Consider the following 143,855-nt stretch of genomic DNA (forward strand, 5'->3'; position numbering starts at 1 on the left):
GGACTTTGGAGGAGCTGGAGCAGCTTGAGGAGTTGGCCGTGAGGGCTTTGAAGAATCTGGCCGTGAGGGCATTGCTGAGGAACTTGGCCGTGAGGGCATTGAGGGTGAAGCACTTGGCTTATGAGCAGGCTTTTTAGCCATGGCCTTCTTGGGCTTGCTTGCAGAGGCCTCAGCAGTGGTAGCAGCAGCAGCAGCAGAGTCTTCATTAAATTTCCTCACTGCTTCCTTAGCCATCTTGGCTAGTTTGGCCTAGCGCTTGGCCCATTCATCAGGATAATCCTCACCACGCTTGAGGCTGGTAGGATCAGCTACTTGGCCAGGTGCCAATGGAGGTCTTGGGCATGGAGGATTTAGAGCGAATTTCTTCATATACTTGGGAGCAACATATCTGTACTCCCTCCATTCCCGTGCCCATCTCCTTTCTATCCGTTGTATGCGCACCTTGCACTGATTTTTGTCCTCCTTGCTAAACTTGGCCTCATCAGGAGTGCAATAATCCTTGTATATGTCATCAGGGATCTCAAAAGCAGTATTGATCTCAGGCCTTTTTCCTCCTTTCTGTGGCTTCTTACCGTCAGCCATTTTCTTCAGCTGAGGAATATGAACAACTGAATTTTCTGAAGAAGTATGCAACTTTTCTTCGAGGAATGCTGCAAATGAGTTAAGTTGATGAGAACCTAGTGATTCAGCAGCGGACATGTGTACCTGTGAACAGAGTATAGTTGCGAGGAATTTGGAGAGGTCATATGCGTTCTCAGAGGTTTTTCAAAAAGAACAAGTTTGAGGAATTTGACCAGATGAGTCTTGAAGAATTTCACTAAGAGTTCTTTGTCTTAGGTTCCAGAGTTGTACAGATCGAAAATCCACACAATTGAGGAATCTTGAAGAAAAATGTTGCTTAGAGAAACAGATCAAGAACAGATGACAGGTGAGGTGTTTTAGTGCGTGAAGATTTGAAGAATAAAACACCTTTGAAGATTTTGTAGGAAACATTTGAATCAAAGAGGGTAGTAAAATTAACTTTTAATTACCCTGGACGAAGAACACGACGAACTGGGAAGTGTAGATGTGAAGTTCGTTAGTTCAGATCTTCCACGCCCTAACTTGGCAGAGGAAGACAGCTACGGCGGCGGTGGAGTGAAGAAATCCGCAGCCGGCGCGAGTACGACGGCGACGAGGTCGAGGCAGTGAAGCCCTTCCTCACCGGCGACGATGAAGTAGCGGCGGTGCTAGGGTTTGAGAAGCTCGAGCGGGAGTGAGGTCGAGCGGAGTAAAAACGAAGTGAGGAAGGGGAGGGGTATTTATAGCCGAAGTGAAAAACTGTTCGCCCGAAGAAATTGGACGAACGTGCCCCTGACCCTTCTCATTCGCTTGACATGTGTCACCCACGTACTGAGAGGTGGCGATCGTGTGAGATCGTGGGTGAATAGATAAACATTTCACAGAATGCGGAACGGTTTGAGCGGCAAAGCCGAAAATTTAGATAAGATAAGCTTTAAAGTTCCGTTCACAAAATCTTCAGCTGACAAGGACATAGTGAAGATTTTGAACGAGTTTCAAATGGAACGCACATGAAGAATTAGTGAATAGACTGGGTTGAGTTTAGCATAGAGGGGGAAGGGTCCGATCACATTCACTTAGCAGAAAAAGCAACTTGAAGAATTAGCAATAAGTGAATGCTGAAGAGGACATAAACTCATATATATAATTAGCCAATGAAGAAAACCGACGGAAATGGTGAAGACAATGCAAAGTTGAAGAAAATGAACAACTGAGGAATTTCAAAAAAAACTGAGGAAAAACTCAAATTGAAGATTTTTAACTTTTGGTGGTGGCGTGACCCACCGTATAAGAATGATGATTCCAGACACCGCGTACAATTGTCGTAGGGCTCTGAGAATCAAATTCTTCGTTAATTTCTTCACACTTAGAGTGTTAGTCTTCATTGATTGAAGAAAAACGTTTCTTCGCGTGTTGCACATCTAAGTCATCAATTTTGCATAAGTGTTAGGATGAGTGTCCTTTTCAAAGAACATTCGAAGATTGTAGGATATTTAGCTCACACCGCAACTTGCTAAATCTCTTCTCATCCAAGGGCTTTGTGAAGATATCGGCTAGCTGTTCTTCAGTCTTCACATGCTCAATAGAAATGTCGCCCTTCAACACATGATCACAATGAAAATGATGACGAATTTGAATGTGCTTTGTCTTCGAGTGCTGAACTCGGTTGTGAGCAATCTTGATTGCACTCTCATTGTCACAGTAGAGAGGCACATTCTTCATGTTGACGCTGTAGTCCTTGAGAGTTTGCTTCATCCACAGCAATTGAGCACAGCAAGAACCAGCAGTAATGTACTCAGCTTCAGCAGTAGACAGTGATACAAAGTTCGGTTTCTTCGAGGACCAACAGACCAATGATCGCCCGAGGAAATGGCATGTGCCTGATGTTGACTTACGGTCCACACGATCACCAGCATAGTCAGAGTCTGAATATCCAATGAGATCAAAAGCCGAGCCCTTGGGGTACCATAATCCAAGTGTTGGTGTGTGAGCTAGATATCAAAGAATATGCTTCATAGCCTTATGGTGTGATTCCTTTGGTGTAGCTTGAAATCGGGCACACATGCAAACACTAAGCATAATATCTGGCCTAGATGCACATAAATACAAAAAAGAGCCAACCATTGAGCGGTATACCTTTTGATCAAAGTCAATACCATTTTCATCAGTGCATATATGGCCATTTGTGGGCATTGGAATTTTGACCCCTTTGTAATCTTGCATGCCAAATTTCCTCAGCACATCCTTGAGGTATTTCTCCTGAGATATGAATATGCCATTGCGTTCTTGACGAATTTGAAGACCTAAGAAGAATTTCAATTCTCCCATCATAGACATTTGATATTATTCACTCATCATATAGGCAAATTCATCACTGTAACGTTGGTCAGTACAGCCAAAGATAATATCATCAACATAAATTTGGCACACAAACAATTCACCATCATAAGATTTAGTGAAAATAGTGTTGGGGAACGTAGTAATTTCAAAAAAATTCCTACGCACACGCAAGATCATGGTGATGCATAGCAACGAGAGGGGAGAGTGTTGTCCATGTACCCTCGTAGACCGACAGCGGAAGCGTTATCACAACGCGGTTGATGTAGTCGTACGTCTTCACGATCCGACCGATCAAGTACCGAACGCACGGCACCTCCGAGTTCTACACACGTTCAGCTCGATGACGTCCCTCGAACTCCGATCCAGCCGAGTGTTGAGGGAGAGTTTCGTCAGCACGATGGCGTGGTGACGATGATGATGTTCCACTGACGCAGGGCTTCGCCTAAGCTCCGCAACGGTATTATCGAGGTGTAATATGGTGGAGGGGGGCACCGCACACGGCTAAAATATCGTATCTCAATTGTGTGTCTTTGGGGTGCCCCCTGCCCCCGTATATAAAGGAGCAAGGAGGAGAGGGCCGGCCAAGGGGAGGTGGCGCGCCCAAGGGGGGAGTCCTACTCCCACCGGGAGTAGGACTCCTCCTTTCCTTGTGGGAGTAGGAGAAGGGAAGGGGAAAGGAGAAAGAAGGAAGGGGGCGCCCCCCCTCCCTAGTCCAATTCGGACTAGCCCATGGGGAGGGGTGCGGCTACCCTTTGGAGTCTTTTTCTCCTTTCCCGTATGGCCCATTAAGGCCCAATACGAATTCCCGTAACTCTCCGGTACTCCGAAAAATACCCGAATCACTCGGAACCTTTCCGAAGTCAGAATATAGTCGTCCAATATATCGATCTTTATGTCTCGGCCATTTCGAGACTCCTCGTCATGTCCCCGGTCTCATCCGGGACTCCGAACTCCTTCGGTACATCAAAACTCAATAAAACTGTCATCGTAACGTTAAGCGTGCGGACCCTTCGGGTTCGAGAACTATGTAGACATGACCGAGACACCTCTCCGGTCAATAACCAATAGCGGGACCTGGATGCCCATATTGGCTCCCACATATTCTAGGAAGATCTTTATCGGTCAGACCGCATAACAACATACGTTGTTCCCTTTGTCATCGGTATGTTACTTGCCCGAGATTCGATCGTCGGTATCTCGATACCTAGTTCAATCTCGTTACCGGCAAGTCTCTTTACTCGTTCCGTAATACATCATCCCGCAACTAACTCATTAGTCACAATGCTTGCAAGGCTTATATGTGCATTACCAAGTGGGCCCAGAGATACCTCTCCGACAATCGGAGTGACAAATCCTAATCTCGAAATACGCCAACCAACAAGTACCTTTGGAGACACCTATAGAGCACCTTTATAATCACCCATTTACGTTGTGATGTTTGGTAGCACACAAAGTGTTCCTCCGGTAAACGGGAGTTGCATAATCTCATAGTCATAGGAACATGTATAAGTCATGAAGAAAGCAATAGCAACATACTAAACGATCGGGTGCTAAGCTAACGGAATGGGTCAAGTCAATCACGTCATTCTCCTAATGAGGTGATCCCGTTAATCAAATGACAACTCATGTCTATGGCTAGGAAACATAACCATCTTTGATTAACGAGCTAGTCAAGTAGAGGCATACTAGTGACACTCTATTTGTCTATGTATTCACACATGTATTATGTTTCCGGTTAATACAATTCTAGCATGAATAATAAACATTTATCATGATATAAGGAAATATATAATACTTTATTATTGCCTCTAGAGCATATTTCCTTCAGTCTCCCACTTGCACTAGAGTCAATAATCTAGTTCACATCGCCATGTGATTTAACATCAATAATTCACATCACCATGTGATTAACACCCATAGTTCACATCTCTATGTGACCAACACCCAAAGGGTTTAGTAGAGTCAATAATCTAGTTCACATTGCTATGTGATTAACACCCAAAGAGTACTAAGGTGTGATCATGTTTTGCTTGTGAGAGAATTTTAGTCAACGGGTCTGTCACATTCAGATCCGTAAGTATTTTGCAAATTTCTATGTCTACAATGCTCTGCATGGAGCTACTCTAGCTAATTGCTCCCACTTTCAATATGTATCTAGACCGAGACTTAGAGTCATCTAGATTAGTGTCAAAACTTGCATCGACGTAACCTTTTACGACGAGCCTTTTGTCACTTCCATAATCGAGAAACATATCCTTATTCCAGTAAGGATTATTTTGACCACTGTCCAGTGATCTACTCCTAGATCACTATTGTACTCCCTTGCCAAAATCAGTGTAGGGTATACAATAGATCTGGTACACAGCATGGCATACTTTATAGAACCTATGGCCGAGGCATAGGGAATGACTTTCATTCTTTTTCTATCTTCTGCCGTGGTCGGGTTTTGAGTCTTACTCAATTTTACACCTTGTAACACAGCCAAGAAACTCTTTCTTTGACTGTTCCATTTTGAACCACTTCAAAATCTTGTTAAGGTATGTACTCATTAAAAAAACTTATCAAGCGTCTTGATCTATCTCTATAGATCTTGATGCTCAATATGTAAGCAGCTTCACCGAGGTCTTTCTTTGAAAAACTCCTTTATGCTTTGCAGAATAATTCTACATTATTTCCGATCAACAATATGTCACTTACATATACTTATCAGAAATATTGTAGTGCTCCCACTCACTTTCTTGTAAATACAGGCTTCACCGCAAGTCTATATAACACTATATCCTTTGATCAACTTATCAAAGTGTATATTCCAACTCCGAGATGCTTGCACCAGTCCATAGATGGATCGCTGGAGCTTGCATATTTTGTTAGCACCTTTAGGATTGACAAAACCTCCTGGTTGCATCATATACAACTCTTTCTTTAATAAATCCATTAAGGAATGCAATTTTGTTTATCCATTTTCCATATTTCATAAAATGCGGCAATTGCTAACATGATTCAGACAGACTTAAGCATAGATACGAGTGAGAAACTCTCATCGTAGTCAACACTTTGAACTTGTCGAAAACCTTTTGCAACAATTCTAGCTTTGTAGATAGTAACACTACTATCAGCGTCCGTCTTCCTCTTGAAGATCCATTTAATCTCAATGACTCGCCGATCATTGGGCAAGTCAATCAAAGTCCATACTTTGTCCTTATACATGGATCTCATCTCAGATTTCATGGCCTCAAGCCATTTTGCGGAATCTGGGCTCATCATCGCTTCCTCATAGTTCGTAGGTTCGTCATGGTCAAATAACATGACCTCCAGAACAGGATTACCATACCACTCTGGTGTGGATCTCACTCTGGTTTACCTACGAGGTTTGGTAGTTACTTGATCTGAAGTTTACATGATCATCATCATTAACTTCCTCACTAATTGGTGTAGGAGTCACAGGAACACATTTCTATGATGAACTACTTTCCAATAAGGGAGCAGGTACAGTTACCTCATCAAGTTCTACTTTCCTCCCACTCACTTCTTTTGAGAGAAACTCCTTCTCTAGAAAGGATCCATTCTTAGCAATGAATGTCTTGCCTTCGGATCTGTGATAGAAGGTGTACCCAACTGTCTCCTTTGGGTATCCTATGAAGACACATTTCTCCGATTTGGGTTTGAGCTTATCAGGATGAAACTTTTTCACATGAGCATCGCAACCCCAAACTTTAGGAAACGACAACTTTGGTTTCTTGCCAAACCACAGTTCATAAGGCGTCGTCTCAACGGATTTTGATGGTGCCATATTTAACGTGAATGTAGCTGTCTCTAATGCATAACCCCAAAACGATAGTGGTAAATTGGTAAGAGACATCATATATCGCACCATATCTAATAAAGTACGGTTACGATGTTCGGACACACCATTACACTGTGGTGTTCCAGGTGGCGTGAGCAGTGAAACTATTTCACATTGTTTTAACTGAAGGCCAAACTCGTAACTCAAATATTTTACCTCTGCGATCATATCGTAGAAACTTTTATTTTCTTGTTACGATGATTCTCCACTTCACTCTGAAATTCTTTGAACTTTTCAAATGTTTCAGACTTGTGTTTCATCAAGTAGATATACCCATATCTGCTCAAATCATCCATGAAGGTCAGAAAATAATGATATCTGCTACGAGCCTCAATATTCATCGGACCACGCACATCTGTATGTATGATTTCCAACAAATCTGTTGCTCTCTCCATAGTACCGGAGAACGGCGTTTCAGTCATCTTGCCCATGAGGCACGGTTCGCAAGCATCAAGTGATTCATAATCAAGTGATTCCAAAATCCCATCAGTATGGAGTTTCTTCATGCGCTTTACACCAATATGACCTAAACGGCAGTGCCACAAATAAGTTGCACTATCATTATTAACTTTGCATCTTTTGGCTTGAATATTATGAATATGTGTATCACTACGATCGAGATCCAACAAACCATTTTCGTTGGTGTGTATGACCATAGAAGGTTTTTATTCATGTAAACAGAACAACAATTCTTCTCTAACTTAAATGAATAACCTATTGCAATAAACATGATCAAATCATATTCATGCTCAACGCAAACACCAAATAACACTTATTTAGTTTCAAAACTAATCCCGAAAGTACAGGGAGTGTGCGATGATGATCATATCAATCTTGGAACTACTTCCAACACACATCGTCACCTCGCCATTTTACTAGTCTCTGTTTATTCTGCAACTCCCGTTTCGAGTTACTACTATTAGCAACTGAACCAGTATCAAATACCGAGGGGTTGCTATAAACACTAGTAAAGTACACATCAATAACATGTATATCCAATATACCTTTGTTCACTTTGCCATCCTTCTTATCCACCAAATAGTTGGGGTAGTTCCGCTTCCAGTGACCAGTCCCTTTGCAGTAGAAGCACTTAGCCTCAGGCTTAGGACCAGACTTAGGCTTCTTCACTTGAGCAGCAACTTGCTTGCCGTTCTTCTTGAAGTTCCCCTTCTTCCCTTTGCCCTTTTCTTGAAACTAGTGGTCTCGTCAACCATCAACACTTGATGTTTTTCTTGATTTCTACCTTCGTTGATTTCAGCATCACGAAGAGCTCGGGAATTACTTTCGTCATCCCTTGCATACTGTAGTTCATCACGAAGTTCTACTAACTTGGTGATGGTGACTAGAGAATTCTGTCAATCACTATTTTATCTGGAAGATTAACTCCCACTTGATTCAAGCGATTGTAGTACCCAGACAATCTGAGCACATGCTCACTAGTTGAGCGATTCTCCTCCATCTTTTAGCTATAGAACTTGTTGGAGACTTCATATCTCTTAACTCGGGTATTTGCTTGAAATATTAACTTCAACTCCTGGAACATCTCATATGGTCCATGACATTCAAAACGTCTTTGAAGTCCCGATTCTAAGCCGTTAAGCATGGTGCACTAAACTATCAAGTAGTCATCATATTGAGCTAGCCAAACGTTCATAACGTCTGCATCTGCTCCTGCAATATGTCTGTCACCTAGCGGTGCATCAAGGACATATTTTTTCTGTGCAGCAATGAGGATAATCCTCAGATCACGGATCCAATCCGCATCTTTGCTACTAACATCTTTCAACATAATTTTCTCTAGGAATCATATAAAAAATAAACACAGGGAAGCAACAACACGAGCTATTGATCTACAACATAATTTGCAAAAATACTATCAGGACTAAGTTCATGATAAATTTAAGTTCAATTAATCATATTACTTAAGAACTCCCACTTAGATAGACATCCCTCTAATCATCTAAGTGATTACGTGATCCAAAGCAACTAAACCATGTCCGATTAACACGTGAGATGGAGTAGTTTCAATGGTGAACATCACTATGTTGATCATATCTACTATATGATTCACGCTCGACCTTTCGGTCTCTGTGTTCCGAGGCCATATCTGTATATGCTAGGCTCGTCAAGTTTAACCTGAGTATTCCGCGCGTGCAACTGTTTTGCACCCGTTGTATTTGAACGTAGAGCCTATCACACCCGATTAACACGTGGTGTCTCAGCACGAAGAACTTTCGCAACGGTGCATACTCAGGGAGAACACTTTTATCTTGAAATTTTAGTGAGAGATCATCTTATAATGCTACCGTCAATCAAAGCAAGATAAGATGCATAAAGGATTAACATCACATGCAATCAATATAGGTGATATGATATGGCCATCATCATCTTGTGCTTGTGATCTCCATCTCCGAAGCACCGTGCTTGTGATCTTCATCTTCGAAGCACCGTCATGATCACCATCGTTACCGGTGCACCGTGTTCGTGATCTCCATCTCCGAAGCACCGTGTTCGTGATCTCCATCTCCGAAGCACCGTCATGATCACCATCGTTACCGGCGCGACACCTTGATCTCCATCGTAGTATCGTTGTCGTCTCACCAACTAATTGCTTTTACAACTATCGCTACCGCTTAGTGATAAAGTAAAACTATTACATGGTGATTGCATCTCATACAACAAAGCGACAACCATATGGCTCCTGCCAGTTGCCGATAACTCGGTTACAAAACATGATCATCTCATACAACAAATTATATCACATCATGTCTTGACCATATCACATCACAACATGCCCTGCAAAAACAAGTTAGACGTCCTCTACTTTGTTGTTGCAAGTTTTACGTGGCTGCTACGGGCTTAGCAAGAACCGTTCTTACCTACGCATCAAAACCACAACGATAGTTTGTCAAGTTGGTGCTGTTTTAACCTTCGCAAGGACCAGGCGTAGCCACACTCGGTTCAACTAAAGTGAGAGAGACAGACACCCGCCAGTCACCTTTAAGCAACGAGTGCTCCGAACGGTGAAACCAGTCTCGCGTAAGCGTACGCGTAATGTCGGTCCGGGCCGCTTCATCTCACAATACCGCTGAACCAAAGTATGACATGCTGGTAAGCAGTATGACTTATATCGCCCACAACTCACTTGTGTTCTACTCGTGCATAGCATCAATGCATAAAACCAGGCTCGGATGCCACTATTGGGGAACGTAGTAATTTCAAAAAAATTCCTACGCACACGCAAGATCATGGTGATGCATAGCAACGAGAGGGGAGAGTGTTGTCCACGTACCCTCGTAGACCGACAGCGGAAGCGTTATCGCAACGCGGTTGATGTAGTCGTACGTCTTCACGATCCGACCGATCAAGTACCAAACGCACGGCACCTCCGAGTTCTACACACGTTCAGCTCGATGACGTCCCTCGAACTCCGATCCAGCCGAGTGTTGAGGGAGAGTTTCATCAGCACGACGGCGTGGTGACGATGATGATGTTCCACCGACGCAGGGCTTCGCCTAAGCTCCGCAACGGTATTATCGAGGTGTAATATGGTGGAGGGGGGCACCGCACACGGCTAAAATATCGTATCTCAATTGTGTGTCTTTGGGGTGCCCCCCTGCCCCCGTATATAAAGGAGCAAGGAGGAGAGGGCCGGCCAAGGGGAGGTGGCGCGCCCAAGGGGGGAGTCCTACTCCCACCGGGAGTAGGACTCCTCCTTTCCTTGTGGGAGTAGGAGAAGGGAAGGGGAAAGGAGAAAGAAGGAAGGGGGCGCCCCCCCCTCCCTAGTCCAATTCGGACTAGCCCATGGGGAGGGGTGCGGCTACCCTTTGGAGTCTTTTTCTCCTTTCCCGTATGGCCCATTAAGGCCCAATACGAATTCCCGTAACTCTCCGGTACTCCAAAAAATACCTAAATCACTCGGAACCTTTCCGAAGTCAGAATATAGTCGTCCAATATATCGATCTTTACGTCTCGGACATTTCGAGACTCCTCGTCATGTCCCCGATCTCATCCGGGACTCCGAACTCCTTCGGTACATCAAAACTCAATAAAACTGTCATCGTAACGTTAAGCGTGCGGACCCTTCGGGTTCGAGAACTATGTAGACATGACCGAGACACCTCTCCGGTCAATAACCAATAGCGGGACCTGGATGCCCATATTGGCTCCCACATATTCTACGAAGATCTTTATCGGTCAGACCGCATAACAAAATACGTTGTTCCCTTTGTCATCGGTATGTTACTTGCCCGAGATTCGATCGTCGGTATCTCGATACCTAGTTCAATCTCATTACCGGCAAGTCTCTTTACTCGTTCCGTAATACATCATCCCGCAACTAACTCATTAGTCACAATGCTTGCAAGGCTTATATGTGCATTACCGAGTGGGCCCAGAGATACCTCTCCGACAATCGGAGTGACAAATCCTAATCTCGAAATACGCCAACCCAACAAGTACCTTTGGAGACACCTGTAGAGCACCTTTATAATCACCCATTTACGTTGTGATGTTTGGTAGCACACAAAGTGTTCCTACAGTAAACGGGAGTTGCATAATCTCATAGTCATAGGAACATGTATAAGTCATGAAGAAAGCAATAGCAACATACTAAACGATCGGGTGCTAAGCTAACGGAATGGGTCAAGTCAATCACGTCATTCTCCTAATGAGGTGATCCCGTTAATCAAATGACAACTCATGTCTATGGCTAGGAAACATAACCATCTTTGATTAACGAGCTAGTCAAGTAGAGGCATACTAGTGACACTCTATTTGTCTATGTATTCACACATGTATTATGTTTCCGGTTAATACAATTCTAGCATGAATAATAAACATTTATCATGATATAAGGAAATATATAATACTTTATTATTGCCTCTAGGGCATATTTCCTTCAAATAGTAGGGTCAAGTGAACCGGGTTTGAAGCCTTTCTTCATGAGGAATTCCTTCAAGGTATCATACCACACCCGAGGGGCCTGCTTGAGGCCATACAGGGCCTTATTTAGTCTGAAGACTTTGTCAGGATGCTTTGGATCTTCAAAACCTGTGTGTAGCCTTGAGCTACAAGCCGTGCCTTATTCCTCACCACAAGGCCATTTTTATCTTGCTTGTTGCGGTAGATCCACTTTGTGCCAATGATATTGTGCTTGCGAGGATCTGGACGACTGACCAGTTCCCAGACGTTGTTGAGCTCGAACTGATGTAATTCTTCTTGCATAGCTTGAATCCACTCAGGCTCCAGAAATGCTTCATCTACCTCAGTGGGCTCTGTGATAGAGACGAAAGCACAGTGCCCACAAAAGTTAGACAAATGTGAAGCTCTTGAGCGTGTGAGAGGACCTGGAATGTTGATGTCGCTGATGATTTTCTCAATTTGCACTTCATTTGCAATGCGAGGATGAGCGGGTTGTCATTGAGGAATTTGATCAGCATTTTCTTCAGCACCATTTTCTTCAGGTGCATCAGCATGACGTTCTTCACGTTCTGGAATGATTTCTTTAACAGATTCTTTGATAGGAATGAGATCCTCAGTAGCCTTGAACTTGATAGATTCCTCAGATGCAGGTTCATCCCGTTGATGATGTGGCAAGCAGTATCAATTGCCTCAATCAAGAAACGACGAGGCGTCTTGTATTCATCAAGCATAGTGCGAGCCATCTCAACAAGTGTCCTGTTCTTTCGCTCCACGACGCCATTCTGCTGAGGAGTATAAGGAGCAGATAGCTCATGAGTAATACCAAGTTCATCAAGATAGTCATCAAGACCAGAGTTCTTGAACTCAGTTCCATTGTCACTTCTGATGTGCTTGATCTTCACACCAAAGTTGGTTGAAGCCCTCGAGGAAACTCGTTTGAAGACTTCCTGCACTTCATGTTTGTAAGTGACAATATGCAACCATGTGTAACGAGAGTAATCATCAACAATAACAAAGCCATATTGAGATGCATCATTTGAAACTGCAGAATAATGATTAGGACCAAAGAGATCCATGTGAAGCAATTCAAATGGTCGAGTGGTAGTCATGATAGTCTTCGCTAGATGTTTGGCCTTGGTCATTTTCCCAGCTTCGCAGGCTCCACACAAGTGATCCTTGAGGAATTTGACATTCTCAATGCCAATGACATGCTTCTTCTTCGCAAGCGTGTGCAAATTCCTCATGCGTGCATGACCAAGTCGTCGATGCCATAGCCAGCCTTCTTAAGCTTTTGCAAGTAGGCATACAGATGGTTGAGGTCCTGTAGAGAAATCAATAATATACAAGTCTCCTCTCCTAAAGCCTTCGAAGACTTTGGAATTGTCAGCTTCCATGATCACAACACAATGATACTTGCCAAAGACAACAACCATATCGAGATTACAAAGCATTGAGACAGACATGAGGTTGTATCCTAAGGACTCGACAAGCATGACTTTATCCATGTGTCGATCCTTCGAGATTGCAACCTTACCTAGACCCAATACCTGACTTTTGCCTTTGTCAGCGAAGATGATATGTTTCAGATGCGATGGAGATAAGGGAACATCCATCAATAGATTCTTGTCACCAGTCATGTGATTTGTACATCCACTATCGAGGACCCACTCATTGGCTTTGGGTTGATCATCCTACAAATGAATTAGTGCAGCTTACAAACTCATATACTTCATCAGTGAAGAATATGACATCAATTTCATCAGATCAATTTCATCAAGCAATAGAACAGATAAAACAGTATGAGGACGTGAGAAATGAAAGTTCATTTCTTCATGATTAGCCTGCGTCCTTTCAGGCAATTTCAGGTCTCCAGCAAATTCTTCAGATGTTTAAGCACGTCTGGAGACCTGACCCTGCATAAGAGATTAGTTCTTTTTCTTCACCACCCACATCTGAAGGGGTGGCAAAGAGTTCATCACTCTGAGAGCTCCATATGAGAAAGGTGGCATAGAAGCCAGTCCACTTCGTTTCACATAAGAGGAGTTAGGATAAGCATATGAATAAGCAGAGAAATTCTCCGATGACTTATGAACATAATGATTAGAAGAATAATGCTCATATTCATAGCCCTTAGCTCTTCCCTGCGAAACAGAGGTGTTAGCACGATGATGTTCATACGAGGACTTTGATCCTTTTGAGGAATTTGATCCACGTGAGGAATTTGGTCCGTATGAGGACTTGGATCCATATGAAGAATTTGGTCTGGGGTTCCTATTCTTCACAGGTGGTGTCATGATGAAATTCACCTGAAGACTTTCAAGGCACCTTTTGGGAACCCAGATTTTCTTCACGGGGGAACCATTCCTGCAGTTAGTGCCAACATATCTAGCAAATACTTCACCATTCTGATTTTTGAACAGTTTATAGTTGGAGATTCACATGTAAAGCCAGATAAAGTAGATGGATCTACTGGAGGTCCCTTTGCAGCAACCCATGAGGTTCAGCATTGATTTTCCTCTCAAAGGTAATACCCTCTTTCCTAGGGTTCCTGTTGAGGATCTTCTTTTTAAGCACATCACAAAGAGTCTGATGCCCTTTGAGGCTTTTGTACATGCCTGTCATGTACAATTCCTTCAGCCATGCATCATCAGTGATACTAGCAATGTCCTCAGATGAGGAATTAGTGATAGCAGATACATGTGAAGAATTTGTAGCATTAGAAGCATTTGGACATTCAGGTGAAGAATTAGCAGATTCGCATTCAATGCACTTCAAACTTGGAGGAATGAATTCTTCTTGAGAAGCGCTGATTTGTTGAGCAAGTAATGAATCACGCTCCTTCTGAAGATCTTCATAACTCACTCTAAGCTTTTCAAAATCTTGCTTTCTTTGAAGAAATTCATAAGAAAGCTTCTCATGATCAGATAAGAGAGTGTTATGATGACCTTGAAGGTTGTCAAACCTAGATTGAAGTCTCTGAAGACTTTCAGTTAAGGTTTTAGTGTGATCCATTTCTTCACCCAACATATCATCACTTTTATCTAGCATGTTTTGAACCTTTTCAAAATCCTTTTGTTGTTTCACGGCAATCTTAGCAAGTTTAGAATAGTTGGGCTTTAGGTTTTCATCAGATTCATCCTCACTAGATTCAGAGGAGGTATATTTGAGTAACTTGGCACCCTTTGCCATGAAGCAATAGGTGGGAGCGTAGTCATCATTGCCTTCATCAGCCTTGTTGGTGAAGTCATTTTCTTCAGAGTTGAAGATGGACTTGCTGACGACTGTAGTAGCGAGAGCTAGGCTCGCCACACCGGACTCGGACTCCTCAGATGCCTCCTCTTCCTCATGTTCCTCAGATTCAGCCTCAGAGTCCATTTCCTTGCCAATGAATGCCCGAGCCTTCTTGGAGTTGCTCTTCTTGTGAGATGAAGACTTTGAGGATTTTGATGATGAAGACTTTGAAGATTTCTTCTTCTTCTTTGAGTCATCAGAACTGTAATCCTTGTATTTCTTCTTCTTTGATTCCTTTTCCCACTGAGAACAATCTTGAATGTAGTGACCAGGTTTCTTGCATTTGTGGCATAGCCTCTTCTTGTAGTCACTGGATGAGGAATCATTGCTCCTTGAGGATTTTCCAAAGCGACCACGTCTTGAGAACTTCTGGAATTTCTTCACGAGTAGTGCTAGCTCCTGGCTCAGTTCTTCAGGATCACCAAGGCTACTACCAGAATCTTCACCTTCAGATTCAAAGACAGCCTTGGCCTTCAGGGCACGTGATCTGCCATAGCTCGAAGCATAGAGATCTCTCTTCTCAGCAAGCTGGAACTCATGAGTGTTTAGCCTCTTGAGGATATCAGCGAGATCAAGTGACTTGTAATCTCCACGTTCTTGTATCATCAGTGCCAGAGTATCAAATGAGGAATCAAGCGATCTCAGCAATTTCTTCACCACCTCATGGTCGGTGATGTCAGTGGCACCAAGTGCTTGAAGCTCATTTGAGATGTCAGTGAGGCGATCGAAGGTCTGTTGAACATTTTCATTGTCGAGTCTTTCGAAGCGGTTAAAGAGATTGCAAAGAACGTCAACTCGAGAGTCACGCTGTGTTGAGACTCCTTCATTTACTTTGGACAGCCTATCCCAGATAAGCTTAGCAGTTTCCAAAGCGCTCACTCTTCCATACTGCCCTTTGCTCAGATGGCCACATATGATGTTCTTCGCTTGGGAATCGAGTTGCTTGAATCTTTTCACATCAGTAGCATTCAGAGAAGGTGAGACTGAGGGAACACCATTTTCCACAACATACCATAGATCATTATCAATTGCCTCAAGATGCATTCGCATCTTATTCTTCCAGTAGGGGTAGTTCGTCCCATCGAAGGTAGGACACCCAGCAGAGACCTTGATCATACCTGCGGTCGACATAACTAAAACTCCAGGCGGTTAAACCAAAATCACACAGAACAAGGGAGTACCTTGCTCTGATACCAACTGAAAGTGCGTTAAGTCGACTAGAGGGGGGGTGAATAGGCGATTTTTATGAATTCTTCACTGAGGAATTTCAGGGTGAGGAAATTCCTAAGCGAAGAACTACTTGCAGCGGAATAAGTGCTCAGATGTAAACATAACAAAACACAAGCATGGTCATCATGATGAAATGAGGACAAGCACAGAGTACAGAAAGCGTAAACACAGGATAACACAGGATGAAGACAAACAGACTAAAGAAATTGAACTGGGGAAATTGAGAAAGATTTCAGTAAAAGTCTTCAAACAGATATGAACAAGCACACAACAACTGTAATGAGGAAATGAAAGAGTTGAGGAAATAGAACCAGTAGGCTTGGTGAAGATAATGATTTGGTAGACCAATTCCAGCTACTGTGACAGTTGTACGTCTGGTTGGAGCGGCTAGGTATTTAAACCCGAGGACACACAGTCCTCACCATATTCTCCTTGAGCTAAGGTCACACAGACCTCGCCCAATCACTCGTGGTAAGTCTTCAGGTGACTTCCAAACCTTCACAAACTCAGTCACTCAGCTATCCATAATTTCCTCTTGGATGCTCTAGACCATGACGCCAAACCGTCTGGAAGATGCACACTCTTCAAAGGTCACAAGCGTCGGATCCACGCAGGATCAATCTCTTCAGTGATGCTCAATCACTTTGGGTTTGTAGGTGTTTGGGTTTGGGTTTTCCTCACTTGATGATCTTCGCTCAAAGTCCTCGGAGGATGGGATGCTCTCAAATGACAAGTGTCAGTTTCTCTCGGAGCAACCAACCAGCTAGTGGTTGTAGGGGGCGGCTATTTATAGCCTAGGGAGCAGCCCGACATGATAAGACATAAATGCCCTTCAATGATATGACCGTTAGGTGGGTAGATATTTTGGGACAGCTGGCGCGTAGCACAGCAACGGTCGGAAATTTACTATCAAATTCCTCAGGGCTATCATGTTCCTCACTGTGTAGGCAATCCGCACTGGCGAATTCCTAACTCCTTAGTCAGAACAAATTCCTCAGTGACCAGAAGAACTTCATCTCTGTCACTGAAGAATATGACTGAACTGTATGAGGTTTCCAATGGCTTCACTCGAAGGGATTGGTAGGTGTAGGATTTTGAGTTGAGCATCACATGGAAATTTTTCCTTAGTATTTCCTCGACCCCTTTAACAGTACGTTGTTTCTTGTGACTCAAGAAAGAGAAAATGAAACTACGAAAACGAAAGTCTTCACGCTCCATGTTCCTCGAATGAATACCAAGTCTTCAAGGTCACACCAATTTCTTCACTTTCGAAGTCTTCAGAAATCCAAAGTCTTCAGTCGAAGAACTTCATTTTTAGGGGTCGACTTTCTCTGTAAATATCAAACTCCTCATAGACTTATAGACCTGTGTACACTCATAAACACATTAGTCCCTTAACCTATAAGTCTTCAATACACCAAAATCACTAAGGGGCACTTACAAAAAACCTTAAGAAAAACCAAAAAAAATTAGTTGTAGCTTTTAGCTAGATTACTTTCCATGCTGGTAGTGGTAGTAATTAAAAGAAAACCCAAAAAGATTTCTCGTTCTTCTTTTGCTTGTTGGGAGCTTTCCCATGTAAATAGTTTTATTTTATTTCTTTTCTTTGGGGGTTGAGAGGAGAAGACCATGATTAAAATGTTGAAGTAGCTCTTATATGCATTATTGTGGAATTAACCAAGAGCCTGTATTACCTTGTCTTCTCCTTTGTATCAGATGCTTGCAGATTCCAGCTTAGTCCAATGCACGTGCACTATTATTATTATCCACACCGTTCGGTCGTGCAAGTGAAAGGCAATAATGATGATATATGATGGACTGGTAGAGATGAGAGAAGCTGGTATGAACTCAACCTCTCTTGTTTTTGTAAATATGATTAGTTCATCGTTCCTGATTCAGCCTATTATGAATGAAACATGTTTGCAATGACAATTAGAGATTATAGTTGCTTATGCCATGCTTAATTAGCTTGGAGTTTATAATGGTTTACCTTGCGTGCCAATATGCTATTAAAATGGTTGTGATGTGGTATGATAGGGTGGTATCCTCCTTTGAACGATTCGAGTGGCTTGACTTGGCACATGTTCACGCATGTAGTTGAAACAAAATCAACATAGCTTCCACGATATTTATGTTCATGGTGGATTATATCCTACTCATGCTTGCACTCAATGTTTATTAATTTTGATGCATGTTCATGACTGTTGTTGCTCTCTAGTTGGTCGCTTCCCAGTCTTTTTCTAGCCTTCACTTGTACTAAGCAGGAATACTGCTTGTGCATCCACTTCCATAAACCCCAAACTTATTCCATATGAGTCCACCATACCTTCCTATATGTGGTATCTACTTGCCGTTCCAAGTAAATTTGTATGTGCCAAACTCTAAACCTTCAAATGAAATTCTGTTTTGTATGCTCGAATAGCTCATGTATCAACTAGGGTTGTCTGTATCTTCCATGCTAGGCGGGTTATTCTCAAGAGGAGTGGACTCTGCTCCTCACTCACGAGAAAATGGCTAGTCACCGGGATGCCCAGACCCGTGCTCAAACCAAATCAAATTAATTGCAAACAAAACTCCCCCAGGACTGTTGTTAGTTGGAGGCACCCGTTGTTTCAGGCAAGCCATGGATTGATGCTTGTTGGTGGTGGGGGAGTATAAACTTTACCATTCTGCTTGGGAACCGCCTATAATGTGTGTAGCATGGAAGCTATCGAGATCTCTTGGTTGTTATGTTGACAATGAAAGTATGCCGCTCAAAATATTATTTATCTCTATTTCAAAATTGAGCTCTCGCACCTCCACAAATCCCTGCTTCCCTCTGCGAAGGGCCTATCTATTTACTTTTATGTTGAGTCATCATCCTCTTATCAAAAAGCACCAGCTGGAGAGCACCACTGTCATTTGCATTCATTACTACTAATTTATATTGAGTATGACTATGACTGGATCTCTTCTACCATGAATTACAATGTTTAGTCAGTCCTTGATCTTCAGAGGTGCTCTGCATTTATGTTTTGCGGTCTCAGAAAGGGCCAGCGAGATACCAGCTTGTTATATCATATTATGATTATTTTGAGAAAGTGTTGTCATCCGAGATTTATTATTATTGCTCGCTAGTTGATTATGCCATTGATATGAGTAAACATGAGACCTAAGTGTTATTGTGAATATGGTTAGTTCATAATCTTTGCTGAAAACTTGAATGCTGGCTTTACATATTTGCAACAACAAGAGCAAACAGAGATTGTAAAAGTTTTTCTTTATCACTTTCAGTTTGTCAACTGAATTGCTTGAGGACAAGCAAAGGTTTAAGCTTGGGGGAGTTGATACGTCTCCATTGTATCTACTTTTCCAAACACTTTTGCCCTTGTTTTGGACTCTAACTTGCATGATTTGGATGGAACTAACCCGGACTGACGTTGTTTTCAGCAGAATTGCCATGGTGTGATTTTTGTGCAGAAATAAAAGTTCTCGGAATGACCTGAAACTTCACGGAGATTATTTTTGGAATTAATAAAAAATACTGGCGAAAGAATCAAGGCCAGGGGGCCCACACCCTGTCCATGAGGGTGGGGGCGTGGCCCCCTGCCTTGTGGGCCCCCTGGAGCTCCGCCGACCTCAACTCCAACTCTATATATTCACGTTCGGAGAGAAAAAAAATCAGAGAGAAGGATTCATCACGTTTTACGATACGGAGCTGCCGCCAAGCCCTAAACTCTCTCGGGAGGGCTGATCTGGAGTCCGTTCGGGGCTCCGGAGAGGGGAATCCGTCACCGTCGTCATCATCAACCTTCCTCCATCACCAATTTCATGATGCTCACCGCCGTGCGTGAGTAATTCCATCGTAGGCTTGCTGGACGGTGATGGGTTGGATGAGATTTATCATGTAATCGAGTTAGTTTTGTTAGGGTTTGATCCCTAGTATCCACTATGTTTTGAGATTGATGTTGCTATGACTTTGCTATGCTTAATGCTTGTCACTAGGGCCCGAGTGCCATGATTTTAGATCTGAACCTATTACGTTTTCATGAATATATGTGAGTTCTTGATCCTATCTTGCAAGTCTATTGTAACGCCCGGATAATCATGCTACAGTAATCCCACGCTAATCAGGCCACGTCACCTCTGTTACTGTTGCTAACCTCACAATGATTCGAAACCGTTCCAAAATTTAAATTCTAAATAGTGGCAAACACCCAAAGTTTCCAAAAGTCAAAACAAAAATGTTCGGTGGGTGCCAAATAAGGCATAGTTAATTATGGTGAAGTAAAAACATTTTTAGAAAATGTCTAGATACTTAAGTTGAGTCAAAACAGAAAGGAAAATAAATAAATAAAAGAAATAGAAATGCAAAAAGAGGAAGAAAAGGAACCCCCCTGACCTCCCTGGGCCTTAGTCATCTGGGCGGCCCAAACCAGTAGCCCACCTCCCCCGGTCGCCTCCCTCCTCCCTGTTCACCCGACCCAGCGACCGCGCTCGCCGGTCGCCGCCGAACCCTCTCGCCGTCCCCGTCGGGGAAGGGATAAGGGCGACGCCCTGCATCCCCTGGCCCCCTGGCCCCACTCCCCCTCGACGCCCCCTCCCAGATCCACTTCTCCTCCCTCTCCGATCCCCTTCCCCACCTCGCCCGAACGCCACCATCGCCATGATTACGACCTAGCCACGGCCACCGTGCCCCTCCCACAGTCCCACTGTGTCCCCGAGGATCACCGCCCTCCGCTACTTCGACTGGCGCAACACGTGGGAGCCCGGAGCCACCGCAGCGCCCACGTCGTCACCGTCTTCCTCCTCTGCTCCGACGAGCTTCGCCGCCGATTCCGCCGCACCGAGTCCTCCTCGAGCACGCTTGAGCACATCTGCAGGAGCACTGTGAGCCTGCGCTTCCTTCCCCTCTCCTCTGAGCTCGATCTCGAGCTCTAGCTCGCCTCACCGTCGTCGCCGTATCTCGTCACCGTCGTCCATGTCACCGCCGCGCACACAGCTACCGCAGCCCACGCTTGAGCACATCATCGTGCTCAGCATCGCCGTAGGAACCCGGAGCAACCATCTGTTGGTCCTACCGTGGCCAGCATAGTCGTTCCCCATCGCGTCCGACTCCGGCGTCCGCCAACCTCGACGCCGGCGCCGTCTATGGCCACCCCCGGCCCGGCCATCGCCACGTTTCGATGCAGCTCCTCGCTCTCGACCGAACGCCCCCCCCCACGTGTCCTACCTTGCTCCGTAGCGCCGTCCCCGACGAGGCCCGTAGCTCGTCGCCGCCTTAGCTCCTCGCCGGCGCCGTTTCCAGCAGCTCCAGCTCCGGCTGGCCTCACCACGCGATGCGACGGGCTCTCCTCGTTCGAACACGCCCGCCCGCGCCCATTTTGGCCGCCGAACGGCGAATCCCGACGCACGGCCGCACCCTCCGCCGCGTTTTGGCTCGCCGGAGCCAACTCCGGCGCCGGCCGCCGACGTGGCTGGCCTGGGGCCACCCCAGAGCCACTGCCAGTGGGCCCCGTGGGTCCCAGTTGACTGGGTTGACCCAGTCAACTGCTGACTGGGCAGGCCCCAGCCACTGACGTGCGGGCCCCACCGCTTAATCCTATAATTAAAACATTTTAATAATTAAAACTAATTAGTTTAGTTGATTAGACAATGACAGGTGGGGTCCAGTAGTTAACTAATCTAAATTTAGTTAGTTTAAACTTCTGTTAGTCCACTGTCTATGACAGGTAGGACCCACTGGTCAGTTTGACCTGGTCAGCCGCTCTGTTGACTGCTGAGTTCATCATCACGTCATGCTGACGTCATATTCCTTTTCTGTTAAATTAAATAATTCCAGAAAATGATTAAATCTTTAGAAAATCATATAAAATAATCCGTAACTCGGATGAAAATGCTTTCCACATGAAAGTTGCTCAGAACGACGACACGAATCCGAATACGTAGTCCGTTCGTCCGCCACACATCCCTAACATATCGAACTCGCAACTTTCCCCCTCCGGTTCATATGTTCGAAAATGCGAAACATCGGGAATACCTTCCCGGATGTTTCCCCCCTTCGTCGGTATCACCTACTGCCGCGTTAGGACACACCTAGCACCGCTCATTGTCATGTCACGCATCGTCATGCTTATGTTTGCATTGTATTTACTGTTTCTTCCCCCCTCTTCTCTCCGGTAGACTACGAGACCGACGCTGCTGCTGCCCAGTTCGACTACGGAGTTGACGACCCCTCCTACTTGCCAGAGCAACCAGGCAAGCCCCCCCCCCTTGATCACCAGATATCGCCTATTCTTCTCTATACTGCTTGCATTAGAGTAGTGTAGCATGTTACTGCTTTCCGTTAATCCTATCCTGATGCATAGCCTGTCCTTGCTTCTACTGTTGTTACCTTTACCTGCAATCCTACATGCTTAGTATAGGATGCTAGTTTTCCATCAGTGGCCCTACATTCTTGTACGTCTGTTGTGCTATACTATCGGGCCGTGATCACTTGGGTGGTGATCACGGGTATATACTTATATACTCTATACATGACACTTGTGGTGACTAAAGTCGGGTCGGCTCGTAGGAGTACCCGCAAGTGGATCTTTGTGGCGGAGCGACCGGGCAGGTTGAGACCACCTAGGCGAGAGGTGGGCCTGGCCCTGGACGGCGTCCGCGGTTACTTCAACATAACACGCTTAACGAGTTCTTGGTATTTGATCTGAGTCTGGCCATTTGGTCTATACGCACTAACCATCTACACGGGAGTAGTTATGGGTATCCCGGCGTCGTGGTATCAGCCGAAGCCTTCGTGACGTCAGCGACTGAGTGGCGCGCGCCGGATTGGACTGGAACGCCACTAGGCTAGGTCTGCTTCCGGCCGCGTACGCAACATGCAGGTGTGCAATGGGCGATGGGCCCAGACCCCTGCGCGCATAGGATTTAGACCGGCGTGCTGACCTCTCTGTTGTGCTTAGGTGGGGCTACGACGTGTTGATCTTCCGAGGCCGGGCATGACCCAGAAAAGTGTGTCCGGCCAAATGGGATCGAGCGTGTTGGGTTATGTGGTGCACCCCTGCAGGGAAGTTTATCTATTCGAATAGCCGTGTCCCTCGGTAAAAGGACGACCCGGAGTTGTACCTTGACCTTATGACAACTAGAACCGGATACTGAATAAAATACACCCTTCCAAGTGCCAGATACAACCCGGTGATCGCTCTCTAACAGGGCGACAAGGAGGGGATCGCCGGGTAGGATTATGCTATACGATGCTACTTGGAGGACTTCAATCTACTCTCTTCTACATGCTGCAAGATGGAGGCTGCCGGAAGCGTAGTCTTCGACGGGATTAGCTATCCCCCTCTTATTATGGCATTCTGCAGTTCAGTCCCCTGATATGGCCCTTTACACATATACCCATGCATATGTAGTGTAGCTCCTTGCTTGCGAGTACTTTGGATGAGTACTCACGGTTGCTTCCCTCCCTCTTTTTCCCCTTTTCTTCTACCTGGTTGTCGCAACCAGATGCTGGAGCCCAGGAGCCAGACGCCACCGTCGACGACGACTCCTACGACACTGGAGGTGCCTACTACTACGTGCAGGCCGCTGACAACGACCAGGAGTAGTTCGGAGGATCCCAGGCAGGAGGCCTGCGCCTCGTTCGATCTGTATCCCAGTTTGTGCTAGCCTTCTTAAGGCAAACTTGTTTAACTTACGTCTGTACTCAGATATTGTTGCTTCCGCTGACTCGTCTATGATCGAGCACTTGTATTCGAGCCCTCGAGGCCCCTGGCTTGTATTATGATGCTTGTATGACTTATTTATGTTTTAGAGTTGTGTTGTGATATCTTCCCGTGAGTCCCTGATCTTGATCGTACACATTTGCGTGCATGATTAGTGTACGGTCAAACCGGGGGCGTCACAAGTTGGTATCAGAGCTGACTGCCTGTAGGAATCCCCCTTTCCACACTCCTTGGCCGAAGTCGAGTCTAGACATTACAAAACTTTTACTAACATGGCTGTGTGTCTTACGGGCCCACGTCGCCATTGGGTGGTACTAGGATCTTTTACTCCTCGACCTTTACTCTGGGACTCTGAACTCTCTTCTACTCGGGTTAAACGAATTTACTAACTCTAACACTAGGATCCCGTGACCGCATTCACCCCAAAGTTGGATAAGCCATAGTTGTTTCTTAGAATAGTATTTTGAACAATTCACACACTGTCATTTGACTCATTTGAAACGTCTTTGCTTTCAGATGGAACCCACGAGGCAGGTCGTGCGTCACACGACGGCCATTGGTGCCTCGGGATCACCTGCTGTGCTAGCTGAGATGATGACCTATCTGGGTTATCGCTGGCACCCTGAGTACACCGTCTATGAGGAGTACCAGGACTTTAACCAGGAGCAGTACCGTGCCATCGTCCACCTCTACTCGCGGGAGTATGATTCCACTACTGTGCTGCACACCGCTCATGGTGTTGGAGTGACCATCGATATGGCTGTCCATGATGCTGCCTATGCTGCTCTGACACGTCTTCGTGGAGAGTATCGGGAGTTGGACACCTCCCCTTTCAGGCACATTGCTATCGCATCTGATGTTGGTGCGGAGGGATACTATACTGCTGCCTACTCCACTGTCACCCGAGAGCCCTTCTACCATCAGAACCTGGTTTTGCATGCTGATGGGCTGGATCGAGCTAACCGAGCTCTTCGCCACGAGTTGTACACCACCCATCAGCACCTTTACCGTGCTCTTACGCTGTTGCACCCCTTTGTCCGATCTAGGGAGCTGCCCCGTTCTGCGATCTACCCAGCCAGGACTGTGATGCCCCAGGGTGTCGGCTGGCCAGATGTGGGAGGCCACGCTCCCGCACTTGGACCTCTTCTGCCTCCTGAGCGTCAGGTTCTGCACCAGAGTATTCGCGGACCCCAGGTTGCTGATGTGGAGTTCCTGATGCGACACTACCAGCTTTCAGGCTACACCTACCTCCACAGTACCTCTTGGGACTAATGTAGGCTTGCTTATTAGTGTTAGATGCATTCGCCGCGAGCCTGTGTGCCGCCTATGTTGTTTTAGTCTATGTACTGAACTCTATGCATGCCCCTTTTGTAAGTTATGCCGACTACTATGTAGTAGCTATCATGCTCCTTTTCATTATGCATGTTTCATCATGAATGATTCTTGTCTTTGCAAATTTCTCAATGCTGAACTACCCCTGTTATATATGAGCAGGATGGTTAGACCCGGTGGTCGTGGTAGTGGTGGCAATGCCCCACCACCACCTGACTACATGGCTGGTATGATCCAACAGTTCGAACTGAACCGCCAATTCATGGAAAATATGATGGCTCAGTTTCCTCGCCCCAATATGGACCAGCAACCAACCCCAGTAACTCTGCAGGAATTCATGCGCCTCCATCCAACTGTGTACCGCAGCTCAACTCAGCCTCTGGATGCTGATGACTGGCTCCGTGACATCTCCTATGAGATGGAGTCTGCCAATGTAGCCCCTGCCAGCTATGTCAACTTTGCTTCCTTCTTTCTGAAGGGACCCGCAGCTCAATGGTGGGACAGCCACAGGCGTACTCTGCCAGCTGGAACAATCATCACCTGGCCAGACTTCCAAGCTGCTTTCCGTGCCCGCTTCATTCCTCAGGGAGTCATGGACCGGAAGAAGTGTGAGTTCCGCAACCTCACCCAAGGCAACAAAACTGTTGAAGCTTGTCAGCGGGAGTTTCTGGACTTGTCTCTCTATGCTGAAGAGGACATTGCAACTGATGCACGCAGACAGGAGAAGTTCCGTGATGGCCTTCAAGCTGACATCAAGCTCGCACTTCTAGTGCATGACTTTGCTGATTTCGCCACCTTGGTGAACAAGGCCATCAATGTCGAAACTGGTCTGCAGGAATACCAGAGCTCTCACAGGCGCAACCGTGACATGGGCTCATCTTCGGGCCCGCCCTCACAGAAGCGTAAGATATGGATCCCGAACAGCATGTACCGTCCAAATGCATCTGCCCCAAGGCAGACCTATGCTGCACCTCGTCTGCCTCCACCACCATCTAGGCAGTCAAGACTTCCAGCTCCACCGTCCCAAGCTCCTGTTCCCACTCCCAATAATGGCTTGTGCTTCAGGTGTGGTCAACCAGGACACCGTGCTAGAGAATGCAACCAGAACCAGAATCAACTGGCCCTTCCAGCAATTGGCCATGGAAGCAACCAGCCCCGCAGCAACAAGGCCAAGTCTTATGGTCGTGTTCATGCCAACCACGTTGATCTCAATGAAGCTCAAGACCAACCTGCTACTGTAATGGGTACACTCCTCGTAAATTCAGTACCAGCATCCGTTTTATTTGATACAGGTGCATCGCATTCATTCATGTCAGAAGATTTTGCATACAAGCACGACGTTAAATGTGAGGAGATGAACACCTCGGTATTGGTCAAAACCCCCGTGGGACAGTGTCAAACCTCCCTGGTTGGCATCGATGTCCCCGTGGAAATCGAAGGGCTGGAATTCTATGCCTCTCCCATTATCCTGAAGTCGTCTAACATCGACCTCATTTTGGGGATGGATTGGTTGAAAGCGCATACTGCTTCTATAGTTTGCGCCACTAAGACCGTCCATCTACTTCACCCTTCAGATGAAATAGTTGCTTACCAAGCTCATCTGGTGCAAAATGCCGAGGCCAGGCTCTATGCATTGAATGCCTTGAACGCCGCACCACTCGAGGGCATTGAAAACATTCCCGTCGTGCGTGAATTCCTCGACGTCTTCCCTGAAGAACTTCCAGGGATTCCCCCTGCTAGAGCTGTCGAATTCATCATCAACTTGAAACCAGGCACCACTCTTATAGCCAAGCGACCCTACAAAATGCCGCCGCATGAACTCCTTGAGCTTAAGGAGGAAATCGACAAATCTCTTCACAAAGGATTCATTCGCCCAAGTTGCTCTCCTTGGGGAGCACCTTCTCTCTTTGTCAAGAAGAAGGATGGGACAAACCGATTAGTTCAAGACTACCGTCCTATAAACCAAGCTACCATTCAGAATAAGTATCCTCTTCCTCGGATCAATGATTTGTATGATCAACTGGCTGGTTCATCAGTGTTCTCTAAGCTCAACTTGAGGTTGGGTTACCACCAGATCCGTGTTCGTGAAGAGGATATCCCAAAGACCGCCTTCGTGACTCGATATGGTTCATACGAGTACACCGTCATGTCTTTTGGTTTAACCAATGCTCCAGCCACCTTCTCTCGTCTGATGAACTATATATTCATGGATTACCTCGACAAGTTCGTCGTGGTTTATCTGGATGATATCCTGGTATTTTCCAAGAACGAAAAAAAACATGCTGAACATCTTCGACTTGTGCTGGAAAAGCTACGAGAGCATCAACTATATGCCAAGTTCTCCAAATGTGAATTCTGGCTACCGGAAGTAACCTATCTTGGGCATGTCATCTCTAAGGATGGTATTGCCGTCAACCCTGAACGAGTCCAGGCTATCCTTGATTGGACTCCTCCCAAGAACGTTAAGCAAGTCAGAAGTTTTCTCGGTCTCGCCAGCTATTGCCGTCGATTCGTCGAGAACTTCTCCAAGATTGCCAGGCCTCTGACTAACCTGTTGCATAAGGGCGTCAAGTTCCAATGGACAGACAAATGTCAGGAAAGTTTCCAGGCACTCAAAGACAAGTTGACTTCTGCCCCAGTTCTAGCTCCTCCTGATACTAAGAAGGACTTCATCATTTACTGCGACGCTTCCCGTCAAGGATTAGGCTATGTCCTAATGCAAGACCGCAAAGTGATTGCTTATGCCTCTCGGAAATTGCGCCCTCACGAAGAGAACTACCCAGTTCACGACCTCGAACTTGCTGCTGTCATTCATGCGCTGAAGCAGTGGCGACATTACCTTCTTGGTAATCATTGTGAGATCTTCACTGACCACCAAAGTCTGAAGTATCTGTTTACTCAGCCAGACCTGAACCTCCGTCAGCAGAGATGGATGGAGCTTGTTGCAGACTTTGACTTGGGTATTTCCTATACACCAAGCAAGGCTAATGTAATGGCTGATGCCTTGAGCCGCAAGTCTTACTGCAACCACCTCCAGGTTCACAAAGTTCAGCCTTCGCTTGTTGAAGAATTCAGGAAGCTGAACCTCCATATTGTTCCTCCGGGTGCACTCGCTTCCCCTCCTAAGGAGTTTTGCAAGATGAACCTCCGTGTTGTTTCCCAGGGTTCCCTCAATACCCTGGCCGTCGAACCAGATCTCTTGGACTCCATCAAGAGAATACAGGGATATGACTCTGAAGCCCACAAGATTAAGCGCTACCTCGCAGAAGGAAAGCCCTCATCCTTCACTGTTGCTGAAGATGGCACTTTGTACTACAAGGGCCGCCTAGTGGTGCCATGTGCAGAGAAAAACCTGGATATGACACAGGAAGTTATGAAAGAAGCTCATGATACGCCTCTATGTATCCATCCTGGTAGTACAAAGATGTACCAAGACATCCGTCAGAGATTCTGGTGGTCTAATATGAAGCAAGACATTGCTCGTTATGTTGCTGAGTGTGATGTTTGCCGTCGTATCAAAGCAGAACATCAAAGGCCTGCTGGAACTCTGCAACCTATCTCTATTCCTGAATGGAATTGGGACCATGTTGAGATGGACTTCGTCACTGGATTTCCCAAATCACAGAAAGGTAATGATGTTATTCTTGTCGTCATTGACCGGCTTTCCAAAGTTGCACATTTCCTGGCGGTCAAAGAAACGATCACTGCTAGTCAGTTGGCAACGCTCTATATGTCCAGGATTGTTTCACTCCACGGTATTCCATTGGTTATCAGTTCAGACCGTGGCAGCTTGTTCACTTCAAGATTCTGGGCAAGTTTCCAAGAAGCTATGGGAACTCATCTGTCATTCAGTACTGCGTTTCATCCTCAGTCGCAAGGGCAAGTTGAACGCGTCAACCAAGTTCTCGAAGATATGCTTCGAGCTTGTGTTATTTCCTTCGGCAAGAAATGGGAGGAATCTCTCCCGTATGCTGAGTTCTCTTATAATAATAGCTATCAAGCTAGTCTGAAGATGGCCCCCTTCGAAGTGTTATATGGACGAAAGTGCCGAACCCCTCTGAACTGCTCAGAAACGGGGGAATGTCCACTCTTCGGTCCGGATATTATCCAACATGCCGAAGAACAAGTCCTCATTATTCGTGAGAATCTCAAGACTGCTCAATCACGTCAGAAGAGTCAGTATGACCGTCATCATAAAGACATGGTCTATCAACCTGGCGAAAAGGCTTATCTTCGAGTCACACCAATGAAGGGTGCTCACCGCTTTGGAATCAAGGGCAAACTAGCTCCTCGATATATTGGCCCATTCACTATTCTGGAAAGGCGTGGAAAAGTGGCATACCAACTGGAGCTACCGCCGAACCTTTCTCAGGTTCACGATGTGTTCCATGTGTCACAGCTCCGCCGTTGCTTCAAGGACCCAATCCGAGCTGTGGATCATGAAGTGCTCGAATTGCAGCAGGACCTCTCCTATAAGGAGCATCCGGTCCGCATTCTCGACCAAGCTGAAGGCCGCACACGTCAGAAGGCGATCAAGTTTCTCAAAGTCCAGTGGTCGCACCATTCTGAAGATGACGCCACTTGGGAACGCGAGGATCGCCTGCGTGATGAATACCCCGCACTGTTTCCAACTACCTCCTAAATCTCGGGACGAGATTTCTTGTAGTGGAGGAGATTTGTAACGCCCGGATAATCATGCTACAGTAATCCCATGCTAATCAGGCCACGTCACCTCTGTTACTGTTGCTAACCTCACAATGATTCGAAACCGTTCCAAGATTTAAATTCTAAATAGTGGCAAACACCCAAAGTTTTCAAAAGTCAAAACAAAAATGTTCGGTGGGTGCCAAATAAGGCATAGTTAATTATGGTGAAGTAAAAACATTTTTAGAAAATGTCTAGATACTTAAGTTGAGTTAAAACAGAAAGGAAAATAAATAAATAAAAGAAATAGAAATGCAAAAGGAGGAAGAAAAGGAACCCCCCTGACCTCCCTGGGCCTTAGTCATCTGGGCGGCCCAAACCAGTAGCCCACCTCCCCCGGTCGTCTCCCTCCTCCGTGTTCACCCGACCCAGCGACCGCGCTCGCCGGTCGCCACCGAACCCTCTCGCCGTCCCCGTCGGGGAAGGGATAAGGGCGACGCCCTGCATCCCCTGGCCCCCTGGCCCCACTCCCCCTCGACGCCCCCTCCCAGATCCACTTCTCCTCCCTCTCCGATCCCCTTCCCCACCTCGCCCGAACGCCACCATCGCCATGACTGCGACCTAGCCACGGCCACCGTGCCCCTTCCGCAGTCCCACTGTGTCCCCGAGGATCACCGCCCTCCGCTACTTCGACTGGCGCAACGCGTGGGAGCCCGGAGCCACCGCAGCGCCCACGTCGTCACCGTCTTCCTCCTCTGCTCCGACGAGCTTCGCCGCCGATTCTGCCGCACCGAGCCCTCCTCGAGCACGCTTGAGCACATCTGCAGGAGCACTGTGAGCTTGCGCTTCCTTCCCCTCTCCTCCGAACTCGATCTCGAGCTCTAGCTCGCCTCACCGTCGTCGTCGTATCTCGTCACCGCCGTCCATGTCACCGCCGCGCACACAGCTACCGCAGCCCACGCTTGAGCACATCATCGTGCTCAGCATCGCCGTAGGAACCCGGAGCAACCATCTGTTGGTCCTACCGTGGCCAGCATAGTCGTTCCCCATCGCGTCCGACTCCGGCGTCCGCCAACCTCGACGCCGGCGCCGTCTATGGCCACCCCCGGCCCGGCCATCGCCACGGTTCGATGCAGCTCCTCGCTCTCGACCGAAAGCCCCCCCCCCCACGTGTCCTACCTTGCTCCGTAGCGCCGTCCCCGACGAGGCCCGTAGCTCGTCGCCGCCTTAGCTCCTCGCCGGCGCCGTTTCCAGCAGCTCCAGCTCCGGCTGGCCTCACCACGTGACGCGACGGGCTCTCCTCGTTCGAACACGCCCGCCCGCGCCCATTTTGGCCGCCGAACGGCGAATCCCGACGCACGGCCGCACCCTCCGCCGCGTTTTGGCTCGCCGGAGCCAACTCCGGCGCCGGCCGCCGACGTGGCTGGCCTGGGGCCACCCCAGAGCCACTGCCAGTGGGCCCCGTGGGTCCCAGTTGACTGGGTTGACCCAGTCAACTGCTGACTGGGCAGGCCCCAGCCACTGACGTGTGGGCCCCACCGCTTAATCCTATAATTAAAACATTTTAATAATTAAAACTAATTAGTTTAGTTGATTAGACAATGACAGGTGGGGTCCAGTAGTTAACTAATCTAAATTTAGTTAGTTTAAACTTCTGTTAGTCCACTGTCTATGACAGGTAGGACCCACTGGTCAGTTTGACCTGGTCAGCCGCTCTGTTGACTGCTGAGTTCATCATCACGTCATGCTGACGTCATATTCCTTTTCTGTTAAATTAAATAATTCCAGAAAATGATTAAATCTTTAGAAAATCATATAAAATAATCCGTAACTCGGATGAAAATGCTTTCCACATGAAAGTTGCTTAGAACGACGACACGAATCCGAATACGTAGTCCGTTTGTCCGCCACACATCCCTAACATATCGAACTCGCAACTTTCCCCCTCCGTTTCATATGTTCGAAAATGCGAAACATCGGGAATACCTTCCCGGATGTTTCCCCCCTTCGTCGGTATCACCTACTGCCGCGTTAGGACACACCTAGCACCGCTCATTGTCATGTCACGCATCGTCATGCTTATGCTTGCATTGTATTTACTGTTTCTTCCCCCCTCTTCTCTCCGGTAGACTACGAGACCGACGCTGCTGCTGCCCAGTTCGACTACGGAGTTGACGACCCCTCCTACTTGCCAGAGCAACCAGGCAAGCCCCCCTGATCACCAGATATCGCCTATTCTTCTCTATACTGCTTGCATTAGAGTAGTGTAGCATGTTACTGCTTTCCGTTAATCCTATCCTGATGCATAGCCTGTCCTTGCTTCTACTGTTGTTACCTTTACCTGCAATCCTACATGCTTAGTATAGGATGCTAGTTTTCCATCAGTAGCCCTACATTCTTGTCCGTCTGCTGTGCTATACTATCGGGCCGTGATCACTTGGGCGGTGATCACGGGTATATACTTATATACTCTATACATGACACTTGTGGTGACTAAAGTCGGGTCGGCTCGTAGGAGTACCCGCAAGTGGATCTTTGTGGCGGAGCGACCGGGCTGGTTGAGACCACCTAGGCGAGAGGTGGGCCTGGCCTTGGACGGCGTCCGCGGTTACTTCAACATAACACGCTTAACGAGTTCTTGGTATTTGATCTGAGTCTGGCCATTTGGTCTATACGTACTAACCATCTACGCGGGAGTAGTTATGGGTATCCCCGCGTCGTGGTATCAGCCGAAGCCTTCGTGACGTCAGCGACTGAGTGGCGCGCGCCGGATTGGACTGGAACGCCACTAGGCTAGGTCTGCTTCCGGCCGCGTACGCAACGTGCAGGTGTGCAATGGGCGATGGGCCCAGACCCCTGCGCGCATAGGATTTAGACCGGCGTGTTGACCTCTCTGTTGTGCTTAGGTGGGGCTGCGACGTGTTGATCTTCCGAGGCCGGGCATGACCCAGAAAAGTGTGTCCGGCAAAATGGGATCGAGCGTGTTGGGTTATGTGGTGCACCCCTGCAGGGAAGTTTATCTATTCGAATAGCCGTGTCCCTCGGTAAAAGGACGACCCGGAGTTGTACCTTGACCTTATGACAACTAGAACCAGATACTGAATAAAATACACCCTTCCAAGTGCCAGATACAACCCGATGATCGCTCTCTAACAGGGCGACGAGGAGGGGATCGCCGGGTAGGATTATGCTATACGATGCTACTTGGAGGACTTCAATCTACTCTCTTCTACATGCTGCAAGATGGAGGCTGCCGGAAGCGTAGTCTTCGACAGGATTAGCTATCCCCCTCTTATTCTGGCATTCTGCAGTTCAGTCCCCTGATATGGCCCTTTACACATATACCCATGCATATGTAGTGTAGCTCCTTGCTTGCGAGTACTTTGGATGAGTACTCACGGTTGCTTCCCTCCCTCTTTTTCCCCTTTTCTTTCTACCTGGTTGTCGTAACCAGATGCTGGAGCCCAGGAGCCAGACGCCACCGTCGACGATGACTCCTACGACACTGGAGGTGCCTACTACTACGTGCAGGCCGCTGACGACGACCAGGAGTAGTTCGGAGGATCCCAGGCAGGAGGCCTGCGCCTCGTTCGATCTGTATCCCAGTTTGTGCTAGCCTTCTTAAGGCAAACTTGTTTAACTTATGTCTGTACTCAGATATTGTTGCTTTCGCTGACTCGTCTATGATCGAGCACTTGTATTCGAGCCCTCGAGGCCCCTGGCTTGTATTATGATGCTTGTATGACTTATTTATGTTTTAGAGTTGTGTTGTGATATCTTCCCGTGAGTCCCTGATCTTGATCGTACACATTTGCGTGCATGATTAGTGTACGGTCAAACCGGGGGCATCACATCTATAGTCACCTATTATGTGTTATGATCAGTTAACCCCGAAGTGACAATAATCGGGATACTTACCGGTGATGACCGTAGTTTGAGGAGTTCGTGTATTCACTAAGTGTTAATGCTTTGGTCTGGTACTCTATTAAAAGGAGGCCTTAATATCCCTTAGTTTCCAATAGGACCCCGCTACCACGGGAGGGTAGGACAAAAGATGTCATGCAAGTTCTTTTCCATAAGCACGTATGACTATATTCGGAATACATGCCTACATTACATTGATGAATTGGAGCTAGTTCTGTGTCACCCTATGTTATAACTTTTGCATGAGGAATCACATCCGACATAATTATCCATCACCGATCCAATGCCTACGAGCTTTTCACATATTGCTCTTTGCTTAGTTACTTTACCGTTGCCACTGTTACAATTACTACAAAACTGCTACTGTTACTTTTGCCACTGTTACTGTTACTTCCATACTATTTTGCTAGTACATACTTTGCTGTAGATATTAAGTTATCCAGGTGTGGTTGAATTGACAACTCAACTGCTAATACTTGAGAATATTCTTTGGCTCCCCTTGTGTCGAATTAATAAATTTGGGTTGAATACTCTACCCCGAAAACTGTTGCGATCCCCTATACTTGTGGGTTATCAATGAGTCATGAAGAAAGCAATAGCAACTAACTAAACGATCATCGTGCTAAGCTAACGGATGGGTCAAGTCAATCACATCATTCTCTAATGATGTGATCCCATTAATCAAATGACAACACATGTCTATGGCTAGGAAACTTAACCATCTTTGATTAACGAGCTAATCAGAGTAGAGGCATCCTAGTGACACTATGTTTGTCTATGTATTCACACATGTATTAAGTTTTCGGTTAATACAATTCTAGCATGAATAATACACATTTATCATGAAATAAGGAAATAAATAATAACTTTATTATTACCTCTAGGGCATATTTCTTTCACATGTTCCGCCACAAGTCATGGATATGTAATTTCATATTTGAGGAATGAGATGTTTTCATGATCGGAGATGCTAATTGGACTTTAAACTTAGTTATATTTGATGTTGATTTTTTTATTTAGTGTGGCAATGACATGCATTTGAACCAGAAAATAGGAATAAATTTATACATTTGTACATGAAAATTGACTAGGGTCCATGGTATATCAGGAGAGGTACCGTAATTATACCTTTACAGGGAAGCTGGAGCCCTAACACTAGCCAAGAAAATATTACTGCAGAATTTCCTCCTAATATCAGTCTGCCATAACCCCTCACTATTTTCTAGTATACGGAACCAACAACTAAATAAGCAAAAAATCATTACTTGAAGGTCAACTTCCCCCAAATCCCCCTATCTATAGGTTGGCACACATCTTTCCAACACATAAGGTTATATTTATTGGACTTATCATCCTCCTGCCCAAAAAAAGCTTCTCATATAGAATTCCAACTTATGTAGAGGCCCTTTAGGCAAAATGGACATTGAAATCATAAAATAAAGTATACTGGTTAAACAAGATCTAAGCTAGATTAATTTATCACCATAGCCAAGAAAATTACCCTGCCAAGTACCCAACTTTTTCTCTATTTTACCCCCTATTCCGATCACTATTCCTTAGTTTGACATTATATGGTGGAATACCTAAATATACAATGGGTAAATCACCACTTACACAAGTAAAAATGTCTCTAAACAAATGTTCTCTATCCTTATCCTCACTAAAACAACAAGCTTCACTTTCATCAAAATTAATCTTCATACCTGAAAAATGTTCAAACAAGCAGACAATATCTTTTAAATTTCTAGCACTAGCCAGATCAGCTTCAAACATAAATATAGGGCGTCCGTATACTGAATCACAGTAAAGCCTTCTTCTATTAATCTAGACGTGACACCTCTAATAAGTTGTTCTCTAACTCTACTCACGAAAATATGTAAAATATCAGTAGCAATATTAAATAAGATGGGGGAAAGCCCCCCCCCCCCCCCCCCCCCCGCATTAATCCTTTACCAGTCCTAACATACTTACTCATCTGACCATTGACCATTACTGCAATGCCACCGCTTTGAACTATCTGCTTAATCCAATTAATATATTTAACAAGGAAACCTTTCATCTCAAGAACACTAAACATAAAATCCTAATTAACTTTGTCATATGCTTTCTCAAAGTCTATCTTAAAAGAACCATGTTATCTTTCTTCTATGATTCGCACGTAAAACTTCATGTAAAACAAAATAAATCTATTCTTAATCAAAGCTACCTGAATAGGATCAATACTATTTGGGGCTAAAGCAACAGTTCTGTTATTAATCACCTTAGTAATACAAATGGGTCTATACATCTTAAGCATATTAGCCCTAGAGCATTTAGGAATTAAAGTAATCACACCATAATTTAATCTAGCCAAATCAATCCTCCCATAAAAAATTTATTGAATAATTGAACAAGATCCTTTCCCAACATATTCAAATAATGATAATAAAATTCTACTGGGAAACCATCCGGACCAGAAGGTTTATTATGATTCATTTGAAATAAAGCAACTCTATTTTTCTTCTAAAGTAAACTCAATCACTAATTTATCTCTATCCACATCATCTAGCACACAGGAAACTGGAACTTCCAAGGAAATAAATCTTCCACTATTTTTCAGTCCCAAACAACTCCTTATAAAAATCAGTAGCATAATTTAACAAGTTAGCATCCCTTATATCACTCTACGTCTCTACTCCCTTCTTTTCGATATACAATATGATTTCTTCTCCTCCTACCATTTTACTTTCGCCATAAGATAAGAAGAAGGAGCATTACGCAATAGAAGATCTCGCTCTCGAGCTCTTTGAATCCACTTAACCTCCTCGTCCCTAACAATCCTATTGAGCCTCTCCTCTAAAAAAAATTCTCAGACTATACTTATGAGCAGAAAAATCTAAAAGTTCACTCTCTCTATCTATCTTGTCAATGTCTTCAGTTAATTACTTGTATGTGTACGGTTTTTTACTTTCTTTCTTCACATGTACGTGTATGCATGTGCGTGCGTGTGTACGCATGTGCGCATGTTATGTGTGTACGTGTGTGTGTGCTTGGGCTTGTGCGTTCATGCGTGTCGTGTGCACACATGCATATCGTTCATGTGCGTGCCTGTGCGCTGCATGCGTGATATTAATAGGAAATTTAATTCATCTTTTTTTAGGGAAGGAAATTTAATTCATCTTTGATGTGTTTGTATGTACATCCGCATGACGTGATGCCATCGGTATGAGATAAAAATAATTAATCTCCAACGTATATATGGAGTACTATGTGACACGTGGAAAAATTAGACTAGAGACAAAAAAATCCACTATATCATATGCTTATTTTTTAATAAAAGTGCAATTTCTATGCAATTTTTTGTCATCAATTAGTTTAAGTTTTTTATTTTATTTATTCTTTTATATAATACTAATGTTTTTAATCCGTTCCTCCTTAGGAAAACTTCGCCTTTTATTTTATTTTAGTTTCTGTTTCAGATTATTTTTTTCACCAGCCCGTCTGTTAAATAGGTGCCCTTTTTTTATCAACTATATGATAACCTATACGCTGTTGCGGGAATGTTTTGCACAATATGTTAATAAAAATTGGTTGTATGAAGCATGCACATTTAGAATAATATGAGCACTAAAATTGAAAATACATATGGTTTTCTTGTGTTTGGTTATTGTATAGTTGTAAAATATTTATTAAATAACATAACTGATTTTTTCATGGATGTTTTCATGTTGACGTGGGCATTTTTTATGCATATTGCATGATAAGGTGACATGTTTGCATGTTGAGAGAAATAAGTTAGTGAGGGCTAACTATTTAGATATAGAAGGTACACCTCATTTATGTTTTTTTTACCTTTTTTTGAAATAACCTTCATGGGGAACAAGGGAGGCGCCCCACCTGAATATGATCTCATTTTGGAAAAATGATGCAGTCTATAAGGAAAAATAAATTGAAAGCCTAAAAATCCTTAGGTGGGGGGCGAGGCAAGTACACAAAAACACAAAAAAAAGGCCAGGTACAAAATTATAACGCAACACAATGATCGGCCTCATAGACATCAGATGGGCCTACGTGGTCGTTCGATGCGGCACATGTGATGTCATAACCACATATAGGGCACCACAAGAAACAAAGAGAAAGTTGTTGAGGCAACACATCACATCAGAGACAACAGAGAGGTAAACTACGAAGCATACCGCACGAGAAGGACAACACCAAAACCACAGACAAGGAAGACCACGGGTAGTCATGTCAAGGAGTCGTGCCATTACCACCCAGTACCATCCGACACTCAGGGGAAGGTTGGTCATATCCCTAGAGTGAAAATGAAGACATGGAAGGTCTGGCTCGGCAAACGTGCACAGAGCAGAAGTACAATTTTACACCAGAAGAGTGATCATTGCCGATGGAAGAGGCGAGAAATAGTGATGATGATGATGTGACATGATCGTAGAGTGCCACCAATGAAATTATCACCACATAGGGGTAGTCTTTGCCCAAGGTAGAGTGTAAACGAAGGGCACTACGGAGCAATGAGAGAAACGCCAATAAGGCCTACCCAATTGTGGTTGTGTGGATATTTTACAGGCTCATGAAAAATATGGATAAATTCATCGTGTGACATGAAGGAGATGAACGCCACCAATGTGAAAGAACGACATGGATGTGACACCGCAACCATTGTCGGGTGAAGCTATCGGTGAATTTCTCTCCATCTTCAAACCCGCCATAGAGGGAGAGAGGCATGGAAATGCCACCAAGGTGAGATGCGCCACCAAGGGAGGCATGGAATTGAATACTTGGGTAGAGCATGCACGAATCCTTCGTATTTACCCGCAACAAAAAAAATTCCCTTTGTATGTGTGCATAAACTAATTTTTTCCCTCAAAAACTATATATTTTTTCTTTTCTGTTGGTGGGTAATTTGTAGACTTTTGACGGTGGATTAAGCAAACCCGAGAACGGGCAAAAATCCATCGCCGCCTCCATTCGGCGCCCAAAATTCGCGCTCACCGCCTAAACCGCCCAGAGATCCGCGCTCGACCTCCCACCAGCCAATAACTCTTCCCCACGCGTCACAATCCTCACCGTCAACCACATCGAACGCCTGAGATCCTTCCACCTCACCGATCCGCGTGCTCACCCCCTCCACCAATCACATCCCCCCGCGCCCCTCTATAAATCCAATTCCCATCTCATCCCACCGCAAGCCACCACCAGCGCCCTCTCCGATCATCATCATCCTCCTCCCCGCCGCAGCCAGCCACCTCTCGATCCGTCCGTGATGGCGCCCAAGGCGGAGAAGAAGCCCGCGGAGAAGAAGCCGGCGGAGGAGAAGGCGCCCAAGGGGGAGAAGAAGCCCAAGGCGGAGAAGCGGCTGCCGGCGGCCAAGGAGGGCGGCGGCGGCGGCTCGGACAAGAAGGCCAAGAAGAAGGCCAAGAAGAGCGTGGAGACGTACAAGATCTACATCTTCAAGGTGCTGAAGCAGGTGCACCCGGACATCGGCATCTCCTCCAAGGCCATGTCCATCATGAACTCCTTCATCAACGACATCTTCGAGAAGCTCGCGCAGGAGGCCGCCAAGCTCGCCAGGTACAACAAGAAGCCCACCATCACCTCCCGCGAGATCCAGACCTCCGTCCGCCTCGTCCTCCCCGGCGAGCTCGCCAAGCACGCCGTCTCCGAGGGCACCAAGGCCGTCACCAAGTTCACCTCCTCCTAGACGCTCCTCCCCCGCCCTTCTCTCGTCTCGTCGCGTTTGATGATCGTCTCGGCCCCGGGGATCGAGGCTCGTAGTTTGTAATTGTTTTCGTTTGTTACAATGAACAATGGATGAATGGAATCGCTACGGATTGGTTGCAATATTTCGTCTCAATTTTCGTTCGATCGTTGTATCAGAAAGAAATGAAGTTAAAGAAAATGATATGCGGATCGTGTGGTGGGTGTATAATTAGTTCGTGGCGTTGTCTTCCGTAGGATTGAGGAATTCCTTGAGGAGGCCGCCGGGAAGGTCGGAGCCGTAGAGGTGCCCCATCTTGGTCCTCTTGGTCTCGAGGTATTTCTGGTTCTCCTTGGTGATCGGCGAGATCACCGGGACCCGGCCCACCACGGCGAGCCCGTACCCCTTGAGCCCAACGAACTTGGCCGGGTTGTTCGTCATCAGCCGCATCGTGCGCACGCCAATGTCCCTCAGAATCTGAAATAGACAGCAAGATAACCACCATCAATCATCAAGACATCAATCCTTCCCAAGAATGTTAAATCCGCCATGAATTAGTATTAAAGTACGTACCTGGGCTCCGATGCCGTACTCGCGGGAGTCGATGGCGAGGCCGAGCTCGACGTTGGCCTCCACCGTGTCGCTGCCTTGGTCCTGCAGGTTGTACGCGCGGAGCTTCTGGCCGAGCCCGATGCCCCGGCCTTCGTGGCCGCGCAGGTACACGAGGACGCCGCGACCGGCCTTCTCGATCAGCTGCATCGCGAGGTCCAGCTGCTCGCCGCAGTCGCAGCGGGCGGAGCCGAGGATGTCGCCGGTCAGGCACTCTGAATGCACCCTCACCAGCACGTCTTCTCCATCACCGATATCGCCCTGCACATTTGCCTCAAACTGTAAAGATCGCCGGAGATTGAATCGCACAAGCAAGCGAGTGGCTCACTGGTTTCTGCTCCGATCGTTCTGTCAGAGAAACACAACAAGAATTCCATTTACCTTGGTAACGGCGATGTGCTCAGTTCCATCCAGCTTGGATTGGTAGCAGTAAGCGCGGAAGAGGCCCCATTTAGTAGGCAAACGAGATACAGCGATCAGTTCCACCAGTTTCTCCCTTTTCCTCCTGTACCTGAATTTACAACAACATGCTGAAATGAGATCGTATAAAAAGGTTATCTGCAACATGTAATTATCCTAACCTAGCCATTTCTCATTTCTTTTATCTGTTTGATCTTGGAGAGTGATTCAAGCAGTACAATTCAAATCTGAATAAAACAGGCAATAAGTTCACAAAGGCTTCACCTTAAGGCATACTAACCGGATGAGATCAGCGATCGAAACAATCGGGATATCATGCTCCAAAGCCATCTGTTTCAGCGCTGGTGTTGATGCCATCGAACCGTCCTTCGGGTCGATGATGCTTGACAGGACGGATACGGGGCGCAAGCCGGCCAACGCAACAAGATCCACCGATGCCTCGGTGTGCCCAGCTCTTTTAAGCACCCCACCGTTCCGGTACTTGAGGGGGAATATGTGGCCTGGCCGTCTGAGATCACTGGGCTTGGAGTCAGGGGAGGCTAGAGCAAGGATGGTCTTTGCCCTGTCTGCAGCTGATACACCAGTGGATATGCCCACTCTCGCATCCTAAATAGATAGGAGAAACAAAGATTTAAGTTATTATGACAACTAAGAACTACAAACCTGATCAATCAGTATCGTATAGTCCCTGCAACAAAGGCCATTGCCATAAGATCTTTTACCACTGTCACTGTGGAAGCAGTAGCTGAAATGTCGCCGATTTCTGTGACCGGAGACATCATAGGAAGCATCAACCTTTCTAGGTCCTCTTCCTTCATGCCCACTGAGATGATGCCGGAACCATTTCTGATCATGAATGCAATTGATTCTGGGCTGGCTTGATCGGCTGCCATGATAAGATCCCCTTCATTGTCACCCTTCTCGTCATCTACAGCAATAACAAACTGGAGAAGAATGAATAGTTAACTTTGTAGCTGAAGTCAACTACATTTGAAAAAAGTGATAACTCATTTGAAGGCCCTGAATTTTGAAGCAAGCAAATACACTTGCTACATGAAAATGCAGTATATCGAATATCACGATATTGACATTGTTCATCATATAATTTTGATTACAGCAATCACCTTGCTCACTGGCAATGTGAAAAAAGGCAGTCATTCAGACAGCCTTGATAGTCCAAGCATAGCCTTAGAGTCTGCTTTACATGAAGGTACTCAATTACTTGTGGTACACGTTTACAACTACGGTTTCTTGGGAGAATAGGCAAGTGTGATTCATTCATCTTGTCATCGACAAGATGAAATGAATAATGGAGGCTGGAAGGTAGTACAGTTCGGCATATCTTTAAGCACCGCAAAAAGAAGATGGGCATGATCAAGCAGGGCCTATGTACAAGAGTTACATGAATAAAACTATTTGTGTTCAGAAAATCAGGACTTTCTTTTTCCCTACCTTTCCCTCCCGCAGCGAATTTATAGCATCCTCGATCGAGGAGAAACCCTCCGTCGGTTTATCCGGGTCACCCTCGGCATCGCTACTAAAGAAATCTCCTGTTTCTTGAGTGATTTCAGCACCAACAGTTGTGAAGGAAGCACTGGACCCGTTCAGTTCTTGCGAAATGGGCCCATTCTTGTTCTCGTCCAAAGGATCATTTCGACGCCCTGCATCACCAATTGCATAGCACCTTAATCTTAAGCATCCCTTTCTGATAACTGCAAATCCTATACTGTTGAGACTAACAGAGCATTGCTGAAGCCTGCAGGAATCCAAAGTCAGCACAGATGGCAATCACAGAGAAAATTCACGAAATTCTTCGTTCCCGGCAAGATCTTCAGCGACAGAGGAAAAGGAAAGTAAGAATTTTACCTTGCGTTAACAGTGGCATGGGACGACAAGTGTGAGCTCAGAAGAACGCAGTCCATCTGGCGATCCCCGATAACCGATCTTCGGAAATCAGCTCCCAAATATGTTTATATACCTCTATCGCTTGTACTGCTGCGATGACTCTCAGCCTATCGCTTGGACTTATCTGGTCATGTGGATAACAGAAGAAAAACCCACGCAAGGTGTAGCCAAACTGGCCACATGTTTCTGAGCTGCAAGATAGAAGCAGCCACACGGTTCAGGTGATGCCAAGATAGCACATCTTTTTTCCCTTCATTCTTTCCTTGTGGGTCTAGTTAAGGGTCAAATGTACTAGTAGATGTTGCACCTGAAAATGACAGGCAAACTGTCCCCCCTAGCCTGAATTTTTGGATGTTTTCTACCGAATACGTATAAACGTCTCAGGTCAATGTACTTATTTTTTTCACATGAAGCATCGTCGCGGCCTCGTGGGTCACATTAACGGAACAGAGGTTAAAACTTCTTATTACGAATTCAGCACAACAGAGCAAAGTGCCAACATGGCCACATTGCATCTTCGTATCGCGGGATTATGGAAAGTTTCAGGATACCCAAGGTCGGCAAAAAAGCTTCGTCGGGCACTGCCAACATGGCCACATCGAAGCTATGATATCAACATGACAAACTCCACCCTGTCAATGATCGATAAGTATGAACTCTTAACACATCAGTAACAATTTCTAGTCACAGTGATCCTTGACAAATAATATAGATATCATGTGGAAACATAAGTTTTTAGTCTCTTACAGAATGGATCTCCTAATTAATTAGCGTGTCTAAAGATAAAAAAATCTCACAAACACAAAATAAAGATACACTGGTGCGTTTGATTCTCATAGCCCTTCTGTTTTGGAGTTCTGGCTGACTTTAGGCCCTGCCCACTGTTGGCTGGCATGGGACTTGGTCCATGGATCAAGAGGGGCACGCTGGGGTGGCGGTGGAGTCGCAGGTTTGGCCTCACGAAGTTCATTCTCCCGGTCGACAAACCTGTGTATGACATTGGCAACAGATGTTGAATTCAGTCTCACCACGGCATATAGTTTGTTTCTCTGCTGCAATGTGGCCATGTTCTTTATTAAACTCGGTTCATTTACCAGAGTGAGAGAGATGGGAAAACAATTTTTTTTTTCATGTCATAGCATCACCATTTCTTTGAAAAATATTTTTTTATAGGCAATTTCAGACCTCAATCTAATTTTATTATACAATACGAATACAAAAGAGAACTAACTGGCACCATGTAGTGGAAGCACACTACTTGAATGTGAAGACTAAAATATACTCAACACAAACAGTGCAAGTATTGTTTTTAAATTAAACTATGATTTTGTGCAGTAAGGTATATGAGTACAAACATACTCGATGTAAGCCATTGGTGCAGCATCGCCAATTCGTATCCTGGTTCGCAATAGTCTTGTATACCCACCAGCTCGATCCCTAGATATAAGTAGAAAATAACAAAGATGCATAAGATATAGCTTGAGAGGTTCTTTTGAGCATGCTAACCAGACCAAAATAAAACCAACCGATACATAACATGGGTAAAACTTACTTGTAGCGGTACGCAAGCTCTGTGAATAACTTGTGAACGACGTCATCACCCCGAACAAATGCCGAGGCACGTCTTGCTGCATCTAGTGTACCCTATACAATGATAGAACGTTCATCAATATAGCAGCAATTTCAGCAATGGAAGTTTCATGAGAAAGAGCTACAGAAATCATGCACTATATCTGGGCTTGAGCATTTAAGTCAAGGGAGTAGAGACACTCCTGGAATGTGGAATGATATAATTTTCAAGTACACATAAAAAAATTCTGTATCTGAAACCTATTTCGCATTGACTTCATCGTTAAAGGGTGACATTCAGATTTGTGCGAATTCATTTCGGATGATCACCGCTTTAACATCATTGACAAACAGGGTATCCTTGAATTACATATTAACTTCTTCATGAAAGCAGATTCCATGAAGTTTCACTCGTACTTGCTTAAACAAAAGAAGGCTAACACTTAATATCCACTCAGGTAGTCAAAACCTCAACAATCTAACAAGTTTCCATGAGAAGCTACAACAGGAAACAAGAAACTCATATAAGACAACCACATCACATTATTAGGTGAAGGGTTTCTATGCATAAGCCAATATGTCCAGATCATGACATTTTCATCCGCAATTCGGCATAGCGAGTATGAGCATCAACCATGAATGGAGTCCTACACAGCTAGTAGCGCAAGATATGACGAACCCTGCCGAGGACAACCTATCCATCTAATCAAGATGGCTGGTTTCATTACACCACTCAAGTAAACTAAACACAAATACGCGCCACTAAACAATCCAGTATACTGTTAAATTCAGTAGTGCGGGCACTAGGAGAGTAGGGCAGGCCGCAGGTGGCGATTAGTGACTACTGAATAGTGAATGCTGGTAAACGGCTAATGGACGTACATCTTTCCCGAGCTGCACCATCTGATCCGCCTTCCGCCGCACCTCCTTCGCCTGAAATGGCAAGAAGCAACGCATAAAAAGTAAGGACCGAAATTCCCTGGCGCAGAAACCCTGCACTCCTCCCACCGCAAGGTGTTCGACGAAATGCCGGAGTTACATGAGGCAGGAAGCTACCTTGGCGACGGTGGTCTCTATCCGCTCGTGCTTTACCAGCTGCGACACCATCGTCCTGCCGAGCGACGTGGGAAGGGGCGGGGAGAGGGTTAGCCATGGCCCGTGGGGTCAGGGAGAGAGCGAGGGTGAAACGGAAACCAACGGGAGATGGGTGGAGCGACAGGGTCAGAGAGATGGATACCTGAGCATGGAGACGCGGTGGGCGGCGTGGCGGCCGAGCTTGCGGAAGTTCCCCATGGCGGCGGCGGCGGCAGGAGCGGAGAGTGGCCGGCGGTCAGCGATCAGACGGGTCTGCCTGCCAGGCTCCGTTTGTTTGGTTCTGACTGTGTGCTTCAGTTATGGGCCTTCAGGGCCCAAAATTAGGACGTTGTTTAGGCCACAATTTCTAACAAGGCCTGTGCTACTGTACATCCGTTTTTCTAAAAAAAAGGTTTTCTCTAAAAAAACAAAAAAATGTGTAAGACTATTTGCCCTCACTCCACATCCACTGACCATCACACTGATTTGCAACTTTGGAAACCAAATCACTTCAAAAATAGTTGGCAGTTGAATTGAACAAGCAGCTTAGGATTATCACACTGATTTGCATCTCTGGAAATGAAAATTAACAGGGGTATTTAAGTAGTACTAGTATGCTTCTAGCAACCAAAGTGGAAGAGCAAGAAAAGTTGTTTGATACTGTTTTTAGCTGCACAAATAGTACAGTACTTTTTTTCATACGTTAAACAATCTGTCATATTTTTCTCAAATGTCATAACCATGAGTTGCGCAACATCTTCACTCAAATTCAGTAAATCTGATAGAGATCACCAGTCTGCTTAAATCTGGAAATGGTTTTTGATTAACCGGTTAAATTGGTTTGGTTTTCTGTTATGGGTTTAATTGGTTCGAGTTGATATGGGCCAAGCCAGCTAACAGTTGGGTCTGGTTTGGTTTTATGGTGGAAAGAGATAGTTATGGTTGGGTCTGGGCCTAAACACGCTTTCGGACTAGATTATGGACGCCACTTATGGCTTATAAACCCACCAGACATTCATTGTATTCCTATGAACTTTTATGATCAATAAAGTGTGTTTAGTCTAAAAAAAATAACTATGGTCCAAAACCGGTTCTGTAGATTGGTTGTGTGAAAAGAGTGAAGTCGATTTTAAAAGCCTGGGACAGTCAGTTTCGTCTCGGCCGCTCGTCGACGGCACTAGCGCGCTGCTGCTTCTTGGAACTCGCACTTGGGTGAGTTGTCAGGTGCAACCATGTGCGGTGGGTAACTGATCTCAAACCATAAGCTAAAACCATGGTTCCTGTCAAAAGTTTAGTTCGGTTTGGGTGGAGATCGTAAGTAGTTTAGTTTGGGTTGGGTGCTAATCCATAATTAGGTGGGTCAGTTTGGTTTTGGTTGCTTAAATCAGCCACGTGGGTTCAGTTTAGATACAGTTCAGTTCTTCAACCATTGCCAGGTTTAAGTCTGCTAGTAGTATAATAAATTGCTGTTCCAAAGGTAATCAACACCCAGTAAACTGCTAGTAGTATAGTAAGTTTGCTGTTCATCTCAGCCAAGCCTCCACAACTGCATCAGCTGCAAGATCCCCCGGCAACCTGCTCGCCTACCGAATTTCAGCGAAATAATGGCAGCTGAGCTGAACCTATTTCTTTCACGCCCGTTTCTTCCTGCCCCCCTTTCCCAGCTTGGACTTGCGCTGCTTGAACACATGCAAGTACAGCTTCAGCCACAGAAGCGGATAGCACAGTAGCACACCCTGTCACCGCATGTTTGCCAGTAAGTGATCAAGTGAACATTATGATAAAACAGAAGCAGCAGGGATGCAGGGTGTATCTGATTCGTCATCGACGTACCACAAGAAATGAATGGTAGCTCATGGAGAACTTTGCGAAGAATCCTGAGTAGAGGCCCCTCTCCTTCACAAATGGAAGAGCTTGGTACATAGTCCACACTGCGTGCAGATATAGCATGGAGAGTAGAGCACAACAGTGGATTATTAGATTAAGGAAGATTGTTTTTATACGCACAATGTGGTGCGAAAAAGTTTCGGAGCTTACTTTCTCCTGGTCCTACCCCGATTGGATACAGCGGGATAAAGGCAGTGTACCTACAGGTAGGAAGTTGTTTGAGATAAAGCTGTATGATCTGAGAACTGAGGTGCAATGGTCTGAAAAGCCACAGGGGAGCAGAAAAAATTGTGAACCGGAAATAATTCACATAGGATATGACTATTTTACAGTAGGCCATCCGCCCATCCATTTTATACTCATAAATAAAAGAGATTCTATGTACTAGCTCTTTCAGAAAATAATAGAGGTCTTATGCTAATCAGTTGAGTTTATGCTGTGAGTATACTATAATGTGTTCGCGCCGAGCAATGACTCATAAGATAGGGCAGCATTTATAATCAAAACAAAATATAAATGTGAGGATTGATACTGCTAGGGGATGGAACCTGAGGTAAGTCATCCATGCCGGACAAACTTTTAACGTAGTCAGAGCATAGTGAGAGTATCGAATGACCTGCACAATGACAACAATGTATTTAGCGTGGTTCAAAAAACTTCAACTAAAAGGTGGACCTTATGAACTACTCTTAGGGCCATTTTGTGAAGATTCTGAATAAGGGCCATTTTTCTACCGCTAATTATTCCTAAAGATACCACCTACTACTATGTTTGCTCGTCCGTGTCTCCTCAAAAAGTAATCACTGGTCTATTTTCTCTTAACAACTGAACACAATCAGGTTAATACATACAAAAAAACTTTATTAACAGAACGACCCTTCACAGTGACACCATTGATACTAACATTACTGTAGCCATATGAAATTAATTCTACAAACATGGTACAAATTCGAATTAGCCTAGCAACAGATATATGGGTTCAGAGAAGAATCAAAGTTGTACAGTATATTAAAACATGCTTTCAGAGCAGTAACTCATTATATCAGGGCAATGCATCTTAACATAGCCATCAAGTGGATCACAAACATAAGAGAGTAACAAATCTATGTCGTTCTCCATTGTTGTGGTTACTGGTGTCTTCGTGAGGATAAGAAAACTTATAAAAAGGTGAGAAAGCAAGAGGTGATTTTGCGGCCACACCTCAGATATGCTCCAAGCCATAAACGTTATGAACACAGATGGACTGCCCTGAACCTGCATTTGCAACAGCAGAGTGAACTTATCAGCCAAACTCTACAGAGCTAAAATATAGGAAGAGCCGAGAAACTTGTTAAGGCAGTTGGTTCCTGCGTTCATCCCACCTCAGGGATTTGCCGGAGAAGGGCGAGAATGAAGTGAGTCCTCCCTCCCCATTGCAAGAAAGCAAGAAACGGCGAGGTGGGTACCAATCCTGAACAACCAAAACGGCCAACGATGCAGAGTCAATTCACATCGCCAACAAGGGGGAAAATCCAGCAGAAGGCGAAATTAAGTCTAGCTAGTAGTTCATCCACCCCACCGACGGCGGCATGGACCGTTTCAAGAACCGCGCAGGTTTGCAGAAAGCCTACAGAGACAGCAAGAAAATGTGGAGAAGAAGTTATCAGTCCACACCACACGAAATTCAGAATTCAGATGAGAATATAAATTAAGGGGAGGCCGGAGGGCAGCACGCACATATGAGGTCGCCGGCGGCGGCGTACGCGGGGCGGACGGAGACCGGAGGGGCGAGGCAGGGCAGGAGGCGGAGCAGGGCGAGGGACCTGAAGTTCGACGAGGAAGGGGATCGGGAGACGAATTACTAGTTAGTACGGGCGGGAAGGAATCAAGTGATTAGGGAATTCAACTGTTGCTGCTGCTGCTGCTGCTGGGAGGTGGTTTGGTTACCATCCGATGGCCTGGACGGAGTTGTAGGCGAGGAGGTAGAGCCGCGACGGGCGAGCCATGGCCGCTGCCTCGCTTCGTTCTCGCCGCTGGCCGGCGAACCTCCCGAGGCGGGGAGACGCTTCGTGTTGGAACAGTGAGGGTTTGTCCTCAGGATACCGGAAGTGGCTGCTGATGAGTATTCACGGAGGACATCTGTGGCTGAGGTTCTGTGCCGTCGTCGCTCCTCGTCTGTACTGAAGAAGGGCGACGATTCCTTTCAGCATAATTCGATCAAAAAAATGGGTTGAAATTTGAAATTATAATTTGAGGGTATTTTTAAATCTGTTCGGTCAAATTGTGCGAAACTTTTCCAGAATAATAAATATATTAGTGTTGATTTCTCAGAAGTTTTGCAAAAAAATTGGACACTCATTTTTTTTGACAGGATTTGATAAAAACATGGGCTGAAATTGTAATTTCAGGGTATTGTAAGATCTGTACGGCCATATTGTGTGAAAAATTTCCAGCATGATCACTATATTAGCGTTCATGTTACCATTTGACCAGGAATTGGTTAAGGGGCCGTTTCAATTGGAGCCAGCAACTACCTTACCATTTTTTTCGGCATTGACTGCGGGCATCGGTGTGTATTTGAATGGTGGCCTGATTTTTGGATTTGCACCAAGATTTTGGTCAACCGTTTAGGTTTTTACATCAACTGTCAGGTGAAGTGGCGACCGCGATCCTCCGCCAAATAATTGGCACCCCACAATTTGGTAGGGCGACTATACGCACAATACAAACACATATATCAAAAAATGATTTTTTTTCTTTTGTTTTTGGATTGGATTTTTTGTAGCTTACAAATCACCATTTTTTTTACAAAAAACTACAAATCTATAGAGGACATGTATAAGTTTTCATAATTTTTTGAACTTCATTTTTTTAAATGCAGGGCTCGATGGAGCCAGGGAGGGTCGATATCTTAGAGGATCTCCAGGCCCTCAACCAAAAAAACTTCACTCCCTAATTTTTTTATCAAATCACCTAAAAGATAAAAAATCTCCTTTTTTTTCATTTATGCACTCGATTTTTTATGTACTCAAATTGATCATTAAACTTTGCATTGTCTAGATGAAGATGTTGTGAGAAATGTATTTTGATGATTCTTATCGGAGGAAGAAAAAGATAACAATTTCGAGATGGTGGTGGTTGCAATCATTCGAGTGGAAGATGGGAGGAGACCGAGACTTGATTCGCAGTTCAGCCAAAGTCGCATTCATTGAGATAGTGCAGAGGGTCATGCCGATCTTTCCAAGGATTACTTTTGCGCCGAATCCAATGTATCCAAATAAGATTTTAGCAGCGATTCAAAATGCACAGGGATTTCTTCAAAACCATTGCACAAGCTATTGAGAAGCATGACCCTTGATTCACACCAAGAAGGAATGCAACGGGAAAAAGAATCATTGCAAGTCCATTGGTTAAGTGTACCACGAAAGTTTGAGTGCTTGCATATGGAGTTGCGGTTGACTACATCAATGAGTACATCCGAATTGGGTAAGATACAATCTTCAAGTGTGAATAGATTTACTCAAGTGATCGAGATCTTCAAATTGGACTACTTGAGGGAACCCACTGATGAAGATACAACGAGGCTCATGGCACAAAGTGAAGAGAGGACGCTTGGATCCATTGGACATGGAAAATATGTCATGTGGCATGGCAAGTTCTATTCAGAAGGCCATTTCTCAAGGAAGTTGCATCAGAGAATCTATGGATTTGGCATTCCCATTTCAGATTGTCACACAATGACCTCAATGTTCTGCAAAGATCTCTATTCTTAAGGCTAGCTGCCAACTAAGCTGCACCTTGCAAACATGTTGTCAATAGCCACAACATGGGATACACCTGCCAATGGCTTCTATTCCCCCTGTGCCAAATTGGTGAAGACAACTCAATGTTTGGACGACAACAAGAAATCTTACTTCACAAAGTGCCAAGAATCCACAAGAAAGGTTGTTGAGAGAGCTTTTGGTGTGCTGCAAAAATGCTTTGCAATTGTTTGTGGGTGCGGCATTTCAGCTCTCGGGTGCACCTGCACTCGTGGGTGAACATTAAAATGAAAATAATAGCAAAATAATTCAAAAGATTGATAGAAGATGTTTAAGTGCGTGATGTTCGTGCCAAATTTCATCGTGTCTGGACATCCGAGTAGCTCTCAACAAACAAGATGAAATTTTGCCCGAACATCACACACTCGAACATCTTCCGTGCAAAAAAAAGTCCAGATTTTTTTGATTTTTTTTCTACCTTTTTTTTAATTTACTGTTCACCTTGTGCAGATGAGCCCGGGCTCATAATTGAATATTCATTGTTTGTGGCCTGTTGAGTGTTGAAACCCTAAGATACTATGGCATATCATGACAACATGTATATCTTACACAACATGATCATCAAGGATGATAGAGAAGAGTGGGAGAACTATCAATACATCTATGGTGAGCTCACGAACATCAACAAAAAAACAAGATTCAGAGATTCCTCGCAGCCCATTGAAGGATCGAGGACCAAGAAGCTCGTCACCGTCACCATTCCAAGATGATCTTTTTGACCACTTGTGGGCAGTTCACGACAAATGATTTTTATTACTTCTATCATGTTTAATTGGATTATTACCTCATTTGAACCGTATTGTGTGCTTGGATTTGAATTTTTAATTGTAAAAAACATTGAGCTTTAAATGTTGTTGAAATATGTGCATTAGATTTATGAAGTTTGAATTAATATGTTGTTCAAATCTAAGTTGGAATGGAGTTCATATGCAAAAAGATGGAAGAAGTAGCAAAGACAAATTTATAGGGTCTTTAGTTTGAGGAGAAGTGCTAGGTGCTACATGTTATAGGGGTCGTTTGGGGAGTTAAGTTTTTGAGGAAGGGCTAAAAATGCTCTTAGGTCGGTTCAATGGTATGATAGTTTGGTTGTAAACAAACAAAATGGAGTCAATTTCAGGCAATCACCCTACATTCAAGAAAAGGAAATTTCGTTTCAGGCAACCACAACCTTTGAGATCTTCCCGCAAAAGAAAAAAAACCTTTGAGATCATTGTTCTACAAAAATGACTCTTTAGATAGTTGACATCTGAGGAGATCCCATACCGACTCTTCTCAGTTCAGAAATTCGGTTAGTAAGGTTGGCCATGCTTTAGTTTTTTTACTAAGAACTATAAAACACGGACTCTTATTAAAAAATAAAACAAAATAAGACACCGACTCATATACCCCTACAACATGCTTTGTTTGTTGAAACATAATGTGCATGCCAGTTTTTTCCCAACATAGTTGCACTTAAGTTGAAACCAGAACAACTGAAAAGGTGAATAAACGAACAGTTTTATATCGTATTAATGGATGCTACCGAGTCTCCACACCATCAGTACTGTCCAAGAGGAACTCCATAATACAACAAACAAATATATTTCTGGAAATTCTTAATGTTTGATTTCAATAAGAGTTTTGCTTCCACTTAATTTTCTCTAGAGTCCTTCCTCCTACATAGCCAACGGCTGGGTCTTGATTTAAATCACGTTAATTTCCATCAGTGCCATTCCTTGGTCGCATCCGACCACAATCCTACACAAAACAGTATATTTATCATTACAAATTCCATGTCGGTGAAAATAAATAAGAATGGCACTGCAGAATTTTCTCAAACAAATTATTGGCGGACATGCTTATGAAAGGCTATAACATCCGTGGTGAAATGGAACGTAATGTGTGAAGTAAGTCTCACTCACTGGATAATACTCCCTCTGTTCATTAATATAAGTCGTTTTTAGACTGTCCATAAGAGGGTGCTTGGATCCAAGGGACTTATTTTAGTCTGACTAAAAATAGTCTCTTTAAGAGGCTAAAGTTCCAAGCACCCCTGACTAAAGAGGGGCTAAAACTAGTCTTGAGACTAAAAATTTTTAGTCAGGGGTACCCCTACTAAAATGTGGATTAGTCATCTCTCTCCTCATTTAACTCCTCTCCTTTAACACAGGCGAGTTCTGGATTGGAGGGTTTGGAGGATAATAAATGCTCATTAACTTGATTTTAGTCTCTTTAGTATTTAGATCCAAGCATGAATGAGGCTAGCAAGTTTTAGTCCCACTACTTTTAGTCATGAGACTAAAACGTATCCAAGCACCCTCTAAGTCTAAAAAAATGTCTTATATTAATGAACAGAGGTAATATTTGTTAAGTTGAAAGTCCAGAAAGATAGTCAACCGCGAGCACCAAAGTTAATTTGGGAAAGAAATGTACATCTAACCATAATTAAATGTAAATAATAGAATAATAGAATAGCATTCACATCCACACATTATATTTTAGAACTTCTAGTATATTTGTGTTTGTACGAAATCACTAACTCACGCAGACTCACAGTTTGGTAACCAATGTTCTACTAACTGAAATAAAAGATGACACAGAAATTTTCTTACCTTGTTAACCCTTTTAGGTATCCAAGAGCATTGACAACACCGAGATTTAATCCAATGATGTTCTCGAGCCTGCAATATCAGAAGGCCGGCCACCGTCAACTTCAAAAAAAAGTGCTAAAAACAATAACTTCAAATCCTAAGCATTTGATTTCAGGTGCTCTATGAAAAACTTGATTTCACAAATTGCGCAACGCACTTTTCAACTACAGAGTTTTGCCGGCAAATTGGAACATATGTTTGGACCATGGCATGCATAGCTCCTTTGATCATGATAAGAGGTAGTTGAGATTGGTTGCCCTAGCAGCAGCATGGACAATTTGGAAAACAAGAAACAACACTTGTTTTAGTCTCACAGGACAGCTCGGTAGTAATTCAACTTCTGTAATATTCAAATTCTTTAATGCACCACACGGATGGCCACTAGTGGAGTTTTGGTACTAGAAATAAGACAAGGCATGTATTTATAAAATAAATAAATAAATAAGTAAGGGGAGGCCAACATTGATTGTTTGATGTTGAACTAGGTTGTAATTTTAACGATCAGTTAGCAAATGAGCTCCGATTAGTGCTACTAATCAAGGAAAATACATGCTTGGTTGGAGGTCAACTAACAATCTTAAGACTTCATGGCTCATGGTGTTAGACATTACATTGTCACGTGTAACAACATATAGGCGCAGACTTGAGTATCAAGTTAAGATATTGAGAGGTTAGACTAGTTAGAGATATTTCTGTTTAAACCTCTCTATCCCAACTCCTGTAATCTCTCTGGCTGTTAGCCACGGCCGCGCCTCCCTCTGTAATTCCTCATCAATCAATATATATCTGCGGGTCTCCATGTATGGAGATTGAAACGCTTCCATAACTTTCTACATGGTATACAGAGCAGGCCCTTCCATCACATCTAGCTAGCTTCCATCGATCTCCCATCACCTCCCTCCCATCATGTCGTCCTCCGCCGTCCCTATCACCTCCGGCCTCAACTACAACACCTCCGAGCCCCTCTCCCGGACGAACTATGTTCTCTGGAGAGCTCAAGCGTGATCCCAGATAATGGGCGCCGGCTTGTTTGGCTATATAGATCAAACCCTAGAGGAGCCTCCCAAAACCATCACCACCAAAGACAAAGATGGCAAGGACCAGGTGATTCCAAACCCTGCCTATGCCCCCTGGCTGATCCAGGATCAACATATCGTCGCCTATCTCCTTCGCAACCTGTCCAAAGAAGTTCTTGTCCAAGTTGCCTCGCTTGAATCCTCACATGCGATATGGGCTGCACTGGCGGCCATGTTTTCTGCCGTCACGTTGTCCCGCGTCAACAACATCCGATCTGCGCTAACCAACGCGCAGAAAGGTACTCAGTCGGCCTCGGCATACTTCGGGCATATGCGCTCCCTCTCCGATGAGCTTGCGGCGGCGGGCAAACCACTCGGGGAGGGGGAGCTCATCTCCTTCATCGTCACGGGCTTGGACATGGACTACCAGCCAATCATCTCCGCCCTCGACGTGCGCACTGAACTTGTCACCATCGACGCGCTCTTCTCCCTGGTGGCGAACTTCGATCAGCGGATCAAGATGTTCCATGGCGGTGGTGCTGGTGGCTTCAAGTCCTCGGCAAACGCTGCTTCCAGGGGTCGTCCAAACGCCGGCAAGGGAGGCTATCACAACCAGAAGGGCGGCGGCGGCCCCCGAGGAAACGGAGGTGGCTACAGTGCTCCCGGTGGCGGCAACTAGGGCACTGGTGGAGGTGGCTACAACGGCATCGGTGGCGGCGGCTACCACACAGGCGGCGGTTCTGGTGGTGGCTACCATCAAAACAATGGAGGAGGAGGCCACTATGGTGCTGGTGGTGGCGGTCACTATCACCAGAACCCCTCTGGTGGCGGCAACAACACTCGGCGCCCTCCCAACAACAACAACAACAGGGGGCGTCACTTCCAAGGGTATGATGGTTATGAGGGACGTTGCCAAATTTGTAAGAAAACAAATCATCTTGCAAAGGATTGTGATTGGCGCTATGCCGATGATCCTAACTCCCAAAGCAAGAAAATTGCAGCTGCAGCTGATGTGTCCTATGCTGTCGATACCAATTGGTATATGGACACAGGCGCCACAAATCATATCACTGGTGAATTGGAGAAGCTGACAATGCATGAAAAATACCGTGGCCATGATCAAGTCTACACCGCCGCCAATGGTGTAGGTATGGAGATAAGTCATATTGGTCACTCATTTATCAAAATCCCACACAAAAACCTTGAGCTCAATGAAATCTTGTATGTTCCCAATGCTTCCAAAACTTTGTTATCCGTTCATCGTATTGCTCTTGACAACAATGTGTTTCTAGAGTTTCACCCATTCTTTTTTTTTGATCAAGGATCAGGCCACGAAGAAAGTCCTTCATAAAGGTGTTTGTGTGCAAGGCCTCTATTCTTTGCTTCCGCAGTATTGCCGATACAATAAACAAGCCTATGGTGCCATCAAGCTTTCTGTTGAACAGTGGCACAATCGCTTAGGACATCCTTCGTTTGCTACTGTTCATCGTATTCTTAGTAGTAACAATCTCCCAGTTGTTGGTGAGAGAAACTTAGAAACAATTTGTGATTCCTATCAACGTGCTAAAAGTCATCAACTACCATATCCTGTGTCTATTAGTGTCTCTACAAAACCTTTGCAACTTATCTTTTCTGATGTATGGGGTCCAGCACCCACCTCTGTTGGTAGACACCAATACTATGTAAGCTTTATTGATGACTTTAGCAAATATGCGTGGATCTATCTCCTTAAGAAATGTTCTGACGTGTTTCAAGTGTTTCACAACTTCCAAGCTCTTGTAGAGCGAAAATTCGATAGTAAAATCATTGCTGTACAGTCCGACTGGGGTGGTGAGTATGAGAAACTAAACTCTTTTTTTCAAAAGATAGGTATCTCTCACCATGTTTCATGCCCACATGCACATCAGCAGAATGGCTCTGCTGAACGAAAACATCGACATATTGTCGAAGTAGGCTTGGCCCTATTAGCTTCTGCCTCCATGCCTCTCAAATTCTGGGATGAGGCTTTCCTCACCGCTGTTCATTTTATTAACATGTGGCCCAGTCGCACTATCTCCCATGAAACTCCCACTGAACGTATTCGCCATGTCACACCAGATTACACCGCTCTTCGTATTTTTGGTTGCGCATGTTGGCCAAACCTTCGTCCCTATAGTACTCGCAAACTTATGTATCGTTCCAAACAGTGTGTTTTTCTTGGCTACAGTGCGCAACACAAAGGTGTCAAGTGATTTGATGTTTCTACAGGCCGTGTGTATATCTCACGTGACGTTGTCTTTGATGAGACACAATTTCCCTTTGCACATCTACACCCCAATGCCGGCACTCTCCTTAGGAAAGAAATCCTTCTCCTCCCATCTCATCTTTCCGGTGTTTCGTGTGTGGGCGATGATATTTGTGTTGACCAAATTATGACTAACATATCTCCTGTTATTCCTGAGTTTACTGTTCCAGGAAGAATCAGCGAAGAAAATGACGTGGAAAACAGTGCATCAGGGGGCTCCAGCGTGCACCCAGGCGATCCGGTGCAATCAACCTCGGGATCGACCCGGCTGGACGCGTCCGGTCCGGCCGCATCCTCCTCGGGATTGCTGTCGAGTCAGGCGGCTCGGGGCCCTCCACCATCTTCCGCCCCGCGCCTCTCCTCAGGTGACGCGTGTCGTCCTGCCTCTGCGCTAGGCTCCGCGGGCGCCGTGCACCAATCAGTGACAGGGAACCAGCCGACCGCGCGGTACGCGCCGGTCCCACAAACGTACGCCAGGCGCCTCACGCGGGCCACCGTGTCCTCTGCGCCAGGCGGGTCCTCTGCGCCAGGTGAGCCCGACGGGCCCGCTGTTGGATCCGTTGTAGATCCAGTCCGCCCACCCGGATCCTCTGCGGACTCACCCGTCTCTCTATCTGCTCGCCCTGCCACAGCAGATCCGGCGGGTTGTGGTGCTGACAATGCCTCGGGATCGACCACTGCTGCTGCTGGATCTTCTGCGGCTACGCCACCACTCGTCTCCACGCCTCCTCGTACACGTCTTCGTGACGGCACAATACAACAGGTCAACTACAAAACTAAGTATGGCCTAGTTTCTTCTGTTTTCACAGGTGAACCTCGCACCATTGATGAGGCTCTGGCTGACCCTAAGTGGCGGATGGCAATGGAAGAGGAGTTTCATGCTCTTCAGAAAAATCATACATAGCATCTTGTTCCTTCCCGTCCAGGTCGTAATGTCATTGATTGCAAATGGGTGTACAGAATCAAACGCAGGTCCGATGGTACTATTGATCGGTATAAAGCCAGACTTGTTGCCAAGGGGTTCAAGCAGAGGTATGGACTGGACTATGAGGACACCTTTAGTCTTGTTGTTAAAGCTGCCACCATTCGCCTTGTTTTATCCATTGCTGTGTCCAGAGGATGGAGTCTTCGATAGCTAGATGTGCAGAACGCGTTCCTTTATGGTGTTCTGGAACAGGAAGTGTATATGAAGCAACCTCTTGGGTTTGAGGATAAACATAAACCATCTCACATTTGCAGACTTGACAAATCTCTTTATGGACTCAAGCAAGCTCCACGTGCATGGTATTCTCGTTTGAGTTCTAAGTTGCACACCCTTGGCTTTACTCCCTCTAAGTCTGATACATCCCTGTTCATTTACAATAAGTCACAGATAGCTATCTTTGTACTCATTTATGTGGATGATATCATTGTCACTAGTTCATCAAATGAGGCAATCACAGCTCTTTTGAAAGATTTGAACTCAGAGTTTGCTCTTAAGGATCTTGGAGATCTTCACTATTTTTCTTGGTATTGAGATCAAAAGGAATGCAGAAGGTGGCCTTCATCTCTCTCAGGAAAAATATGCATCTGATCTTTTGAACAAGGCTGGGTTGCAGGGCTGTAAACCATCTCCAACACCACTCTCCAGCTCAGAAAGATTGTCTCTTGCCGAGGGGGTTCCTCTGAATCCAGAGGATGGCACCAAGTACAGGAGTTTGGTAGGTGCACTCCAGTACTTGACACTCACCAGGCCTGATATTTCTTTTGCAGTCAGTAAAGTGTGTCAGTTTCTTCATGCACCTACTTCAGCCCATTGGGCTGCTGCCAAACGCATCTTGAGATATGTAAAGCACACCTTGGGTGTTGGACTCACTTTCAGCAAGTCATCCTCAACACTTGTTAGTGCATTTTCTGATTCTGACTGGACAGGTTGTCTGGATGACTGACGGTCCACAGGTGGTTTGCAGTTTTCTTTGGACCTAATCTCATCTCATGGTGTACCAAGAAACAGGCAACTGTCTCTAGGTCAAGTACTGAGGCGAAATATAAGGCGTTGGCCAATGCAACAGCCGAAATTATATGGGTTAAATCTATGCTTAAGGAGCTTGGAATATGTCACATACAAACTCCATGTCTTTGGTGTGACAATCTTGGTGCCACATATCTCTCTGCTAATTCTGTCTTTCATGCAAGAACTAAGCATATTGAGATTGATTATCACTTTGTTCGAGAAAGGGTTGCAAGCAAGGAGTTGGAGATCCAGTTTGTTCCTTCAAAAGATCAAGTTGCAGATGGTTTCACAAAGGCCTTGGCTACAGGACCGTTTGAAGAGTTCAAGCGTAATCTAAACTTACAAAGCTTAGATTAAGAGAAGGTGTTAGACATTACATTGTCACGTGTAACAACATATAGGCGCAGACTTGAGTATCAAGTTAAGATATCGAGAGGTTAGACTAGTTAGAGATATTTCTGTTTAAACCTCTCTATCCCAACTCATGTAATATCTCTGGCTGTTAGCCACGGCTGCGCCTCCCTCTGTAACTCCTCATCAATCAATATATATCTGCGGGTCTCCATGTATGGAGATTGAGACGCTTCCATAACTTTCTACACATGGGACAATTTACTTTCAGACAAGGGCTTTTGTTTCTCTGGTCTGGTGTTAAAAATCTCTGAATGTCTTTCTTTTTATTTGTTGCTCCGAACTTTGTACTGTTTGTTTCCATCCTGTATGGAAATTGGAGGGGAAACCCTCTTTCTAGGCAATAATCACTTTGATGCGTCCATCAAATGCTTTTTGGAGAAACAGGCCAAATAAAAGTTAATCTATATCATCTGACTAAGATCGAGTCTGCATTATCTTGGTGTAAGGCTGTACATAAGTAGAAATAAGTACTTGTATGTATTGCTATGACACATCCAGCTCAAGATTCGCACGGTCCCATCAAGCGATCCAGTAACTAGTGCCCGAAGTTCTGGGTGCCAACAAAGAGCATTGATACCCTTTTCATGTCCTTCGAGCGTATCGACGCAACTGTCCGTCTCTAGGTCCCAGATCTTATTCAATAAGAAAGTGAAGCAACATATTAGTATTCACATTGGCCACATGCATCTTTCGGATGCAGAGGCCGGGGGTAAGCCTCCTTTTCCAAAAAAAAAATATATTAGTATTCACATATAAATGCAAATGCATTGTTCTGTCAAGAAGCCATATGTAATACCTTTGCGTCACCATCTGAAGATCCACAAATCAAAGACTGCTGAAAATACCGTGGGTGGTAATGAACAGAGAGTACACCATCCGGATGCTCATCCCACGTGATGTTGCAAGTTTCAGAGTGAATATTCCAGATCTGTAAATTGCAGGCATTTGCTCTAAAAAAAAGATAAACAAATTTGCAGGCATTGGGTAGTGCAGTCCAAGGCCCAAAGAACATAGATTTCGATCTAGAACCGTGCATAATTTTGTTTATCAGATTTAGTAGAGGAAATAAAACCTTGACTGTGTGATCCAAGGAAGCACTCGCGAAGCTTTCGCTGTGCCTCGGGTTAAACATTACTTGTGTGACTGTGTCATCATGCCCCTCAAAAGTTCGGGTACACTGCCATTCGTTCGCCCAGTCCCAAAGCTTAATCTTGTGGTCATCAGACGCTGACAGCAGAAATGAATGAGTTGGATTCACCACCAGACACATGATGCGATCATCATGAGCTTCTTCGATCATGTAAACTTCTTTCATGGTATTATAATTGTACACATAGATGCACCCGTCATCACCACCAACCACAAACCATCCCTCTCGTTCAATGAATTTTGCAGAATATACTGCAACGGGCAAGATAATATCAAAACTGTAGTTCTCGTAGGTGATCACTGCTACTGGTTTGAAGTTCTAAAAAGTTCATGACGAGGCCAAGTTATTTGTAAGAAAGGTGAATAGTGTTAGGAAGCATGCCTGATTCTCTAGTGACTTCAATGGAGTTCACCTCTGCCTGCACACGAAGAACATCATTTGATCATTTCTAAATGCTCAGTCCACGGTCTAGCACACTATACTAACCACGGAAGATGACAACACACCTGAGTTTGGTAGTTCCAAATGCAAACATGACCCCTCTTGTTGCTCGTCAAGATCCTGCATTTGATGATGGGAAATAGAAAATCAGAGCGGAAATCATCGTCTGGCTCACGAATTAGCAGCACTCACCATGGTTCTGTTGGATGGACATCTACAGACAACACCTCCCGGTAATTAGGACCGTCTATGATCTGACCCATGAAAGAACCAACGGAAGTTAGAGAAAGTTCTGATAGTCCAGTAGAAAGGAACAGAAAAAGACAGGTCACTACATTCGAAGCCAAACTAAGACAGTGCAAATATTAGATATTTACCATGATCTTGACTGAACTAACCTGGTCGTTAGAGATAGTTTCAACTAGTGGTTCGCAAGCAACCTCAACTTTTGCCTCTTGCACCTCATCACCGGCGGTGTCAAGGAACATGGCCACGGAAGCTGGGTCGACACTGTCGAGGTCCTCATGGTGTGCAATACTGCTTTGTAGTATCAAACCAGTGAGAATGTAGGTGCACTTTGGCGGGACAACGCCACACAATGGTAGCTTTGTAAGGTACCTCCTTGGGAATTTGGTTTCAAGCCTGAAGGCAATACGATCATCTCTGTTGTTTATTAGGTAAAGCGAGCTGGAGGTCAACCTCTTTGGCCCAATAGGGAAGTTTATCCGTTGGGGTTGCAGGCTGAGAACGTTATTGGAGTCTACCTGCGAAAGTCTGTTGAGCGTGTCCATAATTTTTTCTATGGATGGTCTCTTGCGCCGACCAATCTCCACACACTCCAGTCCAATGTTGATGCATGCTTTTATTTGCTTGAGGCAATCTGGATCTAGTGACGGGTACTCTGAGGCTATGCGCTCCTCTGTCCAATTATCGCGTACCTACGTACAGAGTTGGAATTATGATCCACTGAGACAATATAAAACAAATGTAACATAAGGTCCTAAATTTCATCCTTGAAATCATCAAGTCCTATTTTATCTTACATTTTTAATAAATTTCACTGCAGATGGTTCATTCCCGGGACAATTTTTCTCTCCTGTGCTGGTCTCCATGATGAGTAGGCCTAAACTGTAAATGTCTGACATGGTGGAGATTTCACCTCTGTATAGATATTCTGGAGCTATGTATCCACTGAATACCATCAACATTAAGGGCATTACAAGCATTACCATAGAGGTTAAAGTGCAATTTACTTCATAACAAACGGACTATATCTTATCATAGTTTATGACTGACTTACTATGATCCCACGATATTTTGTGCATTCATCCGTGTTTGTTCTTGACCGAAGATTCTCGAGAGACCGAATTCCGCAATTTTCGGCCGCATGTAATTATCCAACCATATGTTTTCTGGCTTGAGATCCATATGAACAATAGGAATGCTATGTAGAAAGAGTAAACCCTTGCAAACCCCTTTAATTATTTTGAATCGTGTCTCCCAGTCCATTTTCTTGGGTACTTCTGACAAAGTAAAACAATAAATTGTTTAAGCACTCTAAGATCATTACATCCAATAGTATTTGTTTCGTTGAATCCTAACAATAAAAGATTTATTAGCAGATGCAAATTTTGAGTTAAATATTAGCATAATATATACTCCCTCCGTCCGAAAATTCTTGTCGGAGAAATGGATGTATCTAGACATATTTTAGTTCTAGATACATCGACTTTTATCCATTTGTGCGACAAGTAATTCCGGACGGAGGGAGTATTACACAGTCGCTCTGGAGTTAAAACTCCTCCAAGCCATACACTTGGGATTGATGTAGATGACAAATATATTTACTAATACTGTCTTAGAACAGTTCTTACACGACCTCTTGGCTTAGATATCATATCAAATTGTATGCACCTAACAACTTCACTCAAAAGCTCGAGCTATAAAAAAAATGGACAATCTATTTCAACAAAAAATAACTATACTTGATTTCCCCTTCTGATAGTTTGCAATACTTCCCTGTTTGGTCATTCTATACTGGTAAATAAATAAAGGAGTATGTATAACAAGCCTGCTCAAACTCCAATTAATAGTGTAAACATTACATGAACTAAACTAGAAACACAAAATATACTGGATAGTGTATTGCATATCAAAAAGATTCCTCTGAAGGGTTCCTTCAGGTAAATATTCATAGCAGAGTAAACTTTGAAAGATGTCTGCAGCAATATATTTTCCATTGTTAAACACCACTTCCTTTTGTCCTTCATAGCAATAGCCAACCAAGGGGAGCACATTTTCATTTTTGAGGGCCATAAGATTTTGAACCTCGTCAGTAAACGCTTTGTCACGTGCCACTGGCGAATTTTCCGCAAGTTTATTCACGGCAATCACTTCGCCATCTTCTAGAATTCCCTGTTTAACCTCATATTGAATCTATATTGGCATCCTTTTCCAGCATCCTTTGAAAAGAGAAACTGGTAGGTAAAGTCATACCTTATAAACTGTTCCGAATGCACCAGTGCCAAGTCTTCGCTCCTCAGAGAACTGACCCGTAATATTCCTCAATAGTTGCAGTGGCAACTCATTCCGTTCAGCACTCGCAGCGCCGATCTTGCCATCATCAGTTTTACCACTGCTGGAGTCGGCGGCCATTTCAGTTGATCAAAATGGTTAAAATGTCTGCTTTCTTTCAAAGATGTCAGTGGTTAATACGTAACACTGATGTGAAAATTTGACATCTCTTTCATGCGGAGTGTCTTATTCTTAGCATCCTAACACAGTAAGGTACGACTACAAGCAAGGCACGCCATCCATTGACCAACGCTCACAAACATTACACGGCTGAGCACGTGACTGGAACTGCGAGAGACAAATATGAATTTTTTTGGGGGGGGGGACAAATATGAATTTATAAATCTCGCAAATGTCATCTGCGTGTACCAGCAAACAGTGTAAAGGGAGCGTCAGGGCATGTACAATGATGTACGGAGCTGTCTAGAAGGGGTTACAGCTAGGATCACGCCCCGACCCACCCCTACCGCAGGAGACCGGGGGAAAACCCTAGCGCTGCGGGGCCCACGACCCTCCTCCCTCCTCGTCGTCGCCGGGCAAAGCCCAATTGGTGTCGGTGGCGGCGGGCCTCTCTCCGCTCTGTTGGTGGGATTGACGCGGGCGGTCTTCTCGGCGGTTGGCGGGGCATGATGGCGCATGCTCGGGCTGCGACTGCAGGCTCCCGTGTGTGCCGCACGCCCGCTATGTCCCTGGTGGCCGCATGGATGGCCGCTCGGGCGCGCCTGAGGCGGCCGCATGCCTCGATCTGGTCGCCAGTGACCTGGGTGGCGCGGGGCTGCCCTCCGGCGGCAGTTGCCAGCCCTGCTTGGGGCTCCCCTCTAATGGCTGGTGCTGGCCATGGCTAGGGTTCTTCGGTGTGCTGGGTTGGTGTGCTGGTGGCGGCCTGGGGGTGCACGGGTCGTGGGTGTCGGTGTGGCACGGCGTTTGTTCCTTGCTGGTGGGGTGCGAGTGGCGGTGAGTGCCTTCCTTCTCCTAGGTACGAGCCGGCGGCGAGCTCGTCGCGGCTGCTACGATTTAGGGTTTATGCTCGGGTATACTGGATTTGGGCCCGAGGCGGATCGGAGCTCTTGCTCCGGGTAGTGAGGTGGGTTCGGTCCGGGGTGTGCTCGCGGGTGGTGCTTTTGCTCTCCTCGTGGGTGCGGTGGTCAACGGCGGTGGTCGGGATACCGTTGGTTGGTGAACGGATTAGTGCTGGTGACCATGGGCATGGCGTCATGTGAGCTCGCCTAGCCATGGGCTCGAGGTTGGCTCGCCGACGGCCGTCGATAGTCTAAGAATCGTGCCCCCCCCCCAGTCCACCGGACATTGGCTGGGGACGCACGTGCTGGTGCCTCCAAGGGTGGAGGCGCCTACCCAGATTAGGGGACTGATGTTGGGATAGGAGTAGATAGAGTGTCGTCGCTCTTCCTACCGTGGTTGCGTGTATTGTGATGTGAGCGGCGTACGGTATCTCGCGATAGGGATGTTGAGGCGGCAGCTCCGGATGGCGGTCTTGTTGGAGATATGCCCTAGAGGCAATCATGTATGATGATATTTCCTTGTGTTTATGAATAAAGATAGTCCTTGGACATAATCAATGATGTGTATCAGCAAGTACGTGACTTGTTTGTGGGATCATGCATTGTATGATGACTGTCCTAAAAGGTCCTTAGTCGAAAGGGTAGCATATGACACGGTCGATGGCTTGGTCTCACTAGCCATGGAGCATTGGATGCTAACCGGATAATATGGACTCGGAAGGATCTGGTCGGATTCGATGTAGTCGGATCCGAGTCGAGATAAGGTCCGAGTCGGACAGACCCAACCATGAGACGCAGCGATATGTCATCGGTGAGTCTCTAGTACAACATACGTTCTATGTCCTAAGACCTGAGCTGGCGCATGTACTTAGGATGGTGACAGACCTGCTTCGGGCCAACCAAACGCTACTCCGTGACTAGGTAGTTACAAAGGTCGGTTTCGGGCTTGTCCAGACCCATGCTGCGAGACATGGTCGAGCAAGATGGGATTTGCACCTCTGATTAGGAGAGATATACTCTTTGCCCCTCGCGTGATCCGACCAGGATAAGCATGGCCATGCGACAAGGATTATGAGATAATCCGGTTTGTGGTCGGCATCACAGGAACGAGAAAGCGGTCGGGCTAGCACAAGAATGACAGACTCGCCTTGAGCCCGACAACATATATCGTGTGGCAAAGAGAACAGAAGTGTGATGTACAGGTTCGTCTAACCAGCTTCATCGGGCACTTGGAGTCGGCACGCTTTGCTAGAGGCCGCTACCGACTAGCTGAGTCGGATGTGATCTGACTCGCGACCAAGTGAACAAGAACCTAAGGGGTCGCGCGCTTAAGGGAAGGAACCTGTGAGGCTGGGTCCAACTCCACCAGTCAGATGTGATCCTACTCGGACTTGGATCCAAGCCGAACAAACTTTAGGCTTCAGGATCCGTGTGAGGCCCAAGTGTTGAGCCCACGACGGACGCCTATATAAAGTGGGGGTGTGGCACACTCATTCGGTTGATCACTTCGGCGTTGTCACTAGGGTTTGCATGTGTTGCGAATAGCCACCTCCACTTGCCGCCGACTGTGTGATCAGATCTAGCAGTCCGCCGCACGGTGTTCCTCCTGCACGCGCGGATACCGTTAGAGGCGGTGCACCTGCGCCACTCCGGCGAACCTGTACGTGGGATCCGACGACCGGCCGTTCGAGGGAGATCGGACGAGGAGGAGACGATCCACGCGGACGCGCTGCCCCAACTCTTCTTCCGCTGCACGGCACTGCGTGTCTAGTGGTAATGATCTGTGATCCATCTCCCGTAGCATGTTCTTGGTTGTTCTGCGCGTAGGAAATTTTTAATTTGTAGTCAACGCACCATACCATAGATCCCAACAGTGGTATCAGAGGCTCTGCTATAGGATTTGGATTCAGATCGTATGCATATTAGATATGTGGGGGCGGCAGATGAGATATGTCATCGTTTATGAGATCGGCTATGTGCACGGTTGATGAGATCAACTGCACATGGGGATCGATGTGGCTATGTTTTCTGATGATCGGAATCGATGAGGTCGTGACACAACCTACCCCTACCGGTCGGTATCCGCCATCGAGGTTAACAGTGAAACGTAAATCCGAATTTGACTCGCGATGATCGATAAGATCAGAAAATTCGGCATGATCGGAGTACAGATGGGATCTATGATTTCCGAAAACGTACCCGCCGTCCCCCTCCCGCCACGCGTACACACACTTCTGCCGCCCCCCGCGGCTATAAAAAGTCACCCCTCCTCGCCGGTGGACGCACTCTCCTTCGCCCCGCAATCCCTCTCTCTCTCATCACCGGCGCCCCATCCCGTCTCTCTCTCCCCCGCCACCAGCCTCCGATGGATGAACGTTTCCCGCGACGGTGCGGCAGCCAACGGCTTCGGCCGCCGCACCCTGCACGAGTGGGAGGCATACCTCCTCCACGAGGCCAACTACCCGGCGCCGCCTGACATGCACGCGCCGGGGCGGTGGAGGCTCAGCGCCGGAGGCGTCCCAGTCCCCCCGTAGCCCGACGCCGACCACCCCGACCACTTCCACGACGAGATTGCGCGCGTCCGGGCCTCCCTGCCAGAGGAGGTGCGCGGCCGCCCAGAGTACGCCGCCAACAACCACGCCAGCTGGACGGCGTACTTCCAGCGCCGCCACGAGGAGCAGGTCGCCTCCACCAACAACGCGCCGTTGAGGGGGCGCCACAACGCCGACGGCCGCCGCCTGTCGTGGGGCGTCCCCGGGCGGACGCAACACTACATCCTCGAGCACCTCGAGGGCGGCAACCAGCCGCCGCTCCAGTACCCGGCTCCCCCGGCGCCTCTCCACCGCCAGAGCGGCGAGATTTGGCTGCCAAGGTGGATGGCGGGTGGGTCGTCCTCCTCCTCCTCCCTCTCCTCCTCCCTCTCCTCCGGCTCGCCGGCGCTCGCCAGCGTCAAGGCCGAGCCCGTGGAGACGCCGCTCGGCTGGCGCACCCGCGGCAGCGCCCTCGTCATCAACGAGCCGTGGTTCCTCCTCCTCCCGCCTCATCAAGCCGAAGATGGAGTCGGGGCTCGTCGCCATGAAGAACGAGCACGACGACATGGCCGCCGCCGACGAGGCCGCCCTCAAGTGGGTGCGCGAGGACTACGTCAAGCTGAAGATGGAGCGTCAGCGCCGCGCCCTCAAGATCGCCGCCCAGCGCCGTGACCGCGACGACAACGGTGTCATTGTCCTCGAGGACAGTGACGACGACGCACCACCACTGCCAACCAAGCCCGTCCGCCAAGGCGACGCAACCGGGGTGCAGCAAGGACGGTGGCGACGTGAAGGGGAGACCGACGACGGCGGCGACTACAGCGCCTTCGACGCGTTCTTCGGCTTATAGGAGGGGCGGCGGACGGCGGCGCAGTAGTTCTTTAAATGTTTTTAGTTTTTAAATTATGTTTTTAAGTTTTTATGTACAAATATTAATGAAATTGCCTAGTTTGGCTGAATATGTGTCGTGTTTGGCCGAGTTTATTTTTCAGAAAAACGGCGTCTGGGTTGGGCTTGGGTCGGCGATTGGAAAACCGACCGCCCCCACGCTGACATTTTCGCCGGCGCGCCCCCAGGCGACTCTATTTCAAGCCCCTGAGGGGCCGAACAGCTGGAGATGCTCTTACGCGCTGATCTGCTGGTGGTTGCGGTGACCGTCAGACGCATGGGGTCGCCGTTTATCGGGTGTGGGCGAGTGGCGACGGTTCGACTAGTTATTGCATGGGCGTGCTGATGCGAGGGGGGGGGGGGGGGGGCTTTGATGCTTTAGGGGGTAAGAAGACATTGGTGCTTTGCAGCTCACCTCTTAAGGCATCGTTCTAGGAGTATACACCAGCTGAAGGGACCAGTGGTACGAGGGTAGTTGCCGATGTTATGCTTGGTTGATCTTATGGTGCAAGGATGGTTGCTAGAGTTTGTGCTCCGAGGATGTGGTATGGGTTCTCAATCAAGTGGCGATCTGTTGCAATATCTTCGATGTGGTATGGGTTCTCAATCAAGTGGCGATCTGTTGCAATATCTCCATTTGAAGCTGGGTTAGCGAGTCGTGATCCTCCTTAGATCATCTCGTTCATGTATGATGCCTCCCACTTTCTTTGAGAGGTGTTGTTGGGTGGCAACAAGACGGCCAATGCCGAAGGCACTCGCCTTGCTTGGTTAGATTAAAATGGAGGTCTATTAACTCTGGTGGTTGGTTGGGCATTCGAAATCACTGATGGCGAGTTGGTATTGCATCACCTCTTGTGTTGTTGTTGTTGCTGATGTGCTCCTCATGAGGTTTGGGTGTTGCGGTTGTGTGTGTGTGTGTTTGTGAGGTCAGTCTGGGTTGTAACGGTTCTTCTTCTTCATCAATAAAATGCAACATCGTTGCTTTTCGACAAAAAATACTTTAAGTCTGTTCTAAATCAAACATATTAAAATCTGACCAAATTTATTGAAATATACTAATATTTACAACACCATATTTGTCTCATTAGGTTCGTCACAAAACATATTTCATGTCACACACACACACACACACACACACACACACACACACACACACACGAAGTTTGACTTAAAACTAACCTTGAACTTCAAGAATTTTGTAGTGGAGGGAGTAATGTTTAAGTTTTTTTTTGTGAAACAGTAATGTTTAAGTTTCTCTATCATGAAATGTTCAACTTTGTAACGGTCTGTAATATTTTAGACCATGCAGAGACTGGTGTGGTTTTGCCATTCTACATCACAAAGAAAGACTATATCCAAGGTAGAACTAACCTGGAAGTGTAACCTGGAGGCCTCCCCTGAGACGAATGGTTTCCGCATCGAAGAACTGTCAAGAACAAAATATACAATTAGGCCAATAAGTTCATAAAGAGCAGGCATATGTTTTCCTTACTTATCTGGGGAGTGAATACTACGAACGGACACTTCTCAACATGGCCTTGTTAGGGCATCCAAGGAGACTCTCAAAGCTTCGGTGTATGTCCGGATTGTGGTGTTCATATCGTTTATGGCAACTTTTGTCATCCAATAGGGACCCTTATTAGTTTACGAAGTGGTCCGGACGTCCGTATTTCGGCAAATCCACGACAAACGTGGAAGAGCTTTGCGGGAGTCTGGATATGCACTTGACCAATACAAAGCCTCCGCGTGGTCCTTCTCTCGTTTCTCTCTCTCTCTCTCTCTCTCTCTCTCTCTCTCTTCACATGCATGGTCCCCGCCCATCTCTCCTCTCAACCGTACGCCACACCACAATATCCTACCACATGCATGGTCCCCACCTATTTTCTCTCTGCCCAATTGGATTACTTTGTGAATAACATTGGATGGCTCCCTCCTGCATCATGTCCGCGGACCATGTCCGGACATAAAAACGGATATATACAGAAGTCATTTGCGGGCAAGCTTTGGAGATACCCATAGGTCTAAAAAAGAGAAAAGCAAAAGGTCTTACTGGCTAGCACCATCGGTAGTGGGTTAGCCAGCCTGACTTCCAATCTTACTTCTACTAATTGCCTGTGCGTTGCAACAGAGTCAAACATATTCTAATGGTTCAACATCAATCTTGTCCGACATATACCTTATACCCATCATATTCTAGATTTTGGTAAAAAAATAAATTATAGTAGGCTAGAAAAGTTTCGGTTTAATTAGGTTTTGGTAAATTTGATTTGATTTGGATATGGGTAGGGAAAGGTAAGAAAAGCTTTGATCTAGTTGAGATTTTTGTAAGAATTGGTTTGATCGAGTTAATGCAGTATGTAATTTGGCAAAGCACCGATTTATTTTAGATTATTCCAAATTAGCCTATTTATGTTGGTTTTTATTTTGTGCCACATCGATTGAGATTACCAAAAATTAAGAGGAAACCAAAAGGGGAGGGACGTGGGGAGGAAAAAACCAAGAGAGAAGGTAAGGTGAACCTACCAACTTCCATTAATAGTTAAAGTAAATATAGTTGGCTAATTTCTACTATAGCCACCCATTCCTATGCCTAATAAGAATTTCATGGATAAAAGATCGGCCAATATTCCCTAAAAAAAAGATTGACCAATCGACTTTCAATCTTCGGGGAAAACTTTGGTGGCCTGTAATCATGTTTACAACCTGGTGGATCTGGAAGAAGCACAACGCTCTTTCTTATCTTCATCGAGGTGGAAACCAATATTGAAAGCATGCTTGCACGATCAGGGTGAAGGCAAGAGAGACGGTGCCCAACATTTAGGCGTGTAGCGTTGTAACTTTAGGGTGTTGGCCATTCCATGGACGTATACATAAGCATACATTTCCATCTATTAATCCATCAAGACGCAAAACATTCTGTGTGTTTTCTAGAAAAGTCTTGAGAAACCGATCGTATGGCAAATTAACAATTTTATTGCAACATTGGAACTTCAGCCCTATAGAAAAGATGGTCTGTTACCAGTTAAACTTCTCGAGACTCAGGAGCCTGTTAGAATTCTTCGTTTTTAGGTCATTTTGGCATGACTAGCAGTTTTTAGGTCATTTTGGCATGACTAGCAGTTTCATGTAAGATAGGACAGAAGTGTGGCACTACAAATGTATGTGCACTCTATCACGAGCTGGACCACTAGTATGTTTTGTTCGTACGTACTATAAAGTACTCCCTCCATCCGGAATTATAGTGCTAGGTACATCCGTTTGAGCGACAAGTAATTTCAGACAGAGGGAGTACTAGAAAGTAAGTCTACTACGCATATGTATCTAATGTTTCAGAAGAAATATTTTCAAATCAGGACATTGTCTCTTGTATGGATATCGCTGTATCTCTTGGGTGAGTATGAAGTCAGGGTATGATAATAAGATATCGTGCTACTAATAAGATTATTTCTTTTCTCGCATTTTTTTATTTCTTCTAGTAAAGGAAATGCCAATATTCTCATATGTGATCTCACCTGTTCTGTCTGCCGCTCTAGGTTACCTATCAGTATTCTGTCTGTTCCAATCTAGAGACAATGGACTGTATGGCGGGCCTTTCTTGTCGCTCACGCTTCATGCATTCCAGTGCTATCTGAATGCATGTCTTGACCTGTTCACAATATACTTCGAGTTGTCTAGGTGGCAATGTTGCGCGCATCTTTTTTCTCCAGTTGCCATGTACCTGGCACCGGAACATGATGTTATACCCATCTATAGCACAAACAAGGCAAACATGTTTTTCCAAAAGTGACGGTAATACTAGTATGAAGAACCTTTTGTCCTTACATGCTTAATAAACATTTTCTCTTTCATGTCATCAATTTTGGAGTAGCCTTCACGTCCAGCCATTAACTTTGCAATTATAACACCCAAACCAAATATATCAAACTCTTTTGTCATCAGTCCTTGCTGCACATACTCTGGTGGCAAGTAGCCCCTGCATGTCATTGTACATTAAAAATATTATTCGGGTCAGGTAAAGAAACATAATATGTCCAGGCAATGTAAAAAAAATGTCAAAAATTTGAGTTAACTAAAAAATTGTTTATATATGAATCTAAATTCTGAGAAACTGAGCCCATGGTGGTGTGCAATTTATGTATACTGACACTAGTAATTATGAAAAACACAACAATAGTATAATATACTTTTTTTCCGGGTAATCATAGAATACAGTGTATGCAAAATATTGGTAAACTGAGAAAAACTCATTTGAAAGATTATTATTCCAGAATGACTCGCAGACCCTAGGAAGGTCTTCACGTTATGCCGAAGATAATGATGGCTCCATACCAGGGCGCAGATGTAGCCCCTTGTCATCTTTGGCTCCTGTTTTTATGTTAGAGTTGTGCCGAATATTGTGTATAAGGTAGGTTACAGTTAGACTCTGAGTAGTATTGTATTTACATAGGATATGGAGTCGTGTCCTAGTAGGACATTTGTATCCTAGGCCTCTTATATATAGTGGGGGTAGACACACGATGTAAGTATGTAACCTATGCCAACATAATAGCACCGGAACGCAGTGGAAGCCGGCGGCTTGTGCCGGTGTCCAGGGCGACCGGGTGCGGTATTGTAATGGTGTCATGGGGAGGAGCGCCCATAGTCAGGCCCCGGGGATGTAGCCATATCGCTGAACCTCGTTAACAAATCTTGGTGTCGTGTTCGTGTGATTGCTTGGTCCTCAGATGATTGACGGTATGCCTCGGATGATTGACGGTATGCTTCGGATTTATTTTAACAAGTGGTATCATGACAAGGTTTCGAAGAGGCGATGGATCGTTGATCTAGAGGTGAAACTACGGAGGCTGCGGGATTGAAGATCGAGTTATGTGTTTCGTCGGAATCGGTTGCAAGTAATGCGTCTTATTTGCTGGTGCGATCAGAAAGACGACAACGTATCCGATGGAGTCAATCACGGAGCAGCACAACGCACGCGGAAGACGACAGCGCACGCAACAACAGGCAACATCACACAAGCGCGTGGCAGCAGCTGGTGACCTAGCAGGCGGCGGGGGCGATCTGATCTTTTTGGTCAGGGGGGTTGACCGAGCAAGGGAGTGCGGGGGGCGCTCAAGGCCCAGCATGGTTCAGCGAGGCGGTCAAGGCCCAGCGCGGAGCGAGAGCTTGAGGCCCAGGTCTGTGGAGCGAGAGCTTGAGGCCCAGGTCTGTGGGGTTGACCGAGCAAGGGAGTGCGGAAGGCTTGCGTACAGGGGCAGTTAAAAAAAGGCTTTAGTGCCTGTCGACACATGCATACGGAACTTGCTTGCGTACAGGGGCAGTTGAGAGATGAAACAATTTGTCTTGCTGCTAGAGTACACGTACAAGTACTGGGCAATGGATATGAAAAATTATGGTGCAAGGAATAGGTATTTTGCATGGAAGTTTTTCTGTTAAGATTGTTCAGAGGGTTCAAAGAGTATGTGGCGAGGATGGCGACGTGCATATAAGGCTTGGAGGAGTCTGGAGTTCGTCGTGGCAGGATCATGCATACACAGGGCATCATGCAAGGCATGTAGATGTGCGGGCGGACGCAGGGTAGAGCATGGTTGCAGCCGAATAAGATCGGCTTGGTCGGACAAGCTAGTCTGACGGATCGACTTGGATGTCGGTTGGTACAGAAGATGGTGGTGAGATCGGCGTCGGCGACATAGGAGCGTGATACTGATGGTGACCGACTTCTGGGCGTGGAAACACGTGGTGCACATGCCCGAGGCTTGTGCGGCTTCGACAAGACTATGGCGCGGGATTGATTCAAGGTGTTGTATACACGGAGCTTGAAGTCGATGAGGCGCAGGGGTGGACTGATTCTCTACCATGGAGTCATGTTGAAGGTGGAGCTGAAGTCTGGAAGACTTCACTCAGTGCCGATTGAGGGGCTACGGCGTAAGTCGACGGAGAGTCGAAGCCTATTCAGCGGGAAAAAAGCGAGGGACACATAGTTTGGACTAGAGCCCAGTGGTCTGATGGAAGCGTGAAACTCGTCATCGGTCGGTGATGATCGGTGGTACTCTGCAGTGGGGGTTGAGTGGTGTGGTTTCGCAACCCTTGAGACTCGACCGAGACAGCGGAGGCTCGACGCGATAATAGCGGCGAGGCGTGCGGTATGCATGGGACATGGAGACGGGCCAGGGCTCTGGTAGCCATACATGTGGTGAGACAACTGTGAATTTGACTCGGGATGACTACAAGCAATGGTGAAATTCCTTCAAGTTTCAGACAGGCGGTCAAGAAAGGAGCGGTGATGTTGAGTTCAGACAACTCTTATGTGTGACACCCAATATGTGAGTTGTTCACTTTCACGCAGGTCAGTGATCAGTGTGTGATGACATTGGACGGATACTCTGGAAGTTGGGAGCACAAACTAGAGTAACAAGGAACTTAATTTTGCTCGAGTGTTGACTATGGTCAAGAAAAGAAGGGACTACAAGTTGCAGGTAGAGTCATATGGAGTCTTTGGAGTAGCAGCGGTGCTCATGGGATAAACTCAAGTCCAATGTACACGGAAGTTTGACGCATTAACGAATTCAAGGTGGTGGAGAATATTCGCCAAGGTGGAGTTTGTTAGAGTTGTATCGAATATTGTGTACAAGATAGGTTACAGTTGTACTCTGAGTAGTATTGTGTTTACATAGGATATGGAGTCGTGTCCTAGTAGGACACTTGTATCCTAGGCCTCTCATATATAGTGGGGGTAGACACACGATGTAACCTATGCCAACATAATAGCACCGGAACGCAGGGGAAGCCGGCGGCTTGTGCCGCTGTCCAGGGCGGCCGGGTGCGGTATTGTAACGGTGTCATGGGAAGGAGCGCCCATAGTCAGGCCCCGGGGATGTAGCCATATCGGTGAACCTTGTTAACAAATCTCGGTGTCGTGTTCGTGTGATTGTTTGGTCCTCGGATGATCGACGTTATGCCTTGGATTTATTCTAACATTTTATGCAGTTATGAAATGACCCATTTTGATGGCAGCTTGGGCCGAAAACCGGGAAAGTTGAGGAGAGATGGAATGAGTAGTTATGCTTGTATGAAAAACAATTATAATCACTGGAAGTTTTATGACTGGATGCTCTATGGGGAGTATGATTTTCAATCGATGAAATCTCATCTTCATTTCTAACATTTTCGCAAAACAATAAAATAAAAATCATCGAATATGAATGTCGTTCACCTGAGCTATTGAAATTTACTGCACAAAACCTAATGTGGCTTAGTTTTTTCTCGTTGTTCAATGAGTGTAAGAATCTCCAGGTATACATCAAGTACGTAATTCAAGAATGCTAAATGAATAGGGTGGCTTTGCTTGCGAAGTTCTCCCTGAACCCCCCGCAAAAAAAAAAAGTTCTCCCTGAACTAAACTAATGTAATTTTTAGATATACGCTTCTTCTGAAGATAGCCTATTCAATTATTTGTTTCTTTGTAGGTTTTGTGATGGATCGCTAGCCTTTTCTAGTGACGGCAAAAATTTGGATCTTCTCTATAAATATCCTCTCCTAAACTTTCGTGGCTGCAACCATCATTATCCATTTCACACATCCAGTCGCCAGCCAATCCAAGGGAAAAAGAGAAGAGAGAAAGTATTGGATGCTTCCATGTTCACTACTTTGATTCTTTGAAGGTAATAACTTTCCTTTCTTGAGTCCCTACACCTCAAGATCGCTTCTTTTAACACAATCTTATTCTTGTGAGACTATTCCTATGGATTCATGAAGGACCTTTGATTGAAGATCATTCAAGGGGTTCTTGTCGAGTGATTTTTCATGGTTTGTTACTCTTGGATGGTGTGCGCATCCTAGACGGTTAGGAGTCATTTGATATCTAATCAATTTTCTACATGTGAAGGAGTCAAGAGTTTGTATGGAACAGGAGATTGCCCACTTGGTGAAGATCTACCATAGTGAGGCTTCTAAGCGCAAACCATGATGGAATAGATTGGTTGTGCTTGCTGGGTTGCTTAGTGATCGACACAATCGGCATCCTTGTGATCCTAGAACCTTTGGTTCAAAGTCTCCATCAACGTGCATGTACGATAGCGCCAACTATCCAACCACGGGGGAAACATTTCGTGTCAACCTATGTTTGCAATGAGTTTCCCATCCGGTTATGAGAACAATCCTAAGTGAGGAAAAAATTGAGTGAAATCTGATTGAGTTGTGATTGCATCACCGCAAGAACACAACTGAGCCTAGAGATCCTGCCTATTACTCTTGAAGAATTGCCATCTTCTTGATGGTTATGCGTCAATTTGTTAGCATCCAAACTGTGGATTCTACAAACAAGTTTATACCGGATGGAAGGCCACCGCGAGATCTACCATGTGTGATTGAGTGAATTCTGAAAACTTAGCTCAAGGATATTAAGGTGAAGTCTTCTGTGACTTTGGAGCAATGTGCTCAGCGTCTCCAACGAAGACGTAGACTTGTTGCCAACAATTTCAACTTAGGTAAACAAATACTCTGTCTTCAACTGCAATCTGGTTCTATCTCGGTCACTCCTCTACGTTTCAGTTAAGGTATTGTTCTTATTGAGTCCATACCCTTTTGTTTGTGACCTAGAGTTGAATCCATTATGTTTACGTTTTCTGCAAAGTCCATCTCTAGTACTTCATATGTTTATGCTTACTCCTGCTGTTATTTGCTCCTATTTCTTCATGTCTACATGTACTTACCGATGCATTTGTTACCATTGTTGTCTAGAATTATTCATGTATCTTCAACCTGTTCACTCAGTTTTAGTTCTAGTTCTTCCATTCCACTGATTACTCCTGTTTCCGAATAGAAAATTTAGAATATCATATTCACTCCGTGTAGTTGATTTACCTCGTCTTTCACACATATTTGATTGTGAATTGTAGAAAATGGCACAAATTGACCTTTTTCTCTATTTTCCGTCTGGACCCACCCATCAACACTTTTGGGACCATTTTGCCCTTAAGCCGCTTCATTTGTTTCGATTAAACTTCAGCGACCAGAAGCAACTACTAGACCAGCGTGGAAGAAACTGTTATGTTATGCTCCAAATTCAAGTATAAAGAGAAAGACTAACTACTGGTACTGCCGGTAGGCTGGCGCCCATGGTTTTTCCCCTTCGTGTTGGAGGGGTTTTCCACGTTAAAATTTCGTGTCCCTTGTTTGTTTTCGTTCTTCTCGTGTTGATTTGCCTGTCATATCTCTAACAAGTGGTATCAGAACCTTGTTTCTGTCTAGGGTTTCGATGACATGGCATCGATGAAGTTCGATATTCCGCTGCTGGACTACGTACGACACGAGGTTTTCCTTGTGGCAAGTGAAGATGTGGGCTGTGCTGGCACATCCCGATCTGGATGAGGCGCTAGATGGCTTCGGTGGAAAAGAACCAAAGGTGTGGACCGAGGATGAGAAGCACAGAGATCGTAAGGCTTTGTCTTTGATTCATCTTCATCTATCTAACAATATTTTGCAAGAAGTGCTGGAGGAGAAAAATACAGCATCTCTCTGGCTGAAACTGGAGTCAATCTGCATGTCCAAGGACCTGACCAGTAAGATGCACATGAAGATGAAGTTGTTCACGCACAAGTTGCAAGAAGGTGGTTCGGTGCTAAGCCACTTATCAATCTTCAAGGAGACCATTTCTGACATACAGTCTATGGACGTAATGTATGATGCTGAAGATTTAGGTCTTCTACTTTTATGCTCTATGCCTAGTTCCTTTTCAAATTTTCGAGATACCATATTATATAGCCGTAATGAACTAACTATTGCTGAAGTATATGAGGCCCTTCAACAGAAGGAAAAGATGAAAGATATGTTGCAATTTGAGGAATCATCCTCCAAAGGAGAAGCTTTGCAGGTACGAGGCAAGCCTGAGCAGAAAAAATACTACTACAACAACAAAGATAAAAGCAAGGACAAAGGTCATTCGAAGTCCAAAGAATCTGGGAAGAAAGAATCCTGTAGGTATTGTAAGAAAGAGGGTCATCTCATCGAGAACTGTTGGAAGTTGGAAAATAAGGACAAGAGGAACGGTACATGGAATAAAAACAAATCCGATGGTGATGGTAAGGTCAATGTTACATCTGGAAATAAGTCTGATTCAGATGATGCTTTAGTTGTTTTTGCTGGCTGCATTTCATGTCATGATGAATGGATACTTGATTCTGCCTGTTCGTTTCATATATGTTGTAATAGAGATTGGTTCAATACTTATGAGTTTGTGCAGAGTGGAGACGTTGTGCATATGGGAGATGACAACCCATGTGAGATTGTGGGCATTGGTTCTGTTCAGATCAGGACACATGACGGCATGGTACGCATGTTGATAGATGTGAGACACATACCAGGCATGGACAGAAACCTCATCTCGTTGAGTACTCTTGACGTCAAAGGGTACAAGCACTCCGGTTCAGGTGGAGTTTTGAAGGTAACAAAAGGTTCCCTCGTTCATATGATAGTTGACATGAATTTTGCTAAGTTACATGTTCTTAGAGGAAGCACTATTACTGGTACTGCTGTTGCTACTGTTACTTCTGATAACTCCAGTAAAACTAATATGGCATATGCGCCTTAGGCATACGAGTAAACTTGGCATGGCAAAATTGACCAAGAGAGAACTTCTGGATGGTTGCAACGTAAGTGAGTTGGAGTTTTGTGAGCACTGCATCTTCGGTAAGCACAAGAGGGTAAAGTTCAATGTTGTTGTCCATACCACAGAAGGTATATTAGATCACGTACATGCTGATTTGTGGGGACCTTCCCGTAAACCCTAGCTTGATGGTGCTCGTTATATGCTTACAATTATTTATGATTACTCCAGAAAAGCGTGGCCTTATTGTCTGAAAAATAAATATGATGTGTATGATGCCTTTAAGGATTGGAAAGTTATGGTAGAAAGGCAAGCTGAGAGGAAGGTAAAAATACTTCGTACTGACAATGGTATGGAATTCCGTTCAAAAGCTTTTAACAGTTATTGCAGAAACTTGGGCATCGTCAGACACCACACCGTCCAGTACACTCTTCAACAGAATGGTGTGGCTGAGCGCATGAAAAGAACCATCATCTCCAGGGCTCACTGCATGTTGTCCAATGCTCGCATGTGCAAACATTTTTGGGCTGAAGCCGCCTCCACCGCCTGCTACCTCATCAACAGGTCACCATCCATTCCACTTAATAAGAAAACTCCCATTGAGGTATGGTCTGGTACACCAGCTGATTGTTCACAGTTGAGAGTTTTCGGTTCCACTGCATATGCACACGTTGATAATGGAAAACTTGGGCCTAGAGCTATTAAGTGTGTGTTTGTTGGTTACGGTTCAGGAATAAAAGGATACAGGTTATGGAATCCTGAAACTAATAAGGTTTTCGTTAGCAGGCGTGTTGTTTTCAATGAATCTGTTATGTATCATGATGATCTGTCCATAGATACTTTTGAGGTAGAGCCACAACAAGTTACTGTGTAGGTGAAGCACCTTGATGAGGAGGAAAATGTAATTGCTGGTTATGATGATTTTGCTCCAGATGCACAGGTTTATGAAAATGTTGATGATGCTCCAGATACAAAGGTTCATGATGATGATGTTGTGCAACACTCACCCCCTGTTTTGCAGCGACAAGTTCAAACTCTTGTAGATGGGAGGACAAAGAGAGTCATTAAGAAAACTAACCGCCTAACTGAAGAGTGTGACATTGCTCTTGCTCACTATGCTTTCAGTTGCGCATAACAGGTTGAGAACATCCATGAGCCGTCCACATACACTGAAGTGGTTGCTTCCGGTCACCGCGAGAACTGGATTGCTGCTATGCATGAAGAGATGCAGTCACTTGAGAAAAATGGCACATGGGATGTTGTGCGCTTTCCTAAACAAAAGAAGACCGTTCGCTGCCAAATGGATCTTCAAAAGAAAGGAGGGTTTGTCTCCTAGTGAGCCCGCGAGGTTTAAGGCAAGGTTAGTGGCTAAGGGCTTCAGTCAGATACCAGGTATTGATTATAATGATGTGTTCTCTCTAGTTGTGAAGCATAGTTCCATTCGTGCATTTTTTGGTACTGTTGCTATGCATGATCTTGAGCTTGAGCAGTTAGATCTCAAGACTGCCTTTCTGCATGGTGAACTGGAGGAGGATATTTACATGGACCAACCAGAGGGTTTCATAATGCCTGTTAAGGAGAAATTCGTTTGCAAGTTAAAGAGGTCACTATAGGGTCTGAAATAATCTCCGAGACAGTGGTATAAAAGAATTGATTCATTTATGATAGCTCATGGATTTAAGACGTCTGCATATGATAGTTGTGTTTACATTAAATTTGTTGATGGATCACCTATATACTTGTTGTTATATGTTGATGATATGTTGATTGCTGCCAAGGGCAAGAAAGAGATCACCACTTTAAAGATCTTGGTGTTGCTAAAAAATTCTAGGTATGGAGATTACGAGAGACAGAAATTCTGGTTTGTTATTTCTTAGTCAGCAGAGTTACATTAATAAAGTTCTTCATCGTTTTAACATGCATGATGCTAAGTCAGTAAGTATTCCCATTGCTCCTCATTTCAAATTATCATCTTCTCATTGTCCTAGTAATGATGAAGAGTTCGAGTATATGTCAAGAGTTCCATATTCCAATGTTGTTGGTTCTTTAATGTATGCCATGGTGTGTTCTAGGCTTGATTTGTCATTTGCAATGAGTTTGGTCAGTCGATACATGGCTAACCCTGTTCTGGGTTAATTGGATAAATGCCACTCAAATTCTGGCGATCCCGAGAAACACCACTGCAATTTCCAAACTTTGAAAAATGCCACTGGCATTTTTCAAAGTTTGGAAATTGCAGTGGCATTTCTCGGAATCGCCAGAATTAGAGTGGCCTTTATCCAATTAACTTAAAGAACATTGGAAGGTTGTTCAGTGGATTTTCAAGTACCTTCCTGGCACTTCTAATGCTTGTTTGAAATTCGGCAAGACTGGTGAGGGACTAGCTGGCCATGTGGATTCAGATTAGATTTGGACAAGAGGAGGTCCCTTACAGGTTATGTGTTAACTATTGGTGGTTGTGCCGTGAGTTGGAGGCTCTGTTTTCGAGTCACTCGACTAGTCTCTGTGTCTGAGTCGAACCTGTCATGCATTTTTTTAAGTATTTGCTTGGCCCATCGGCCCATCCCACCCCTGGAAACCTATAGGTCGATCCATTCCCCCTCACCACAACCTAACCCTCTCCCTGGCGGCAGCCTTCCCTCCTCCCCTGGTTGCTGCTGGTGGTGTGCTCCTCCCCTCCTCTGGTTATGTGTTCACTATTGGTGGTTGTGCCATGAGTTGGGGGCTCTATTTTCGAGTCGCTCGACTAGTCTCTGTGTCTGAGTCGAACGAATCACTTATTTTGGGCCCCCACCTGTCATGCATTTTTTTAAGTATTTGCTTGGCCCATAGGCCCATCCCACCCCTGGAAACCTATAGATCGATCCATTCCCCCTCACCCCCAACCTAACCCTCTCCCTGGCGGCTGCCTTCCCTCCTCCCCTGGTTGCTGCTGCTGGTGTGCTCCTCCCCTCCTCTGGTTACTGCTGCTATTGTGCTCCTCCACTCCCTCCCCTGGTTGCTGCTGCTGTTGTGCTCCTCCACTCCTCCCCTGGTTGCTGCTGCTGTTGCACTCCTCCACTTCTCCCCTGGTTGCTGCTACTGCTTAACTCACGTCGACTCGTCGACCGTGAGTTTAGACTAGTCACGACTAGTCCAGAGTCGCCCACCCCGAGCGACCCGTCGACTCATCGACTCGAAAACCTTGGTTGGAGGGCAACATTGCAGCCAGTAGTTGCCCAATCTACCACTGAAGCAAAATACATGGCTATTGAAGAAGCATGTAAAGAATCAGTTGGACTGAAAGGTTTGTATACTGAAGTTTGTGGACACAATTCTTGCATTAATCCATTTCGTGACAATCAGAGTGCCATATACCTCACTAAGGATCAGATTTTCCATGAGAGAACAAAGCACATTGATGTCAAATACCATTATGTTCGAGACATTGTTGAGCAAGGTGAACTAAAGGTATGCAAGATTAGTACTCATGATAATCCTGCTGATATGTTAGACAAAGCTAGTTCCTGTTGCTAAGTTTGAGCTTTGCTTAGACTTAGTTAGTATAACTCACTAGTCACAGTGGTTGTTTGGCGCCGAAAGTGTTTTTTCTTTGTTGTTCAGGGAGGAGGTTCTCATTCATGCTACAAGATGGAATTTGTCTCAAGGTGGAGTTTGTTATGTATAAAGAGAAAGGCTAACTTTTGACGAGCGAGCGGAGCGAGGCCCGTCGCTGGTAGGCTTGGGCCGATGCTAGCGAGTCTGAAGTTAGCCCATGTGGGCCGCCCCCGACAGGGACGCCTGGGGGTGCGGGGGGCGAAGCCCCCGTGGTACGGATTATATATATCCTTTGTAAACTACCGCATGAGATAAGTTGATCAGTTGTAAATCCCCGACGTTTGTAACCTCTCCCGATATAGTGAAGATTTGCTGGCTGGCACCTGTGGTTTTTCCCCTTCGTGTTGGAGGGGTTTTCCACATTAAAATCTCGTGTCCCTTGCTTGTTTTCGTTCTTTGTCGTGCTGATTTGCCTGTCGTATCTCTAACAAGAACAACACTGTTGCCTCACCGTGCTTCCCCATCCGGCTTGCCGACGTTCCCTGCCAGCATTGCTTTGTTGCTTGCAAGGTATCAGCCCTTCACACATGCCGGATTTGTCTCCACATACAAGCTAGCCCTCCACGTGCTCTGGCCGGCCGACGAACACCTAAGAAAGCCCACCACATTCTTTGCCCTAGCCGGTCGACACAGAGCATGCAACGCTAGCTCTACCTATGGTTGTGGCAGAGTACTGCTCGGTGGCTCTACTTCTAACAATCTGCCACCCCCTTCAACGCAGACGAACACAATGCTTATACTCCGATGAAGGATTCCAAAAGGAGATCTAAGCAACCATGAACAATATTCATACAACACACGCGTTTCACATAAGTAAACCGTAGCCGATTGTGTGCAATACAATGTACATCGCACATGGTTTCTTAGTGAAGCACATTGCACAAGGTTACTGTTAGAGTTATAATATAAGTCATGTACCCCTTTGTATTTATCCCGTTGTATAAGGGGCTCCTGCATATGTTCCACACCTGTACATGTATATATATCGGCCTATGGCCTCATGGGAATACAAGTTGCTTATTCCTAACATGGTATTAGAGCCTAGGTTTAGGTCTTCTCGGACGCCGCAACTCGTCCTCATCTCCCGATAGTTTTTTCTTTACGGCCGCCTCCGGCTGCCGTGTCTTCCTTCCAGCTGCTCCCTGTTCCCCACGTCGTCGCTACCCTGCTGACTGCCGCTCCGTCCGGCTCACGGCCAAGATCGAAGCCGGTTCCGCTCCATCGCTCGTTGCCAACTTCTACTCGAGCTTGGATCGAAGCTGCTCCAACTTGTCGCCCGCAGCCCCCAATTGGATCGAAGCCGTCCGCCCGTTCCGTTCCTTCGCTCCTAAGCTGCTCCAACTCGTCGCCCGCAGCCCCCGATTGGATCGACGCCGTCTGCCCCGCCCTATCTTCCGCTCGAGGCCAGATCGAGCTTCTGCTTCCGAGGCTCGTCCACTTTTGATCAAGCCGCCCGCCGCTGCTGCAGATCGGGACTCCTGAACGTCTGCCTTCTGTAAAAAAAATGTCTGCTGCATCGGGCTATGTTGCTGTCCCTCGCTGTCCGGTGATCTTTGATGGTACTAACTACACCGAGTTCGCTGGCTTCATGCGCATTCACATGCGTGGCATCCGTCTCTGGGGTGTTCTTTCTGGCGAGGTCTGTTGTCCGCCACGTCCGGTTCCTCCGGTGGCCCCTACTCCGCCGACTCCACCGGTTCTTCCTACGGACGCTAATCAGGCCGCCAAGGATGCGGCTAAGCTTGCTGATGAGGCTGCTGATCGTGCTTATGATGAGAGGGTTTTGGCTTATGAGGAGGCTCTTCAGACGTATCATGGTGCTTTGTCTGTTTACACCCAGTGGCTTGATGATGATGCTCGTGCTGCAGCTGTTCTCACTGCTAGTGTTCTGCCTCAGTTTGCTTCTGAGTTTCTGGGTCTTCCTACTGTCTTTCAGATGTGGACCTGTCTTCGTCAGCGCTATGAGCCCTCTGGTGATGCCTTATACCTTTCGGTGGTTCGTCAGGAGCATGCTCTTCAGCAGGGTGACTCTACTGTTGATGACTTCTATGCACAGAGTTCTGCTATCTGGCGCCAGCTTGATTCTCTCCGCAATGCTGGTTGTCGTACTTGCCCCTGTTGTCAGGCTGTCCAGGCCAATTTGGAGTTTCATCGCGTCTACGAGTTCCTGTCTCGGCTCCGTAAGGAGTTTGAGCCCCGGCGTGCTCCGTAAGATGTCGATGCTTTCGCTCAGCCACACCATTCTGAGCATGAGCACCAGGACAAGAGAATTGAGAGAGAGTTCCAAACTCCTTACGGAGCTATATGACTTTCTCCAAGGTCTACGAGTTCCTGTCTCGGCTCCGTAAGGAGTTTGAGCCCCGGCGTGCTCAGTTGAATGAGCTCACCAAGCATATTGGTGTTGATGCTTTCTATGTGCGTGCTGGTGTGCAGGATCAGGTTATTGCTCTGCAATATGTGCCTTCCAAGTTACAGTTGGCGGATTTCCTGACGAAGGCCCAGACTAGAGCACAACATGGCTTTTATCCCTCCAAACTCAGTGTTGTTCATCCACCATGAGTTTGAGGGGGGTGTTAGAGTTATAATATAAGTCATGTACCCCTTTGTATTTATCCCGTTGTATAAGGGGTTTCCTGCATATGTTCCACACCTGTACATGTATATATATCGGCCTATGGCCTCATGGAATACAAGTTGCTTATTCCTAACAGTTACTATAGCTGAGGCATGTGTGATCTCTATATCAGTGACAGTTTAACCCTAACTATACGTGATGAGGTCTCTTAAAATAACTATTCTATACTAGTGAGTCACGAAACATCAAGGTTCATGATGTCACCACTCGCGTCTCATTATTGCCGCCTACCACTGAAAAGATAATCCATCTTGGTGAGACCTATAGGACCACAAACATATGGTTTGATCACGGTGTGCTAGGGGTAGAGCCCCTTCCACGAATCACCCGAGCGATGCATGGTTGGTCCTCGTATAATATTTCAAACAAATATCACTATATGACTTTCTCCAAGGTCTAATAGGATTCAATAAATACTTTTCTTCTGTTATTTACTATTTAATTAATGAACTATGGAAACACAAACTAGCAAAAAAACGTGAAAACACAAAGAAAAAAGAGGCCGGTAAAAAGGGAACATCTTTCACATGTGGGAACTTGCTCAGCTTTGCAACGCCTCAAAGCCAATAGCCGGATAGAATGTTTTGGCATGAGGTAGCTATTTATTGTAGTTTGGTCAATCGCTGTTTTGTTCGCCTCATTTTTTCCTTTTCTTTTTCCTTTCTTAGGCAAAGTTTTGATCTTGTACTGTATGACTTGGCTATTTGCCGACGTGTTTTTCTTTTTTGTGTGTGTGTTGGTGTTGCTTGTGTGCATTCTACCTATGCAGAGGCCGGGTGTTGCTCATTATGTTTATATCCCCTTCATTTTCAGTCAATAAATCCATCATTTATTAGAAAAAAAATGAGTTAGCTAGCTCTTACCATGTACCGACGGGACTGATGGTCTTTCTTGTGTTTTCATCACCTAAGAGTCTTGACAAGCCAAAATCTGCAAGCTTTGGAATCATATCTTTATCTAGCAATATGTTAGCAGGTTTTAAGTCCAAATGCCATATTGGAACCTCCAATCCATGCCGAAGATATTCTAAACCCTGACAGGTCCCTTTAATTATTTTGTATAGTATCTGCCAATTAAGTCCCAAGCAAGGATCATCTATTAAAAAAACACAGAAGAAAGCAATACAGTCAGAATTGTAATCCGCTGAAGAAGAAGCATGTCGACTTTATAACATGCTCAATAAGTAGAATGCCATGTGCACCAATTTAATTACCAGAAATATACTCGGCAAGGCTACCATTACATACATACTCGAAGCAGAGCGCTGTATGCATCTTTTCAGCGATAACTTGCTTCCCATTATATTCTGCAACAACTTTCTCTGATTCGTTGCAGAAACCCAATAGTTCAACAACGTTTTGATGCTTGAGCCTCCTAAGGTTCTCAAACTCCTTATTATCAAATCCAGTCATGTTCTGAAGTACCTTCACAGCAATCTCCTCACCATTTTCACGAGTACCCTGTTCAGCAACTCTTTAGTACCTTATAACACTGACATCACTTTACTGTTACATGCAATTTAGGCTAATATTGCTATTTTTTTATTAAATTACAAAGTAGTAAAAGTTACTACTTTGATAGTGATCGGATATTGTGCTTGTTTTAATGAATATCAATATCGTTTCAGAGAAAAGATCTGAAAGTTCAAGTAAAGTCAATATCACACATTTCAAACATATCTATTGTATGTTTGTACCGATTATAAATTTGTCCCACGGTCCATACTTAATAACAGCGGATATATTGTTTCTACATTAAAGACAAAGAATATGTACATAGTCATACCTTGTAAACTGTTCCGTATGCACCACGGCCAACTATTTGAGCCTCATCGAAATCATTCGTAATATCTTTTATAAATTGGTACGGTAGCTTACGTGGCTGACCATGTATGTTGTCAACCTTGTTCCCCGTGCCACTGCTCCTTGTTAAAAAGAGAATACCTTTGGATAAGAACAAGTACATGTCTTTTCTTTTTACCTTGAAATGAGAAGTCACAAAACATAAGTTAGGAGAAACATGCAGCTTACTTGTCCTCTGCCATTCGTCCTCTTGAGCTTTTGCAACTGCATGTGCACAAAAAAGTTGTGACAATATAAAAAGAGATATTACATACAGTACAGTTAAGATCTGGTGAGCTAATGTTAGATACAATATAGTTATGAAGATTCCCTCTTGTTTTAATTTGCTGATTGCCGATTAAAAATGATAGCATCTAGACAATTGAATAAGATGGGGTCCTGACGTTGTAAATTGAATAGGAAGACTTCGTTTATTAAGACTCGTAAGTTTTAATACTGTCATGTAAACAATACAAGCTTCCAAAAAGGCACACTTGTTTTATCTGGCCAATTATCCAACTGGAAAATACTAAAAAGAGCAGATAGAGATGTTAAAAGGTTGTTTTCGAACCAAGGTTTGCCTCATCCATTAATTAACAAGAAGAGAATTTCCCAGTCAGATTGTGATAAACTGGGCAAAACCATCACAGACACCCCACCTCATGCGGTCTACTCCAGAACTATGGATCCACATGACCACAAAGGCAGAGCTAAAAATACGCCCAACATGACACGATTGCAATCTGTTAACACTTGAGTCACAACATCACCATCAATTCGCTGCAACAAGAGAACATGTCGACAAAGACGACAGACAAATCGGAGCCCCCCGGATGCAGCGTAGAAAGCTGCATCATGAAACCACCTGCGCCTCTTCATCATCACCACCCTTCTTGCCTTTGCACTCGTAGGATTTCTTCTTGCGGGTGTCTGATTGCTCACCCTCCTTGCATTTGTCCCACCGAGCATTTTCCCTCAAGAGACATCCAATTGCCTTTGATTTTTAGGATCCAAGTTAGTTAGGAATTCACAAAGCTTGATGGCAAACATGTCTCCGAGGCAACAGCACTCCGGCCACATCAACATCATCCCCCATAGGAACCACATGCCTAATGGACCCAGTCGAGTGTGTGGCAACAGTGTCAGGAGCAGCACTCCCCTCCCCTCATTTGCCGACGCCTGGCCAGGCTCCAAGGGAGGAGTAGTGAGTGCCCAAGCCACGATCAAGGGCACAAGCAAGTCCATCTTCAGATGCTCCGTTAACGATCGTAAACCGGCCCCTCACACATCATTTCTAGCTCAGCCATGATCTGAAGCACCGGAGCCACAACCACGGCAACATGATCACCCAAAGCAACAGGATCACCCACAACGACAAACGCCCAGGAATCACGACGATCAAACTTAGGCAAAGGTGTGACGTCTATGCGGACCTGATGGGGAGCTGTAATTTGCCAATGCTCGGGTGCGGGGCGGGACAACAAGGACGCGACAGGGCCTGCCAGTGAGCTAAGTGGCGTTGCAGTAATCTCGTGCCCGATGACCATTCTCAAGGCAATGGTAGCACTGAGAAGGATCTCTGCAATCTGCTGCACGTGACCAATAGCAAGGCATACCACCTCAGTTAGTGCGGTGAGTAGCTCCCTGGGTGTACATTAGTGCGGCGACGAGCTCTAATATTTCGGTCGCCGCACTAATGACCATTCTCAAGGCAATGGTTTTCACTTTCAGTGAGATTTCGTGAATTTCAGTAATTTCAGCAGACACTGAAATATTACGTTTCGGCCAAAATATTTCAGCAATTTCAGTATAGCACAACAATTCCAATATTTTTCAAAATGTTTTCTAAAATTTTCAAATTTTTAATTGAATTCAAGTGAATATTTCGGTCATTTGGCTGAAATGGAAACTGAAATAACTAAAATTCACTGAATTTCAATGATTTCGGTTGGTGCTGAAATTTTTCTGAACCTGAAATTGAAAACCACACGTAGTTGTTGCCCGTAATGCTCAGGATACTCGACCTCACTCGTGCGGCAAGACATCGCGGGTGCCAAGGTTATTGCCGCTCATCCACATCGCCATCCCCGGTTGAGCTGGCGGAGGCGGCGGAAGGAGACGGCGAAAGGGGGCAGAGCAGAGAGCACATGACGTGGAACCCGGATCCGGCCTCGCCGGACGCGGAGGAGGCTGGAGCACGGAGATCAGGCGCGGCGGCTGCCGCCCGCTGTCGGTCGCGAGAGGTTTCCATTGTTAATTAAAACTTATAAAAAGGTTGAGAAGTTGTTTCATATCAAGTCGCGTTGTGGATAACATACGCACCAAAGAGAAATAATTGAAGACCAGACACAAGAGACAATGGCAGGCTCAGATCTTGAACTACATACCAGATGTGAAGAGAGGATGACCATGCGCTCCGACTCCTCGGTCCTCGGTCCTCACTCGTGTATCAGTAGTGCTAGTAAGCTCGAAAGGCAAGCTTTATGCGCGGCCGTCCACTTCCACAGTATTCCCCACCCCACCCACCACTCCACCAGCATCCCGATCTTTCAGGCCCGATCGAACTGGCCTCAAACTTTGACAGAAAGCACTCTGCAAATGCCATCGTGTGCTTTCGAGAATCCAGAGTCACCTTTCCTCCCGTGACCCATGTCTTCTCGTTTCGCACGCGCTCCAGAGCGAGCGGGTCAGGGTTTCCCGGGGCCCGCCCCTCCCCCCGGTCGATTCTCCATCGACGCGCTGCTCAGCCCCATCTCCGCCGCCCACCTCGCCGCCTCCACACTCGTTCTTCAGATCGGGAGCCGTCGGCCATTCCTCCACCTCGACGGCGTCAGCAGTGTTGGCGCCGCCTCTCGTCGCAGCGCCGCTCTTCTTCTTCCTGTCAACTCTCTCTTCTCTCGTATATGGTTTCTCACAAGAACACTCTCATGAACACACACGTACACACACGCCCAAGGAAGAAACCAGCACCAGCTTTGCCGAGAGCTCTCCTTCTTGGTGACACAAACGCTACATTTTTTCACAGCCCTCCCGGCCACTCTTTCTCATTTATCTCTTCAACTTAAATAACCAGTACAACATGCTCGTACTAATCGGCCTCCACGATGACCACTAACCCACGTACTAGCACGTGACCCCATCTCTCTTTGGATCGCTAGCTACGTGATCTGCACGGCCGGCGGCAGCGGCTAACAAACTTACCCATGCAAACTAAGAGCAACTCTAGCAGATCCCGCAAAACGCCGGCCCGCAAAACGCATTTGCAGTTCACGCAAAACCGTTTTTACGGGCCGGCGCGGGCTGACACAGATGCAGATCCCAAAACAGACTCGTAAAAAAGTATATTCGTGGAATATGCTTTTTTACAGGTAAGCTATGCGGGTTTTGCTCGGGCACCAGCGCAACGACTCGCAAACAGAAAAACTGCAAATCTAAAATTTATCATAGGGTTTCACAAACAAGTTCAAATTCAAATGACATAAACAGTTTGCGCGTAAATAAAAGTGAAGTTCATTACGTAAAAGAGGGCATGCAAAGGTATGCGCCCATGTCCGGCATCGTCTTGGGGGTCGATCTTCACTCCGCGCCATGGAGTCCATCTTGAAGTTCATCGGCGCCACCGTAGCCACCTCTGTCACTTGTTCCAACTCCCGCACCGAAATCATCCATATTGCCACTATATGGAGCAGAGAAAACATCACCGGAACTGGCAGACGGACCGGCCGAGGCGACCATTCTCCTCTTCAAGATCTCTCTCATTGCCATATCATGCCATGTTTTGGTGACGTCGTCCATGTCATTGCGGTTCATTGACATGATCTTGTTCTCTTCGGCGAGCAACAATGACATCGATTTGTTTTCAGAGGCGCGTGCTTTTCTCTCCTCAATTGCAGCTTTGCGCAGCCCCTCTTCCTTGAGCATTTGCCATTTTTCTTGCTTCTCTTTTGCCTTCTTCTCGGCCAACTCTTTCTTGATCTCCAACGAGTTCAACAACATCAACTCGTCTGATTGCACCATGGCATCAATCTTCTCCCTCAAGCTCGATGCTTCTTGCTCTCTCTTCATCTTCTCTTTAGTCTTCTTGTCGCCATCGGGCTTGTGCAAATTTCTTGGGCCATCATCATCCTCATCTTCATCCATGTTTGTAAGTGAGCCTCTTTTTTGTGGGGATTCTTTGTCGATCAACTTTCACTTCTCGCACTTTTGGAGCAACTCCCAACAATGCTCTAATTTGAAGAATCTGACTTCCGAAGCTTCCATGTCCTTGTATCTATGTTGAGCAATCTTGTCCTACACAATATGAACAAAGTGATGCAATCATTTCTCATGATACATTATGATGATGCACAACTTGAACAAAGGCAAAGCAAACTCACATAGTCGGACTCCACGGTGCCACTTGGAGGTGCATTGCGTACTTGCTCCAAGCAAGCTGCCCAACGGCTGCACATAGGCTTGATGTTCTCCCAACGACCTTGAAGCGACCGAAATGTGCGTGGAGTCCTATTGGGGTAGTTTTTCATAATGCGGAAGTATTGATCTTCGATCCTTTGCCAATATCTCTTGGCGGTTTGAGAAGTACCCGTGCATGCATCAAGAGACACCGCACTCCATGCTTTGATCAAAGCTTGATCTTCCAAGATCGTGTAGTTCTTCGATCTTTGGCTTTTCCCAGTTTTTGCTTGTGATTGCTCAAACGCTTCCGCTTCGATCTCCTCCAACTCGTCCGCACAACCATGGTCGTCCACGCCGCCCTCCGTTTCATTGTAGTCGAATGGTTCGAAAGGGGCTTGATCAATGTCACCTGCGTTCGTGTCCAACAAGTTCACGAACTCGGTTGTTGCATTGTTCGAACCACCGCTATAGCGAACGATAACAAGTCACGAGCTATCGAGAACAATGGCGAAAAATGAAAGAGAATCGCCAAAGACCGAAGAGATATACCTTCCGGCCATTTCGTCGAACACCTCGCTCGCGGGGGGAGCGGCACCGTTGAACGGCATCGCCGGAGCACCTCCTTGCGGGGGGATGGAGTGAGAGGTTGAAGAAGATGGCTTCCTTGAAGCCGGAACCTTCCTCCGCTTTGCGCCCGTGGCCTTGCCGGCCTTCTCCGCCGCCGGCCGGGATCGCACTGCGGCATTGGCGCCCGGAGCGCGGGCCATCACGGCGGGGGCAGCCGGATTCCCGCCCTGCACAACCACGTTGCCCTGCCGCTGGCGGGCAGGCGTGACGTGTGCTTGGGCGACGCCGGCGGGGCCAACATGGCCGGCGACGAGATCCGCCCGAGGGGAAGGGACGTGCGCGACCTCGACGGTGACGGGGGACAGCATGGGGTCGTCCATGGTGGCGAGGGACGACCGGGGAGGAGCAGCCGGAGCTTCTGGGGGGGCAATGGTGGCGGAGGATGCAGGAAGCGGGAAAGGGCGCGCGGAAATGTCCCTCCCGCCAAATCTCGCGCCGGATAGGGGTTGAGCTCGGGTCGGCCTCCCAGCCCGTGAAGATAGAGGTTGAGGGAGAAGATTTGCCGCGCCCCGCAAAACAATTTGCGGGCCGGTGCGGGATGCGGGGTCTGGTCGTGCAGATTTTCTGACCCCTACCCGCAATTTGGCGGTTATTTTGCGGGCCGAGGCATTTTGCGGGGTCTGCTAGAGTTGCTCTAATACACCTATTTTCTTGGCATCTCCCGATCAGAGCTCCAGCTTCCTACGTCCCTTGCTGTTTCACGCGTCGTGTCGGACGCATCATGTCAGGCTGCATCGCACAACCTCACATTTGAGCTGAGACTTTGTCGGACAACCCCCTAAACTGAACTACATGCAGAACGAAAAATACAAACATGCAGATACAATAAAATCAAGATTAAGACTAACAAGCAGCCCCGCTCTCCAACCTGCGTTGAACAGCCAGCCTGACGTTGTTCTCAGCCGGCATGTTGGGATCTGGATACCAGATTCACATGCAAGGATGAACTACTACTGTTACAAGAGATAGAGGGATTTGGTGGAATATGATGGATGTATTATTGAGCCTCGAGGGCGAGTATATATTGAGTACAAGACTTGGAGGGCAAGACGCTTCTCCTGAAGATAAGGTAGGAGACGGATTACAAATCCTAGACTACCAAATACATGCATCCCAAATATATCTCTAACATCCCCCTGTAGTCGTAGCGGTAGCGTTGTGAACAACAGGAGCGTCGTGGACGGACAGACTGGAGAGAATAGCAGCCGGCCGGCTGACATCCCCCCGCAGTCGTAGCGTCGTGGGAGCTTCGTGGACGGTGTCACGTCACAGACGTGTTGACTGTAGAGGAAGCCGACGAGTTGCTCAAGTGGATGATAACCCTTTGTGCTGATGTCGAGGTAGCCGAGAGCGTAGGATGGTGTAGCCGTGGTCGAGGTAGCCGTGTGAAGAACACCGTGGTCGATGTCGAGTCGGGGTAGCCGGTGTCGAGGGAGTTGTCGTGTAGCCGCGAGCGCAAGGAGGCGCCGAGTTAGTCATGGACGCAATAATGTCGAAGTAGTGGTGCGGCGGGAAGAAGACGGTGTTGACGAGGCGTCGCGCCGGGTTTTGCCAAGCTCGGGGACACATCGTGGACGAAGGCACGCATCAGTGTTGCCAGCACCGAGCATGCATAGACGGACGAAGACGAAGTTGACGAAGCGCCGACCAGGCTTGCCAGGCTCGGGGACACGTCATGGACGAAGGCATGCATCGGTGCTGCCAGCACCGGGCATGCGTAGACGAGTGATCTGCACAAGCTGTACGCCATGTCGAGGAGTCGGAGGGCCAGCAGAGAAGAAGACTCGATGACGGCTGTGGTCGTCAATCGGCATGGGGGCCGATGTGACCAACGGTGGTCGAAGTGGACGAAGTGGTCGGGGTGGATGACGGCGACGCTGGCGACGGGCTGGTGCTAGACGAAGATGAAGGGGGTGGACGAGCGGCTGCGGCGGCTACGGGGGTAGCAGGGGGGCGGACATAGAAGAGTGGCGGCAACAGCCTGACGACGACGGTGACGGCTAAGTTAGTAGTGCGGCGACGGTGCTCGAAGTGGGCGAGGAACTCGACAGCGTCACGAAAACTGGCGCGGACGATGGCGTTCCCGCGTCAAGGAAGGCGGCGCGGCGCATACCACGAGAAATCGACGCGCGAGGACGACGGTGGACCGCGAGCCGCGGCGTTACGGCCCAAAGGGGCGACGTCCACCTCGCCGCCTCCACACTCGTTCTTCAGATCGGGAGCCGTCGGCCATTCCTCCACTTCGACGGCGTCGGCCGCCCCGCTCTCCAACCTGCGTTGAACAGCCAGCCTGACGTTGTTCTCAGCCGGCATGTCGGGATCAGGATACCAGATTCACATGCAAGGATGAGCTACTACTAATCCGTACCTTCCCTAAAAGAACATCTAAGCCCCACTGGTCCATTACCGCCGGCTATACCTGGCCATGGGCCGGGCCTAAAAAAGCCCATGGTAGAAAACTAAGGCCCAGGCCCTATCATCGGGCCTACTTTTCAAGCCCAAGCCCGGCCCATCTGGTAAAAAGCCCTGAAAAGCCCTTAGGGCTTAGGGCCATGGGTCGGGCCTCTTCCTTAAAATGCCAATATGCCAAGTCCAAGCCCGTCCAAGCCCTACTAGTGGGCTCAAAACTCAGGCCCAAGCCCAGCCCACGGACAAGCCCATTGGGCCTAGGCCCTGGATTTTAGGTCACCAGATCGCCTTTATCAGAATGGATGGAGCGAAGGATGATATATATTTATCTGGTCGAATGTGATTGAGAGGGCGGTGTGAACAAAGGAAGAGAAAAAATGATTTAATCCGGGCATCTCCAATAGATGGTCCAAATGTAAAAGTATCTAATTTTTGGACCGTCTGGGGCAAAAAACGCTGCTCCAACAGACGGTCCATATGCAAAAAAATTGGACTGGGGCCTCCTCGTGATGTAAAATACAACAGCTCGTGGTGCAAATTTACATCACGAGGTGCATCTGGTCCAAAACCAGCCGCCGCCCACGAACGCCCAACCACCGCTTCCTTTCCTTTCCCGCCCACGCCCGAAGACCAGCCGGCCGGAATCCGCTGCCGCGACCGCCCAAAACCTCACCGTCGCGCCGCCACCACCCCACATGCCCGCCGCCGCCGTTGCCCCCATCGCCTCCCTCGCCGGTAGCCTGCTCGCAGCCGCCCGGACGCCGCCGAATCGGGAGGCAGCCGGCGCGGGATTCGGCGCCTCCGGTGGTCCGGCTGCCACGGTAGGCCTCCGCCGGGTCTTAGGCTGCCGCCGACCTCCTCCCCGTTGGCCGTGAGCCTGTCCACGGCCGTTGCACCGGCCGCACGACCGCCGCACCAAGCCCTCCGCCCGGCTGCCGAACTATTCTTCGCCACCCGCCAAGGTCCTCTTGGCCGGCCTCCAAGCTCATTTCTTATCACCGCCGCCGTCCGGAGCCGACCGCAGCCGTCAGCAGCAGCCAATCCAACCGGTGGCCATCTTCTTCCACCGCGCGCACATGGTGTTCGACAGAATTCCCCAAGGTAAAAAAATGACGAAACTTGATGATTTAACTTGGGATTGGATAGTATGTTTGACGGTGGTTGTGTGCATTGTAGATGAGCCAGGTTGACTCCTCTTTCGTGGATGATTCATCATTGGACGAGGAATTTGATTTGCATGAAGAAGAGGAGATTGCTATGCTAGTGGCCATGCACAAGAGGAAGAAACCGAAGCTATGTTGTATTGTGCAAAACTATGTTGTATTTGTGTTGCATTTCATCTCCTCGATCTGAAGAACTATGTAATAATTTGATATTGTGGACATGAAATTTTTTTATGTTGTTTTAAAACATGTTTTATGCAATATGTGTGGCTGTACAGTGGCTGGACAGCGGCTGAACAACAGCCGCGCGGCTACTGGCCGGTTTTGGACCATGAATTTGGACCATCTATTGGAAGTTGCTTGGACCATGAATTTGGACCATCTGTTGGAGTTGGCCCTTTTTCGGAGCTCCAAAGCGCATTTTTTGACGGTCCAAATTTTATATCTCCGATTTTGAACCGTCAAAATTTGGACCACTATTGGAGATGCTCTAATGCTCCTTCTAATCCGAAAATTAAACTGGTTTATTTTTACAACAAACATTGCTTAGTTTTTTACCTACGAGTAGAGGTCTGGACAAAAGATAACAAAAACATATTCGTGGAGGTCTAGGAAAAAGATAACAAAATTAGTGCATCAAAATACTTTCAAAATTAGTCATTTTAGAGAGCAATTTTGGTTTTTTTCAGACCTCCGAAAATATCATTCCGCATGAAAATTTGTATGCAAGTGAAACACTCGCCATTGTTTATAAAAAAAATCGGATTTTTAATTTTTATTATTAATTTTCACATTTTAGTTTTCATCTGGGTGCAAACTCTATGTTCGTGCCATGGGCCTTATTAGTATGTTATAATACGAAAATACAAAGGTGAACATGTGTGCGCGCACACCCACGTGAATAGTAAATTCATAAAAAATGCTAGAAAAAATAAAAAATTTATGAAATTGTGCGGTATGAACCTTAGCCGGTCATTTTACTCACGTGTGAAGTTTCATGATGTATTGACACACATGGTATTTGCAGCGACCCGACCTCAGACGGTCAAGTCTCTCTGCTTAAGTGTCATCCCTGGATCGGCATGCTGACACATAGAGTTCTCGAGGATTTATAACAGAGGTAAATCACATGTATAAAGTAACGTAAATACTATTACCTCAATCCAAATAGTGGAAGTAACAACAAGGTTGTGGATTCCCATCAACACCAACGGCAAAGTTGAGTGTAGAAATCGTAACCCTAACGTATCACTTACTCGTCATAAGATTCCTGCAACATGAGACGTTGCAGCCACAAAGGGTCAGTACATTGAACGTACTGGCAAATTCACACCATAGGATAATGATGAATAATAGCTATCACTACATGCATATTTGGCTGGTGGAAAAGCTCTATGGTTGAAATGTTTTTGCGAAAAGCCAATTTTTCCCTACTATAAAGGAATATATTTTATTTAACTATGAAAATTGGTTGAAACATTGAGAAGGTTCCTCCAACTCAACCCCAAATTAACATAATCATCAACCCAACAAATTAATTAAACTAGAGTGATGAGATCAACATGATAATTCAAGAACCAGATACTCAAGATGTCCATAACCGGGGACACGGCTAATCATGATTAGTTTGTACACTCTGCAGAGGTTTGCGCACTTTTCCCCACAAGACTCGATCTCCTCCGTTGGATTTCTTGCACTGCATGGTGTTTGAGAAACGGATGACCGAGACACAGTCTTTCATAAGCATTAACTCTAACCCCGGATAGACAGTACCAACCTACACCCTCTACACTGCTAGCCTACCACTGGAAGAGGTCATGCAACCTACTCAACTATGCTAGAGCCCATAATAGCTTGTGGCTGCACACGGAAGTTTCTAGCATGAATAATCTTATGATCCCTTTGAGCCTGGGTGGCATTCCATAGGGTGATCACACGGGTCCTCCGGGATCCCCTTGGGCAAGCACTGGGTTCTCCAGGTGCCCGGGCAAACCACTGGGTGCTCCAGGGTGCCCCAACCAATCCACCCAGATGTGTATTAAAGTAGCCACCTTAAGTTTCCCTTAGATAATAATAACAACTCTCACATCTTTCATGAATTCTCTCAAACCAATCCACGTCTACAAGCATAGCATAGTAGTATAAGCATAACGTAGTAACTCCCAGGGGTTTGAATGCAGTACAATAGGTTACTACCTCATCAACTACTTCCCAATACCCACATGTTATCAATTCCTAACCATGCAATGTTTGAGGGTGAAACTAATGCATAAAAACTGGGTATGAAAGGGGTATGATCAAAGTGTGAACTTGCCTTGTACTGTTGATGAAGATGATTCGCACTCATAACTCCTGATAGTTCTACTCGTCACACTCCGGTCAATCTATCGTAAGCAAGCAATAGTAACCACACATAAGCATTCACTCAAAAGATCGGAAAGAACGAACAAGACACTTCGGAAAACATCAAAACCAAACAAATAACTCTTGCAACATAAAAAAATTTCTAACAGTACCAAAATTATGTTAATTTGGCCTTATCAGAAAGTTTAGGTCAAGAGCTTCGTTTGGCAAAAAGAATCAACTCAAACGGAATTACGAAACTCAAGTTATGATCAAACGAGGTTCAAAATCAAATCTGTTTGAATTCAAATTTTAAAACTTTCAAAAACATGTTCAAGTTGGTTAACTGGATAGAGGGGATCATAATGAAGAAGTGGGCGTTGGTTTTGTTGAATTTGGATAAACGGACTAAAAGTTGTGCTAGTTTGAACCAGAGGGACTAATCTGTAAAAACTTTAATTGCGAAAAGATCCCTGACCTAAATTAAAAAGAAAAAGAAAAAACTATCGAGCGACGCTCGCTAACAGAACCTAACGAATGAAAACCATTCGCAACAGAAGTCTAAACGACGAACGTTCGTTAAATAACTAGACTAAAAAGAAAAACCGTGTTTTAAAGAAAAAACCGAGAAAACCGGGGCGGTTTGCGGTTTATACCGGTCGGGGCGGTTTTCTTCGAAAACCGGAGGCGGCGCGGATCGGGTGGATCGGGTCGGGCGGCGGAGCGGATCCGGCCGGCGGCGAACTCCGGCGCGAGCGTCGGGGCGGCGGCGGCGTCCGGCGAAGTGCGGCAGCGGCGGTGGCGCTGGGTGTGTGCAGCGGCGGCGGCGGCGATGGCGCTGCGCGGCAAAGGGCGGCGGCGCCGGCGAGGCGAGAAGCAACGAGGCGAGGTGAGAGAGAGGGCCGGGGGCGCTATTTATGGAGGGGCGGCCTAAGGAGGCGTGCGGCAGGGGTAAAGGCGGCGCGAGAAGGCCGACTCGGCCACGACGGTGGCCGGCAAGTCGTGCGGCGGCGGGACTCCCGCTCGGGGACGGCAAGGAGGTGGGCTGGGCCGTGGCCTGGCTGGAGCTGGGCCGACCCAGTCGGCGACGGAGGAAGATTTTTTTTAACATTTTTTTCAGACAAATAAAAAATAATAAAAATTATATAGGCATATTATATATCAGAATTTTCAGAAAAAGATTCTTTATCACTTGAACATTTTTATAACGTCAAATAAAATCCAAAAAAATTTAAATAATCCAAATAGTGCTGCTGCTCTAATAAAATCCAATAAAAATCATTTTAAAAATACCAAAATACTTTCAAATTTATTTTTCTCCAATTTTCTAATGTAGGGGATCATGTTACCCTATTTTCCATATATTTTATTTTTGGAGAAAAATAATTTGAAGAAAAACCAAATAACTCCAAATTAAAAAAATAGTTTCAAAAGGACTTTAAATTTGATCCTTTTAAACTTCCAACTCATGTTTCATATATTCTGAAGAAGTCATTTTATCTTCTCTCATGAAAATCATTGAGTTACTTAAAGTTTCCGAATTTAAAATATTTCCAATGGAATTCAAATATTTTCAAAAACCCTTTTTATTTATTTAAATGGAAGAAGTCATGTCATCTTCTCTCCAAGGTTTTGTGGTGAAAAGAATTTGAATTCACGGAGATCACGAATGCAAGGTGAAAGTTTGGGAAAGTCCTTTTATTCCCTCTCATTTAACTTTCAAAAGTTTCGAATTTCACTCAATTTCACACAGGCAATCAAACAATTAATCATAACTATCTATTTAATATAACATTCCAAAATTTAGAATTTTGGGATGTTACAGTATTCTTAGTGAAGAAAATACAAATGCAACCATACTATTCATTAAACAGTGTTTTTTAATATAGCTTTGATTTTGTCATTTTTGCCCAAATTACCACGGATGTGATTTCTTCGTGAAACTTCGTATGTGAGTACACCGGTTGACTATGTATTTTAAAAAATAAATTCAGATTTTTTTATTTTTCTATTAATTTTTGAATTTACTATTCATAAAGGGTGCAGGTGCATCCATGTTCACCAAATTCGCGTTCATTATAATACGACATATTTTTTTATCTGGATTTTATATTATACTTCCTCTGTTGCATATTATAAGTTGTTACTAGAAACAATATAGGATGCAGATACTCACCACACGTGTGGCAGGAGGAGCACCGTACTGCACGACTCATTCGGTACGAGGGGATCGATCCCCCGCACGAATTTGTTTGGCAGGGGGAACCCACAGCCCGCACGCCTCCATCACACCCGGCCCTTTCCCATGTGAAAAATAAAAAAATAAACAAAAAGCCCGATGACAATGAATAAAATGAAAAGGCCCATATTTTGGTTTTACCTGTGACAAATAAAAGCCCACTTTTTGCTTAGCTACTAAAAAATGCCATCAGCTTTAAAAAGCAGAAAAATGGAAAATCCAGAAAAATTGCCATTCGAGTTTGTCCAAACTGTTTGACATTATATTGTTTTTTTACAATTACAAGGTTTGTAAACACATATTTGATTCCCCAATGAAGCATGGCAAATCCGTATGAAAAAAATATTACCATGTGAAAAAAACACAAAAAAGTTGAAAATTCATGTGAAAAAAGCACAAAAAAGGAAAATTTGGCCAGGACAATAAAAGATAAAAATGCCATGGCATTTTAATCAAATTGCCATGAAAGTTTAATTAGAATTGTCGTGTTTTGAATGAGAAATTTGCCGTGTGTGGAAAAAACACAAAAAGTTCAAAGTCAAGTATGAACAAGAAAATTTGCCATGGCAGATTTGTATCAAGAATTGTCGTGTTTTGTATGATGAATTTGCCGTGTGTGAAAAAACACAAAAAGTTGGAATCAAGTATGAATGAGAAACTTGCCATTTAAGATTCGTATCAAGAATTGCCATGGCAGATTTGTATGATGATTTTGTCATGTGTGAAAAGAACACAGAAAATTGAAAATCAAGTATGAACATGAAAACATGCCATGAAGATTCTTATCAAACTTGCCATGGCAGAATCGTGTCAAAACCTGCCATGATGAAAATTCATGTAAACTAAATTTGCCATGATTTGAAAACTAAATTTGCCACGATCAATAAACTAAATTTGCCATGATTTGTAAACTAAATATGCCATGAACCATTAAACTAAATTTTGCAATGATCAATAAACTAAATTTGTATCAAAACTTGGCATGGCAGATTCGTATCAAGAATTACTGTGTTTGTATGATGAATTTGCCGTGTGTGAAAAAATTGAAAATAAAAAAAATATGAACAAAAAACTTGCCATGGCAGATTCATATCAAGAATTGTTGTGTTTTGTATGATGAATTTGCCATGTGTGAGAAAACACAAAAAGTTGAAAACCAAAGTATGAAAAAAAATTGCCATGGTAGATTCGTATGAAAACTTGCCATGGAAAAATTCATGTTAAGTAAATTTGCCATGATTTGGAAAATAAATTTGCCATGACCAGTAAACTAAATTTGCCATGTCCAGTAAACTAAATTTGCCATGATTTGTTAACTACTTGTTTGTGAAAGTAAATTTGCGAAGGGGAAATAGAGTGAAATTTGCCATGGCAAGTTTGCCTTCTGTTTGAAGGATGGCAAGTTTACCGTATTTTAGAATTTTCCAAAATTCAACTAGTAAATTTGACATGGCAATGTAGGTACTAAATTTGCCATGGCAAGTGAAAAATATATATTGCCATGACAAGTGAAAACTATATATTGCCATGGCAATGATAAGTGTAGAATCTGACAGGGATGTGTAGTTATATTTGCCATGTCAACAAAGATAGAATTGCCATTGCAAATATAAAACAACAAAATTTGAAGAACCAGCCATGAGAGCATTATAAAGAAAGCTGAAATTTTCCATGTCCGGAAGACAAGGATGTGATGGACTTCATGAGATCACAATGCACAAAAAAACACATAAACACATGGCAACAAACAACACTTATATAACAAATGGCACGGACGACTGTATGATCCTCTCCATGCAGATTTGAATTGCCATGGCAACTACTATGTCCCATCCAATGCTAAAATCATGAAAAACTATGGATTGAAAATTACCATGGCAACTATGGATTGAACATGGGAGGATTGATATGAAAAACTATCACAACCATCATATTGAAAAAAATGAAAAACAAAAATTGAGTATCAATTGACAATGATCATCACACTAAAAAATGGGCACCTTGGCACAAGTTGTTCATTTACGAAACAAACAAATGCTAAAACAAAGTAAGGTATATGAAGGTTTATCTAAGTGAATTACAATGTGGATCACAAACACAAACTGCATGATGCTGAAAAACAACACAAGTACTATGACAGCCGAAATTTCGCAACAACTATGGCTTGCCGAGCTTTTGCAACTTCGACCATGGTGGCTGGCCACGAATTCAACGGCACACGCCTCTGTATATTGATACTGAGGGAAGCAAGGAGGGGTAATATGCATCTCACCTTGGGGGACATGGTGGTGAGCTTGGAGGAGTCCCGGGAAGCAGGAAGACGGCAGGAACGAGGGGAAAGCATCGGTGGCGAGACTGCGTCCACCGCCCCGGCCCGCCTCAAACGCGCGACACCATCCTTTCATTGGTGGAACTCCTCTCTATAGTGGCCTGCCTCGGCTCCGCTACCACCAGCCATTGGAACAGGTGCGTAGGGGAGGTTGACATGTCGGGCGCGCGATGCGCCTCCACGCCCTCAAGCAATCCAACGCGCGCGTCTCCACGTCACCTTCGATGCGCACGCTGCGCCACCCCTGCCGCTGCTGACCTCGTGCTAGATGCGTCACCTGGTTTGAGGGGATTGGCGCCCTCGCCATTCCTAGTCGCAAGGGTTGGCGCTACTGGCGCCCGTGGCCTGCTCCACCAGAAGCATCCCTAGGACGTCAGCTCCTCGTCCGCGATGCGGTGCCGAATCGAGGTGGTGCTGCGCGCGCTCGACGCGAGGGAAACGAGACCCGACCTCACCCGCCAACCTCGATGACACCAGCAGCCTGTTTTCAGATCCGGTGCCAAAAAGGGGAGAAGACGATGGGGAGTGTTCGGGGAGGGCCGCGGGGGGTGGGGGTGAAGGGGGTCCATCTTCGCTGCGACGACTGTAAATCGTTCGGTCGCTTCCATCATTGACTGCTCGCACACATGTGATGATGTGGCGCACAGGAGTCTTCAAGATTCGTGCGACGGCTTGACGTGTCTCCAACGTATTTATAATTTATGAAGTATTGATGCTCTTATATTATCATTCTTGAATTTTTTACAATCATTAGCAACTTTATATCATTTTTGGGACTAACCTATTTACATAGTGCCCAGTGCCAGTTGTTGTTGTTTTTGCTTGTTTTTTACATCGCAGGAAATTAGTACCAAACGGAGTCCAAATGTAGCGAAATTTTTGGGAGAATTTTTTTGGACCAGAACACCCAGGATGGGCCAGAAAAGTACCAGAGGGGGCCCCTGAAGAAAATATGCCCTAGAGGCAATAATAAAGTTGTTATTTATATTTCCTTATATCATGATAAATATCTATTATTCATGCTAGAATTGTATTAACCGGAAACTTGATAAATGTGTGGATACATAGACAAAACATAGTGTCCCTAGTAAGCCTCTACTAGACTAGCTTGTTAACCAAAGATGGTTAAGTTTCCTAACCATAGACATGTGTTGTCATTTGATGAACGCGATCACATCATTAGGAGAATGATGTGATGGACAAGACCCATCCGTTAGCTTAGCATAATGATCATTAAGTTTTATCGCTACTGCTTTCTTCATGACTTATACATATTCCTTTGACTATGAAATTATGCAACTCCCGGATACCGGAGGAATACCTTGTGTGCTATCAAACGTCACAACGTAACTGGGTGATTATAAAGATGCTCTATAGGTATCTCCGAAGGTGTTTTGTTGGGTTGGCATAGATCGAGATCAGGATTTATCGCTCCGAGTATCGGAGAGGTATCTCTGGGCCCTCTCGGTAATGCACATCATGATAAGCCTTGCAAGCAATGTGACTAATGAGTTAGTTGCGGGATGATGCATTACGGAATGAGTAAACATACTTGCGGGTAACGAGATTGAACTAGGTATGAGGATACCGACGATCGAATCTCGGGCAAGTAACATACCGATGACAAAGGGAATAACGTATCTTGTCATTACGGTTCGACCGATAAAGATCTTCATAGAATATGCGGGAGCCAATATGAGCATCCAGGTTCTGCTATTGATTATTGACCGGAGAGGTGTCTCGGTCATGTCTACATAGTTCTCGAACCCGTAGGGCCCGCACGCTTAACCTTCGATGGCGATTTGTATTATGAGTTATGTGTTTTGGTGACCGAAGATTGTTCGGAGTCCCGGATGAGTTCACAGACATGACGTGGAGTCTCGAAATGGACGAGAGGTAAAGATTGATATATTGGACGATAGTATTCGGACACCAGAAGTGTTTCGGAATGTATCGGGTACGTATCGGAGTACCGGGGGGGGGGGGGGTTACCGGAACCCCCCGGGGGAAGATATGGGCCCTATGGGCCATAGGAGGGAGGCAAGGCAGTCCACAAGGGTGGCGCCCCCCAAGGGAGAAGTCCGAATTGGAGTAGGGGAGGGGGCGCGGCCCCCCTTTCCTTCTCCTTCTCCCTCTCCTTCCCCCTTTCCCCTTCCGGTAAAAGGAAAGGGGGGGGGGGGGCGAATTGGACTAGGAGTCCAAGTGGGACTCCCCCCACTTGGCGTGCCCCTAGGGCCGGCCTCCTCCCCTCTCTCTCCTTTATATACGGGGGCGGAGGGGCACCTCTAAGGCACATCAATTGTTCTTAGCCGTGTGCGGTGCCCCCCTCCACCGTTTACTCCTCCGGTCATATTGTTGTAGTACTTAGGCGAAGCCCTGCGCGGATAACTTCACCATCACCGTCACCACGCCGTCGTGCTGACGAAATTCTCCCTCGACACTTTGCTGGATCAAGAGTTTGAGGGACGTCATCGAGCTGAACGTGTGCAGAACTCGGAGGTGTCGTACGTTCGGTGCTTGATCGGTTGGATCGAGAAGACGTTCGACTACATCAACCGCGTTAAGCTAACGCTTCCGCTTTCGGTCTACGGGGGTACGTGGACACACTCTCCCCCACTCGTTGCTATGCATCTCCTAGATAGATCTTGCGTGTTCGTAGGAATTTTTTTGAAATTGCATGTTAGGTTCCCCAATAGTGGCATCCGAGCCAGGTCTATGCGTAGATGATATGCACAAGTAGAACACAAAGAGTTGTGGGCGATGATAGTCATACTGCTTACCACCACGTCTTATTTTGATTCGGCGGTATTGTTGGATGAAGCGGCCCGGACCAACCTTACATGACCGCGTTCATGAGACCAGTTCCACCGACAGACATGCAACTTGTATTGCATAAAGGTGGCTGGCGGGTGTCTGTTTCTCCAACTTTAGTTGAATCGAATTTGACTACGGCTGGTCCTTGTTGAAGGTTAAAACAGCAAACTTGACGAAACATCATTGTGTTTTTGATGCGTAGGTAAGAATGGTTCTTTCTAGAAGCCCGTAGCAGCCACGTAAAACTTGCAATAACAAAGTAGAGGACGTCTAACTTGTTTTTTGCAGAGCTTGTTGTGATGTGATATGGTCAAGACATGATGTGATATACATTGTTGTATGAGATGATCATGTTTTGTAAAATTTATCGGCAACTAGCAGGAACCTTATGGTTGTCGCTTTATTGTATGAGATGCACACGCCATGTAATTGCTTTTCTTTATCACTATACGTTAGCGATAGTTGTAGAAGCAATAGTTGGCGAGACGACCACGACACTACGATGGAGATCAAGGTGTCAAGCCGGTGAAAATGGAGATCATGACGGTGCTTTGGATATGGAGATCAAAAGCACAAGATGATGATGGCCATATCATGTCACATATTTTGATTGCATGTGATGTTTATCTTTAATGCATCTTATTTTGCTTAGTACGGCGGTAGCATTATAAGATGATCCCTTACTAAAATTTCAAGGTATAAGTGTTCTCCCTGAGTATGCACCGTTGCGACATTTCATCGTGCCGAGACACCACGTGATGATCGGGTGTGATAAGCTCTACGTTCACATACAACGGGTGCAAGATAGTTTTGCACGTGCGGAATACTCGGGTTAAACTTGACGAGCCTAGCATGTACAAACATGGCCTCGGAACACTAGAGACTGAAAGGTCGAACGTGAATCATATAGTAGATATGATCAACATAGAGATGTTCACCATTGAAAACTACTCCATCTCACGTGATGGTCGGACATGGTTTAGTTCATTTGGATCACGTGATCACTTAGATAACTCGAGGGATGTCTATCTAAGTGGGAGTTCTTAAGTAATTTGATTAATTGAACTTTAACTTATCATGAACTTAGTCCTGATAGTATTTGCAAATTATGATGTAGATCAATAGCTCGAGATGTAGCTCCCTGTTTATATTTTGATATGTTCTTAGAGAAAAATAAGTTGAAATATGTTAGTAGCAATGATGCGGATTGGGTCCGTGATCTGAGGATTATCCTCATTGCTGCACAGAAGAATTATGACCTTGATGCACCGCAAGGTGACAGACCGATTGTAGGAGAAGTGATACATCTCCAACTTATCTATGATTTTGATTGTTCCATGCTGTTATATTATCAATCTTGGATGTTTTATAATCATTTTATAGTCATTTTATATCATTTTTTGGTACCAACCTATTGACATAGTGCCAAGTGTTAGTTGCCTTTTTTGCATGTTTTTTACATCGCAGGAAATCAATACTAAACGGAGTCCAAATGCAATGAAACTTTACGGATATTTTTTATGGACCAGAAGACACCCAATGGGCCAAGGCTGCGCCTCGGGGGTGCTCCGAGGGGAGCACAACCCACCAGGGCGCGCCAGGAGGCCCAGGCGCCCCCTGGTGGGTTGTGCCCACCTCGGGTGCCCCCCGGACCGCCTCTTTGCTCTATAAATACCCCAATATTCCAGAAACCCTAGGTGAGTCGAAGAAAATCAATTCCAGCCGCTGCAGAGTCCAGAACCACCAGATCCAATCTAGATACCATCACGGAGGGGTTCACCACTTCCATTGTTGCCTCTCCGATGATGCGTGAGTAGTTCTTTGTAGACCGTCGGGTCCGTAGTTAGTAGCTAGATGGCTTCCTCTCTCTCGCTGGATTCTCAATACAATGGTCTCTTAGAGATCCATATGATGTAACTCTTTTTGCGGTGTGTTTGTTGGGATCCGATGAACTTTGAGTTTATGATCAGATCTATCTTTTTATATCCATGAAAGTTATTTGAGTTTCTTTGATCTCTTATATGCATGATTGACTATAGCCTCGTATTTCTTCTCCGATATTTGGGTTTTGTTTGGCCAACTTGATCTATTTATATTGCAATGGGAAGAGGTGCTTTGTAGTGGGTTCGATCTTACGGTGCTTGATTCCAGTGACAGAAGGGGAACTGACACGTATGTATCGTTGCTACTAAGGATAAAACGATGGGGGTATATCTCTACATAGATAGATCTTGTCTACATCATGTCATCGTTCTTATTGCATTAATCCGTTTTCCATGAACTTAATACTATGCATGCTGGATAGCGGTCGATGTGTGGAGTAATAGTAGTAGATGCAGGCAGGAGTCGGTCTACTAATCTTGGACGTGATGCCTATATAATGATCATTGCCTGGATATCGTCATGATTATTTGAAGTTCTATCAATTGCCCAACAGTAATTTGTTCACCCAACTTTTGCTATTTTTCTCGAGAGAAGTCACTAGTGAAACCTACGGCCCCCGGGTCTCTTTCTCATATTATTTGCCTTTGTGATCTACTTTTCCTTTGCTTTTAGTTTCAGATCTATTAAACCAAAAAATACAAATATACCTTGCTGCAATTTATTCTTATTTATTTTATTTGGCGTTCGATCTATAAATCTACTACAATTTTATTCACGTCCGTTTGCCTATCTCGGGGCGCCACTACCCAAAAGGGATTGACAACCCCTTTTACACGTCGGGTTGCGAGTATTTGTTATTTGTGTGCAGGTGTTTTTTACGTTGTGTTGCTTGGTTCTCCTACTGGTTTGATAACTTTGGTTTCATCACTGAGGGAAATACCTACCGTCGTTGTGCTGCATCATCCCTTCCTCTTTGAGGAAATAACGACGTAGTTCTAACAGACAGAAATTTTCTAGCGCCATTGCTAGGGAGACATCAAAAGGAATTTCTGGCGCCATTGTCGGGGAGGATCTTCAACATATACCAGGTTCCTAATCACAAATCTCATCTCCTCGCAATTTACATTATTTGCCATTTGCCTCTTGTTTTCCTCTCCCCCACTTCACAAAAATTTGCCATTTTATTCTCCTTCTTTTTCGTTCGCCTTTTTCTTGTTGGATCTCTTGTTTGCTTGTGTGACCATGTGTCCTCTATTTGCTTGCATCTTCGCTTGCTAAAAATCTATTGATATGGATCCTCATCCACTAGCTAATCTTTTTAAGAGATCTAATTATGTTGAACCAGTTGCTAGTGATTTGAGTGCACTTGATTATCTCTATGAAGTTTTGCTTGAAATTTGTGAATCTGAAAATTGTGATGAAGTGTTAGATGAAGAAATTTATGTACTGATTCATGATAGCACCTTGAATGAAAAGCATGATTGCAATGATTTTACTATAAATTCTATTAATGTGAATTGTGCTAATAATATGCAAAACCCCAAGCTTGGGGATGCTAATATTTCTATGTCCACTACTTATTGCAATGACCATGATTGGGGTGATGGTGCTTCTTATGATCTTGAAAATTTATTTATGCCTCATGATGAATATGATATTGATAATAACTTTTGCAATAGTATTGAAAGTGGGTTTGGAAGAGTGTCAACTTTAGGTAAAAATAATCCCACATATTTGGAGAGTGTTCAATCTTATGAAATTTTTGATGAAAGTGGGTTTGGAGAGGTCATGACTTTAGTTGATGTTAATCCCACTATCTTGGAAGATTATAAAACTTTTATGCATGTGGATCATGAAGAGAAAATTTTATATGATAGCTATATTTTTGAATTTGATTATGATCCTACATATAATTATTATGAGAGAGGAAAATATGGTTGTAGATTGTCTATGTTGCTAAATCACGTCCCGTCATGTTGAGATTGTCTATGTTTTATTCTTCTTCCTTGCATATGCTAGAAATTGCTCATCTTGATAATTTGTTCTCCTATAAAAAGCCTATGCATAGGAAGTATGTTAGACTTAAGTGTGTTTGTCATATGTTTTATGATGCTCTTTTTTGTGCTTCAATTCTTATCTTTCGTGTGAGCATCAATAAAATCTCAAGCATATCTTAATGGCTATAAAGAAAGAGCTTGTTGGGAGGCAACCCAATGAATAAAATTTATTTTTAATTTTTGCTTTCTGTTCTTGAGTGTTTGCACAATATGCTACTGTTATGATTGTGTTTTTTCTGTTTTAATTAGTGTTTGTGCCAAGCAAAGCCTTTAGGATCTTCTTGGGCAATAGTTGTTTGATCTTGGTAAAAACAGAAACTTATGCACTTATGAAAATAATTTTCATAAATCATTGAAACGTGATTTTTTCCTGATTCTTTTTGCTGAAGATTAATATACAAATTTCTCAGGCCTTCCTAATTTTTAGATTCTTTGGAGTTTCAGAAGTATTCAAAATATCCAGATTGGTACAAACTGTTCTGTTTTTGACATATTCTGTTTTCTTTGCGTTGTGTGGTTGTTTTGATGGCTCTATGGTTTTCTTTGATGGGGTTTTGCCATAGAAAAGTTGGAATACAGTAGATATAATGCAAAAACAAAATATGAATAGGTTGCAATAGTACATATAGTAGTGATTTATTTTCTTATACTAACGGATCTCACGAAGGTTTTGTTGAGTTTTGTGTGATTGAAGTTTTCAAGTTTTGGGTTATCTTACGATGGATGAAGGAATAAGGAGTAAGAAGAGCCTAAGCTTGGGGATGCCCCAGCATCCCAAGCTATTATCCAAAAGAAGCAAGCAACTAAGCTTGGGGATGCCCCGAGTGGCATCCCCTCTTTCTTCTAACGACCATCGGTATTTTACTCGAGGCTATATTTTTATTCGTCACATACCATGTGTTTTGCTTGGAGCGTATTGTATGATATGAGTCTTTGCTTGTTTTATTTTGTGTTTTTAGTCTTGGTTCATTGCTGGACACAACTATTTGAGAGAGCCAAAATTATGTCATGACTTGTTAGAATTGCTCTCTATGCTTCACTTAAATTTTTTATGAGCTATGGACTTGCTCTAGTGCTTCACTTATATCTTTTTGAGCATGGTGTGCTTTAGTATTTTTGAAGAAATGCTCTCTTGCTTCACTTAGATTTTGAGAGTTAGAAATTTTATCAAGAAATTCTCTCTTGCTTCACTTAAATTAATTTGAGAGAAAGAAATATTATGCTCATGATCTTCACTTATATTTGTTTGAGCTTATGAAAAGCAACATATGAAAATTATTTCCAAAGTGATAGATATCCAAGAAGGATATAATAAAAACTTTCATGAAGATCATTGGACAAAATAAACTTGATTCTTAGTAATAGTTTTGAGATATGATGATGTGATATGTGAGTTATGTTGATGAGTAATTATGCTTTAGTAAGAATATTGGTGTTAAGGTTTGTGATTCCCTATGCAAGCATGAAAGTCAATAATTATGCAATGAAATTATATCCTACTTGTGGTGCATTATTCGGTGTTAATTATGCTTAATGCTCGCTTATGAGATTATTTGTTTCTTGGTTGGTCGCTTCTCAATCGTTTGCGAGCCTTCATTTTGCACTAAGTATGATCACTACTTGTGCATCCAAAAACCTTTAAACCAGTTTTGCCACATGAGTCCACTATATCTACCTATATGCGGTATTCTTTTGCCGTTCCAAGCAAATTTGCATGTGCCATCTCTAATTTTCAAAATAAACTTCTCTTTTGTGTGTTCGTACTGCTCGCGGAGCGGTGAGGGGTGGCTAATATTTTCCATGCTAGATGTGTTATTCTCACGATGAGTGTTTATTCACTTGTCATTGCACGAGAGTAAGGCAAAGGTATTAGGGATGCCTAGTCCTGAAATGAAAAAGGAATTTACTTTATGTTGTCAAATAATAAATTCCTTGGAAAGTGTTGGTATGGAGGGCAACCGTGAATACGGCTAGCCATGGAAAGTGAAAGTATGGTTGAAAAAGGAATAAACTTTATATTTTGTTTGGGAACCGCCTATGATATATCTAGCATGGAAACTGTTGGGAACTGTAAGTCGTTTTCGTTGGTGGGAAAGACACACCACCCAAAATGTTTTTATCTCTAAGTTTTTCGCTTTGAGCTCTGGCACCTCTACAAATCCCTACTTCCCTCTGCGAAGGGCCTTTCTTTTACTTTATGCAATTTTTATTTTCAATTTGAGTCTGCATCTTCTCTTATAAAAGCACCAACTAGGAGGCAATATAATCGTACTTGAGTATTGGGTGTAGCTAATATGCGAATGTGTTTCATGAATGGATCAATAACTGAGCATGATGGGCTAGGGATAACTTATTTTAGCGTTGATATTTTGAAAGACATGATTGCTTGTTGATATGCTTGAGTATTTCAATTATCATGTCAAAACTAGACTATTGCTTTGAATCACGTAAAAGTCCAAATGTCCATGCTATAAAGAAAAGAATATGATATGACATGTTAGGCAGCATTCCACATCAAAAATTCTGTTTTTATCACTTACCTACTCGAGGACGAGTAGGAGTTAAGCTTGGGGATGCTGATACGTCTTCAACGTATCTATTATTTTTGATTGTTCCATGCTGTTATATTATCAATCTTGGATGTCTTATAATCATTTTATAGTCATTTTATATCATTTTTTGGTACTAACCTATTGACCTAGTGCCAAGTGCCAGTTGCTGTTTTTTGCATGTTTTTTACATCATAGGAAATCAATACCAAACGGAGTCCAAATGAAACGAAACTTTACAGAGATTTTTTATGGACTAGAAGACACCCAATGGGCCAAGGTTGCGCCTGGGGGTGCTCCGAGGGGAGCACAACCCACCAGGGCGCGCCAAGAGCCCAGGCGCACCCTGGTGGGCTGTGCCCACCTTGGGAGCTCCCCGGACCGCCTCTTTGCTCTATAAATACCCCAATATTCCAGAAACCCTAGGGGAGTCGACGAAAATCAATTCCAGCCGCCACAGAGTCCAAAACCACCAGATCCAATCTAGACACCATCACAGAGGGGTTCACCACTTCCATTGGTGCCTCTCCGATGATGCGTGAGTAGTTCTTTATAGACCTTCGGGTCCGTAGTTAGTAGCTAGATGGCTTGATCTCTCTCGCTGGATTCTAAATACAATGGTCTCTTGGAGATCCATCTGATGTAACTCTTTTTGCGCTGTGTTTGTTGGGATCCGATGAACTTTCAGTTTATGATCAGATCTATCTTTTTATATCCATGAAAGTTATTTGAGTTTCTTTAATCTCTTATATGCATGATTGCTTATAGCCTCGTATTTCTTCTCCGATATTTGGGTTTTGTTTGGCCAACTTGATCTACTTATCTTGCAATGGGAAGAAGTGCTTTGTAGTGGGTTCGATCTTACGGTGCTTGATCCCAGTGACAGAAGGGGAACCGACACGTATGTATCGTTGCTACTAAGGATAAAACGACGGGGTCTATCTCTACATAGATAGATCTTGTCTACATCATGACATTGTTCTTATTGCATTACTCCGTTTTTCCATGAACTTAATACACTAGATGCATGTTGGATAGCGGTTGATGTGTGGAGTAATAGTAGTAGATGCAGGCAGGAGTCGGTCTACTAATCTTGGACGTGATGCCTATATAATGATCATTGCCTGGATATCATCATGATTATTTGAAGTTCTATCGATTGCCCAACAGTAATTTGGTCACCCACCGTTTGCTATTTTTCTCGAGAGAAGCCACTAGTGAAACCTACGACCCTCGGGTCTCTTTCTCATATTATTTGCCTTTGCGATCTACTTTTCCTTTGCTTTTACTTTCAGATCTATTAAACCAAAAAATACAAACATATCTTGCTGCAATTTATTCTTATTTATTTTATTTGGCGTTTGATCTATCAATCTACTACAATTTTATTCACGTCCGTTTGCCTATCTTGGGGCGCCGCTACCCAAAAGGGATTGACAACCCCTTTTACACGTCGGGTTGCGAGTATTTGTTATTTGTGTGCAGGTGTTGTTTACGTTGTGTTGCTTGGTTCTCCTACTGATTCGATAACCTTGATTTCATCACTGAGGGAAATACCTACCGTCGCTGTGCTGCATCATCCCTTCCTCTTTGAGGAAATACCGACGTAGTTCTAGCAGACAGAAACTTTCTGGCGCCATTGCTAGGGAGACATCAAAAGGAATTTCTGGCGCCGTTGCCGGGGAGGATCTTCAACATATACCAGGTTCCTAATCACAAATCAAATCTCCTCGCAATTTACATTATTTGCCATTTGCCTCTCGTTTTCCTCTCCCCCACTTCACAAAAATTTTCCGTTTTATTCGCCTTCTTTTTCGTTCGCCTTTTTCTTGTGGGATCTCTTGTTTGCTTGTGTGACCATGTGTCCTCTATTAACTTGCATCTTCGCTTGCTAAAAATCTATTGATATGGATCCTCATCCACTAGCTAATATTTTTAAGAGATCTAATTATGTTGAACCAGTTACTAGTGATTTGACTGCACTTGATTATCTCTATGAAGTTTTGCTTGAAATTCGTGAATCTGAAAATTGTGATGAAGTGTTAGATGAAGAAATTTATGAAGTGGTTCATGATAGAACCTTGAATGAAAAGCATGATTGCAATGATTTTACTATAAATTCTATTAATGTGAATTGTGCTAATAATATGCAAAACCCCAAGCTTGGGGATGCTAATATTGCTATGTGCACTACTTATTGCAATGACCATGATTGGGGTGATGTTGCTTCTTATGATCTTGAAAATTTATTTATACCTCATGATGAATATGATATTGATAATTTTTTTTGCAATAGTATTGAAAGTGGGTTTGGAAGAGTGTCAACTATAATGTGCAAGGGATAAAGGAAAAGATTCCTGAGCTCTTCACGATGCTGAAATCGGCGAAGGTAGAAATCAAGAAAGAGCATCAAGTGATGATGGTTAACTAGACCACTAGTTTCAAGAAAAAGGGCAAAGGAAAAGAAGTGGAACTTCAAGAAAAAGGGCAAGCAAGTTGCCACTCCCATGAACAAACCCAAACCTAGACCCAGCCTGAAACTGAGTGCTTCTACTGCAAAGGAAATGGTCACTGGAAGCGGAAGTTCCCCGAATACATGGCGAATAAGAAGGATGGCAAAGTGAACAAAGGTATATTTGATATACAGACTATTGATGTGTACTTTACTAGTGTTGATAGCAACCCCTGGGTATTTGATACCGGTTCAGTTGCTAAGATTAGTAACTCGAAACAGGATGCTGCTAACGCGACACTACGATCAGAGACCCTTTGAGAAACTGTGTGCGGTGCAATGATCGCAAACGGTGGTGTAGGAAAACCGTCAGAAATGTATAAAACATTTGCGATGACGGATGCAGCAAACACAGTTTAGGTTTTAGTTGCATGTGAGATGAAGGGCATAAAGTTCAGTTCAATTAACCGTTTGCGATGAGGAGGAACAAAAGAAAAGGGCAGCCAGACGAAGGTGTGTGCGATGTACAACATACGGTTCACTCGGATGAACTGTTTGTGATTAGGCAACACAAAAGAAACGGACAGCCCGATCAAGGTGTGTGCGATGTACAACATACGGTTCACTCGGATGTACTGTTTGTGATTAGGCAAGAGAACATAAACGGTTCAATATAACAAGATGTGTGTGATACGCGGCAAACAGGTCTGTAATCAGAAATGTGTGCGAAGACCGATAATAACGCAGACGATTGCTTCTAATAAGACGTATGTGATATGCTCTGTCTACACAACATCTATTGGCCACTGTGGGATGGGCGGTCATCCGGATACGCCATAAGGATGCGAAGAGGCATTCCTATCAGTAAGGACTAGCTGTTCCACCAGTAGCTCAGGTAAGAAAACTATCAAGTTAAGTGTGCTCAGGCTGGAGCAGCCATCGGATGGGTGACTGGATGGGAAGTTGTGTCGATGTCAAATGACCGAAATGCCCCATTCCCTCGGCTAATTTAACCTTGAGGTCCTTGTTTTTTTAACACATGTTAAAGAAGGTCTACCGCATTACTTTTTGACAATGTGCGATACGTGGCATACAGTTGATCCATCCGACCTATTTGTGATGGAATAGGCCATGTGTGTTGTGGGCAAACGCTTGCTAGTATTCAACCGTTTGGGATTGATGAATTCATCACCGAAGGGATCCCTAGTGTGGTCTGTGTTCATCTGATCATCAGCTAGTTCTTGTGGTAGCTCGATGCTAAGTTTCCATTAATTGATGGCGTTTTATGAACACGCCGCCATTTCCCGCCATTTCCTCACCTGTTTCCCACCACCCTGCTATATTGCGCATAGGGGGTGCGCGACGCACGGAGGCGACAAGCACAGCCTGTAGCACATCCACCTTTTCCAAGCATGCCAACCCACTAAAGCGCTGCCTCTGCCATCAACCTCGTCGACGAGGAAAACGAGCAGGTGCCACGGACCGTCGAGGTCGAGGCGCTCCCCGGCAACGCGATGGACGATGCCGTGATGCGCGTCATCGCCAGGGTTGAGCAGACCTTTGGCGCATGGCGCTTGAGCACCACGGATCAAGATAGGCATGTCAGCGTTGACAGGCTGCAGCTCGCCGCGCAACATGATCGATGGTGTGCCGCAGAGCAAGCTAGGCGCGTCCGCGCCGATAGGCTGCGGCTTGCCGCACGGCGAGACCGTTGGAGCGCCACAGAGCGAGAGGTGCGGCGCGCCGCACAGCCAGAGCGGATCCATCAGCGCTTGCCTGCTGTCGACACGGTGTTGCAGCTGGGTACACATCCCGTCAGTACCCCCATTCCTCGCCAGGAGTGGGTAGAGGCCCTCAGCGCCGTACTTGCACCAGATGCCGGCCATGCCGTACTTGCATCGGACGCCCGCCGTGCCGTTCGCATGGGTGCCGCCGTTCGCCTTGTCCGCGGCCCGCTGGATGCCAACGCGCTGGTCTGTAGGCTCGACCGCCTCCTTGGCCCAGGTGTCCACCTGGGCACAGTAGAGGAACATGGCCGTCGCATCCTCGAGTTGGTTATCTCTGATGAAATAGCCAACTTGGAGCTCAAGATCGCGCTCCAGATGTACCGCGAGCTTGTCGACCGCTTGGACGAACGCTTGCACGAGTTCAGGCAGAGCCAAGAGCTACCCTAGGCAAGGGCTGCTGGTCATGGTCTCATGGACGCGTTTTATTTTGAAAAGTTGTTTCGACGTGGATAGCTTTGTATTCACAGCAATCATAGTATTGATCTGTTTATTGTTCTGTTTCAATGTGTGTAATCTGTTTTCCATTCTTATATGTTTTGTTTCAATGGGTGTATATACGCTTTCCATTCTGTATATGTGGATGATAACACCTAGATTCAAATTATTATACAAAAACAGATAGAGAATGGAATTCATAATATATATATACATATATATATATATTAATTGTTCAAATTGAAAACGAACAATACTAAAACTAATAATCCCTCATGGGGCCAGTATTCCGGCAGCCCCTCGCCAACAGCTCCCTTGTGTGCGGCGTCTTCCCTGTGTGGAGGCAGTACTCCGACTCCTCCGCCTCGCAGCGCTTGACGTACCGATCTGCCTCTTGCTGGCGGACGCGCGCGGCCGATCTTGCCATTTCGTTGGGCGCTCACCGGAGCTCCTCGTCGGTGGCACGCTGGAGCTTATGGGCCCACCTCCACGCAGCGACGAGGCGCCCAGCGCCTATGACCTTCCTCGCGAAGTACCCGTCTTCGTACACCTCCTCGGCACGACGACGCGCCCGCCCCAAAGCATCTCCACCTCCTTTTTCCAGGCGGCATCACGGGCTTCACAGGCCGCCTGGTACTTGGCTTCCTCCTCCGCCATCTCCTTCTTGAACGCCACTTGCCTGGCTTTCTCAGCTGGCCACAGATAAAGATTGTACTGGCCCCAAAACCAATCCAAAGTTGGGGGTCCGGTGCAACCTCGTCAGGCGGCGCGTAGGAGTCCTCATCGCTGCTAATTGAGTGAGCATCCTCGGGGGGTGGCGACTCCTCGTCGGCGCGTGGGCAGACCGGCGGCGCTATGGCAGAGACTTGACAGAGAGAGAGAGAGAGGGCGAGCGAGGGGAGGATGTAGATGAGAATGCAGGCGGGACGACGTGAGCAAGGTAGTATTTATTGGTGGACAGAATCTAGATCGACGGGGACAGTACACACGCCGGTCGCCGGAATTTACGAGTACTGTAGTTTGAATTACACACGATTCCCGCAGCAAATCCGTGTGTGAACATAATACACTAGATGCATGCTGGATAGCGGTCGATGTGTGGAGTAATAGTAGTAGATGCAGGCAGGAGTCGGTCTACTAATCTTGGATGGGATGCCTATATAATGATCATTTCCTGGATATCGTCATGATTATTTGAAGTTCTATCAATTGCCCAACAGTAATTTGTTCACCCACCGTTTGCTATTTTTCTCGAGAGAAGTCACTAGTGAAACCTACGGCCCCCGGGTCTCTTTCTCATATTATTTGCCTTTATGGTCTACTTTTCCTTTGCTTTTACTTTCAGATCTAGTAAACCAAAAAATACAAATATACCTTGCTGCAATTTATTCTTATTTATTTTATTTGGCGTTTGATCTATCAATCTTCTACAATTTTATTCACGTCCGTTTGCCTATCTCGGGGCGCCACTACCCAAAAGGGATTGACAACCCCTTTTACACGTCGGGTTGCGAGTATTTGTTATTTGTGTGCAGGTGTTGTTTACGTTGTGTTGCTTGGTTCTCCTACTGGTTCGATAACCTTGGTTTCATCACTGAGGGAAATACCTACCGTCATTGTGCTGCATCATCCCTTCCTCTTTGAGGAAATACCGACGTAGTTCTAGCAGACAGAAACTTTCTGGCGCCATTGCTAGGGAGACATCAAAAGGAATTTCTAGCGCCGCTGCCGGGGAGGATCTTCAACATATACCAGGTTCCTAATCACAAATCTCATCTCCTCACAATTTACATTATTTGCCATTTGCCTCTTGTTTTCCTCTCCCCCACTTCACAAAAATTTGCCATTTTATTCGCCTTCTTTTTCATTCACCTTTTTCTTGTCGGATCTCTTGTTTGCTTGTGTGACCATGTCCTCTATTTGCTTTCATCTTCGCTTCCTAAAAATCTATTGATATGGATCCTCAGCCACTAGCTAATCTTTTTAAGAGATCTAATTATGTTGAGCCAGTTGCTAGTGATTTGAGTGCACTTGATTATCTCTATGAAGTTTTGCTTGAAATTTGTGAATCTGAAAAGTGTGATGAAGTGTTAGATGAAGAAATTTATGAACTGATTCATGATAGCACCTTGAATGAAAAGCATGATTGCAATGATTTTACTATAAATTCTATTAATATGAATTGTGCTAATAATATGCAAAACCCCAAGCTTGGGGATGCTAATATTTCTATGTCCACTACTTATTGCAATGACCATGATTGGGGTGATGGTGCTTCTTATGATCTTGAAAATTTATTTATGCCTCATGATGAATATGATATTGATAATAACTTTTGCAATAGTATTGAAAGTGGGTTTGGAAGAGTGTCAACTTTAGGTAAAAATAATCCCACATATTTGGAGAGTGTTCAATCTTATGAAATTTTTGATGAAAGTGGGTTTGGAGAGGTCATGACTTTAGCTGATGTTAATCCCACTATCTTGGAAGATTATAAAACTTTTATGCATGTGGATCATGAAGAGAAAATTTTATATGATAGCTATATTTTTGAATTTGATTATGATCCTACATATAATTATTATGAGAGAGGAAAATATGGTTGTAGATTGTCTATGTAGCTAAATCACCTCTCTTCATGTTGAGATTGTCTATGTTTTATTCTTCTTGCTTGCATATGCTAGAAATTGCTCGTCTTGATAATTTATTATCCTATAAAATGCCTATGCATAGGAAGTATGTTAGACTTAAGTGTGTTTGTCATATGTTTTATGATGCTCTTTTTTGTGCTTCAATTCTTATCTTTCGTGTGAGCATCAATAAAATCTCAAGCATATCTTAATGGCTATAAAGAAAGAGCTTGTTGGGAGGCAACCCAATGAATAAAATTTATTTTTACTTTTTGCTTTCTGTTCTTGAGTGTTTGCACAATTATGCTACTGTTATGATTGTGTTTTTCTGTTTTAATTAGTGTTTGTACCAAGCAAAGCCTTTAGGATCTTCTTGGGTAATAGTTGTTTGATCTTGCTAAAAAACAGAAACTTATGCACTTATGAAAATAATTTTCATAAATCACAGAAACGTGATTTTTCCCTGATTCTTTTTGCTGAAGATTAATATACAAATTTCTCAGGTCTTCCTAATTTTTAGATTTTTTTGGAGTTTCAGAAGTATTCGAAATATCCAGATTGGTACAAACTGTTCTATTTTTGGCAGATTCTGTTTTCTTTGCGTTGTTTGGTTGTTTTGATGGCTCTATGGTTTTCTTTGATGGGTTTTTGCCATAGAAAAGTTGGAATACAGTAGATATAATGCAAAAACAAAATATGAATAGGTTGCAACAGTACTTATAGTAGTGATTTATTTTCTTATACTAACGGATCTCACGAAGGTTTTGTTGAGTTTTGTGTGATTGAAGTTTTCAAGTTTTGGGTTATCTTATGATGGATGAAGGAATAAGGAGTAAGAAGAGCCTATGCTTGGGGATGCCCCAGCATCCCAAGCTATTATCCAAAAGAAGCAAGCAACTAAGCTTGGGGATGCCCCGAGTGGCATCCCCTCTTTCTTCTAACGACCATCGGTATTTTACTCGAGGCTATATTTTTATTCGTCACATACCATGTGTTTAGCTTGGAGCGTCTTGTATGATATGAGTCTTTGCTTGTTTTATTTTGTGTTTTTAGTCTTGGTTCATTGCTGGACACAACTATTTGAGAGAGCCAAAATTATGTCATGACTTGTTAGAATTGCTCTCTATGCTTCACTTAAATTTTTTATGAGCTATGGACTTGCTCTAGTGCTTCACTTATATCTTTTTGAGCATGGTGTGCTTTAGTATTTTTGAAGAAATGCTCTCTTGCTTCACTTAGATTTATTTGAGAGTTAGAATTTTTTTCAAGAAATTCTCTCTTGCTTCACTTAAATTAATTTGAGAGAAGGAAATATTATGCTCATGATCTTCACTTATATTTGTTTGAGCTTATGAAAAGCAACATATGAAAATTAGTTACAAAGTGATAGATATCCAAGAAGGATATAATAAAAACTTTCATGAAGATCATTGGACAAAATAAACTTGTTTCTTAGTAATAGTTTTGAGATATGATGATGTGATATGTGAGTTATGTTGATGAGTAATTATGCTTTAGTAAGAATATTGGTGTTAAGGTTTGTGATTCCCTATGCAAGCATGAAAGTCAATAATTATGCAATGAAATTATATCCTACTTGTGGTGCATTATTCGGTGTTAATTATGCTTAATGCTCGCTTATGAGATTATTTGTTTCTTGGTTGGTCGCTTCTCAATCGTTTGCGAGCCTTCATTTTGCACTAAGTATGATCACTACTTGTGCATCCAAAAACCTTTAAACCAGTTTTGCCACATGAGTCCACTATATCTACCTATATGCGGTATTCTTTTGCCGTTCCAAGCAAATTTGCATGTGCCATCTCTAATTTTCAAAATAAACTTCTCTTTTGTGTGTTCGTACTGCTCGCGGAGCGGTGAGGGGTGGCTAATATTTTCCATGCTAGATGTGTTATTCTCACGATGAGTGTTTATTCACTTGTCATTGCACGAGAGTAAGGCAAAGGTATTAGGGATGCCTAGTCCTGAAATGAAAAAGGAATTTACTTTATGTTGTCAAATAATAAATTCCTTGGAAAGTGTTGGTATGGAGGGCAACCGTGAATACGGCTAGCCATGGAAAGTGAAAGTATGGTTGAAAAAGGAATAAACTTTATATTTTGTTTGGGAACCGCCTATGATATATCTAGCATGGAAACTGTTGGGAACTGTAAGTCGTTTTCGTTGGTGGGAAAGACACACCACCCAAAATGTTTTTATCTCTAAGTTTTTCGCTTTGAGCTCTGGCACCTCTACAAATCCCTACTTCCCTCTGCGAAGGGCCTTTCTTTTACTTTATGCAATTTTTATTTTCAATTTGAGTCTCCATCTTCTCTTGTAAAAGCACCAACTAGGAGGTAATATGATCGTACTTGAGTATTGGGTGTAGCTAATATGCGAATGTGTTTCATGAATGGATCAATAACTGAGCATGATGGGCTGGGGATAACTTATTTTAGTGTTGATATTTTGAAAGACATGATTGCTTGTTGATATGTTTGAGTATTTCAATTATCATGTCAAAACTAGACTATTGCTTTGAATCACATAAAAGTCCAAATGTCCATGCAATAAAGAAAAGAATATGATATGACATGTTAGGCAGCATTCCACATCAAAAATTCTGTTTTTATCACTTACCTACTCGAGGACGAGTAGGAGTTAAGCTTGGGGATGCTGATACATCTTCAACGTATCTATTATTTTTGATTGTTCCATGCTGTTATATTATCAATCTTGGATGTCTTATAATCATTTTATATCATTTTTTGGTACTAACCTATTGACATAGTGCCAAGTGCCAGTTGCTGTTTTTTGCATGTTTTTTACATCGCAGGAAATCAATACCAAACAGAGTCCAAATGAAATGATACTTTACAGAGATTTTATATAGACTAGAAGACACCCAATGGGCCAAGGTTGCGCCTGGGGGTGCTCCAAGGGGAGCACAACCCACCAGGGCACGCCAGGAGCCCAGGCGCGCCCTAGTGGGTTGTGCCCACCTTGGGAGCCCCCCGGACCGCCTCTTTGCTCTATAAATACCCCAATATTCCAGAAACCCTAGATGAGTCGACGAAAATCAATTCCAGCTGCCGCAGAGTCCAGAACCACCAGATCCAATCTTGACACCATCACGGAGGGGTTCACCACTTCCATTGGTGCCTCTCCGATGATGCGTGAGTAGTTCTTTGTAGACCTTCGGGTCCGTAGTTAGTAGCTAGATGGCTTCATCTCTCTCGCTGGATTCTTAATACAATGGTCTCTTGGAGATCCATATGATGTAAGTCTTTTTGCACTGTGTTTGTTGGGAACCGATGAACTTTGAGTTTATGATCAGATCTATCTCTTTATATCCACGAAAGTTATTTGAGTTTCTTTGATCTCTTATATGCATGATTGCTTATAGCCTCGTATTTCTTCTCCGATATTTGGGTTTTGTTTGGCCAACTTGATCTATTTATCTTGCAATGGGAAGAAGTGCTTTGTAGTGGGTTCGACCTTACGGTGCTTGATCCCAGTGACAGAAGGGGAACCGACACGTATGTATCGTTGCTACCAAGGATAAAACGACGGGGTCTATCTCTACATAGATAGATCTTGTCTACATCATGTCATTGTTCTTATTGCATTACTCCGTTTTTCCATGAACTTAATACACTAGATGCATGTTGGATAGCGGTTGATGTGTGGAGTAATAGTAGTAGATGCAGGCAGGAGTCGGTCTACTAATCTTGGACGTGATGCCTATATAATGATCATTGCCTGGATATCATCATGATTATTTGGAGTTCTATCAATTGTCCAACAGTAATTTGGTCACCCACCGTTTGCTATTTTTCTCGAGAGAAGCCACTAGTGAAACCTACGACCCTCGGGTCTCTTTCTCATATTATTTGCCTTTGCGATCTACTTTTACTTTGCTTTTACTTTCAGATCTATTAAACCAAAAAATAGAAAAATACCTTGCTGCAATTTATTCTTATTTATTTTATTTGGCGTTCGATCTATCAATCTACTACAATTTTATTCACGTCCGTTTGCTTATCTTGGGGCGCCGCTACCCGAAAGGGATTGACAACCCCTTTTACTCCTCGGGTTGCGAGTATTTGTTATTTGTGTGCAGGTGTTGTTTACGTTGTGTTGCTTGGTTCTCCTACTGATTCGATAACCTTGGTTTCATCACTGAGGGAAATACCTACCGTCGCTGTGCTGCATCATCCCTTCCTCTTTGAGGAAATACCGACGTAGTTCTAGCAGACAGAAAATTTCTGGCGCCATTGCTAGGGAGACATCAAAAGGAATTTCTGGCGCCGTTGCCGGGGAGGATCTTCAACATATACCAGGTTCCTAATCACAAATCTCATCTCCTCGCAATTTACATTATTTGCCATTTGCCTCTCGTTTTCCTCTCCCCCACTTCACAAAAATTTGCCGTTTTATTCGCCTTCTTTTTCATTCGCCTTTTTCTTGTGGGATCTCTTGTTTGCTTGTGTGACCATGTGTCCTCTATTTGCTTGCATCTTCGCTTGCTAAAAATCTATTGATATGGATCCTCATCCACTAGCTAATATTTTTAAGAGATCTAATTATGTTGAACCAGTTGCTAGTGATTTGAGTGCACTTGATTATCTCTATGAAGTTTTGCTTGAAATTCGTGAATCTGAAAATTGTGATGAAGTGTTAGATGAAGAAATTTATGAAGTTATTCATGATAGCACCTTGAATGAAAAGCATGATTGCAATGATTTTACTATAAATTCTATTAATGTGAATTGTGCTAATAATATGCAAAACCCCAAGCTTGGGGATGCTAATATTGCTATGTGCAGTACTTATTGCAATGACCATGATTGGGGTGATGATGCTTCTTATGATCTTGAAAATTTATTTATGCCTCATGATGAATATGATATTGATAATTTTTTTTGCAGTAGTATTGAAAGTGGGTTTGGAAGAGTGGCAACTATAATGTGCAAGGGATAAAGGAAAAGATTCCTGAGCTCTTCACGATGTTGAAATCGGCGAAGGTAGAAATCAAGAAAGAGCATCAAGTGATGATGGTTAACTAGACCACTAGTTTCAAGAAAAAGGGCAACGGAAAAGAAGTGGAACTTCAAGAAAAATGGCAAGCAAGTTGCCACTCCCATGAACAAACTCAAACCTAGACCCAAGCCTGAAACTGAGTGCTTCTACTGCAAAGGAAATGGTCACTGGAAGCGGAAGTTCCCCGAATACATGGCTAGTAAGAAGGATGGCAAAGTGAACAAAGGTATATTTGATATACAGACTATTGATGTGTACTTTACTAGTGTTCGTAGCAACCCCTGGGTATTTGATATCGGGTTAGTTGCTAAGACTAGTAACTCAAAACAAGAGTTGCAGAATGAACAGAGACTAGTCACTACTGCAGGATGCTGCTAACACGACACTACGATCAGAGACCCTTCAAGAAACTGTGTGCGATGCAATGATCGCAAACGGTGGTGTAGGAAAACCGTTAGAAATGTATAAAACGTTTGCGATGACGGATGCATCAAACACAGTTTAGGTTTTAGTTGCGTGTGCGGTGAAGGGCATACGGTTCAGTTCAATTAACTGTTTGCGATGAGGAGGAACAAAAGAAACGGGCAGCCAGACAAAGGTGTGTGCGATGTACAACATTCGGTTCACTCGGATGAACTGTTTGTGATTAGGCAACACAAAAGAAACAGACAGCCCGATCAAGGTGTGTGCGATGTACATCATTCGGTTCACTCGGATGAACTGTTTGTGATTAGGAAAGAGAACATAAACGGTTCAATATAACAAGATGTGTGTGATACGCGGCAAACAGGTCTGTAATCAGAAATGTGTGCGAAGACCGATAATAACGCAGACGATTGCTTCTAATAAGACGTATGTGATATGCTCTGTCTACACAACATCTATTGGCCACTGTGGGATGGGCGGTCATCCGGATACGCCATAAGGATGCGAAGAGGCATTCCTATCAGCAAGGACTAGCTGTTCCACCAGTAGCTCAGGTAAGAAAACCATCAAGTTAAGTGTGCTCAGGCTGGAGCAGCCATCGGATGGGTGACTGGATGGGAAGTTGTGTCGATGTTAAATTAGGTGATAGGATGGGTCATTTCGGTCAAATGACCGAAATGCCCCATTCCCTCAGCTAATTTAACCTCGAGGTCCTTGTTTTTTTAACACATGTTAAAGAAGGTCTACCGCATTACTTTTTGACAATGTGCATTAAGTGGCATACAGTTGATCCATCCGACCTATTTGTGATGGAACAGGCCATGTGTGTTGTGGGCAAACGCTTGCTAGTATTCAACCGTTTGGGATTGATGAATTCATCACCAACTGGATCCCTAGTGTGGTCCGTATTCATCTGATCATCATCTACTTCTTGTGCTAGCTCGATGCTAAGTTTCCATTAATTGATGGCGTTTTATGAACACGCCACCGTTTCCCGCCATTTCCTCACCTGTTTCCCGCCACCCTGCTATATTGCGCATAGGGGGTGCACGACGCACGGAGGCGACAAGCGCAGCCTATAGCACATCCACCTTTTCCAAGCATGCCAACCCACTAAAGTGCTACCTCTGCCATCAACCTCGCCGACGAGGAAAACGAGCAGGCGCCACGGCCCTTCGAGGCCGAGGAGCTCCCCGGAAACGCGATGGACGACGCCGTGATGCGCGTCATCGCCAAGGTTGAGCAGACCTTTGGCGCATGGCGCTTGAGCGCCACGGATCAAGATAGGCATGTCAGCGCCGACAGGCTGCAGCTCACCGCACAACATGATCGATGGTGCGCCGCAGAGCAAGCTAGGCGCGTCCGCGCCAATAGGCTGCGGCTCGCCGCACGGCGAGACAGTTGGAGCGCCGCAGAGCGAGAGGCGCGGCACGCCGCACAGCCAGAGCGGATCCATCGGCGCTTGCCTGTTGTTGACACGGTGTTGCAGCTGGGTACACATCCTGTCAGTACCCCCATTCCTCGCCAGGAGTGGGCAGAGGCCCTCAGCGCCGTACTTGCACCGGACGCCCGCCGCGCCGTTCGCATGGGTGCCGCCGTTCGCCTTGTCCGCGACCCGCTGGATGCCAACACGCTGGTCTGTAGGCTCGACCGCCTCCTTGGCCCAGGTGTCCACCTGGGCGCAGTAGAGGAACATGGCCGTCACATCCTCGAGCTGGTTATCTCCTCGGCACGAAGACGCGGCCGCCCCCAAAGCTCCTCCACCTCCTTTTTCCAGGCGGCATCACGGGCTTCACAGGCCGCCTGGTACTTGGCTTCCTCCCCGCCATCTCCTTCTTGAACGCCACTTGCCTGGCTTTCTCAGCTGGCGGCAGCAACTTCCATAGACAAAGATTGTACTGGCCCCAAAACCAATCCAAAGTTGGGGGGTCCGGCGCAACCTCGTCAAGCGGTGCGTAGGGGTCCTCGTCGCTGCTAATCGAGTGAGCGTCCTCGGGGGGTGGCGACTCCTCGTCGGCGCGTGGGCAGACCGGCGGCGCCATGGCAGAGATTTGAGAGAGAGAGAGAGAGAGGGCGAGCGAGGGGAGGATGTAGATGAGAATGCAGGCGGGACGACGTGAGCAAGGTAGTATTTATTGGTGGCCAGAATCTAGATTGACGGGGACAGTACACACGCCGGTCGCCGGAATTTACGAGTACTGTAGTTTGAATTGCACACAATTCCCGCAGCAAATCCGTGTGTGAACATAATAGCTGACGGTTTCCAATACAGAACCGTGTCTGATTAATGATCCCCGCCAATCACCTACCAAACCTCGAGCCACGAGATAGAGTGACAATCGTGTGGGGGCCGGTTGTCTTGCCAGATCTTTACATTTTCTTTTTTCAACACCACATATTTACATCGTCTGATGATTTTTTAACTCGCACACAAGTACACAAAAAATATGATTTTTCAAACCGTTTTGGTTAGGCGTTGCATGTAGATGTAGTTCAAATTTGAATTACGGTCATTAAATGGTTAGAAAATCACTTAAATGTCTTTAAAAGGTCAAATGACCCCAGAAAATTCCAAATTTTCACATGACAGTTGTATTAGTGCACGTTAAACGTAGGAAAAAAATTTAAAGGCCGAAATAGGAAGCTATCTCCCGTCCGTCAGCAAACATGCATTGTTCCCTCTTGGAACCATGGACCTTCTAGTGAGTTGCTTCGGTTTGTGAGAGGTGTGTGTCCAAACTTTCGTCAAACAGGCCAATTTTTTTACCACATCATCTTGGCGGCATGACATTAAATCAAGCAAAGGTTTCATGTTTTTTTTGATCATTTTTTAATTTTTTGGAATTAAAATGTCATGGCATGCACTCCATGCATGTGCCCATGCCTTGACACCAATATGTTTGAATCATTTGAATTTACTACACATGGAATTCACTTGCACACAAGTACACAAAAATATGATTTTTCAAACCGTTTTGGTTAGGCGTTGCATGTAGATGTTAGTTCAAATTTGAATTACGATCATTTAATGGTTAGAAAATCACTTAAATGTCTTTAGAAGGTCAAATGACCCCTGAAATTTTCCAAATTTTCACATGACAGTTGTATTAATGCACGTTAAACGTAGGAAATTTTTTGAAGGTTGTAAGAGGAAGCTATCTCCCATTCGTCATCAAACATGCATTGTTCCCTCTCGGAACCACGAACCTTCTAGTGAGTAGCTCCGGTTTGTGAGGGGCGTGTGTCCAAACGTTCGTCAAACATGCCAATTTCTTTACCACATCATCTTGGTGGCATGACATTACATCAACCAAGGGTTCATGTGTTTCTGGTCATTTTTTTATTTTTTTGAATTAAAATGCCATGTCACTCCATGCATACGTATGCATGTGTCCATGTCGTGTGACCAATATGTTTGAAAATTCCTTCTAATTTACTACACATGGAATTAACTCGCACACAAGTACACAGATATGATTTTTCAAACCGTTTTGGTTAGGCGTTGCATGTAGATGTAGTTCAAACTTGAATTACGATCGTTAAATGGTTAGAAAATTACTTAAATGTCTTTGAAAGGTCAAATGACCCCTAGAATTTTCCAAAATTTTACAGTAAAATTGTAGTAGTGCACGCTAGACGTTGAGAAAATTTCAAGGCCGTAAGAGGAAGCTATCTCCCGTTCGTCATCAAACATGCATTGTTCCCTCTCGGAACCACGAACCTTCTAGCGAGTTGCTCCAGTTTGTGAGGGGTGTGTGTCCAAACTTTCGTCAAGCATGCCAATTTCTTTACCACATCATCTTGGTGGCATGACATTAAATCAAGGAAGGTTTCATGTTTTTCTGATCATTTTTTAATTTTTTGGAATTAAAATGCCATGGCATGCACTCCATGCATGTGCCCATGCCTTGACACCAATATGTTTGAAAATTCCTTCGAATTTACTGCACAAGGAATTAACTCGCACACAAGTACACAAAAATATGATTTTTCAAACCGTTATGGTTAGGCGTTGCATGTAGATGTAGTTCAAATTTGAATTACGGTCATTAAATGGTTAGAAAATCACTTAAATGTCTTTAAAAGGTGAAATGACCCCTGAAATTTACCAAAATTTCACATGACAGTTGTATTAGTGCATGTTAAACGTAGGAAAAAATTTGAAGGCCGTAAGAGGAAGCTATCTCCCGTTCGTCATCAAACATGCATTGTTCCCTCTCTGAACCACGAACCTTCTAGCGAGTAGCTCCGGTTTGTGAGGGGCGTGTGTCCAAACGTTCGTCAAACATGCCAATTTCTTTACCGCATCATCTTGGTGGCATGACATTACATCAACCAAGGTTTCATGTGTTTCCGATCATTTTTCTATTTTTTGAATTAAAATGCCATGTCACTCCATGCATACGTATGCATGTGTCAATGTCGTGTGAGCAATATGTTTGAAATTCCTTCTAATTTACTGCACATGGAATTAACTCGCACACAAGTACACAGATATGATTTTTCAAACCGTTTTGGTTAGGTGTTGCATGTAGATGTAGTTCAAATTTGAATTACGGTCATTAAATGGTTAGAAAATCACTTAAATGTCTTTGAAAGGTCAAATGACCCCTAGAATTTTCCAAAATTTTACATTACAATTGTAGTAGTGCACGCTAGACGTTGACAAAATTTCAAGGCCATAAGAGGAAGCTATCTCCCGTTCGTCATCAAACATGCATTGTTCTCTCTCAGAACCACGAACCTTCTAGCGAGTTGCTCCGGTTTGTGAGGGGTGTGTGTCCAAACTTTCGTCAAACATGCCAATTTATTTACCACATCATCTTGGTGGCATGACATTAAATCAAGCAAGGTTTCATGTTTTTCTGATCATTTTTTATTTTTTGGAATTAAAATGCCATGGCATGCACTCCATGCATGTGCCCATGCCTTGACACCAATATGTTTGAAACTTCCTTTGAATTTATTGCACATGGAATTAAATCGCACACAAGTACACAAAAATATGATTTTTCAAACCGTTATGGTTAGGCGTTGCATGTAGATGTAGTTAAAATTTGAATTACGGTCATTAAATGGTTATAAAATCACTTAAATGTCTTTAAAAGGTCAAATGGCCCCTGAAATTTACCAAATTTTCACATGACAGTTGTATTAGTGCATGTTAAATGTAGGAAAAAAATTAGAAGGCCATAAGAGGAAGCTATCTCCCGTTCGTCATCAAACATGCATTGTTCCCCCTCAGAAACACGAACCTTCTAGCGAGTTGCTCCGGTTTGTGAGGGGTGCGTGTCCAAACGTTTGTCAAACATACAATTTCTTTACCACATCATCTTGGTGGCATGACATTACATCAACCAATGTTTCATGTGTTTCTCATCATTTTTGTATTTTTTGAATTAAAATGCCATGTCACTCCAGGCATACGTATGCATGTGTCCATGTCGTGAGACCAATATGTTTGAAAAATCCTTCTAATTTACTGCACATGGAATTAACTCGCACACAAGTACACATATATGATTTTTCAAAATGTTTTGGCTAGGCGTTGCATGTAGATGTAGTTCAAATTTGAATTACGGTCATTAAATGGTTAGAAAATCACTTAAATGTCTTTAAAAGGTCAAATGACCCCTAGAATTTTCCAAAATTTCACATTACAGTTGTAGTAGTGCACGTTAGACGTAGAAAAAATTTGAAGGCCGGAAGAGGAAGCTATCTCCAGTTCGTCATCGAACATACATTGTTCCGTCTCGGAACCACGAACCTTCTAGCGAGTTGCTCCGGTTTGTGAGGGGTGTGTGTCCAAACTTTCGTCAAACATGCCAATTTCTTTACCACATCATCTTGGGGCCCGACATAACATCAACCAAGGTTTCATGTGTTTCTGATTTTTTTGGAATTAAAATGCCATGCCACTCCGTGCATACGTATTCATGCATATGTGTCCATGTCGTGATACAAAGATGTTTGAAAATTCCTTCTAGTTTACTGCACATGAAATTAAATCGCACACAAGTACACAAATATGATTTTTCAAACCTTTTCGGTTATGCGTTGCATGTAGATATAGTTCAAATTTGAATTATGGTCATTAAAAGGCTAGAAAATCACTTAAATGTATTTAAAAGGTCAAATGACCCCTAAAATTTTCAAAAATGTCACATTACAGTTGTAGTAGTGCATGTTAGACGTAGAGAAAATTTTGAAGGATGTAAGAGGAAGCTATATCCCGTTAGTCATCAAACATGCATTGTTCCCTCTCGGAACCACGAGCCTTCTAGTGAGTTGCTCCCGTTTGTGAGGGGTGTGTGTCCAAACTTTGGTCAAACATGCCAATTTTTTACCACATCATCTTGGTGGCATGACATTACATCAACCAAGATTTCATGTGTTTCTGATTTTTTTTAAATTTTTTGGAATTAAAATGCCATGTCACTCCATGCTTAATTGTGCCATAGCCGTTAGACCAATATGTTTGAAAATTCCTTCCAATTTACTGCACATGGAATTAAATCGCACACAAGTACACGAAATATGAGTTTTCAAACCGTTATGGTTAGCTGTTGCATGTACATGTAGTTCAAATTTCAATTACGGTCATTAAATGGCTAGAAAATCACTTAAATGTCTTAGAAGGTCAAATGACCCCTGAAATTTTCCAAAATTTGACATGACAGTTGTATTAGTACTACAAAATTTCTCGTTCATTTAAAACACCATCCGTTGGCACTTTATTCCAAATTCGTCTTTCATAGCTAATAAAAAATATCTACAACATCACACACAGTTGTTTTCTAGGAACCGTTTGCGATGAAAATATCCGGGTCTATTTCAGTCTCCCTCCTTAAGCTTCGCCGGCTCGTCTGCTCTAGTGCCGGCAACCCCCGAATACATGAATCTCGATCCCCATTCCCACACCCCCTTCTTGCAAAGATGACGCCGTGGAAACACTTTGTGAAGGACCGTACGATGGCCGCGTTCCCCCCCGAGCGCCGCCGCCTGCGCCGAGAGCGCGACCGCCTACGCCGAGAGTGCGTCCGCATCCGCATTGAGCGTGACCGCTTCCGCCGAGAGGGCATCTGCGGCAGCCGGCAGGGCAGCTGCAGCAGCCGAGACGGCGGCTGCAAACACCGAGAGCGCTCGTGCTACCTTCCGTGCCGCTGATGTCGCCCTAGCCCGGGTCGAGGCCATCCACGCCAAAATCGAGGATGCACACGCCAAGATGTTCCAGGCCACCTCGGACTCCAGCATGCAACCCACGTCTGAAAAGGCGGCAGTGGCCATGGAGCACCTGCTTCCTCATGAGGTCGCCGAGCGGGAGCTGGAGATGCAGGAGGCGGCAGAGATCGAGGAGCGCCGAGGTTGAGGTGAGAAGAGTTTGTCCGTCGAGGAATCGACGGTGGAGTACCAACGCGAGCTCTGGCGCAGCCACTACTATGAGTACTACAACCTTGAGGGCGGTGCCGAGGACGAGGACGAGGATGCGGTCGACTTCAGCAGGGGGACGCGGAGTCCACCAACGGCGGCATGTCGCCAGGACAAGTCACCGACGTCTCATCTCACACCGGCGATGCATAGGCCGGAGCGGCGGCGGATTTTTAATTATGCGTACTTAGGCTTTGTTTTTAATACTGGTCTTTTGTTAGAGCAATGTTTAGGTCAACTGGCTCTGTGTAATTACTAAAATTGCTCGATTCAGTAAGTGTGGTCTATCTGCTGTACGCTCTTCTGTGTGCCCAAATTAGCAAGCGATGTTAAATTATGCAATGACGTACCCGGGGAAATTTCCACCAAAATTTGAATTATCAAACTCATCCCATGCGCATAAAGCAGAAGAATCATTTGCGATGCACACAATCGTTCAAAGTGAATGGTCCGGCGGCACCGCGCGCGTTCAAAGTGAATGTGCCCATGCCTTGAGACCAAAATTTGAATTATCAAACTCATCCCATGCGCGTAAAGCAGAAGAATCGTTTGCGATGCACACAATCGTTCAAAGTGAATGGTCCGGCGGCACCACGCGCAAAGTTTCCCTCCACATTTCCAAAATTTTGGCCTACCGCCAAAATATCTACCCCCGCCCCCCTTCCCCACCCCCTTTTCTCCCCAACCACAAGTCACATTTCCCCTGTTTCCTCCTTCCTTCCTTGCTAAGATATAGCCGCTTCCTCGCTCTCGCCGTCTCGCATCCTACCGCCGGGGCACCATGGTCTTCTTCAAAGACGTCTGCAGTGGTTCCTCCTCCGGCAACTACTCCTTCACCACCCGGGTATGCCTCTCTTCTCTCTCTCGGGCTATGACTTGGAATGAAGGATTTTTACCCGGAGGTCGATTTGAGTCGTTTCTTCCTGTTGTAGCTCCCTAAGACCATCAGTGGCAACGAATGGAGCGGGGTGGCTGAAGATCTATCTGCTCGTTGTCACCATCCATCTCCATGCATGAAGCTACTTGTGTTTGATTCTGTGGACACCGGGAGGAAGTTTCTGGTATGTGCAGAGAAGGTTAGACCCTCTTCCGTTGTTACAAATCATTTGTTAGATGTGATTCACACACTATCACGGTCCCAACCCATTCATACCACACCTTCAACCAAACGCATCCTAAGACAGTGTCACAGTTTGTACCTAGTATCTTAAATTGTTGCCATATCATCAGCGGTGCCATTAGAAAATTATTTGGCACCGCTTCAGCAGTTTGTGCAGCCAACTTTGGTCCACAAATCCGAGCAGCCAAGCAGTAAAATACTAAATCTTTATGGCACGAAGGAACTAGGCATCGGAGCAACTACGTGCGCCGGAGTCCGGGCCCCTGATTTTTTTTGCTGCATCGGTTCGCCAGTTCAGGGCAATGGTGCAAGATGTAGCAACAGTTGTCTTTACACCAGTTTTGGCATACATAGTGGACGGCCTTAGTGCTATTAGTCCTATGTTACTATATTTGTGCATGTACACACCTGTTAGTATCAATTTGCTGTCATCCAAACACTGTCGCTATGCTGTTGCAGTTATATTTACGTTCCTCATAAAATGTTCAATTTGTTATTTATTGTACATGAGTAAGAACTTGTTGCGTCGTTGTAGTTAATTATAGCTTCTGATGTTCCAGAATTTCGTTGTTGTCTCAGTACCAATTATTTCATTTGCACATTGATCTTTTTGAGAAGATATGACATAATTAACATGTTTCTTCAGTTTTTCAAAATAAGTATTGGTGATTTTCTATGTTGCTATAAACCCATTTCCCCTACAATTGTTACTAATCTAGTTTTAAATATTATAGGATGAATGGAAGTGTTCTTACTTGGAGTGGGTTGATCAAGAGTGGCCACAGTCTTTGAAGATGTGCCTAACAAAGCTCTGGGGCATGTATGAGGAAGTGAACACAGCTAGGCTTAGAGAAAGTCTTGTCAACGCTGAAGCATATTTCAAGATGCGGGATAAAAAGTTGAAGGTGGAGAATGAGCTCAGATTTTTTAAAAGACTTTGCTAAGATGGTGTTGGCGAAGGAGGAGGCACTTTCCCAGTTGGCCCGTGCAAAACGGGTTCTTACTGAACTGGAAGCAGAGGTGGATAAGACGAGCTTGGATGATCTCGATTAGGGAAATGAATATATTGTTCTTATGAAGTTGAACTAGCTATATGTTGTACTGTGCTGTTTTCATGTAGCTACCGTTATAATATATTTATGTGCCTGATATGAAATCGGCAAACAGCTGTTCGATATGAAATGTGAATTTGCGTAATACTGGAATTATTAATTGTAAACTAATAAACCTGCTAAATGTGTCATGGACCTTTGCAAACTGTTCTAGCAGTAAAAACGGTTGCGATGGATAGCCCAATGCCACATAGTTTTCTTCATCAAATCGTGTGTGATATAGTTGATAAAAGCAAACAGTTAACCAAGGAAGACCGTGTGTGATAGTTACACCTTTCCAACACGAGCCTATACATAAAACTGTGTGGGATTTACGTCCGAACGGAAACGTTTTCCCTAGATTGACCGTGTGGGATGTACATAAGAACGAAACGTATTCCTTGGATTGAATGTGTGTGATATACATATGAACGGAAATGTTTTTCTGGGATTCACCATGTGGGATGTACATACCTACGGAAATGATTTTCTCGGATTACCGTGTGGGAAGTACATAGCTATGGAAATGATTTCGGGGATTCACCGTGTGGGATGTACATACCTACGGAAATGATTTATGGGATTCACCGTGTGGGATGTACATACCTACGGAAATGATTGGGTTTTGATGCCTCGCCCGATCGCACACGGACCCAGCCTGGGTCCCAGGAGGGCCTATTCCCGACGATTTCTGGGTCGTGTGGGAAGGACACCCTATCACACACACTCAGTTGGCGATGGTTCCAAATGTTGTCGCGGAAAGGGGTAAAAAACCGTTTGTTTAGGACCGAGGCGCACCAGTGAGTTAAGGATGAAGTGACGATGTGTGTTGGAAGTGGTTCCAAAATTAATATGATCATTGTCGCACACTCCCTATACATTTGGGATTAGTGTTGAACCTAAATAAATGTTATTTGGTGTTTGCGTTGAACATGAATATGATTTGATCATGTTTATTGCAATACGATTATTCATTTAAGTTAGAGAATAATTGTTGTTCTGTTTACATGAATAAAACCTTCTATGGTCATACACCCAATGTAAATGGTTTATTGAATCTCGATCCTAGTGATACACATATTCATAATATTGATGCCAAAAGATGCAAAGTTGATAATGATAGTGCAACATACTTGTGGCACTGCCGTTTATGTCATATTGGTGTAAAGCACATGAAGAAACTCCATGCGGATGGACTTTTGGAATCACTTGATTATGAATCATTTGATACTTGCGAACCATGCCTCATGGGCAAGATGACTGAAACTCCATTCTTCGGAACAATGGAGCGAACCAATGACTTATTGGAAATAATACATACCGATGTATGCGGTCCGATGAGTGTTGAGGCGGCGGCGGGTATCGTTATTTTCTAACCTTCACAGATGATTTGAGTAGATATGGGTATATATAATTGATGAAACACAAGTCTGAAACATTTGAAAAGTTCAAATAATTTCAGAGTGAAGTGGAGAATCATCGCAAGAAGAAAATGAAGTTTCTACGGTCTGATCGCGGAGGTGAATATTTGAGGTCTGATCGCGGAGGCCAAGAATTCCAACAAGTTGACGCCAAAGTGGGAAGGCCCTTATCGGGTAATACGAGTCACCAGGCCTGGCGCAGTCCGCCTGGAGACCGAAGATGCTGTCCCAGTGAGCAACTCCTGGAACATCGAGCATCTTCGCAAGTTTTACCCATAAGGCGCGGATTGCCGGGCCTCCCGGCAAGCCACCTTTTGTATGAGCTTTGCCGGCAAGGCATGTAACCCTTTGTGCAAAGCCAGGCGTAGACCCTGAGCATAAATAAATGAAGCGCTGGCGCCCTAAGTTATAGCATGCATGCTAGGTCGAGTCTCTTCCTTGGTTAGGGTTGATAGTGCTTAGCGGCGACTAACCCCTAGCTTAGAGGTCGAGTGCGCGTCTCTCTGTTCTTTTCTGCCCTCCTTTGGTTCGCAGGGCACATGGGCACTTCTGCTGAGCTACTTGGAAGAAAGGGAACGGACCGGCGTCCCGACCCCGGCAAACCAGAGTTGTCGGGGGCTGCAAGTACAAGGATCCAACCGCGGCAAGACAAGGTCGCCGGGGGCTGCAGATCCAGATAAGTCTTTCATCCTCTGTCATGCATTTCGGTATAGAACTGGGACATGTGAAACCTCGTTTTATCTCCAGGCTACCGTGCTCCCCTTTTTCCTATACCTAAGGATTATCTCCTGGGTCCGGATTTGGTTGTAGCCGCGGCGGCAAGGAGATAGAATGTGGAGCCTAAGCCCACTTCATCCCTGCCTCCGCCAAGGGCGCAAGAATGGTCGAGCGAAGTGAGGGGGACGGCAAGGCCTGTTGCCAGGCGAAAAACGTTTATCTTAAAAAGTAACAAGGATTCGCTCCTTGTCGCGGGATCCACGCACGAACGAAAAACCCGGCAAAAATCCCTTTTTCATTAAAAACATCCCACACAGGTACAGTTCATACGGAATGAAAAACATGAGCAAGGGGATTACAAGTTCTAAATTTAACGAAGGCCCGAAGGCTTACAAACTAAAAAAGAGATGAGATGCCCGTAATCCCTTTCTTGTCCCTCTCCTCAGGAGGCAGGTCAAGAAGGCGAAAAGGCAAAAGGGGCGCCTAGGCGAGCTACGAGCAGCAGAAAGCACCAAGAGAACACCTCGGTGGCTACCCAAGGGTGGGCCGATCATGACGGTGCCGGGAAAGGAGCTGGAAGACAAGGCGGCAGGTCGCCAGACACGCGACGAAGGCGTCGGTGTCCGCATACTCCGAGTTGACGGCTTTGCCGCCCACCCTCTTCCTCTTCCGCAGCCTCCCGACGCCAGCTGCCCAAGGAGACGGCCCCGAGAAGTTCAAGGAGCTGGCCCCTCCCCCGGCAAAACTCTGCCGGAGGAGCGGCCAGGCGCAGATGCTGCTGCTGCCGCACCCGCCCAGGAGCGGGGCGTCCGACGCCTAGTCGGACTCGTCCCCGTCATCTGCCCCGCTGTCCTCCTCATCACTTTCGCTCGAGGAAGAGCTTCCATCATCGGAGTCTCCATCGGAGGAGCTCTCCATGCAGCACTTCAGGCGAGTTCCAAAGTCTCCGAAGACCTTGACGGAGAGCAGGCCATCCTCCATTAATTTGAAGTAGAGAACGAGCCCCGCCGTCAGGCTGTGGATGCGAGCGAACGTCTTCCATCTGCGGCGAAGGTACATGACCCGAGGAGCCGGGAAGTCGACGTCGACCCGCGTGCCCCCATTCCCGCAGCCCCTCATGTGCAATCTGAGGGTCTGGGGTGGGTCACGCTCCATCTCCCGAGCAAACGAGGCGGGAAGACGAAGACGGCGACGCGGAGGCCGGCGCAGCTTGATGAAGAACTCGCGGGCTGGTCTCCAACATGGCCCTCTATCGGGAAAGGCATCATTGGTAGAGGCGAGGTCGGCGCGCCGCCCCGTCCTCCTCTTCCCCGAGCACCATGACCTCTGCCACGGCCTCGCCCACGGCCTCGCCCCCTCCCCCTTCCCCTCGCGGCTGGCTCCACCACCGCGGGCTCAGGAGGAGGAGGGACGCGCTGTCGAGCGGCGACCCTCGCTGCCACCGTCGAGGGACCGGGATTCCCCTTCTCCATGGCGGGTGAAAGGAAGAAGCAGAAGCAGGAGGAGATAGATGACAGAAGAGTTCGGGATGCCATCCCCCTTGCCTCTCCTTATAAAGGGACGGGACCGGGGCTCGGCCACCCCGTTTGGCCAATCCAGCCACCGGAGGCATAGGGAATCAAGACCGACCCGCTGCCCCAACCAGCGACGGCCCGGTGTCCCGCCTCCACCGCTCGCCACCCCAAGTGCATGGAGGACGCGTGGCGAACATGCAGAACCGAGGGGACGGGTGAAGCGACCTCTCCCCACCCCGTGATCGTGGGGTGTGGACGCCTTGAAGACCGCGACCCGGCCCCCACTCAGTAAATGGGCCGCGCCTTTACGCCTTCCCCTCTTCGTGGGGAAGGCACGAGCCGCCCCTGTATCACGATATGACGCATGCATGCGGGAACCGCCCCACGAATGACCCCCACGTCATGCACGCCCCTCCACGTCACGCGTTCAACGCGGGTCGTGGGAAGCGCAGCGCGCGAAAAGTTTTACCGCGATAAAAACCGCCCCGCTTGCCCGCGCACCGTCTTGGGCCTAACCCAACAACGTGTCGCGCTTATGTGTGGCCCAGGCTTGGGGGCTCCTGTCGGTGTATGAAAGAATGGGCGCACCTTTGTACCCCTTTACCTATGCACGGACAGTCGGAGCCGCGCCCACGGCCACACCAAGCAGAACAGGGGAGGTGAACCAAGGTAATACCGAAGCCCAAGACAGCCAGAGCATGGCCAAGACCACAAAGAGCAGAGGGACGAAGCAGGTTCCCCCGGCAAGACCCTTGCCGGGGCAGCCTCCGCGGCCCCGGCAAGGCCCTTTCCGGGGCGGCTCGTCCAACACCAACGGAGCGCACCACCCTTGAGCCCACGGTCTCCAACACCATCAACCACGTTGGGCCAGGGCTCGGGAGGCACCCCCATGGTGGCATGCAGATCTTTGTGAAGACAAGGAACACTCAAGATCAGATGAGGATTGGAAGACAACGATCCTCAGCAAGATCCTTGCCGAGGAAAGCCACAAGACCCCCGGCAAGATCCTTGCCGGGACGACGGCGCGCCACGGCAAGACCCTTGCCGGGCCACTCGGCAAGGCCCTCACCAAGGGCGTTAGCGGGGCCACTGCCAGGCCCGCACCAACCAAGTCTCCATCACCGTTCGCATGCAGCTGCCAGCCCAACCAGCTGGGCGGGCACCTACGTGGCAACATGCAGTTTCCAGGCCAACTCAGCACACGCCTGCGTGGCGACATGCAGATCTTCGTGAAGACCCTACCACCGCGCCACCTCAGCTGCTTGTCTGCCTACATGGCGCCGCATGCATCACTGGCCAGGGCGCGTGTCGAAGCAAGGAGGAGCAGCGACGGACGGGACGGGAATCGCTCCCATCCCCGATAAAGCAAGGGGACACCTAAGCTACGCATTAAATGTGTCTTGTCCTGTAATACGAGTGATAAGCTCATAGCACTGTAGGCCTTTCCACCTCCTGTGTGCCACTGTGGCAGCCCCTTTCGACTATAAAAGGAGGCCCATGGCATACTGGAGGGGGATTCGGCTCTTTGAAACCACGCATCCACCATAGCTAGTTCGAGAGCTCAAGAACTCTCTGAAATACATCCACCAAAGCAAGACTAGGGTTTTACGCATCCTCGCGGCCCAAACCTGGGTAAACGATCCTTGTGCTGATTACTACTCCTGCTTTTCCTGCAACCCTGCGCCCCGGCAACCGTAGTAGGGATTCTTGTGATCCCATAGGTGTCGTTTCCCACCGACATCTTTGGCATGGTAGGGGGCGCAATTGTGAGAATCTGGTCTAGTAGTTAGCCTAGCAGTTCTTCGTCGCCATGGATCCCAAGAAGAATGCGGCCGCGGCGATCGGCTCGTTGGGAGCCGAACGGCCCGTGCCAGTGCGGGCGAGCAGCGGGCCGGTCTCGGACAGGACCCGGGCCGCGGTCCGCGAGCACCAGCATCGCCCTGGCAGTCAGAGCCTGGCGAGCGGCATCGTTCACGCGCCAGACGACCGTCCGCACGTCGCCAGATCACAAGACGGAGTTGGGCCCCCGCAGGCGGCGCGGGGCTCTCCAGGAGTGTCGTTGTGCCACCCCCGGGCGGCGCAACAACCTCCAACACGCCCACAGCGCGCTCTTCCTAGGGTGTGCGCAACGAGCAGCGTCACCACGCTGAAGACCCCGGACACCGCAGTGGGAAGAGCCATGTGCATCGTCCGGGGGATGAAGGAGTCCAGCATGCCCGCCGAAGCACTGACGAAAATGGCACGCAGCCGCTGGGCCGTGGTAGAGCTCCTTCTAACATAGTTAGAAGTCAAAGCGCGCTGCGATCCACGCAACTTTCGCCACCACCCACGCCAGCAGAAGCCTTGGCGCGCGCGCAGCTACTCCTCGACTTCCCTCCTGCTGCGGAGAAGCTCGACGAATGGAGAGCCACCATCCGGAGCCTCATCGCCGTCGCCAACAATGACCCGCGACCGGCGGGGCCCTCGGGTCAGCGCTCCATCGAGCCACCGCATGTCGATGATGGAAGGACCGGGGGTGCTGCGGTCATGGTGCACTCCCCTCCTCTACGCCAGCCGTCACGGATGACAGCTCGTCGTGACGACGCTTGCGACAACATCTCCATAGCGTCGTCCGACCCGCGGACTCACCGCGACCAGCGCCAAGTTCTTCGAGAACGAGCTCATGAAGGTGCTCGAACCACTATCGAGCGCCGGCGCGATACGCGGCACCAGTCGGACAAGCGGGCGGGACCCACTATGGACCACCCAGCACCGGAGGCTCCGGTGGCCTACCTTACGAGGTGGGTTGCCCAGCTTTTACCCGTGGGCTGTGGCAGTTCCAGTGGCCGTCCCACCGCACGTTTAAGCCTGACGTTGGCGAGAAGTAAAACAGCAAGACCCACCCGTCGGAGTTCCTCAGCATCTACACCATCGCGATGCAAGCTGCTGGAGCTCGCGGCGACAAGGTGCTCGCCAATTACTTCCCATTGGCACTGAAGCCCAACGTCATGTCCTGGTTGATGCACTTGCTGGTAGATTCCATTTCTTCTTGGTCAGACCTGTGTCATTAGTTCGTTGGTGCCTTCACTGGAGGCCACCAAGCTCATGGCCAGGCGAGTGATTTGCATATCATTCCCCAGAAGGAAGGGGAAACCCTGCGCAAGTACATCTAGAGGTTCAGCCGGGTGCAGTACAACATTCCCGACGTTCATCCCGCCGTCGTGATCAGCGCGTTCCATCAGAACGTGCGCAACCGCAAGATGCGCGAAGAGCTGGCGATGAACAAGGTTAAGGATGTGGCCGAACTTTATGTTCTGGCCGATAGATGCGCCCGGGCTGAAGAGGGAAGGAAGTACCCCGGCGAAGATGCTGGTGCAGAAACCGACTCTACTGATGAAGACACCGCCGCCCCAACGAAGAAGGGTCGGTGTCACAACAGGAAATGAAAGGGCAAGGCCGTGCTTGCTGTCGAGGGATCCGACAGCACCGGCACCACCAAGAAGACCAAGGCAGACGACTCCGGCAAGGAGATTGCCGGGTGCGCCGCCTGCCGGGCCTTGGCGGTTGCCGACAAGCCAGGAAGCTCCGGCAAGCAGTACTGCAAGATCCATCGCACCAAAGGCCATGACCTTCAGAACTGCCGACAAGTCCAGCCGCTTGCTGAGAAGCAAAAAGCTGAGTTTGAGAGGCGGGACAAGGAAAAGGACCAGGATGGTGCCGAGGGATCCGACAAGAAGCGTAGCGGCCCAGGAGGCCGCCGTGGCAAAGATAGCCAACAACAGAGGCCCGCTCGGGGCCGCGACAAGATACAAGAAGATGATGGCCATGACGAGGACGACGAGTCCGGCGAGCAAGAGTTCCAGAAGGATACAGAGGCCATGTGCGTCGACGGTGGCGCCTCACTGCATACTTCTCACCGCCAGCTCAAACAGTGGGCGCGTGAGGTTACAGCAGCAGAGCCCTCGTTCGACGCTCAGAAGCCGCTGAAGTGGTCCAGCACACCCCTCATCTTTGACGCCGAGGATCACCCTGACCGCACGACTGCGGTCGGGGGTTTGCCGTTGTTGGTTTCACCAACAATACGCAACCTCAAGGTGAACAAGATGCTGGTTGATGGCGGGGCCGGTCTAAACTTGATCTCGCCCATTGTGATCAAAAGGCTGCAAATTCCTGATGGAGACCTCGAGGAAACATGCACGTTTCAAGGGGTCAACCCAGGAACGGGCTAGCCGAAGGGGAAGGTCACATTGCCTGTGATGTTTGGAGGCGAGCTGAACTACAGGACGGAGAGGATTGTCTTCGACGTAGCCGAGATCCCCTTGCCCTACAACGGGATCCTCAGCCACCTGGCACTAGCCAAGTTCATGGCGGCATCACACTACACCTACAACACGCTGAAGATGCCTGGGCCGATGAACATCATCACCGTCCCCTCCGACAAGAAGGACGCGCTGATCTGCGCCGACCTACTCTACCGGGAAGCAGTTGTAGCAGCTGCCGCCAAGGCACTTGCTCCTGCCGCTGGATCCCCGGGAGGGAAGAAGAAGACCGGCAAGACCTCTTGCACCCACTCCGGCAAGCGCACATCTTCGGAGTGTTGTGCTGCCGTCGAGGACGTGCCAGAGAGCTCCACCGGCAAGAGCAAGAAATTCAGAGCTACGCCACCAGAGACCAAGAGGGTGCCCATCAAGGAGGATGACACGGGAGGGGCTTTCACCATAAGCTCCACCCTCGACGGCAAATAGGAAAGCGCGCTTGTCGCCTTCCTGCAGGCGAATGTCGATGTGTTTGCATGGCAAGCATCCGACATCCCCGACATTCCCAGGGGGGTTATTGAGCACCATCTTGCTGTCTGTCCTCATGCACGGCCCGTCAAGCAGAAGGTCAGGAAGCAGGCTTTGGAAACGACAGGAGTTCATCACAGAGGAGATCAGGAAACTGGAAGCAGCAGGTTTGGTGAGAGGAGTGCTCCATCCGACGTGGTTGGCCAATCCGGTGGTTGTGCGCAAGGCAATTGGGAAGTGGAGGCTGTGTATTGACTACACAGACATCAATAAGCCTTGTCCTAAGGACCCCTTCCCGTTGCCGCGCATCGACCAGATTGTTGACTCCACAGCCGGGTGTGATCTGCTATCATTCCTCGATGCCTACTCGGGCTACCACCAGATCTTCATGACGAGAGAAGACGAAGAGAAGACGGCATTCATCACCCCATGTGGTATGTACTGCTTTTTTACGGATGCCCTTCGGGTTGAAGAGTGCTGGTTCGACATTCTCAAGAGAAGTCCAAATTGGTTTTGAACCCCAGCTACATAGAAATATGGAAGCATATATGGATGACATAGTGGTCAAAACCAAGGACAGAGCAACTCTTGTGCAAGACTTAGAAGAGACGTTTGCCAACCCGCGCAAGATCAACCTCAAGCTGAACCCTAAGAAGTGCGTCTTCGGCGTTCCATCCGGTAAACTTCTCGGGTTCTTTGTGTCGCAGCGTGGGATCGAGGCAAACCCAGACAAGATCAATGCTATCGAGCAGATTAAGGCGCCCAAACGGATCAAGGATGTGCGTCGACTGACTGGCTGCGTTGCCGCCATGAGCCGATTCATCTCCAAGTCTGCCGAGCGCCACGGCAAGACCCTTGCCGGGCCACTCGGCAAGGCCCTCACCAAGGGCGTTAGCGGGGTCACTGCCAGGCCCGCACCAACCAAGTCTCCATCGCCGTTCGCATGCAGCTGCCAGCCCAACCAGCTGGGCGGGCACCTACGTGGCAACATGCAGTTTCCAGGCCAACTCAGCACACGCCTGCGTGGCGACATGCAGATCTTCGTGAAGACCCTACCACCGCGCCACCTCAGCTGCTTGTCTGCCTACATGGCGCCGCATGCATCACTGGCCAGGGCGCGTGTCGAAGCGAGGAGGAGCGGCGACGGACGGGACGGGAATCGCTCCCATCCCCGATAAAGCAAGGGGACACCTAAGCTACGCATTAAATGTGTCTTGTCCTGTAATACGAGTGATAAGCTCATAGCACTGTAGGCCTTTCCACCTCCTGTGTGCCACTGTGGCAGCCCCTTTCGACTATAAAAGGAGGCCCATGGCATACTGGAGGGGGATTCGGCTCTTTGAAACCACGCATCCACCATAGCTAGTTCGAGAGCTCAAGAACTCTCTGAAATACATCCACCAAAGCAGGACTAGGGTTTTACGCATCCTCGCGGCCTGAACCTGGGTAAACGATCCTTGTGCTGATTACTACTCCTGCTCTTCCTGCAACCCTGCGCCCTGGCAACCGTAGTTGGGATTCTTGTGATCCCATAGGTATCGTTTCCCACCGGCAACCACCACCGTGCTCTAAAAGATATAAGTGAAGCACTAGAGCAAAATTGTTTAGCTCAAAAGATATAAGTGAAGCACATAGAGTATTCTAATAAATTCCGATTAATGTGTGTCTCTCCCAAAAGGTGTGTACAGCAAGGATGATTGTGGTGAACTAAAAAGCAAAGACTCAAATCATACACGACGCTCCAAGCAAAACACATATCATGTTGTGAATAAAAATACAGCTCCAAGTAAAGTTACCGATGGACGAAGACAAAAGAGGGGATGCCTTCCGGGGCATCCCAAAGCTTAGG

General features: G+C 45.6%; 6 protein-coding genes across 12 annotated transcripts; 1 reads left to right on the top strand and 5 right to left on the bottom strand.

Annotated features, from left to right (window-relative positions):
• Positions 1–37,773: 37,773 nt before the first annotated feature.
• Positions 37,774–39,639, top strand: LOC109749706 (histone H2B.11). Its single transcript, XM_020308653.4, has one exon. It carries the CDS (start codon positions 39,062–39,064, stop codon positions 39,497–39,499), a length of 438 nt encoding a protein of 145 aa, XP_020164242.1. The 5' UTR covers positions 37,774–39,061; the 3' UTR covers positions 39,500–39,639.
• Positions 39,630–42,679, bottom strand: LOC109749705 (probable monofunctional riboflavin biosynthesis protein RIBA 3, chloroplastic). 2 transcript variants are annotated; one of them, XM_020308651.4, is made up of 7 exons: positions 42,392–42,679; positions 41,978–42,281; positions 41,248–41,469; positions 40,806–41,131; positions 40,487–40,616; positions 40,070–40,366; positions 39,630–39,973 (listed from the first exon to the last, which is right to left on the bottom strand). In XM_020308651.4, exons 1-7 carry the CDS (start codon positions 42,445–42,447, stop codon positions 39,728–39,730), a joined length of 1,581 nt encoding a protein of 526 aa, XP_020164240.1. In that variant the 5' UTR covers positions 42,448–42,679; the 3' UTR covers positions 39,630–39,727. The 2 variants fall into 2 exon arrangements, with proteins under 2 accessions (XP_020164240.1, XP_020164241.1); XM_020308652.4 differs by having other exon boundaries at positions 41,978–42,186; positions 42,392–42,644.
• A 428-nt stretch (positions 42,680–43,107) lies between these two features.
• Positions 43,108–45,406, bottom strand: LOC109749709 (uncharacterized). The gene is made up of 6 exons (XM_020308662.4): positions 45,237–45,406; positions 45,056–45,110; positions 44,882–44,932; positions 43,983–44,074; positions 43,790–43,867; positions 43,108–43,417 (listed from the first exon to the last, which is right to left on the bottom strand). Exons 1-6 carry the CDS (start codon positions 45,290–45,292, stop codon positions 43,264–43,266), a joined length of 486 nt encoding a protein of 161 aa, XP_020164251.1. The 5' UTR covers positions 45,293–45,406; the 3' UTR covers positions 43,108–43,263.
• A 1,096-nt stretch (positions 45,407–46,502) lies between these two features.
• LOC109749710 (uncharacterized) lies at positions 46,503–49,107 on the bottom strand. Its single transcript, XM_020308663.4, has 9 exons — positions 48,887–49,107; positions 48,677–48,762; positions 48,519–48,566; positions 48,322–48,410; positions 48,161–48,214; positions 47,509–47,576; positions 47,111–47,160; positions 46,907–47,004; positions 46,503–46,809 (listed from the first exon to the last, which is right to left on the bottom strand). The coding sequence occupies exons 1-9, from the start codon at positions 48,943–48,945 to the stop codon at positions 46,705–46,707; spliced, it is 657 nt and encodes a 218-aa protein (XP_020164252.1). The 5' UTR covers positions 48,946–49,107; the 3' UTR covers positions 46,503–46,704.
• Positions 49,108–59,282: 10,175 nt separating this feature from the next.
• Positions 59,283–63,457, bottom strand: LOC109749707 (uncharacterized). The gene is made up of 12 exons (XM_073498942.1): positions 63,185–63,457; positions 62,838–63,103; positions 62,466–62,472; positions 61,989–62,200; positions 61,732–61,879; positions 61,087–61,626; positions 60,881–60,942; positions 60,754–60,808; positions 60,629–60,665; positions 60,170–60,498; positions 59,894–60,025; positions 59,283–59,729 (listed from the first exon to the last, which is right to left on the bottom strand). The coding sequence occupies exons 1-12, from the start codon at positions 63,341–63,343 to the stop codon at positions 59,529–59,531; spliced, it is 2,148 nt and encodes a 715-aa protein (XP_073355043.1). The 5' UTR covers positions 63,344–63,457; the 3' UTR covers positions 59,283–59,528.
• Positions 63,184–88,886, bottom strand: LOC109749708 (cysteine-rich receptor-like protein kinase 10). Of its 6 annotated transcripts, XR_012183796.1 has the most exons (10): positions 88,761–88,871; positions 88,345–88,600; positions 86,563–86,598; positions 86,318–86,456; positions 85,746–85,992; positions 85,396–85,627; positions 71,523–71,673; positions 71,213–71,418; positions 69,072–69,126; positions 63,184–63,323 (listed from the first exon to the last, which is right to left on the bottom strand). XR_012183796.1 is itself a non-coding variant. In XM_073498932.1 (9 exons), exons 2-8 carry the CDS (start codon positions 88,416–88,418, stop codon positions 71,242–71,244), a joined length of 1,050 nt encoding a protein of 349 aa, XP_073355033.1. In that variant the 5' UTR covers positions 88,419–88,600; positions 88,761–88,871; the 3' UTR covers positions 67,729–69,126; positions 71,213–71,241. The 6 variants fall into 6 exon arrangements, 5 of the variants coding, with proteins under 5 accessions (XP_073355033.1, XP_040243722.1, XP_073355040.1 ...); XM_073498932.1 differs by lacking the exon at positions 63,184–63,323 and having other exon boundaries at positions 67,729–69,126; positions 86,318–86,450; XM_040387788.3 differs by lacking the exon at positions 63,184–63,323 and having other exon boundaries at positions 67,729–69,126.
• Positions 88,887–143,855: the final 54,969 nt, after the last annotated feature.

Source organism: Aegilops tauschii, chromosome 1, assembly GCF_002575655.3.
Source record: "Aegilops tauschii subsp. strangulata cultivar AL8/78 chromosome 1, Aet v6.0, whole genome shotgun sequence".
In the NCBI taxonomy this organism is placed as follows: domain Eukaryota; kingdom Viridiplantae; phylum Streptophyta; class Magnoliopsida; order Poales; family Poaceae; genus Aegilops; species Aegilops tauschii.

What these genes read in the sequence shown, in the direction of transcription:
- LOC109749706 (XM_020308653.4), top strand. Translation starts at nt 39,062, where the DNA reads ATGGCGCCCAAGGCGGAGAAGAAGCCCGCGGAGAAGAAGCCGGCGGAG.
- LOC109749705 (XM_020308651.4), bottom strand. Translation starts at nt 42,447, where the DNA reads ATGGACTGCGTTCTTCTGAGCTCACACTTGTCGTCCCATGCCACTGTT. An exon ending in CATGCCACTGTTAACGCAAG is followed by an intron (nt 42,282 to 42,391) that starts GTAAAATTCTTA and finishes GGATTCCTGCAG; the next exon opens with GCTTCAGCAATGCTCTGTTA. An exon ending in AGTACGGCATCGGAGCCCAG is followed by an intron (nt 39,974 to 40,069) that starts GTACGTACTTTA and finishes TGTCTATTTCAG; the next exon opens with ATTCTGAGGGACATTGGCGT.
- LOC109749709 (XM_020308662.4), bottom strand. Translation starts at nt 45,292, where the DNA reads ATGGGGAACTTCCGCAAGCTCGGCCGCCACGCCGCCCACCGCGTCTCC. An exon ending in TAGAGACCACCGTCGCCAAG is followed by an intron (nt 44,933 to 45,055) that starts GTAGCTTCCTGC and finishes TTGCCATTTCAG; the next exon opens with GCGAAGGAGGTGCGGCGGAA. An exon ending in GAGCTTGCGTACCGCTACAA is followed by an intron (nt 43,868 to 43,982) that starts GTAAGTTTTACC and finishes ACTTATATCTAG; the next exon opens with GGATCGAGCTGGTGGGTATA.
- LOC109749710 (XM_020308663.4), bottom strand. Translation starts at nt 48,945, where the DNA reads ATGGCTCGCCCGTCGCGGCTCTACCTCCTCGCCTACAACTCCGTCCAG. An exon ending in AACGGTCCATGCCGCCGTCG is followed by an intron (nt 48,411 to 48,518) that starts GTGGGGTGGATG and finishes TTGGTTGTTCAG; the next exon opens with GATTGGTACCCACCTCGCCG. An exon ending in GCTACCATTCATTTCTTGTG is followed by an intron (nt 46,810 to 46,906) that starts GTACGTCGATGA and finishes ATGCGGTGACAG; the next exon opens with GGTGTGCTACTGTGCTATCC.
- LOC109749707 (XM_073498942.1), bottom strand. Translation starts at nt 63,343, where the DNA reads ATGGCCGCCGACTCCAGCAGTGGTAAAACTGATGATGGCAAGATCGGC. An exon ending in GTCCATCCAACAGAACCATG is followed by an intron (nt 60,809 to 60,880) that starts GTGAGTGCTGCT and finishes CATCAAATGCAG; the next exon opens with GATCTTGACGAGCAACAAGA. An exon ending in CCTTGGATCACACAGTCAAG is followed by an intron (nt 60,026 to 60,169) that starts GTTTTATTTCCT and finishes TGCAATTTACAG; the next exon opens with ATCTGGAATATTCACTCTGA.
- LOC109749708 (XM_040387788.3), bottom strand. Translation starts at nt 88,418, where the DNA reads ATGTCTTGCCGCACGAGTGAGGTCGAGTATCCTGAGCATTACGGGCAA. An exon ending in GGACGAATGGCAGAGGACAA is followed by an intron (nt 86,457 to 86,562) that starts GTAAGCTGCATG and finishes CTTTTTAACAAG; the next exon opens with GAGCAGTGGCACGGGGAACA. An exon ending in ATCAGTCCCGTCGGTACATG is followed by an intron (nt 71,674 to 85,395) that starts GTAAGAGCTAGC and finishes AATGACATGCAG; the next exon opens with GGGCTACTTGCCACCAGAGT.